The sequence below is a fragment of the Callorhinus ursinus genome, unplaced genomic scaffold (genome assembly GCF_003265705.2).
Source record: "Callorhinus ursinus isolate GAN/ISIS: 27379988/994484 unplaced genomic scaffold, GSC_fseal_2.0 scaffold9, whole genome shotgun sequence".
In the NCBI taxonomy this organism is placed as follows: Eukaryota; Metazoa; Chordata; class Mammalia; order Carnivora; family Otariidae; genus Callorhinus; species Callorhinus ursinus.
Genome location: NW_027397071.1, coordinates 5,646,174 through 5,783,945, shown reverse-complemented (window position 1 = coordinate 5,783,945; position 137,772 = coordinate 5,646,174). Strand labels below are relative to the sequence as shown.

The window sequence follows — 137,772 nt, the reverse complement described above, 5'->3', positions numbered from 1 at the left end:
CCCCCCCCCCCCCCCCCCCCCCCCCCCCCCCGTAGATACTCAAGTTGTTCTCATCCTTGAAAAGTCCCTTCCTTGGCTCCCTCTAGTCCCAGTTCTGTCTCCTTCCCTACCTTCCCAGCCGGATTTCTTGACTTTTCTGCTAGTGCCATGCCTACATTCTGTGTGTGTTTCTCAGTCTGCCGCAGTGTGGATCCAGCCCCTGTTGTTACCAGTGGCTTTCCGGTTGCTGTGCTTGTTTCAGTCTTGATGTGACTTACCTGCCGCCCCTCGCTTCCTCCTGCTCGATGACTGATTTCTTGATTTCTAGGACTCGCTTACTCCCCATCTCTTTTCCAGGCTCTTCCTTTCGTCCTCCTCAGCTTCCAGTGCCTCCCACCCCTGAAAAGAAGGGTCCCTTCTTGGCTGCCTTCTCTTTTCAGCCCCCCCACCCCCCACACAGATGTGGAGGTTCCTCCAGTGGCTCTTCATCGTGGGGCTGCCAAATGCACCTCTGTCCAGCCCAGGGCCCTCTCGCTCCCTGAGTACATGTGTGCGCGACCACCTGCTGCACCCTAAACTCAGCCCTCCCCACGTGGAATCCGTGGTCTTGCCCAAGCCTGCCTGTCTCCCCTGGATATCCTGTTCGGGAAAACAGCATGACGGCTACCTTGCTTCCCGACCAGAGGCTGCAACATCATCCCTGACTCTCTCAGCCCTCCTATAGCCCCATGGCCAGGCAGACGCCGGTCAGTGTGCTCCCGGGTTCTTCCTCTTCCTGTCTCGCAACCTTGGTCTCTTCTCTCCATCGCCTGGGCCGCTGCCTTAGTTGCAGGCCCCCAGTGCCCCTCCAGCCTCCTGAATCATCTCCCCACCTTCAGGCTTCCCTCCAGGAGCCCAGTGTGCACCCATGTCCGGGGTGGTTGTGGAAAATGCACACCGGGGTGTGATGGTCTCTCGGGTGAAACCACATCAGCTCCCAAACCTATAGGCAAGATCTGAACTCCCCTGCTCGTCTCGGAGGCCCTTGGGAGCAGGGCCTGCCTGCCTCTGGGGCCTCGGCTCTCTGGGGCCCGGCCTTGTTCTGCCTGCACTAGCCTGGTCTGAGCCAGTTGCTCCTTAAAACCTCCATGCCTGCCACCATACTTGCTGTTTCCCGCACCTGTAGTCTCCTCTTCACCTTCTTCACCAGATTAACACAGACCCGTCCTTCCAGAAGGGCTCAAGTCACCCCTCTCCAGTCTTTGTTGCCCCAGCGCCTCCCCCAGCCGAGGCTGGTGGGCGGTCCCCTGCTCTGGGCTCCCTTGTCTTCACCTCTCTCAGGCACTGTCACTCCATAGGACCTATTTTTTTAAAAGCTCTGTAGTCCTAGCCACTGGCACAGTTTCGCCGGCTGTGGATGCCTACCAAATGTTAAGAGTTGAGTGAATAAATGAAAGACTGTGTTGTGGGAGAGAGTGTTGTTCATACTGTAACTTCACAAAGCTGATGCTTCATAACAACGCACTTCTTCTCCCCCTGATTTTCCGGTGCACAGGGTGGGATTGGCCCACCCCTCAGCTCATGTCACGCATGGTCCCCTCTGGTCCTTGCAGAACCCTTGGCATCCAGTCCTTCATCCATTCCTTCCTTTTGTCCCCATTCCTTGGTGCTATTATTATTCTAATTTGCTTAATGTTGGATCTTTGAAAAACGTGTCTGGTTGTTTTGTGAGCATGTGTATTGTTAATTTCTGCGAACAGTGTTTTGGTACACAGCTCATCGTGTTTCCTGCATTTTCTATTCAGGGCCACGTTTTTAAGATCCAGCCATGTTGCTAAGTATACAGCTAGCCTATTGCTTTAAACAGCTTCATTGTTCTCCTAAAAACAAGCATTTAAACAGACTTTTTTTTTTGTTCCCATGATTTGTTTTGTTTTTGTTTTTTAATTTGATCCTCATTTCAGCAAGGTGAGGAAGCCAGGACAAGTATTGCTATCTCCATTACACTGAGAAGGAAGTTGAGGCTCAGAGAGATTAAGCAACCTGCCAGAGTCACACAGCATTTTTGTGGCAGGACCCGAATGGAGTTCCCTGTCTTCTAACACCAAGTTCAGCGTATGCTCGAGGATTGCACTCCTTTCTCAGCGTGGAAATGGCCATTTTGGAACCTGAAGATGTGGGAGATCTGAGCTTGTCCTGATGGTCAGCGACAAGAGGGTCCCGGGGGGCAAACCTCACTGGCTGTCTCAGCAATCCTGCTTCCTCAGAGTCAGATTAAAAGGAGTGTCTGGGCAGCTGGGAGTAGAGGTAGGGAGGAGGACCCTATGCAAAGACGACAGCTTTGGGGGTGTTGGAATTCATATGGGTCAGGTTGGGGTGTGATTGCTAATTGCGTATAATAGACACTTGCCTCTCCCTCTTTCCGTTACTTCCCCGAGCCATTGTTGTGTTGCCTGCAGGGAAATGGCCCCCATCTCCAAAACCCAGTCTCTGGGATTTACCCCATCTTCCCCCCTTGCCTCACGGTCTGTCTCAGGCGCAGGTGTCTGCTCTGCAAGTTCTGATAAGTGACATCTGTGCTTGTTTCTCTAATTAATGAAAATGATGAAGGACTGGAAGTGAACCTCCCAGAAGAAGCCAGGTGAGCCCTCTGTAGATCCTACCCACGAGGACGTTTCCAGGAACTCAGGCCACTGCCTCTCCCCATTACGGAAATAATACATAATTATAATTACAACTAATAAGCACTGTTTACAAAGTATCTATTACTTCATCTAATACATCTTTAACGCATATTATTACTGCTTTTTAGGGATGAGAAAATCGAGGTTCAGAGAGGGTAAATAACTTTCCCAAGGTCACACAGCAAAAAGGCAGCACAATTGGGACTCAGATCTAGATCCTCCGATCACAGATGCTATGCCTTATCCACTAAACGCTACCAAGGGCAGATGCCCAGTTTTTCTCTAGGAGAATTCCGGGTTGGTGCCTGAGACTGAGCATGACAATGACCTTCTAAAAGGAAATTGCTCACGTCTATCCAGTGAGTACCCTAAATGGAGGAACAGTATCATCCATTGTTTAGCAACTATTTCCTGGGCCCCCACTGGGTGTGCAACCATTTCTGTGTAAGTGAGAAACTTGCAGGTCTCCTTCTGTCTTCAGAGTAACAGAGCCATCTCCCAGTGAATCATTGATGACTAATTAAAATGCATGCTGTCCTGAGCTCCCTGGTTCATTCTTTCCCAAAACAGGCAGGGGTGGGGTTGAGGGTGGAGGCTGGAAAGGAAGCAGAGCAAGAACAAGAGACAGACAAAAGGAATGGAAGGAGAGACAGGCAGAAAAAGTGAGAAAGAAGAGAGGGAGGGAGGAAAGAAGGAAGGAAAGTTTGCCTAATTTTTTCAATGAAAACAGGTAAACTTTCTAAGTCTCTAACAAATTGACACTTGCTAGCATTTTTAAAAAAATTTTTAAAAAGATTTTATTTATTTCTTTATTTGAGAGAGAGAGAGCGTGAGCAGGGGGAGGGGCAGAGGGAGAAACAGACTTCCTGCTGAGCAGGGAGCCCGATGTGGGGCGTGAACCTGGGACCCTGGGATCATGACCTGAGCATAGTTAGACGCTTAAACGACTGAGCCACCCAGGTGCCCCCTTGCTAGCATTTTACAAAGAACTCTCAGGTGTGTGATCCTATTGGCCCTCCTACAAGACCTAATGTTTTAAGTAAAATTTATTATTCAACTTTACAGATGAGGAAGCTGAGATTTTTGGAGATTGGGGATCACTTAACCTTGAAGATAGCCTAGAACTGGAAAGACCTTGGATTTTGATGCCCGACGGACCTGGGTTCAAATCCAGGTTACCTATGAATGATCAACCTGGTCTTGGTCAAGTTACTTAACATCTCTGAGCTTTGGTTTCCTTTCTGAAAAAATGAGGGCGATGCTAGCATCAATCCCTCAGAGTTATTCTGAGGATTAAATATGATATTGTGTGGCATGTAGAAAGAGCTAGAGAGAGGCTAGCTATCTTGTTTCTGCTGTTTCTGTATTATTGTCATTACTCTTACTAAAGTATCTGGCCATACTATTACTTACAATAGCAACATTCAGCAAATGTTAGTTTCCCCCTACATGACCCCGTGCCCTCACTTCCCTACGGTATCATAGCTAGTGATTGCTGGAGGCAGGCTGGCCCTGGCTTTTGACTTTAGTACCAGTATTCTTCTGCAGTATCCTTGCTGTCCACCTCTCTATTTAGCACCTTAAAAATGCAACCAGACCGTACTATATCTCTCCATGACGTTAATATTCTTTCCTTTTCAAAAAGATATCCAGATATCTTAAGATCAATTCTTCGGACTATCCAATTATCCTCGGCTGCCTGGGGAAGGACCCGTGTGCCATCTGTATTACAGCCTAGTATCCCAGGATATGACGTTCCCTCTAATTATTTTTCAGTTTAAGTAGACAATCAATTCTGTAGAAACAATAAACCAAGAAGCCTGAAAATAATGGGAAATTTAATGTTGAAATTAATCTTAAAGCAAAGTTAATCAACACACAATCATCTTTGTGCTACATGGTGTTTAGGTATAAATGAAAGCTATTTGTGTAAGTGAAAATGTCAGCAATATTTTGTGCAATCAAACCAAGTACTTGCAGGGGCTTCTAGGAGTGAGCAGCAGTCCTGAATGTGGGTGGGTAATCAAGGGCCAGCTCCCAGTTTCTCTAACTTGCTTGAGGAAAAGATTGGCCACTGAGTCTCTAAGATGCTTACTCCAATGTCTGGCAGTTGTAAAGATACAATATATGTTCGCTCCTTCTCTTCCACGTCTATTTCTTCTTCTTTGCCTACCCTCTTCCCATTATTATTATCGCTGTTATTATTCCTTAGCCTTAACTCACATGTTCCCAGGACCGCTACCTTAGTTCCCAGTGTCTGAGAATAAGTAACTATGAGCAAGGGGCTTGGAGACCCCTGTTCAGACATTTGCAAAGAGGAGAAAACTACCCTGGAAAAAATGATTTTAGGATTCATTAGAAAGTGCTAATAACAAATGATACCTTCTCAGATAAGAAAAACAATAAAGAGTGAGATTATAGTAATTTTTAAAAACTCAGTGGCTGGAGTTATGGGACCAGAACAGCAACAACAGCAATGTGGAAAAGTGGCTCTCTGTCCATGCAGGGTGATAATAGGGTGTAGACAGTTTGGGGATTGCTTCCTGTGCCTCGCTAGCCCTTTGAGAATCTTCCCAGCCTCACCCCATCTACTCATTGGGATGTGTTGGTGTATGTTCCCGTGGCCAGATGGGAAGGGATGAGGACTGGTGCTTGACTCCTCTGAGCCAATCAGACGCCTTCTCCCCGGAGCCTGGCGCTGTCATTCAAGGACAGTGAGCTCCTGTGTGTGGCTTGAGTTGATAACGTATAAACTTGAGAGTCAAACGCGACCATCAGGTGGAGAGAGAGAAGAATGGAACAGAGGTACAGAGAGAGGCAGGGATGATGGGCTACGTGATCCTAAAGTAAAAGAAAACCAGAAAATGGCTGATCTGGTCTCTGTGGGGTTTCCAGCTTCTGGTTTGGACTCTCCTGAGAACCCTAGCTTCTCCCTGATCCTGGGTTCTGTGAGATACTCTTATATCCATGCGATCCATTTTCCTCTTTTATTTAAGCTAGCTCAAATGGATTTTTGTTATCTGCAACCAAAAGCACCTTAACCAAAACACATTGCTTTGTCAGATTGCTTCCCTGATACCTTTTACTGAAGGAAGAGGAATTTGGACAGTTTGGTTGAGAGATGATAAAATAGACACTGCTGCTTCCTTCTTAGAGGCTAACACCAAGCTTACTTAACTTTCTTTAAATCACTTTCCTCCTTCTCTTTCCTGTCCTGAGTAAGAAGGTCAGAATGGGGATGGGTGAATATGGCGGCGGTGGGGCAGGGACAAGGTACAAACAGCTATGCAGGAGACATTCTGTCCTGGGCAATGTTGTATACTCACATCTCCAACAGATGTTGTTACCACTATCCCCTTTCTCCAGATGAGAAGATTGAGGCTCAGAGAGGGTGCATAACTTTCCCAAGGTCACACAGCAGAAAAGTAGGACAATTGGGAATCAGTTCTAGATCCTCTGATCAGTAACTGCTCAGGACTCATCATCTAGAGGAGTTTCCTCTCATCTGACCCTGCTTCCTGCAGACTTTTCAAGGTTCTCCAAGAACCTGCTGCCACAGTTCTAGCCACTGAACCCCCACCCCTGCACCCCACCAGCAGCTTGGGAGTTAAGAACAGCTTTTGGAGGGGCTTAAAAGCCAACGGGCCAGCAAAAACAAAGTACTAAGGGGAATGGAGAACTCAATTGCCAAGAAATACAAGTCCACTTTTGTTTATTACGAGTAGATGCAACGATTCTTAGAAGAGCACCAAATATGGACTTAATTAAAAAAAAAAAGTCCTTAGTTTTCTTCTATGTCCCCAGTTGCACAAAAACTCATTTTCCCAAGCAGTTTGGTGTGGCAAGAGATGCAGAATGACCGGTAAGGGGATCCAAATGTGTTCTCTGTGTTGGAAGTAATTAAAAATCCAGAAAATATTTACATATGGGAGGTTAGTGAGGACAGAAAGGCCCCAGATTTGAAGCAGGTCAAGGCTGCATGTGTGTGGAGGATGAATCTGTCTCACTGAACAGAGATTTCCTCTACAGAAAAAAATCGAGGACAAATGTTCTGAGTCCCATCTATGCACACTGTGTGGTAGATTTCTGAATTCAGTGGAATTCCGGGACCGGCCAGGAAAGTCTACATTCAAGAAGATCAGAAATTCTAGAAGAAAAGTTTCTCTGGTCATCCACCCAGCAAACATTTGGAGAACATTTGCCTGGGTCAGAGCACTGAGCTGGGGGCAGCGAAAGACACGAGAAGGTCACCAAAAGCACACATCCCACTTTGAAGACTTAACGTGTCACTTATGTATCCAGGCAGCATTTATGAAGGCCCTGTTTTGTGCCAGACACTAGTCTAGGCGTTGGAACAAAGCCGTGACCTAGAGTAGATGAGTCCCACTGCCATGGAGTTTAAACTCTAATGGAAAGAGACAAAAACAAGCAAGGAAGTAACTCACTAGAAAATAAATATATATGCGAAATTTCAGAGAATACAGAACATCAGAGAGGGTAATGGGATGAAGTGGGGTTGGAGAAAGGGACTGTTTTAAAATATGGTGGCCCCCGAGGCCTGAATAATGAGGAGGAGACAGCCAACTAAAGCTGTGGGTGGGGGCTGGGGGGGGGGCAGGGAGTGTTTTAGGTGAAGAAAACAGTGCAAAGCTGAGGGATATTTGAGGGCCACAAAAAAGAGCAGCGCAGCTAGAGAATGACAGGTGGGGAGGCGACAGAAGTGCAGAGGTCAGCTCACCTGAGCCTCGCAGACCCCGGAAAGAGTCAGGTGTTATGCTGGGTGTAATGAGAAAACCTTGAAGGGTGTTAAGCACCTGCTTTGTTTTGAGATGTGGAAGGCCACTCTGGACACCCTGTGGAGAATGGGCTCCAGGAGAGCCGGAGAGGGACACTAACTATGCTACAGCAGGAGCTCAGAGGAGGGGAATTGGTGGCTAGGACGGGAGTGGTGACAATGGGGACAGTGAGACACAAAAGGATTTAACATGCAGCCTGAGGGGACAGGACCTGGCGGAGGTCCGGGTGGTGGGGATGGGTGCAGGAATTGAGGATGACTCTTGGGATTTGGGCCTGAGCAAATGCACAGAGCCACCACCTCAGGCTGGGGGAGAAGGGGGTAGGATATGGTGTAGTGGGAAACTGAAGAAGTTTGGAGGGAAAATGATGAGCACTCTTTTGGACGTACTACATTTGAGGAGTTTTATGATACAGCTGGGTTGGACAAACACATCGAACAGGCAAGACAGCTCCAGTGGTATAGAAAGAATGTGATCCAGAAGAGGTCTGGAATATGTAAAATCCCCTTAATACTTCAGACCCTCCCAACAAAGCATCCTGTACCTCAAAGCTCCAACTCCACTACTTACTAGATGATTGTGGGCACGTGCTTAACTCCTAAAAGCTTATGTTCTCCAGCTACAAAACACAGATGAAAATAGCATCAACTCCATAAAATTGTGGCGACAAAAGAAATTCTGTGGGAGGGGACTCAGTATGGCTATTGGTGCAGAGTAAGCATTCAATAAATATTAGCCATTAGTAACTTAGGGCTGCCGTAACCAAGTACCACCAACTGGCTGGCTTCAAACAGCACAAGTTTATTGCCTCATGGTTCTGGAGGCCAAGAAGTCCAAAATCAAGCTTTCCGCAGGGTTATGCTCCCTTTTGAAACCCAAAGGGGAGAATCCTTCCTTGGGTCCTCCGGCTTCTGATGTCTGAGGGCAACCCTTGTCATTCCTTGGTTTGGAGCTGCATCTGCCTTTGTTGTCACATGGCTGTCTTCTTCCTGTGTGTCTCTGTGTCTTCATATGGTGTTCCCTCTGTGAGTCTCTGTCTCCTCTTCTTCTAATAACACCAGTCACTGGGGGCACCTGGGTGGCTTTGGTGGCTAAGCGTTTGACTCTTGATTTTGGCTCGGGTCGTGATCTCAGGGTCATGAGATGGAGCCCCGCATGGGGGTCTGCACTGAGCGCGGAGTCTGCCTGAGATTCTCCGTTTCCCTCTCCCTCTGCCCCTCCCCCCGCTTGCTCTCTCACTCACTCTCTCAAATAAATAATAAATACATCTTAAAAAAAAGTAAGAAGACCAGTCATTGGACTTAAGGGCTCACCCACCTTAACTAATTCCATCTGCAAGGACCTTATTTCCAACTAAGGTCACATTCTGAGGCATAGGGGCTGGGGAGAGGGACAAGATTCAGTCCATAACAGTAGTTTGAATAATATCACTGAGAAGTTATTTCCACATCTTGGTCGAGGGCCCTGCCCAACAGAACCACTTACAACCAGTTCTTCCAGTTCGTGTAATGGTATTCGTCTCTAATGAACTTGACTGTCTGGGGTTGGCATTTTGACAGAAAGTGAGTTAAGACGACCCATTCATACTTAGAATCGCGGAACAACGTGGTTCCACTCCTTCAGTTTGTGGGTGAGCCAGCTGAGGCCTGGAATGTGCTGTGTTGTGACAGAGGGCACATATCTGCACAGCAGCCAGGCCCCATCTAGGAAGCTTGGCTTTTCTCTTCCAAGCTTATGTTCTCCCCCCAGGCTCCGCTGTACACATTCGGTCCTGCAGCCAAGTGGCAATTGAACTTGACCACCTTCATCCCCTCCTAATCCCCTCTCCCTCTCCAACCACCACACCTACCTAAAATCAGAACCTACATCCCTCTCCGGCGGGATTCAGGGCCCTCTGTTTTTCACTTTCTGTTTGACTCCAAGGAGGTTAGGCAGCAACTGAAGGTTGTAAAGAGTAAAACCCTAAACAGACGTGCTGGGTTATTATGACTTCATCTATAGTTTCTGCAGTCAGGGAGTGGTGTTATCTCAGGCAATTCATTCTTCAAAAAGCAATTCTAGTGTGACGAAACAAGCCAATGTTAGAGTTTTTACCTTTAGAGTAAAGCAAAGATTTAAATGTCATACGGGTGTGCTTTCGGCTGCAAGTAACATAACAGCTGAATAAAAGTGGCCAAAGCAATGGGGTTTGTCTCGTATAATGAGAACATCAGTTAGACAATAAAGGATTGCTTAACTCGGTCGGTTCAACCAGTTCAGGAGGCCTGAAGTGGCTTCTCGGGAATCCTGGGGGCTTCTTCTTGGGGTCACAAGATGGCTAGAGCAGCTCCAAGGTCACTTGTATTAATCATGCTTTTCTATTTTCTGTGTTTCTGATGCTTTGAATTCTCAGACCCTTGCTGGCCCTGGGGAAGATGCCCCTGCTCCCAGGACCCTGGGATCAAGATTTACGCGGAAGGCAGACGTTCAACCAACTGAATTTATTCTAACTAGCCAATCCCAAGCCTGCTTATCCTACCTCACCTGTTCTGCCCCATAGAAAGCTGCAATAGAGACTCTTGCCCACATTTTCCCCCAATCCGTCTCCCTCCGGACTGACCCTGGGGCTTCCCCGCGTGACATGGAATGCTCGGTTCTCTGAGAGCTGTGAGAAACAAACTGTCTTTCCAGTGACGATTGTCTCCTGACCTGTTGGCCTCACCATGCCTGAAAAATAATAAATCTACGTTTTAAAAACAGGAGTATCTTTCACCTGACAAGTCCAAAAGCGTAAATGAGCTAGGGAAGGAGCCCCTTCCTTGAGCACAGGAAGAGGGTGAATATTGGAACTAAAGCAGAGTTCCGGTGGCAAAGGCACAGGAGGGATCCTGGCTGTGGGGTAGGCAATCCACAGTGTCACAGCCCCAAAAGAACACAAGGAGGAGGAAGATCAAGATTGGGTCCTGATGAGGAAGACTTTCTGGAGGGCATGGACTTCCAGTGAGATCCAGAAGTCCCAGATGGACTTGGTGTATGTGGTGTATGGGAATGAGAAGTCAGTAGAGGCAAAGGAGAAACAGAAAACAAATGAGCAGCATTGGTGGTAGACACGTACACTTGATACACAGAAAGCGTTAGCTTTGGCCAGGGGTGTTGCTGGAAGATTCTGGCCTGCCTTTCTTTCCTTCTTCCTTCCTTTCTTTTCTTCCTTCCTTCCTTCCTTCCTTCCTTCCTTCCTTCCTTCCTTCCTTCCTTTCTTCCTTTCTTTCTTTCTTTCCTTCTTTCTTCTCTCATCTGTCCTCCCTCCCTCCCTCTTCCTTTCCTTTCTTTCAATTGAAGTACACTTGACATACAATAGATCCTAGTCCTTTCTGACTTTAAATCACTTGCCTTTGGAATGGAAAAGGATAGATATCTCATCAAATGAACCAACCTGGCTGCAAAGAGCACCGGAATCATTCCCACTCAGGAGTCCTGGTTTAAAGATGCTACAAGATGTCTGTGACAAGGAACAGTGGGTCATAAGATCTATTTCTCTTGGCTGCCTATGACTCAGGGGATGACTCAAGGTGAATCTCTACCCGTCTCTAAGTCTCTGGCCCCCATCTGGGAAGAACAGAAGACCACATTGGTATTTACCTCTGGCAAGGTTGGCTGTCTGTGCAGGGGCCCTGCTAAGACTACCAGCCTGCCCTGTCTGCCCACCTGCCCGCTGACTCTCTCTTCAGGCTTTTGGGATCTTTCTCCCCCTCCCACTTCCCCCACTTTCTTTCTCTTTTTCTCCTTTTCCAAACAGCACTGCTCCAAAGCAGCCCAGGCGTGTGTCCTGGGGAGAGCTCTGCAGCCTGGCCCTGAGATACAGGAGCAGGCTCATGAAGGCTCCCTTCATGTGCAGGATAAATAATATGAACCTGAGGCTGGCTCCTGAAGGCTGGGGCAGATTTCCATTTTGCAGCAGGTCAGCTTCCATTCTACTAGGGGGTTTTGAATGTTAACAGATATTTCTCTCCATGCACCCATCTCCGTTCTTCACAGAGCACCAGTCCAGGAGGGACCTTCCATTGGAACCCTACTGAGAGACTATTACTCTTCTCATTGTTTTCCTTACAAATGAGTTTCTGGGTTTAATGGCTCTGGTTGCTGAGCAGACCTCGAAAATTGGGGTGGAGGGTGGGGTGGGATGAGCTGGAGCACCCACAATGGGCGTCTGGTTATTGGCAGCCTCCGGGAGTGTGCAGCTTGGGATTTAGGTGAAATTAACTCTCATTGGTCTCTTGGAGACTTGGAGATAGGAGTGGGCTTTCTCTTCCCCTGGAAGGAATTATGTTTGTGTTGCTGTATGTTTAAGTAATTTTAGAGCTGGTAGCCCTGGAATACAATAAACTGAGAACAAGGATCTCAGTGGGATATGGGAGAGTATTGCTCAGCTGTGGGAGGATTTGGAGTTAGAGTCAGAACTGGGATTTGAACATTACCTCGAGACTGTCTTGTTAATGTCCCAGAGCATCGAAGGAAATAATCCAGGGATGTCCCTCGTGCTGGGAATGTGAGAACAGGTGCATACAGGGTGGGCAGACAGGGAGGAAGTTGAGAACCACGGTTCCGGAGGAGAGTGGGTGCCCAAGAAGGTCACAGGGTCTGTGACAAAATTGGTTGGAGCTGGTAAACTAAACGATTCATCTTTGGGTTTAGGATGTGTCAGTCATCTCTGCAGCGAGCTGAAGGGCCTGAAGAGACAAGAGGTGCCCTTCAGGCCGGAAGCTGCCGCTGAGTGGGAGCTCCCACAGGGGGCTGGCATTTTGACACAGGAAGATGGAAGTGGACGGTGGGGTAAACAGAAAGAAACCCAGCTATTATTAAAAGAGAAATTTGGGGATCAGAGAAATTATACTGAGGAGATGGTGCCATTAGTTTTCCAATGCAAGCAGACGCCTTTTCAGCTAATGGGAGCTGTTTTGGAATAAAAACCAGGCCAGGAGTGGGCGAATGGTCCTTTAGTATAATGAGGCCAGGGTAATTACTTCCCAAAGAGTAGGGTCAAAGTTGTGTTCGTGGGAAGAAGATGCACTCCTTATGTATCTCAGGGTGTGGGCTTTGGAAAAAAATTAATTATTGTAGCAAGGGGTGTTTGCCTTTAGGTCATTCAGGGGAAAACAGCCTGCAGCATTTGCTGAGGGATGGAAGCTGGAGTTGAAACACCTATCAGCTCATCATCCCTCCCCAACCCACTGGGCCCTGTAGTTTCCAGTGGACCAGCAGAACACCAGGGAGAGGAAACTCACTAAGAGTCGCCGAGGCACTGGTGGCCAAGAAGAGAATGGGCTGAGGCTGGCATTGTCCTATGGGAGCAGAAGGAGACCCCTAGGGAGGAGAGGCTCCAAGTTAGCATGTGTGGGAGGAAGAAGTAGGTCAAGCAAGAGAGTTAGAGAACAAGGAATATTCCACGAGGGGTGTTCCACCTTGCCTCCCCTTTTGTGCAAGTCATAGTAGATAGCATTTTTGAGGACCAAGTCTGTTCTAAGCTCTTGTACATCGATGGTCTCAGGTAACCCTCACCAACAATCCTAAGAGAAGGTACTGTCTCTGTTTTATAGAGAAATGAAAGGATTAAGGAGCCCATGTGGCTTGCCCAAGGTCATTCCACTAGTCAGTGGTGGCAACAGCGTCCACCTTGGACACTGTGAGTCTAGAACCCGGCTCTCAAACCCTGCACCGTGCTGCCACAAGGAGCCAGAAACAAAATGGTTGCACCCGCAGCACACGGGGTCTTTTCAGCTTTGGACACCTTTGACAACGGCTTCAACAGCCGTCAGAAACGTGACTATACAATGTGGTGAACACTGGCCAGGCCATACTAGTGAAAGGAGAGTCCTTTTAGAGGTCATCTGATACCCTGGTCTGTAGCTCTGCTTACCCAGGCAGAGAGGATGAGCGGATGGCAGGTCTTAGAGATTTGGAGGGACGTGTCACATGGGTTACAGGGCTGTATGTAGCTGGCGATGGTGGTGGCAGTCTCCCACATCTCATGGCAGCTACTGAGACTCAGCTCTGCTGGGGACCCAGGACAGCAGAAGAGCTGAGCCCACCTTGGCACCCATGTATCTACCAAGGCAGGCCTTCCAGAGAACAAAACGACGGACACCTGAAGGAGAGCTGTGGAGGGCTTCTGTTCCTTCATTCATCCCATCAGAAATGTTCACTGAGCAAGTACTATGAGCCAGGCACCATGTTACTTGGTAAAAACACATGACCTGGTTTATGTCGTCAAGGTTTTAATAGTATAGATACACAAATAAGCCAAATTCAATGGAGTATGAAGAGTGGGAGCAAACCCAATGTGCTAGCCTGGGGTGGGGTTCGGTCAAGGATAAGCTTCAAGCTGACACTTGAAAGTGAGTAAGAGTGAGGGAGGCCTGGGGCTGCGGGTGACTACAGGAAAAGTGAGCTTTCCAGGTAGAACCGATAGCATGCCTTCCACAGGTAAGGCAGAACGTGGACAACCTAGTTCTTTCTGGTTGAAGGCTGGGTGTCAGGGAAGGTGAGCCAAAGCAATATCGTGAATGGCTTTGTGGACTTAGTCAAGGAGTGTGGGTTTTCTCCTAGGGCACTGGGGAACCACTGGAGAGTCTCAAGAACAGGAGCGATGAGATCAGATATATACTTAGCAAGGTTGTTCTGGCTAAGGTACAGAGGGTAGTTTGAAAACTATCAGTTAGGGGGCTATTGAAGTTTTCCCAGCAAAAGATGATGGTACTGTGACCCTCAGGTCTGTGTGGGATACCTCAAAATCTGGGGAGAAATCTGTTGGTATGGTGTGGAGACGGGCTTTCCTTCCTCCGTGTCCAAGGATCAGGGCACAATCCGTAAGTGCCCGCATGGGCAACTGCAAAGTTTATAAACAGAACAGCTCAAGGCTAAAGATGCCTGCTGTGAGTGAGGAGATTTGCAAGAAGGTTCTGGAAGAGATCAAAAATTCCATCAGATGTAGAAGAGGTGTCAAAACAGATATTTTTGGCCTAAAGCCAAGTAGCATGGTCTGCCATCCAACCAGACAAGAAGTGCAGGTGAATTTCCAGGATGGGAACTGATTCCCCTGTAGGATCATCTAAGCGGGAGGTGGGGGTCTGAGAGCCATTGCGCTGAGGCCATGGCGGTTTCAGGGACTTGATAATTTCCCTCAATTTGCCATTTAAAAATTCTATTTGCTTTGTTTTTCTGTGGGAACTAGCAATAAAACCCTTAAAATGCAAAGGATTATTACTTATTTAGTGAAGGCTTGTAGGGGTGAAACTGGGATGACTGCATCCTACTGGGTGTTGGGGGGGGGTAGTCCGTGGTGGAAGGGAGTTTGATGGTAGATGGTGACCGCTGGAAAAAAGAAAAATCAGTTTTGGGGCCTGAGGAAGAGGGATTGAGGTTGTTTGACGATATGGCCACAGGGGCACCTGGGTGGCTCCGATGGTTAAACGGCTGCCTTGAGCTCAGGTCCTGATCTCAGGGTCCTGGAATCGAGCCCCACATCGGGCTCCCTGCTCTGCGGGGGGTCGGTTTCTCCCTCTCCCTCTCCCCTTGTTGTGCTCTCTCTCTCTCTCAAATGAATAAATAAAATCTTAAAAAAAAAGAAAACATGTCCACAAATTCTTTTACACTATGCGCTTCAAAAATGGGGTCTATTTTCCGTCCCCTTAAATGTGGGCCAAACTTAGTAACCTGCTCCTAATGCCTAGAATGTGGCCAAAGTGACGGTGTGTGACTTCCCAGGCTAGGTCATCAAAGGTGTCACTGCTCTCTCGGAATTAGTGGCTCAGGGGCAAGCCAGCTGTGTCTTGAGGGCCCTCCAGCAGTGCTGAGGGGAAGCCCACCGAGAAACAACTTTCCACAACCACGTGGGCGAGCTGCCTCTGAAGTGTGCCTCAGCCACACCTGCAGATGATTTCAGGTCCCAGCTTTTCAGTCATTCAGGTGAGACCCCAGAGACTTTATTTTATTTTATTTATTTATTTTTATTAACATATAATGTATTATTTGTTTCAGGGGTACAGGTCTGTGATTCATCAGTCTTACACAATTCACAGCGCTCACCATAGCACATACCCTCCCCAGTGTCCATCACCCAGCCACCCCATCCCTCCCACCCCCTCCCCTCCAGCAACCCTCGTTTTGTTTCCTGAGATTAAGAGTCTCTTATGGTCTGTCTCCCTCTCTGGTTTCATCTTGTTTCATTTTTCCCTCCCTTCCCCTATGATCCTCTGCCTTGTTTCTCAAATTCCACATATCAGTGAGATCCTATGATAATTGTCTTTCTCTGATTGACTTATTTCGCTTAACATAATACCCTCCAGTTCCATCCACGTCATGGCAAGATTTCATTTTTTGATGGCTGCATAATATTCCAGTGTGTGTGTGTGTGTGTGTGTGTGTGTGTATATATATATATATATATATATATATATATATATACACACACACATATACATACCACATCTTCTTTACCCATTAATCTGTCAATGGACATCTGGGCTCTTTCCATAGTTAGGCTTTTGTGGACATTGCTGCTATAAACATTGGGGTGCATGTGCCTCTGCAGATCACTACATTTGTATCTTTGAGACCCCAGAGACTTTAGAGGGAGCTGAGTCATGCCTGGTGTGTCTTGTCTAAATCACGACACACAAGAACTGTGCAATAATAGGCGATTGTCATTGTGGTAAGCCATTCAGTCATGGGCCGGTTTGTTAGGCAGTAATAGATATTAATACAGGGGTGAGGATGGGTTGGCCTGGGACTAAGAGATGTCTCTCAAAGTTTAACTGAAGAGAGGATCTTTTGTTCCTTTATAGTGGGCCTACCCACCTCAAAGCTTCATCCGGGTATTCACTCACACACCCACCCATCCATCCATCCATTGCTCCGTTCACCCATTCATCCCCCCCACACACCCTACCATCAGCCCACCCATACATTTGACACACATTTAGAGTATAAGCTCCAGGCCAGCAAGAACTCTGTCTACTTTATTTATTTTCATGTCCTCAGTGTTTAGAGCCATGCCTGGCACATCGTTGGCACTCAACATATATTTGTTAAATATAGCTAATCCATTGTTCCTCTCCTCAGGGAGTTCTCAATGTAATGGTGGCAGACAAGAATATCAATAATTGGAACTCAAAGAATAGAGACAGGCATGGGGTATATGGAGGACAGAGGAAAGGGCTGTGCCTTGGGATGATAGGGTTACAGTGAAGTCAGGAGAGGCTCTGAGGCCTCAGGTGGGTTTTAAAGTATGAACAGAGTAGCCCAGGAAGTTGAGGCAGGGCTGGCGTGAGAGACTGTGGACTCTCCAGAGAGCGGCAGGCTTCTGGGTGTCTGGAACTCCATGAGCCCTTTGCCTGAAAGAGTGAGGAGGAATCAGAGGACACATAGGCACGGGGCAACCCCCTGACCTGGCCCAGGGCACCAGGTACAACGGTTCAGGGTAGCGCTGGACCATTAAGGACATTCAGTGTCACCAGTCCAGCCACACCACTAGTTTATTCTCATCCACACTCACCTGTTCTCTACCTTACCTTTTACTTTCTCATCATTTTGTCTGTGTGGTTAACACACGGTCACCCTTCAAGATTTGGCTCAAGAATCATCTCTTTTATGATGAGCAAAAGATCAAACTACCCCCTGGTAAAACTGACTGATTCTTATAGCCACCTCCTTACCATTCATCCTGCCAGTTTCAATACCCACCACGGATGGACACATTCTCTTGGCTTTCTCCAGTTCGAATTCCTCAGAGAGAGAAAACAACTGGTCCGTCTTACTTCGTTAGGGGTTCCTAGACACCCTAAACTGCAGCTGTCGTTGGGATATATTGTGGACTGAATATTTTGGTGTGTCACCTCAAAATTCTTAGGTTGAAGCCTTAACTCCCAATGTGATGGTATTTGGAGGTGGGGCCGTTGAGAGGTTAATTAGGTTTCCATGAGGTCATGAGAGTGGGGACCCCATGATGAGATTAGTGTCTGGCCTGTAAGAAGAGGCCAGAGTTCACTCGCTTGCTCTCTCTCCACCATGTGAGGATATAGTGAAAAGGTGGCCATTTGCAAGCCAGAAGAGAGGCTCATCAGGAACCCTGAGCTGGGACTTCCCAGCCTCCAGAACTATGAGAAATAAATCTCTGTTGTTGAAGCCGCCTAGTCTGTGGTATTTTGTGACAGCAGTCTGAGTTGACTAGGACAAGCTGGGTGTCTGTCTCTGGTCCAGTCAGCCGTGGCACAGGGAAGTGGACAGGGCTATGAAGTACAAAAATAGCCTCATAGGGCAGCCTCTTCAGCAGAGTCTGATGGCAGAGAAAATTCCCTTCGGAGGGTCTCTGAGCTATGGAATGGCAGACAGATGTGAGGCAAAAGGTTTTAGATCTTGTAGCAGACAGCTTTTGGTGCCTCTTGTCACACCCCCTTGGTCTACCCCTGATTTCAATTGCTGCAGTGGTGGATGGTTCTGGGCAAGATCGGGATCACTGCTTGATGACAGGTCCGGCATACTCCGCCTTCTGCCTCCGAAGGTGTCCGAGGCCACAGGAGCTCTCAGCTGGGGGAGGGCGGAGTGGGTGTTACACATGTTACAACCTCATGCAGGGGAAGGGCTGGAGCTAGTGCACAAACGTTCTAGCCTCCTGTCTTGCAGGCGGACAATTCTGGGAGCGACTCAGCAAGGGGGTCTTGTAGAACTGAGTCCCGTTACCTTCAGCAATGGTGTCCCAACCACCACCCCACACGGGCTTGTTCTCTTTGTCTCTCTCTTCCTGCTCCCCCTCTCCTGCTTTCTGGACAATTCTACAAACCGCCTGCACCCAAGTCTTTATCTTAGACTTTGCTCTCAGGAAACCCACCAGCAATTTACTCTGAAGGCAATAGGGAGAGTCCTTGAAGCATGTTTTTCCTTTCGAATAATAATCTTCTAATGAACTTTAGGCACTCTTGCTGGGCAGAGAAGATACAAGTACAATAAATCAAAGTCCTTGAACTTGAGGAGCTTATCACCTCCTCCTCCTCGAACCTTCACAGTGTTTTTATTTCCATGATCTTGTTTGGCCCTCTCAGCACCTTGTCGAGAAACGTAGTGCAAACATCATTATTCCCACCTTATAGAAAAAGCAAAAGGAGACAAAAAGGTTAAAGCAGTTTGCAAGGTCATATAGCTAGCGCATGGCCTTTTAAGCAATTAAAATCTTCGGCTGGGTCTATACATTATCATAGGTACTCAGAGAAAATAATGTTAAAGTGACACATTTCCTGTAATTTAATTATTCGCTTGCCTTCATTATATTTTCTTTGCTTTTTCTGTTTCTCCTCAACTTTCCAAATATTGTACTGGCTGTTAATCAGTGCTATATAATTTCTTCTGTGAAACTAGGTCAATGTACAACGTGTTAACATAACTTTCCTTTTACAGTTTAAACAACATTTTAGTTAAACTGAATCTTAAAAGAAGAAGAAAAAAAAAAACCCTTTGATTACCATTGCATAATTTTAAGCAGAACAAAAAGATCGGATTTGCATTTTAGAATACCCCAGTCTGAGGGCAGCTTGGAGATACTGGAAGGGCATGATTCTATGTTCCCTCCCTAGGCGGTTCTATCCCTTTCTGTGGCTTTAAATAACATCTGTATGCTGATGACTCACACATTTACATCTCCAGCCCCAACTTCTCTTCAGAGCTCCAGATTGTCATCACAGAGCCCCCTAAGTGTCAGCTTTACTTGGATGTCTCTCTCCCAGGAGCTCAAACTTACCACGTCCAGAGTAAACTCTTGGTTTCCACTCTTCCCCCAAGCCGCCCCTCTGAGACCTCCAAGTAGAGATGTCAGTCTGGGGGCTTGGTCAGGGGTATCACCGTAGCCCCAGGCATTCGTGCCAGAAACCGGGAAGTCATTCCAGATCCCCTCTCTCTCACCCTCTGTATCCAGTCAATTAGCAACTCTGGCAAGTTATATATTTTCTAAATATGTTTTAGATCCTTTCACTTCTCCCCATCCTGGCCACCATCACCTCTTGCCTGGACCAGGGTTGTAGCCCCCTAACTGTTATCTCTCCTTCCTGTTGAGACAGGGGTGAGGAGAAGTTTTCCCTCTGATTGATTTCATGTTTCCCTGTGGAGCTACCTCCCTGTTAGGTGAACAGTGCTGGCCTCTCTCCACGATCTGAGTGGTGAGTTTAGGGAATGGCATGGCACACATGGCTTAGCTTTCTTTCAGAATGATCTGCCTGCTTCAGGAAGGCTGTGTTCGTTTTCTAATGCTGTCTAACAAATTACCACAAACGCAGCTGCTTAATGCAACAAACGCATATCATCCCAGTGTTTCTGTGGGTCAAGACTCTTGGCATGGTTGACCTGGGACCTCTGTGTAATTCTGACAAAGTTGCCATCAAGGTGTCAGTCAGGGCATTTTCATCTGGAGGCTCAACTGGGGAAGAATCTGCTTCCAAGTTTATTTGGGTTGTTAGCAGAGTTCATGTGCTTGAAGTTGTATGCCCAAGAGCCTGGCTTTTTGCTGGCTATCAGCCGGAGGCCACCCTCAGATCATGGGGATTGCCTGCAGTTTCTTGCCATGTGGGCTTCTCAACATAGCTGCTTACTCCATCAAGCCAGCAAGGAGAATCTCCTGATCCAGCCTGTTATGATAGAGTCTTCTATAAAGTTATGTAACCATGGAATGACATGCCATCACTTTTGCCATGTAATGTGACCTAATCAAGAGAGTGATAGCCTGGGCGCCTGGGTGGCTCAGTCGTTAAGCGTCTGCCTTCGGCTCAGGTCATGATCCCAGGGTCCTGGGATCGAGTCCCACATCGGGCTCCCTGCTCAGCGGGAAGCCTGCTTCTCCCTCTCCCACTCCCCCTGCTTGTGTTCCTGCTCTCACTGTCTCTCTCTGTCAAAGAAATAAATAAAATCTTTAAAAAAAAAAAAAAAGAGTGATAGCCCATCACCTTTGCCATATTCTACTGGTTAGAAGCAAGGCAAGTTCTACCTGCACTCAAGGGAAGGAATTACAGAAAAGCATAGACACCAGGAGGCAGAAAAGCACAGAGGGTCACCTCAGGGTTTGACTCTAATGGAGGCAGGTGCCGTGCTCTGCTTCTCTACCCATAGGTTTATAGGAATGGCCCCCCACGGGGGAGCCCCTGTCATATAGAGCTGCCTGGTCCTGGGAGTTGGACTATATGGATGGAGGTTTCTGGGATTTGTCCTGCATAACTGATCACCCAGACCTGCACGTACACAGGCAGGCTAAGGAATGTTGTTTGTGAGACTCCTACTGCATGAATGACTTTGGGAGCCCAGTTAGTTGATATTATCTGGCCTCTAGTTCAGAACTGGCCCTTCTGGTCTGGATGTCAAGAGCTTTAAATCTTGCCTTACATCCCCTCCTATTCCAGGCTGGGCTGGCCCTCCCCCGGATTGGAATCTGAGAGGCGAGGCAGGAACACGTAGCCCAGCCTCCTTGAAAATGTAAAAACATGATAACATAGAAATGCAGCTCCCTCAACACTGCACATAGACAAACAAATGTTTAACTTCAAACCCTGTATTTGCCCATAAATAAGGCCCTTATGGGGATGGTCAGTTGGAAGTCTCACCTGAGGGGAGAACACTCTGCCCAGGTCTCTGAATTGGGACTCCAGCACCCCCCACCCCGCGTCTCCACAGGGCTTACCCAGCTAATGAGGTTGGTTGTTTTAAGTACCCGGTTTGATGTAACTCTGTCTTATTCTTATTTACCGCTTACTATTACCCTCATTTATGTGTAGATTTCCCTGTTTTCCTTTCTGTTTTTACTAAGTTTTTATAATGTCAATAAAATGTTTTTCCCTTTCAAAACTGAAAACATAGTTGTTGTGAATCTTTTCTTTAGAGCAGGAGTAAGGGGTTGGTAACTCTGTATAATTCTGGGATAAAGTATTAGAAAGTTCATTGTTGCCACAACTGAGCCACATTCTTCAAACAAGCTTTTATCAGTAAATACAGATGCTATTTTGATTTCCTATTGTATAGATGACTGTAGAGTCTCTCACATAATTCAGAACCCAGTTGGAGAATAAATGAATGCTTTGTTTCTACTCGCTCAAACCCAACATCCCTACCTTTCTATTCTCCACAGAGAAGACAGCATGATCTCTTAAAAACATAAATTATGGCTAATAGGAAGAGAACAAGAAGATATTATGAACAACTTTATGTCAATAAATTCAACAACTTAGATAAAATGGACAAATCCCTTGGAAGACACAAACTAAGCTTTTTCAAGAAGAAATCGATAATCTTATAACTAAATAGATAGTTAAACTTTTTTCTACGAAGAAAACTCCAAGCCCAAATGGTTTCCTGGTGACTTATACTAACCACTTAAAAAAGAAATAATCTCAATTCTATAAACTTGTTCGTAACTGAAGAGGAGGGAATACTTCCCAACTCATTCTGTAAGGCCAGTATTACTCTGATGTCAAAGCCGTTATAAGAAAACTATAAACCATATCCCTCATGAAGAAATGGGCAAAAATTCTTAAAATTGTGGCAAATCAAATCCAACAATATATAAAAATGATAGTAAAATATGACCAACTGTGTTTTGTCTCAGGAATGCACGGTTGGTTTGCCATAAAAAAAAATTCAGTCAGTGTAATTCAATATATTAAAAAACTGAAAAGAAAAGCCATATGGTCATCTCAATAGATGCAGGAAAGCTCTCAAACCAGGAACAGAATAACATTTTCCTGGGGTCCCTGGGTGGCTCAGTCGGTTAAGATCGAGCCCCGAAATTGGGGTCCACATTGGGTGTGGAGCCTGCTTGGGATTCTCTCTTTCCCTCTCCCTTTGCCCCAGCCCCCCACCCTGTGCAATCTCCCTCTCTCTCTCTCAAAAAGAAAAAATGAAAAAAGAATGAAACTTTCCCAACTTGATAATGGGCATCTATGAAAAACGCAGAGCTAACATCATACCTAATGATAAAAAACCAGATGCTTTCCCACTAAGATCAGGATACAGTAGACTAGACAACACTATTAACTGACTTGATCTAATTACATTTGTAGACTATTACACCCTGATCCTCTCTCACCACTTCTAGTCAACATTGTACTAGAAGTTCTGGCCAGTATAATCAGAAAAGAAAAGAAATAAAAGGTGTACAGATTGGAAAGAAGGAAGTGCAAACATCTTTACTCTCAGATGGCATGATTGTCTACACAGAAAATCTGTTGGAATTACAAAAGAGCTACTAGAACTAAATGAGCTTAGCAAAGTTGTAGGATGCAAATATACAAAATCAAGTGTATATATACTAGCAATGAATATTTGGAAAGTAAAATTTAGAAAAACAACACCACTTACAATAGCAGAAAAGATACAAAATACTTAGGGACAAACCTGAGAAAAGATGTGAAGGACCTGTACCCTGAAACCTATAATACATTGTCGAGAAAAATTAAAGAAGAACTAAATACATGCCTTGTTCATGGATCATAAAACTCAATATGGTTATGATGTCAATTCTTCCCAAATTGGTTCATTGACTCAATATGATCCCAATCAAGATAAATTCCAGCAGGCTCCCTTCCTTCCTTCCTTCCATTCTTTCTTTCTCAGAAAATATGAATCTCCATTCATGTGGAGATTCAAAGGATCTAGAATAGCTAAAACAACTTTGAAAAAGAACAGCACTGGAGGTCTGATGCTCCCTAATTTTGGCTTATTATAAAGTTACTGTAATTTAAACAATATGGTGTTGATGTAAAGATAGGCAAATAGATTAATGGAACAGAATAGTCTAGAAATAGACCCACAAATATCTGGAAAACTAGTACTCAACAAAAGTGCAAAGGCAATTCAGTGAAAAATGGATAGTCTTTCTAAAAAATTGTATCAGAGGAGTACCTGGGTGACTCAGTCGGTTAAGTGTCTGCCTTTCGGCTCAGGTCATGAACTCAGGGTCCTGGGATCAAGTCCCACATCAGGCTCCCTGCTCAGTGGGGAGTCTGCTTCTCCTTCTTCCTCTGTCCACTGCTTGTGCTCGTTCTCTCTCTCTCTCTCAAATGAATAAATTTTTAAAAATTTAATCTAAAAAATTGTATCAGAACGATTGGATATTCATACTAAAGAAAATGAACTTTGATCCATACCTCACACCATATAAAAAATTACCTCAGAATGGATCATAGACCTAATGTTCTCTCTTCCTATAAGGACACTGATCCTTTTGGATCAAGACCCCACCTTTATGACCTCACTTAACCTTAGTTACCTCCTTATAGGCCCTATCTCGAAATACAGCCATGTTGAGGTTAGGACTTCAACATATAAATTTTAGAGGGACACAGTTCAGTCCATAGCACATAACTGGAGCATGTAAACTGCTAGATGAGCCTGGAACATCTTGTTTGGTGAAAAGTGAGGAAGTTCTCAAAGAATGATGGGGATGTATGAAAAAGACACAAAAACCAATTTCAAGGGGATCACAATGACCAAATCTGGGGAAAAAAATGAGCATGAAAAGAAACAATATACACCTGAAGTTAATATAACATTGTATGTTAACTATACTGGAATTAAAAAATAATAAAAAAATTAAAAACACTTATATCTTAATGAAAATAAAATGTTACCTGAAAGACAAAAAAGAAAAGAAATAATAATAGTAACATTAAAATCCTTTGAAAAAATAGAAAACAATGAGTCACTAATATAAATATATAAAAGAATGGGAAGTTTGATAAGGAAGGGGATATTACATTATTTCTAAATACCTCCTCCCAAAATACTTACTACTTTCCAAAGGGAGAAAGAGTAGCTTTATGGAGGAGAGGGCAGATAGACATCACTTTAATCAAATGATCAAAGCTAACATCACTGGTAGTGGAATGAATAGAAATCATGTACCACCTATAAGATGCAATGAGAAGAGCATAACACCACTTCTGTGATATTTGTGCCAAAATTTCATAACCTAAATACAATCATGAAGAAACAATAGTCAAACACAAGTTGAGAATATTCTACAAAATAACTGGCCTGTAATCTTCAAAAGCGTCAAGATCACGAAAATCAAGAAAAGACTGAGGAAACTTCCAGATTAAAAGAGACTAAATAGACATGACAAACAATGCAACATGTGACCCTAAATTGAATCTTTTTGCTCTAATGAACTCTACTGAAGCAATTGGTGAAACTTGAGTACGGTTATTATGGCAGCTCAGGCAAACTAAGACATTATGGAATCAGCCTTTTTTTCTAAGAAATCCTAGTTCCTTTTACATGAGAATGATATTTAGAAGCCAAAATCTGGGTGCTGCATGTGCCCATTACAATGGAGGTGTTGCTGGTCTCTCAGGGCACAGACCTAGAGAACACATGCACATGCTCACATGCACACATTTCAAGTCCCTAATCAGTGTTCATTCTAGTTTTTTCCCTTTCCATATTTGTAACTCCCATCTCCAGTAATGAGAAAACTAGCTCCACTATGCTTAATCTTAATTTACTTATTTGATCATTTTCCCTATATGTAATCAATCTCCCATCCCTGGTGGAAGGATCCCTTCCTCACCCCTTTTGAGCTCTGATACCCAGTGCTGAGCTTCCACAACTGCCCCATGTGGATGACTTCTTCAGCCTGCCTGGGCTCCAAAACTGCACACTGGGCCATCCCTTAGATCAAAGCCTTCCTCATTCCTTTCAAGCTCTGATCCTTACGCTGGGATGTCCCTATCCCCATGTGAATATCCTTCTCATTCCTCTCAGGCTCTGACACCCTGCCCCAGGTCACCTTTTTATTCAAACGCCCCCTTCATCCTGCTCAGGTTTGGACATGCTCCACTGGGCTATACCCTGTGTGCGTACCATCTTCACTCTCTTGGAGTCTGACATTCTCTCCTATGTGGACACCTCCTTCCTTACTCTGCTCGGGCTCCATTATCCTGTGCTACCCACCCTCTACTGCTGTTGCTGTCCTCAAGCTCTGATACTCTGCATTGGACCACCCCCACCTCCCTTTTGTAGACAACCTCATCTTAGTCAGGCTCTCACATCCCACTCCGCGACACCACAGATACCTCCCCTCCCCCAGGCAGACATCAGATTTGTTTGGCCTAATGGCCTTTTTACTGAGTTGTTCAGGAAGGCAAAGAAGAAACAGTGGAAAGAGGAAGAGGAATCTCTTACCAACTTTTGGACAACTTCTCCATCTTTGGGAAATTGAGTCCTGCCTCTCCAAGACGGAGCCAGAAATTCAGTTCCTTCTTTTAACCTCCCTTGTAGCTCAGGCACAGACATGTGAATCTGCCAACTAGCTGGACCCAGATGAGGTTTAATTCAGAAGTGAATAACAAGAAAAAACAGAATCTTCTCCTTCCCCTTCTCTTCCCCTCTGTTTCCTCTTCTTCTTCTTCTTCCTCCTCCTCCTCCTTCTATGAGAGGGGTGGTGGAGGTTTCAGCTTTTTGTGGACAGCAATGGTGGGGTTTCTTGCATTCAGTTTTCTGCATCATCAGTGAGGCTGGTACAGTGGTGTCTTCACAGGAAGACCCTGCAGGGGGTTTGGGGCATTGCCCCTAATTGCAGAGCCTCTGAGCCCACTTTCCAGCTCTTCTAGAGATTCTTTGAATTACCTAATATTCTTTAATAACTTCCTTTTCTGTTTAAACTAGTTAATGTGGATTCTGTTGTTTGTACTAGAACACTGATTTTTGTCTCTCTTGTATCCCTGATGATGCCACATATATATTCGTTGATACATTTATTCTGCAAAAACTTCACTTTCACAAGGCCTCTTCTTCTCCTCAAAGTAATGTAGTAAACAAATATTTACTAAGTCAAAGGAGTGTCTATTAACAAACAGACCTTTTAGTCAAACAAACAAGTTGTGCCTAACACTCTAGGACTTAAAGTAAGTAGGATCTATGACACCAGTGACACTGAAATGTTCTTAAAGAATATACCACACTTCAGTGTTTTCAAATCAGGAAGGAATACCTATCAGTATCAGTGAGGAGATTTGTTTTTTCCCCACAATGACTGAGCCTTTCCCAGGGAAATTCACATTTGGTAGGTTTGAGTTGGGGCCTAGGAATTTATGCTTTTTGTGAAAGCACTCCAGTTGATTTGGATTTACCACCATGAAAGGAACTGAACTAAAAAAGCATGTAGGCCATGGGGATTGTGGGAAGAACTCCAGGCTGAGAGCTGGCTCAGAGACTAGGCAATTAGGTCAGGAAGTCAGAAAAAAGGGCCTAGTGTCAGCAGCAGTCAACAACCCTCTAAAAACTTGGAATTAAAGTTGCCTCAGAGATAACTAATAAAAACAACTTCCAACACATAATTGTATGTCTGTGGAAATAAGTTATAGTGTGGGACTGAAGATTTGAGAACATCCAAAAGTCCACTCAAGGTGTTATGGGAGGATTCTCAGGGAGTAAGCCTGAAATGTGATTATAATTTAGTGAGTAGTAACCTAATGATTAGGTTCAGATTATTGTATCTAATTTAAGAAAAATCTGTCCCCACTGAAGGGGATTGCTCAGGTTCAGACCTCAGTATCACTGGCCACTTTGGGTGGCCTCTGCACATGGTAAAACTTCCTAGAGATCCTCATAATCCATATTTCTCTCTACTCATAATGGCAGCTCTTCTTCTCACTCTCCTTCCAGAACCTTCTGACCCATCTGGCTTCTTTTGTACTCCTCTCTTTTCCACCCCCTCCTCTTGCCTTCTGAGCCTCTTTTTTCTTTCCTGGTGCCATGCTTCTTGTAACAAATCTGATTGGCTCTTACCTTTTTCATCCCACCCATACCCTAAAAAAATAAAAGTGGGAGAAATTTTCTTAGACTGCAGAGGGAGGGGAAAGACTATGAATACATTAATATTTTGTCCCTATCTAAAATATAATGACTTTGGGACGCCTGGGTGGCGCGGTTGGCTGGCATCTGCCTTCAGCTCAGGTCATTCAGCTCAGGGTCCTGGGATCGAGTCCCGTGTCAGGCCCCCTGCTCAGCAGGGAGCCTACTTCTCCCTCTGCCTGCCACTCCCCCTGCTTGTCTCTCTCTCTCTCTCTCTGACAAATAAATAAAATCTTAAAAAAAAACCCGAAAATGCAATGACTTTGTTGGTTAAGATACAAGTAACTCAACCCAACTCAAGCTGGTTTAAGTAAAAATGAGAACTTAGTAGATTCATGGAATCCAAAAAGGAGTTGATCATTGAGGTGCCCGGGGAATAAGGGCAACTCAAGGGGCTTAACATCAGATATTTGTGGGTCCTTCTTCAAGAGTAGGGGCCTCAAAATTTTTCACTGTGACTCACTGAAGAGGAGTGAAAACCTTGAAACCTTTCAATTATTCCCAATATCCAGAGGATAAAAGTCAGTGCAGCATGAATTATCACTGTACTCATATGCATACATAGAGGCATGATGATGCCATTTGAATTATAATGTATAGTTTTAAAGTCTAATTACTGATAAATGATAGGTCCAAAAGATCACTATATATAACAACCACAATAAACTAAGCTGATAATTATAAGCTCAATAATCAAGATGCCAAGTTTATAGTAATTTATAATTAATATCACTTATAATTAATGATTGATGTAATTAAGTCATCAAAACTCGCAGTCAATTCTAAACAACACCGATAAAGCACTGATGATAAAGTGTCATTACCCCAAATTGCAGGAATCCCAGCTATCTGGGTGCCTGTGCTGTGAGAGCATCACTGCATTGCCAAGTTGGCCTGGCAGACAGCTTCCCCGGCACAATGTTGAATTAGAGCTCTCAGAACACTCTTCTAAACAGTCACTTTAGTTTATGAATCCTAAATTTTAGTAACCCATAGTGACCCATTTGGTAGATTATTAGAAAATAGTCCCTCGTTATACAAAAAAATTTATGGCATTATATAGTAAAGTCATTTGCACATAAGAATAGGAACAAGGGCTTGCACTTTGGGTCAGTTTGGGGCTCACCAGGGGCTCCCATAGTCCCTTTGGGAGCCACGGCTCTGGAAATCTGCCATGATTGCCAGCCACTAACAACTCCTCTTCTTCAGATCAAAATCTCCAAATCCCAAAAGAGATTCGAATTGGTCCAGCTTGAGCCAGTTGTCCACCTGGAAACCAATCACGCATGGGGTTGGAGAGCAGGGAGGAGGGAACAGGACCTCTTAATAGGAAGTGGTTTGGTTTGTTGGCACTGCCCCATGGGTGTGGAGGGCAATTTGCACAAAAGAGAACTCCACAGATGACAGCATCCCCTAAAATAACAACACCAATAAAAACTAAATCAAGGTCATAAGACTTATACCATGCCTTGGACATCCAGAGGGAATTGGATTCTTTATTTTGTCTCCAGCCTCTGGATAGCTGGAAGAAAAATCTAGATTCCACTGAAGGCAACAATGTAAACAATACCTCTAGGAAATATTCAATCTCTCTGTGTAAAAATGCTCAGTCTCCCAGCTTCGACGGTCTTTTTCCCACTCACCCCTCCTTCCACCGCCCCCTTGGAATCATGTGGTGGTATCCCTGGTTTCTGGAGTCTCAAGGGCTTTCTTTCTCTCTGGGCCCTAATTCTGGTTGCTGCTTGCACTGCTGAATCTGGCAACTAGAAGGATTTGTGATCTGGTTTCTCAGCCTGGTCAGGGCTCTACCTTACTCCTTGGCTAACTCAGCCTCCCATTACAGTTGCCGGCTGGGTGGAGATCCTTCTGAGTTTCTGTCATGTCCCCCCATGGGCTCCCCAACCCTGGTGGTCCCTCCTAATTTTCTCCAGACCCTCTTTCTGCCCGACATAGCTACTTGGTTCTCATTAGCTATGCTTTGCCACATGAGGTCTCTACGTCCTTAGTGCTTTTCAGTCTCTGGGTATTTCAGAAGGTCATTCCTAACAGTTGGTTGTGTGTGTGTGTTGTGTGGCTTGCATGGTATGTGTAGAGTGTGTGTGGAGTGTGTGATGTATGGTGTATGCTTGGGTGGTATGTGGTGTGTGGTGTGTGTGCATGGGGGGGTGTGTATGTATGTGGCATATGTGATGGGTGTGTATGTGTGTGGGGGGGTGATGGGGGGAGTTTTCTCCTTTTTTCTCACCTCCTCTTCCCATAATCCCTCAGGACCAAAAGAAAAGGCTTTTATCACTTTCTGACATATCCCCCATGTACCACAGAGAGAACTTACTGGCTTCATTGGCACTCTAAGAGCCTGTTCTTGATACGCTAAAGAGGAAGATAAAAGAATTTTGAAAATGATGTTTATTGAATACTTGTTATGTCCCAGACACTTTCTAACTACCTCTAAGTGTTACAGTGTTTGGTAGCTAGAGGGAATCCATTTTGTTGAATGCGCACGTTATGTATATTACCTCAAAACAGTCCTCTCAGGTAGGTACTATTATTACTTCCATTTTACAGATAAGGAGAAGAAGTCATAAAGAAATTGAGTAATTTGCTGAAGGTCACATAACAGGTAAGTGGCAGAACCTGAGCCCAAATATTATACCTCAGAGTTTGTCATTTTAGCCAATTGGCAATTATAACTCTCTAAGACAGTAGCCTGGATCTAAAGATAAATGTCTTGCTGAGAAATCTCATTTTAAAATGTCAATAGCAGAATATTAATTCTTTATTTCTTTTTGCCTTCTTTTGTAACAATTTAATCTTTCCCCTGGCAGATGGGTGCTTGGGGCTAACCACGGGAAGACCAGGTCCTCTGAAAGGCAAAAGAAGAAAGCACATTAATAATTTTTCAAAATATTTCTTTCCTGCTAATAATAACAACAACAATAAGGACATAGAAGCATAACAATAGTAATGTAATGGGACAAATATGGATGGCGCCCAGCTAAGCACTGTTTTGGGAAATGAGCTCTTGGCCGAGCAGACATACGCTAGGATCTTCTCGACGAGGGCCACTTCTTTTTTTTTCTTTTAAGATTTTATTTGTTTATTTGAGAGAGAGAGAGAGAGAGAGAGAGGGAGAGAGCACAAGCAAGGGGGAGCAGCAGAGGCAGAGGGAGGAGCAGACTCCCCACTGAGAAGGGAACCCCCAATGTGGGGCTCGATCCCAGGACCCTAGGATCATGACCAGAGCCAAAGGCAGCCGCTTAACTGACTGAGCCACCCAGGCGTCCCAACAAGGGTCACTTCTGAAGCCGTGAGGGGTCCTCAGGCTACTCAGCTGAGAGATCTTTCCCAAGACGATGAGATCCTCTAGAACTGCGTGGGGACTCACGGCTCTCGGAGGACTTTCTGGCCACGTGGTCTCTCACGTTCCTCACCTACAGGGGAAGACGCACTGGCTGGCACTCTCGAGTCTGGCCTGATTGACAGTTACATTTTGTGTGGTGACCAGATAGATGGGTGTCCTACCCTGGCGAGCCTGGGTGACACAAGCTGCCCCTGGAGGGGATCCCATATTGGGTTCTTAAAAAAAGCAAATCGAATCTCTGAACCAACAAGGCTAAGGACCAGACATGGAGAGTGGGGCCCTGCAGGGGACCCACCTGGGCAGCCAGGCCCTCTTAGCAGTCCCCCTCTCTGTCTCTGTCTGAGTCTCAGTTCCCCTAAACGACAAGCCAGAGAGAGTCTTCACTGGGAGGTTTTCCTGGAGAGTGGGGACCAGACAGCCTAGTGAGAGTCAGAGGGATGGAGAGAGCTAATTCAAAGACGCACTGCTAGGTGGCCCACTTCCTGGTGGCCTGATTGGGTGGGGCTGCCTACAAAGCCACCTGCCAGGCGTCTCCGAGCTGTCTACCTGAAGGAGAGAAAGAGAAAGCTCTTATCCGTCAGCTGCCATCCCCTCTGGTCAGAGGTCCGTCCCTCCACCAGCTGGCCAAGGTTAAGTCCCCAGCATACACTGGTTCCCCACCACGCAGGCGGGGAGGTCCCCCCTGGGGAGACAGCAGTGCTGTGCTGATGGCTATCGAGTTCAGCATGAAAACCGTCTTAGCTCACAGAGGACCGGAGACTGCATGAAGACAGGGTGAGGCCAACAGTGTCCAAGGAGGTGTGACAGCAGCATCTGCCTTCTTCAGACTGCCACCACCAGCGGTGTGAGCTCAGGAGGGTCAGGCCTCCAGGCTTCAGATTCCTCGTCCACAAAGGTGGGGGACCAAGGAGATGAGGCAGCAAACTCGGTCATTAAAGCTCCTTTCGACCCACACTCCACATAGAACAGAACTTCCAAATGGGATCTGAGGAGAAAGGATGGGCCGGCGAGCAGAGAGGCAGGGAAGAGCAGGCCCCCCGGGGAAGGTGTGTCTTGGGAGGGAAGTGGGAGCAGCTGAGGCAGAAGATGGGCAAAGGCTCCCAGGATGTGGGCGCAAGGAAAATTCAGTTTGTGTAGAACAGTAGGTGATTTGGGGATTGAGTGGGAATGATAGCTTTTAAAGGTAGAAGGGATAGCCTGGGGCTGGGGTACCCTCCTTATGGGGCAGCTGGCTGGGGTCCTCCAGGAAAGGGGGTGAACTGTGGAACTGCTGGGCAGTGTAGCGAGTAAGGACGATGCCAACAGCCTCTAAGAGGGCCAAGAGGATGCCCTCCATCATTGCTGAGCCCATCATCGCCAATGGGCCACTGCAGGCAGCCAGCACAGCCCCTGTCAATGCTCTGATGGTGATGGAGTTCCAGGGATCTTCTTTGCTCCGTAGACGCACCAGGCTGCAGCCGATGGTGAAGGTCGTGTCCCCCCCACATATCGCGAAGCTACCTCTAATCTGGGGGGCTTGGATCCTCACAGTGTCGACACTACCTCTCAACTGGTGCCGAATTCCGACAGGGGCATTGCAGAAGTCCTTAATAGCTTGGAAGACTCCATTGCTGATGACACCCACAGTGAAGGCTCTATTGCAACCATCCCCAATTTGCCAGGGGCAAGGCTCCCGAGCATACTCTTCCATGGTAAAGGTGTCCGGCCGTGCAGTCTGGCTTGGTTCAAGCTCTCTTTCCATGATGTAGAGGTACTGCAAGGATGTGGCTGTCCAGCCAGACGCCATAGTTCTCAGTCCACCTGTCTCTGACTGGGCCCAGAGGACGAGCTCTGGCCAAAAGAACCTACGTAGAAATGATGCAGCTCATTTCCCAGCTGAGGGGAACAGCCTTCCCTTCCCCAACCTCTGGAGGCTGCATGTTCAAGATGACAGCATTATAGCAGGCCAGGGGCCTGGATCCCTGAGCCCCTGTTTGGGGGACAGCTGCCCAGGAACATGGTCATCGGACTTGTCACAAGCAAGAAATAAACTTGCATTGTGTTCATCTAATCATATTTTAGGGTCATTGTCATGGCAATTAGCCTATCCTATCTAGTACAGCTATAGTAGGAACTTCCAATAAGCTCCAGAGCAGAAGCTCAGCTATTTGGTGATCCACAACTTGGGGAACTCAAGGATGAGCCCACTCATCAGTCTTGGATGATATTGATTTTATTTATTTATGGAGAGACGACCACATGCCAGACCCTCTTCTCCATTCTGGGGATGCAATGCTAGGATGATATAATCCACCAGCAGGGGAGACAGATAACAAGCTGACATGCTAAGTGCATGACTTGTAGGACCAAAGCATAACTGACTTTTTCTTGTCCTGCCCGTTCAAAGTAAATTCAGTGGTGGTGAGCTTTTCCTGCATCAGAATGTGGGCAGATCTCATGATTGTTCTGTCCACTCCTAGGTTATAGATAGTTCTTCCACTTTAAGTTGTAAAACAGTCTTAGTTTAAGAACTGGAATTCCTGGCACAAGACAATAATTAAGTTCTTCAATTTCACCCAAAGGTTGAATGAAAGCCTCTGAGTTTGGACCTGTTGATGGCTTCCTGACTCCAAAGAAAGGGGCAGAGCCAGCTCCCGCTTACTCGTATTGCGTCTTCTTCCCATTCTCAAGTTCTCATCTCTGGTGTTCTGCTCTTTTCAGGGTGGGGGTTGTGTGCGTGATAGGCAGCAGTGTGTGTGGTAAGGGGACAGGGCAGTTCTTTCTAGACTGGGAGATTTTGTGTTCTCTGGGCCTGGCAGATGATTAAAGCTGACTCCTTTGGGGATTCCAATCACTGTAGTTCTTCTGGCCCAGGTAGATGCATCTTAACTGTGAGGGATTATTTTCTACTCTCCCTTAGCCTCTAGGAACTTAGCCTTCACTCTCAGCTTCTTGTTGCTGGGGTCTCTGCACCTTCTAGAAGCCCCCATTGGGCAGAACCCAAGACAACCCCTCTTTGATTCTTCTCTCGTGGTTCATATCAGTCCATAGGAAATACTCAAGCATCTCTCATCCCAACAGGTTCTGGAAGTAAGGCCTGAACCCAGAACGGCACCCTCTATCCTGTTTTCCTGTTAACCACGTCAGGTTTCTCAAGTGAGAATTGTGCACTAGTCCAATATCTGACACCCCTCCTCCCCTCTCACCAACCTGAGAGGGTACATGTAAACTCTCTGAGTGGTCCTTTAAAACCCTCTCCTTCCAGACTTGGAGGAGGTGGCTCTCCCCATCTTACTACCCCTTCCCTGGGGTGGAAAGAGCTGGCTCTCTTAGGACAGCAGCAACTCCTTCCAAAGAAATCCTCTACAAATCCCTCTTTCTTCATTTTCTTTTTCTTTCTTTCTCTTTCTTTTTTTCTTTTCTTTTCTTCTTTCTTTCCTTTTTTCTTTTTTTAAAATATTTTATTTATTTATTTGAGAGAGGGAGTGAGAGAGAGAGAGATCATGAGCATGGGGGAGGGTTAGAGGTAGAAGCAGACTCCCCGTTGAGCAGGGAGCCCAGTGTGGTACTCAATCCTAGGACCCTGGGATCATGACCTGAGTCAAAGGTAGACGCTTAACCGACTGAACCACCCAGGCGTCCTCCTTCGGTTTTTTTTTTTTTTCTCCTTCGTTTTCTTACCTCTTTTTTATATACTTGATCTTGCTGAGGGGACCAACAATCTTGGAAATGTTCTTGACCATTTCCCTTGTAGATTTTGTAGATGGCTATCTAGCTTTGAAATTCACATCTATTGTCTCTTGGTGTTTTGGTGGAAAATCCTACTTTAATGTTACACAGGAAACTTCTAATTTAATATTACACAGGTAAACAAATTAAAGAGAAGGTAATTGCAGATAGTAATCAGCTGCATAAAGAAATGAAGTCAGGGTGATGGGGCAGAGAGTGGCCCAGGGGAAGCAGAGCTAATTTAGAATGTGTGATTCAGGAAGGCACCTAGCTCTGAGAAGGTGGCAATTTGAGCTGTGACCTGAAGGACAAGGAACCAGTTTTGGCCAAGATCTGGTTATGTGTGTGGTGAGGGGGGCGGTGAAAGCATTTCGGGCAGTGGGAATAGCAAATGCAGAATCCCGGGTGGGAACAATTTGGTGCGTTCAAGGAAGGCCCTAGGGCTGGACTGAATCAGCAAGTGACAGAACACTGGAGAAGCAGGCAGGGCCAGGATCCTATAGGGCCTTGGGTGTGGTAAGGGTTTTGGATTTTATTCTAACTCCTGGGGAAGCTGTTGCAGGGTTTTGAGCAGGGAATCACCTAATCTGATTTATATTTAAAGAGATCAATCGAGGATATGGAAAGAAAAGAGGGGAAACTATTATATAATAAAAGAGCCTTAAAGAACATAATGAAACACAATGTATTGACCTAAAACCACACCCAGAGAGTCAATGAGTTAAAACTCACCAGCAAGACCCCCAGTGACCCCCGCTGCTTCTTCACAGAAATGCTAAACCTTATCTTTTATTTATTCATTTTTTTAAAAGTAGGCTCCATGCCCAGCATGGAGCCCAGGGTGGGGCTTGAACTCACAACCCCTGAGCTGGGACCAAGAGTCGGACATTTAACTGACTGAGCCACCCAGGCGCCCCTAACCTCATCTTTTAGAGACAAACCACAGGAAGAGCCAGACTAGTTTGAGCTCCACCACACACACCTGCGCAGATGGACCATTGCTTGCCGCACAGTTACTTCTACCTCATTAAAATGTCAAAATCTCGCCCCAAGGAGAGGCACAAGCTTCATTAACATAACATAGGATGCATGTATAGAGATGTTTTCTGTCTGCTTTGACCTGTAGTGAGAATACTCCCTTTTCTGAATATTCATCCTAACCCCAAACGAAAGGAACACACTTACCCCTGCTCGGGGAGTCAAGGCTTTGAAAGTTATTCCCTGTAGTCTTATTTTGCTGCAAATAAAGTTTCCTTTTTGTGAATAAATCCACCCGGGCTAGTCTCACGAAGGAGCAAACTCATGTTAGTTTGGTTACAGACCTAGTCTGGATCCTTATTCAAACTAATTGTGAAAAGAGATCTTTGAGACATCCTAGGAAATTTGAATACATACCTGGTATCAATTGATTTTAAATAATTATTGTTAATTTTGGTAAATGCGATAATAGCACAACCCTTGGGTTAAAAGAAAATCTGTATTAGAGACGCATAATGCGCAGATGGGTATGGGTGATATGCCATGATATCTAAGATGTGTTTTGATGCATCCCACGTGCACAGAAATCACTGAGCCTTCATTATATGTGCTGCCTAAATGGGGGTGTCTCTCCCCCCTCCGATGGGAGCCCCCAAATGTGCGGCGATGATTGGGTGGAAGCGGGTGGTACGGGCGTGGGGTGGTAGTGAAAGAATTCACCTGAGGCAGAACAAAGGAGATAGAAGTGTATTGAATCCACCTCAAGGGAGCAGCGAGGAGGACAGCAGAGGAGAGCTGTCTGCAGTAAGGCAGTGGGTGGGGGCTGTTTTTTAAAGGGAGAAGATAAGGAGGCATGGTGACATATGGAATCTTCCCTTTTTTGGTAACTGTGTCTGGTTGTAAGTAGCCCATTGGTCAGTGAGAGCCTATGGATATTTTGAGGTGGGTTGCCTGATGGGCTGGTCTGTATCTAGCCGGGGTGGGGGGAGGGGGGGTTTGCTGTGGGCCCTTTGTACATTCCATTGCTCAAGCCTGTTTGCCTAAAAGTAGTCTCTATGTTATACTTTGTTCTCTACTTAGATGTTTTTTAAAAATGCATATTAAATGGGTGCCTGGGTGGCTCAGTCAGTTAGGCGTCTGCCTTCAGCTCAGGTCATGATCCCAGGGTCCTGGGAATGAGTCCCACATTGGGCTCCCTGCTCTGTGGGGAGTCAGCTTCTCCCTCTACCCCTCCCCTCTGCTCGTGATCTCTCTCTCTCACCCTCTCTCTCAAATAAATAAATAAAATCTTTAAAAATGTTTAAAAAATGCATATTGAACATGACAAAGAAAATAATTTGGCCGTGGTGCGGAGAATGGGGTGCAGGGGCAAAAACACCAGTAACGAAGCAGGACCCCAAGGGGGGGAGAAAGGGGATGGTGGATTAGAGCAGAGTGGGAGGGTCGGGTGGAGGTGGAAATAAAGACAGAGATTTGAGAGAGAGAGCCAACAGAGCCTGCAGATCACATGAGAGGCAAATGGTGGTAGCCTGGGTTGGAGTAATAAGAAAGTGACCTGGGGGACAATGAGAGAGCCCATTATTCCACACCACCGCTTGCATTCTCGAATCCATCCCCACTAGATTGGGGGTGGGGAAATGGGGGACTAAAGCTCTTCCAATTATTTCTGGCTCATGTCAAATTGATGTTCTTGGATTCAGGGCTGGGCTGAGCCCAAGTCAGCAACGTAACTGTGAGGAGCTCGCAAAGAGGCGGGGGAACAGGAGGACTGGCTCAAACGTTTAGAGTAGCTGGGAATTCTGGAATTCTAGAAGGTGGGCAACTGGAAGAAATCCCTTCCCATTCGGAGTTGTGGTCCTCAACCTTCAGGAAAAACTCTTGGTTTATCCGCTCCTGGGATGAATGGTTTTTTCCACACGAGGCCATCCCAGAGTGCATCTCAGCAGTGGAGCCCAGAAACTCAGATCTCAAATCAACTCTCAGTTAGATCAATTATGCAAACACCCGTTTAGCTGCTAGAACACTATGTCAGCATTTAGGGAGCTTTAATTCAGCCGCAACTGCTGGTCCCAGCAAAGGAAATGCCTGCCTGCGATCTGCCCAGAGGCAAAGCTGTTTGTTGGTTGTGATTTGTTTCTGGTAGCACTCCTTTCTTTTCCTTTCTGTACAACCTGTAAGACAAAGGGAGATGTGCATCTGTCACTATGGATCTATCAACGGCTTGGGTTTTCCAGATAGAATCTTGTTTAATGGAAGCAGCTCTTTCTTTGCCCATATTTTGTCCCTATGTGTGAAACATTTCTTGTTGTTGTTAAAGTGGTCTGATGTCCTGGCACTGAAATACACACACAAAGAATATAAAGTGCTCTTATTGATCACTAAGAGCAGAGGCCCTGAATGGCGCTTGGAATACAGTGGGGACAGTGTTGAGTGGGATGGACGGACCTCATAGGCAGCAGCTGCTTGGCCTTTTATGTATTCTACCATCCTACTGGATCCTTGATTGCCCCCCTCTGAGTGGCCTTCTTTGTCATGTTGTTTTCTAGAAAATCAAGTCACCCTGTACCTAAGTTTCCCCCGGCCGATCATTTTTCACTGCTTATTGAGCTGGTGGTGTTGTCCACTCTAATAGTTAGAACACAAAGTCTTCCTCTCCCTTGTGACCAAGTGGTAGTTGCAAGCTCCTGGAATAGGTCCCGCATTGTTTTCTTAACAACTGCAGTGTCTGCTGAGTTAGAGTCTCACATCTCACTACTCACAGCACATTTTTCTTTAAAACCTGCTCATTCCTGTGCTTTCTCTGCTACCAAAGATTGGCACCTGCTCCCCAGCTGTCACTTATAGATTTCCCAGTAAGAACCAACCCTAGCAACCTGCCGTCAGATGAGTCATTTAATGCATTTGAATCATATTTCCTTCTCAGATAAATAAGAGTAACATTCCTTCCTTCCTCCATTCTTGGCATTGTGCCAGGGCTGGGGCGGGGAGGTTGCTGGGATAATCTAATGAGACATGATTTGTGAATATCCTTTACAAGATGTAAGACCCTGCACAAAAGCTAGCAATCATAATAACAAAGAAGTGTCAACAGGAGTTGGGAGCTATACATACAGCAACAGATAAGCCTGTCTTTTTGATTCAACAAACCCGCATCGAGTATGTGCCAAGCACTGTGCTGTATACAGATAAGAAAATTGGTGCTTACAATCCAGAGTGATGAGATCTATGGTAACGCCAAGCCCCTTATGAGAGCACGCAGAAAATACCTCTAACTTAGACTAAGGAAGGTCAGAGAACTCCCCCCGCCAAAAAAGAGGTGTTGGGCCCGTGCAAAGCTGAGCCAAAAGAATGACAACAGTGGCTTCTGGGAACTGGAAACTGTTCAGTCTGGCTCTCAGAGGGAGGTCGAGCAGCAGGGCTAGAGGGATACATTGGGGCACAATGAAAGGTCCTAAGAGTGACATAATCAGATTTGTCTGAAAACCATCTGGGGAATATTTTGGGAGGAAGAAAGACTGAGGAAGATCAGCGAGAAGGCTACCGGGATAAGTTACTTAAAAGTTAATGACAGCATGATCTAAGATAACGGTGGAGGGCTAAAGAGAAGTGGATGGATTCAAGAGATGTTCAGGAGGTAAAATCAATGATGTTTGTTGTTTAATTCGACATAGGGATGCCAGTAGAAGGGACAGTGAAGGGGAACACCCCCATTTCTAGCTTAGATGGTGGTGCCATTCACTGAGATCAAGATTATGGAAGAAGAAGGATTGCCATATAAAGGGATAATCATTTTTAAAAGATTTTATTTATTTATTTGAGAGAGAGAGAATGAGAGATAGAGAGCACGAGAGGGAAGAGGGTCAGAGGGAGAAGCAGACTCCCCGCCGAGCAGGGAGCCCGATGCGGGACTCGATCCCGGGACTCCAGGATCATGACCTGAGCCGAAGGCAGTCGCTTAACCAACTGAGCCACCCAGGCGCCCAAAAGATAATCATTTTGATGCATGCAATGACTCATTTTCAGGGCTGGATTCCGTGTAGAGATATACGTAGTATTTGGATGTTCTGCTACTCGTTTCATGATGCTTGCTCCAGGAAGGGACAGAATTACAGACTACATGGTCCTCACATGACTGCCAATGCCAACTAGACATGGAATGGAGGTCAGACACAAAGGCAGTGAATACATTGGCTGACCGGTAAAGTTTTGTGGGTGGTCTGGCTCAAATAAATGAGCTACGCCAATCAGATTTTGTCTCTGGAGAGCTTCAACCAAGCCACTGAGTACTGCCAGTCATTAATGGACATTGGTGTTGGAAGGTTTTTGAGTCAGGGGCTATGGTAGCAGCCACGGGGGCCACATGGAAGGCATTGAGAGGGTAGTGAAGGTTTCAATGTTAAATAAACTCACATTTAATTCTTTTTTTACTTTAGTTCTTTCAAGTGTGTAACCAGAGAAGTCACAATTAGAACAGAAATTGGTACCGGGAACGGGGTTCAAAGTGATAGAGCCTTAACACACGAGACTAGCTATGGTATTATTGGGATGAGATACAATACAAAATTGTTTTCATTATAGGATAGGAAGTTTGCAGTCTGTGGTTTTTGGTGGAAAAACAAATTAAGTTGTCACCTGCTGTCCCTTGAGACTCAGACCATATGCATACCAAAGGTGAAGCTTTGAGAGGCTTGATGCCTGAATGTAAGGATAATGAAGCAGATTATTTATTGCTTATAAACTTAGACAATGGTCAGCAGCAAAAAGACGGTTTTCTGTCCAGAATGCCTGTCTATGAGCAAATAAGACAAACGGTGATTATGTAACTCTGGTGCAGAAAGCCCATTTTGCCTGTAGCTGGAGCTCTCTGATTACTTCGAGCCAAGTCCAGAAACCAATGGGCCTTGCCAAACTGTGGTCTGGTCCTAATTTTCTGTCTCATTGAATTTCTAGTGCCAAAGTTAAAGCTCTGATTGACAAAGATGGATGTTCAGACCGTTGGAAAGAAATTATTTGGGAGGAGGAGTTGCTGGAGATCATGACACCCCACAGGCCCTTCTCAGCATTTCTTATTCTACCTTCCCCCACAAAATAAGGAGAGCCTTCCCACTCCGAGGCAAGTCTCCCTGTGAGGGTTGGAATATGGATAAGGACAGACAGACTAGGAAAGACACACCACCTTCACCTACATCCTTTCTGTGCCTTTCTGTGGTATCAGCTATTGAAAGAAGGACAGTCAGATGGAAGAAGCTAATCCTGGGTTCTTAAACAACAAAGGATTTGGGGGCCTGGTCCTCAGGATTCATTTGGGCTGTTAAGAATAGGAAGCCTTCCGAGGACATGGGTTTTACTCTGCCAGCCAGGGGTCCCCTGTGGCCACAGGGTTTGACATACACTTGAACCAGGAGCCACTGTGTGGTTCTTGCCCTGGAGATCTCTTCCTTTTTTCTAGTTTTCTCTTTCCTTCCTCTACTTTTCCAAGTAAATAATTTCCACCCCACCCTGCTGTCATCCTGGTTTTCTTCCATTGTCGGATATTGGGGGAATGGCAGGGGTTAAATTTACCGTTTCATTCGTAGATTGTAAGAAAGTGGGCAGGCACGTTGGGACAAGATCCCACAGAACTAGAAGAGGGATGGGCAGCACCTGAATATTGTGGATCCTGAGGCCAGCAAGCGACCTCAGCAGCAGTCTCGTGATGCTCACTGACTCCGAACGAGGAGCAGAATGTGACCTCACATTCCGGCGGGGAGACGCATGATTTATCGTTGTAAATGACTGTAAAGTTGATTTATAGTTGTAAGTGTGATCAAGTTAGATCAGAATATCTTTGCAAATGTCTGAACAGGGAGAAAGGCAGGGCAAGCAGAAGAATACAATTGATAGGCTTTTATTATTTGTCCTGTCCAGCGATGCCAGAAGGGACAGCTCTATATACCGCACGATCCCCCCCCCCCCGACCTGCCATCGACACCTAACCCAGGGCAGCCATCCTGTGACTTCTGTTGTCTGGATCAAACGGATAGACTCATCCAAGAAGACCCTTTCTCCCAACGCTTCAACAAGGAGCCATGGAGTCTATTGCCATTGGGAGTGGGCTCTGGACTTGGGTCTTATACACTTGGGGGATGATAAATAGGCTAGGTGGTGGGGTGCAAGGAGAACAGAGCAGACCCTGGAGAGAGAGAGAGAGACAGAGTCGCCGTTTCTGTTCTGAATGGGTTTTCCCCAATCTCAAGTGTAGATTCCTCTCGGATCTGGCGAGGAGTTCTGTCGTTGGAGTTCATTGGATTTCTGCTTTCTTAAAATAAATCCCAAACTGTAGCAGACATCTAGAGTTCAGGAGAGAGATCTGGACAGGCTATGGTTTCGGGTCCGTCTACCTTTCCATGGAATGAAGACCCTGGGAGTGGATGGTATGGAGGAGACTGTACGGAGGGAAACAGAAAATGTTGCTCTTCTGGTCATTGCAAATACTTTACATTTCAAGCTTGAAAAGACACGTAGCGCTTGTGTATATTATTTTGCTTACCCTTCTAAACAACCCTGTGACGTCGCTATTATTTCGATCCAGTTTTACAAATACGGAAAGGTGGTAAAAAGGGCTAAGTCCCGTTGCTCAGCCTATAGCAACTGCAGTGAGGGACCCTGTCTTCTGGCTGGTCCATGTTTAAGCTCCTATTCTCCCCTTGAGGCGGGCACCATCGGCATTGCCTGATATTTGCAGAGAAGTTGGCGAGAGAATAAATGAAGTGAGGGACATTTATCCTCGGAGCCCCCTCGTTTCCCTTTGTGGGTCTCATCCTCCCTGGCTCCCATGACCAGTCTGCATATCACAGCACCTCTCGGGGAGACAGCTGATGCCCCATCACTGGAGCAAGAAGGGGTCTGTGTTCCAGTTATCCCTCCCAAGGTCAACTCCCAGGTTGTCAGGGCTGTGTTTAATGCTCCCAAATTCTACTGGTTGGGGGTGGCTGGTGGGGAGAGATGGTAAGTAGTATTTTGTGGAAAAAGGGTCACAGGGTCAGCTCGTTTGGGAAATCCTGAGTTAAATCAACATAAAGACTGCTTTACGCTGTTCTTCTCAGAGCATTAAATGTGTTAATGTGCATCTCCCCGAGGGACCTATCATGGGAAGAATTTCCCAAACTTACTTGACCACAGACGGACTTCCAAATGTGGTGGTGTCCAAAGTCATAATAGGGAAGAGGAGAAAGACAGTATGGAGGCAGGAGGCCGGAGGCTTACAAGAACATCTCACATCTACCTCCAGGGTTAGCGATCACCTGCTCCCTATGTGCTGGGGGCTGGCCATGACCGGACATCTCCACTGATATATTTGTGCGTGCGTGCACATGTGTGTGTCCATGCATCCATGCACGTAGGCGTAATTCCTGGCTCTCAGCTCAGAGGCAGGAACCAGATTGATTTTTATCCTTTAGCTCTTAAGGTCTCTCATCCTCTAATATTTGTTCAGGTCTCTTTGGGGACTCCTTGTTCAATAAGCATAGCCCGCCTCTCTCTCGGGCTCTGGTTGGTTGGGGTACGGCAGAGCCAGATGGGGAGCTTATTCTCATTTTTCCGAGGCCAGGAGGAACAGGCAAGTTAAGAGGTTACTTGCCCCTACCGCAGACCTTGACCCTGGGGGGCCTCTTTCTTGGGCCTGCCTTTCCTACCGGGGACAGGTTGGGAGAAGCCTCTGCAGAGAATTTCTAATTGATACCCTCTGTTTATTTTTGCACCCCTAATTACCCTTTCAACTTGCCATGGTTTATTTTTAGAGGTTTCCCATCCACCTCATTAACAGCTAGTAAGAGTTCCTGTCTCATATTTCTACCATTTATACCCTTAATTAAACACAGTGGCCTTTGTTATCTCTGAGTAGTGGCCTTGTTAGAATTTAAATAGGATGACTTGCAGCTATTCTTAACAGCTTTTTAAGCATTCCATCCCTTTCCTCCAACCTTTTTGTGTGCCACTGGACTAGCTAGAGCCCTTCTCCCTGGGGCTCTCTTTCTGTTCCCTTTGGTTATTCTTTTCATAATCAAGGGCGGGGCTGAGCTGAGCGTGTACAAGGTTTGGGATTCTGGCGCTCTGTTTTGTGGGTTGGCTTTGTTTTGTTGATTTCCTTCCTTCCTTCCTTCCTTCCTTCCTTCCTTCCTTCCTTCCTTCCTTCCTTCCTTCCTTCCTCTCTCTTTCTTTCTTTTTCTTCCTTCTTCTTTCTTTCTTTCTTACTTTCTTTTTCTTCCTTCCTTCCTTCCTTCTTCCTTCTTCTTCTTCTTCTTCCTCTTCTTCCTCTTCTTCCTCTTCTTCCTTCTTCCTTCTTCCTTCTTCCTTCTTCCTTCTTCCTCTCCTTCTCCTTCTTTCTTCTTCTTCTTCTTCTTTTTTTGGCACCCTTGGCCTCCTTCCTTTCCCCCCTCCCGGAGTTGTGAGGGAAGAGGTTGGTTGGGATTTTTTCAAGATTTGCCATCCAATGTGTGAACAGAACAGCGACACTTAATTAAATGTGCACCAGGACTCAGATCCCTGATCTTACACATACTGATCCTCCCACCTCATCAGGAAAGTGCTGCCTAATTACCTTTTCCTGCTGGCCCAGTTTATTTTCAAACCTTTGTGGTGGGACTGGCCAAATATTGAAGGCATCCATCATCAGAGGCACCTGATCCTAGGTACCACCTTGCAGAGAGAGGGAGGCTGGCATAGCTCAGGAGCGCTCCGTCTGGGGATGCAGTGGCATGGGCCCAGGTGGTTAGGACAGGAAGGAAGATGTTTCCCCAGCAGTGTTTGGGGGGGGCCTGCGGAGGAACCTGCACTTTGGGCAAGGAAGCGCAGTGGTCTGTCCTTCGTGGTCTGGGCTCAATCTGTTTGTGGAGCTCACAGACTCTCTGGCAAGAGATAAACATGTTGTTGTACTGATGGCTCAGGGACAGCCCGTGGGGTGCAGATTGAGGGGGTGCCCAAGCCCTGCAGAGGCAGGACAGAGCAGTTAGGGTCAGAATCACCTTGGCCTGAATCTCGGTTCCTCCCCTTGGCCTTGGGCAAGTGACATGACTTCTTTTCTCTTACTTGTTTCCTCGTGTATTATGAAACAATACTGAATGGTACCTCCCTCATAGCACTGATGTCAGAACCAGTCAGGTAATGCAGGAAAAGAACCTAGCGTGGAGACTGACATATCACAGACATTGAAGAGATGATAGCTGCTCCTATTAGTGTTATGGGAAAAAAGTGGCCACTGTAGTCCTCAGTGACCACTCTGGACCATAGGGGTAGTGGAAATACTTTAAAAACCTTCCAAGTATGTATTCTCTTTAGTCCATTTCTCCCAGAAACGACCCTATGTTCCATGGATGGTGTAGGATAATTCTGGGTCATTGTGATGATGTTGACTTTAGCTTATAGGAGAAGTCATCTACTCATTCCCAACTTATCCAACAAACATTTATCAAGCCCCTTCTATATGCCACGCACTACACAAAGTACAGTAGGGACATCAGCTCTCAAGCGGCCTCCACTCTTTTGGGGAAGACCCTAACTATAATATACATCAGAATGAAATGTCTTCTAGAAAGAAGAAGCAAACATTGGACTTATAGAGACAGAGAAGAAGGAGCTGACCTGGGACATGCAGAACTTGGGGAAGATGGAGGAAGGACATTTGAGGAGGAACGTGAAGGACAAGAAAGGTTTCAAGGGACAAAGGAGAGGTGAAAGAAAGCTCCGGGATGAGGGATCAGCGTGAGCAAAGTCATGGAGAAGTGGAAATGCAAGGTGTTTGGGAAATGCTGCCTGTGTGGAGAAAGGAGGTGAATGTGTAGGGTCACCTGGCACTGGCCTTGAATCCCACAGTAAGGAATCTGAAGGAACGGGGCTGAGGGGCCAAAGAGAAGTGACATTGGAACTTTGTTCCAGAGAGATTACTAAAGGACTATGTAAACATAGCCTGGGTCTCAGCTTTTCATGACCAGGAGGCCCCTTTCATTAATGTACTCCCACAGATCTCATAGTTTGATTTCAGTTGTGTAACAAATCATATCCATGAGGCTGTATTGAAGTAAATGTACAGTTTCTAGTAGTTCTTTTAAATATTGCGGATCCCTGGATAATCTGTAAGGGTCACTTTGGGAACCAAGGCGGGTAGTGTAGAGAAGTCAAGGAGCAGAGATGTGCAGCCTCCTTAGTAGACGCCTGCTGTTGTCGGGGCCAGAGGTGAAAGGGCAGAGGTGCGGTTTCTGAAAGGCGGGACAGGTATGAGACGGACTGTGGGTGGAATGGACAGGGCTTGGTGAGTCACTGGGGCCGAGGAGAGGGAGGAATAGAAGATGAGTCAGAGGCCCTGGGCCTGAGGAGTTGAGAATGTCAATGGTGCCATCACCAAGACTGGGAGCCAGAGGGAGAAGCGTCAGTTGAGAGTGGGATGCACTGAGTTTGAGGTTCCCATAGTCATCCACCTGGAGTCCTCCAGCAGGAAGTTGAGAGCTTTCGAGGCATCTCAGGACATTTTCTCATGACAGACAAACTGAGACTCAGTTGACTTCCCATCCTCAGACTCAATGCATAGGACTAGTGGGTAGGACTGGCACACTCTCAGGCTCCCACCTTCTTCTCTCTTACCTCCAGGCTCCAGTCAGTCCCCCATCACAAAGGCTTCCCTAAAATGCTCTAGTATCTGTCCCTTGGGGCCTGGGTAATGCTTATTGACTATAAGAAGGAAAAGACTGGGTTAGGGAGAGGGGTGGGTGGTGGAGGGGCTCTGGAAGAGGTTCGAGGCCAGGGCAGCCCTCTGCCATTGCCTCCTGGCCCTGCCTGTGCCCAGTCTGCGGTCAGCTAGCTTAGAGCAGATGCTTTCAGTCATGGTCAACCTGATTGCCTCTGCCTTTGCTCTGTGGTGACACAGGGCAAGGGTGCAGGAATGGAAGCAGATGGCTTGCCCTGCTGTGGTAGGGACTGAATTGTAATATCACGGGTGGGGGAGGGGGACTGTTAGAGCTTCCACACTGGGTGCCTCTGCTGCTAAACCCTGCTCCTGTCCACATTGACAGCGTGCTGCTCATGGGACGGCCAGACAGATACCCAGGGTGGGAATCACCCCACCCCAAGACTGTCCAGGAACACAGCCCTCTGTGACTACCTTCCATGTGGAATTCAGAACACAATCGCCCTGTGAGCTGGGTCTGGATCAAGGTCTTCATGATTAGGAAGAACTGTCCCACTCCAGGTAAAGCCAAACCTCTAATTCTAGGACCAACTGTTCCTCAGAGCATGGGCCGGGGTTACTGGCACTGGAATCATCTGCCAGCTTGTTGATACATGTATTCCTAGGCTCCAACCCAGGTCTAGGGCATCAGGATCTCTGTGGTAGCCATTTACATTTTTAACCAGCTTTCCAGGTGGTTCAAATGCACAGTAAGGGTTGAGAGCCCCTGCTGGAAACCATTACTGTGACTATTCCCTTGGGCCTCTCGAAACAATTTTGTCAACCACACACTTGCTATTCTGAATCTGGGTACTTGACTCTGGTCTTGGCTGGTGGGTGCTCCGCCCCGGTGGTAGATGCTTCCTCTCTGACAGTCTCGCGAGATGGGGCACCTGGATGTGTAGGGTGGCGGGAGGGAGAGAAAATCTTTGATCCTTGCCACGGGTGGAGGACAAGAGCACGTGCATGAAAAAAAAATGAGACAAGGCAATGCACACGGGCGCGCACAGTAAGGGAGTGTGTGCCAACAACCGCTCAGGAACGTGGTGGGGGCCCTCTCCCCTGCACCAGTCTGGGGAGGCTTTTCCAAGAAGAGGGGCTGAAAATTAGGTCTTAAATTAGGCTGGATGTTTATGTTTATATTTCCCAGGGGAGGCGAGGGCATCCTGATGGCAGAATCTGCGTTAAGTAAAGCATGATGAGAGGTGGGGTTGCCCACGGAAATGGTGACGGGAACTCATGAGGTATCCTGAATGCCAGATGAAGCCATTACAGTTTCACGTAAGGCAAAGTCCTTGATAATATTTAAAATTTTATGCAAATAATAATCATTCCTTTCCCCCCTATGGGCAAAAGGAGAGTCAGTACAAGTTTTAGAGTAATGGTGGAACGTACACCAAAGATGTCAGGGGAGGAGTGCCTGGGGGGGCTCAGTCGCTTAAGCGTCCAACTCTTGATCTGGGCTCGGGTCATGATCTCAGGGTCTTGGGATCGAGCCCTGTGTGGGGCTCTGGGCTCAGCGGGGAGTCTGCCTGTCTGTCTCTCTCTCTCTCTCTCTCTCTCTCTCGCTCCCTCTGCCCCTCACCCTTGCTCTCTCTCTCTAAAATAAATAAATAAATCTTTAAAAAAATAATAAAGGTAGTCAGGGTAATGAAACGACCAGGGACGTATAGACCATCTTTTTAGGGGCTGAGAAGTAGTTGTCCAGGGGCCAAATCTGATTAGAATGCCTAGGGTTTTGTTTTGTTTTTTAATTTTAATTTGAATGTCTTTGGATAGAGCTTGCCCCCTCCAGGGCCCACAACCGGCCACCCTACCTTTGACTTACAGCCTCACACAATTACGCTACACTACCCTCCCCGTTACCAATCCCCGGATCGGCATAGGGGAGGGTGAGAAGTGGAAATCCCAAGCAGCGGAGGCCACGGGGGTAACCCATGATGAAGGTCTAGAGAGAGGGGGCAGCGAGACAACACAGAGAAAGGAAGAAACGCGGTGTCGTGGCTCAGGCAGGGAGAGAAGGGAGTTCCAGGATTAAACACGTGGGGGAAGGCTACTCAAGTTCATAGACGGCCAGAGGGCCTGCTGGGCTGCAGCAGGACATCCAAGGGCCTTGTGGAGGGCAGGTGGCAGGTGGTCCTTGGGAGAATAATGGCAGCTGGGGATGGATCAGCAGCAGCATGGAGGCTGGAGGTAATATGGGGGCTGGGGGGTGGAAATGGTGTAGAAAGTTGGGGGGAGGCCAAGGACTGGGCCTGGTGGCCCTCTCACTTCTGGGGATATATGCCTAAGAGTTGGGGTGCCTGCAAAACTGGCTCCAAGATGGACGCCAGGGTCAGGAGAGAAGCTCCAGGAGGGAGGGCGAGTACACAGGCAGCACTCTCTGCAAGACGGACTGGGAACGCTTGCCATACTGAGCCACCTGGGCTTTGTGAACTGGTGGGAAGGCAGTGGGGGAGGGTGTCCCTGTGGTCTGGCTCTGCTCTAAGTGCGAGCACACTTAGGTGGTGGGTCTCCTGTTTGTTTGGCTTCGCCTGGGGGGCTGGCATGGCCTGCCTGTACACCCCGGCTTTGAACCACACAGTAGAAGGGTGGTTTCCTCTGACATGTCACCGTGCGCTCCGTGTGCTCCCTGAGCAACCGGGCTTGACCAAGGCTGAGCTGTTGCCATTCATCCTGAGCTGGCTCACCCCGTCCTGCTCCCAGGCAGCCTAGAATACCATGGCCCTCCTCTGCCCCTCAAGCCAGAAGCTGAACTCCGCTAGATCAGCTGGGCTTGCAGAACTTTGAATTTAAACTTCCACCAGCTCATTTTCCATTTGGGTTTTAAAGGCTCCGTCACCGTGCTCCTCGGTGCCCATAAGGCTGATGAGATTGGCCGCTCAGCTGTGGATGAAAGCGGGGAAGTTCACGTTGGGGGTTCAGGATGGAGTTTGAGATGAAAACTGCTCAATGCTGCTTGGCTTCACGTTTTTCCCCAAAGTGAAAATCCAGCTGGTTTGTTCCCCGGTTTGTCTCTGAAGCAGTGTCTGGTATTTATAGAGGACTGCACCAAGGGCCAATCAGCTCAGAATGGAAATTCCTGAGCCTGGAGTTCTCTGGAGCCACTGGCTCTTGGCTTTCTCTCTCCCTGGAGTTCAGCTAAGGTTTTCTCTTGAAAACTTGTAAGCTCTGAGAAGTTTGAAGAAGCATAAATGGAGGATCTCCATGAAAACACGGACCGTCTTTCCCTTGGCGTGGACGCCTCATGTGTTTGTTAGAGTTAGGGGCAAGAAGGTGGGCGAAAGGCATGGAGACAGGACCCTTGGGGGCCCCAAGGAGCTGCTGCAGGGTCCGGCTCTCTGCAGGTGACGGGCACTGTCCCCTGTTCCTTCTGCCACTGGGACCTCCCACTTCTGAAATTCTGCACCCATGCTAACCCACTGGGCAGAAACCAGAATTGGTTGTTAGCACAAACATTCCAGCTGCAAGGCAAAGGGATTGCGAGATAGCTGACATTTCAAAAGACAGCTGGAATGAGTGAGATATCAATGGACACATTCGTTAAATGTCACTTTGGTTTCTCTGCAGTGTTCAGTGCTTAAGTTATTCTAAATTAATTACCCAGCCACTTGATTTATTCTGTACATTTCCCCCTCCCTGCTCCCTCCCACCCTCCTCAGACTTCAGAGCAGTGCAGTCTTACTCCCTTTGTTCTCCAGTGACTCAGCTGCCAAAGGTGAACAGGTCTCCAAGGAGGGAGGACGTGGTTCACGCAGCACTGGCTTCTGGTTGCTTCTGGTCTCGGGCTGCCAAAGCAACTCCACCTCTGTCTTACAGACTGGTTGGGGGGAGGCAGAAGGGGCGGGAAGAAGAGGCTCAGAGAGGTTACATTACCTGCCCAGGGTAGACTGGGGAAGCTGAAGAGCCAGGGCCTAACCCATATCTTCTGGCTCTTGAGTTGACCAAACGTAATGGTGTCGAAGAGATGAATCCGTCCTCACGTGGCAAATTAGGCAAGATACAGCGTTACATGTCAGGTGGCCCCTGCGATGAAACAGAATGGAAAATACACTTCCACCTCAAGCTTCCCAGCCAGGGAGAGAGCAAGCCGGGAGCATCCGGGCAGTCTGATGATTCAAGACCAGGAGGCACGGGGAGAACCTTTCTGCGTAAGAAGTCAGGCATCTTTGGACCATCGGCAAAAGAAAGCTAGTGGTAATTTAAGGAGGACAGTTTGTGAAGCTTCTCTGGTTCTCTGATTTCACCATCCACTTTCACTGCCATGTGCCATCATCAGTAATGTCTCCTGAGAGCAGCCCTTTCAACGGTGATTCGCAAGTCCTCTGTCATCTCAGGGCTTCGTGTGTCCACAAACACTGAGAATTTCTAGCCACAGGTTTTCATTCCTCGTTGTCCCAGCCCGAAGGGTCCCCACAAGCCTGGCTCAGACACAGACTGAAGCCACACAAGGTGAAGCCATAGAGAAAAGAAGAAATGCTCCATGTCTCAGGATGCCTGAGGCACCTGCCCACATGGCTGCTCAGTGTCTCTCTGGATAATCCCTCATGTGTCACCAAAAACCCCAATCTGTGCAGAAAAAAAGAATCACCTCAGGGAAAAGAGTCACACATCTCCCCACTCTGCCCCCAGTCCTAATTTACTGCCTGTGAGTGTCTTCAGCTGAGACCCCTGCAGGAGGAGACTCAACCCTCTGGTACTGAACAGGAAGAGATGCAAGAAGGCAGGAGAGCTGAGCTAGCCTGTGTGCATTCCTGAGTTTCCAGAGCTCCTCTGCACCCTCTGCGTTCTTCTGCCTGCCCCCTCTTGTGGCAGCTCATCATCGATTTCCCTTTTCATCAAGTCTGATGGCACAGGCTTTGTTTGGAGCTGCATATTGTAGAGTGATGAGCCCTCCTGCCATTTCTGAGCTTTCCAGTAGAGCTACTAAGTTACAGCAAGACTTCGCTCTTCCTGGCATTGTCCAACACAGGACATGTTTATGGGATGACTGACTAGGGTTGGGGGTGATGAGTGGACTCCACAATTCTTTAGCTACTCCTGGAAAAGTAACTGATGTGGGGGGGGGGGGGTGGCAAATGAATTTGCATGAGTCCTGGTTCACAAACAGGCCATTGCAGGGTTCTCTCCAAGAAGAAATGAGGCTCAGGGTTGCATAATGAAGGGTGTACACATAAGTGGATGGCTTAGGCAACCCTTCTCTAGGTTTACCACATTATAGAGTAATTTCCTCTTCATGTGTCTGTCTCCTCCTCTGTATTGTGAGCTCCTTGAAAAGATTTGTTTTGTTAGAAGGCAGCTCAGCATCATGTTGACCAATGATTAAGCATCATGCTTAAGCATGTGGACAATGGGATTTAGTTATCTGGTTTTAGTTTGTATGACCATGGGCAGGTTTTTTGACCTCTTAGGGTTAAAGAGAAAATTAAATGAGGTAATGGATGTAAGGCACTTAGAACAGTGCCCAGTAACGAAGAAGTATGTAGTGTTGGCTAGTTGTTATTATTAATTTGTGTGCCATCAGCCTAGCACGTTACCTGATATATACTAAGTGCTCAACATGTTTGTTGAGTGAATACCTATGTGCATTCAACAAAAGATGAACCTGCATTCATGGGAGTTAGTCCAGCTGAAGTTCTTGAGTGTTCTGAGGCCAAGTAGGGCAGGAGAGAGAAGTTGGGCTGTGGGGTTGTGTTTGGTTGGCAGGTTGGGAATTGGTCCAAGACATTTGCAGTTGTGGGAGAGGAACTCCAGAGGAAATTGGCAAGAATTGGGTGAAAATCTAGTTAGCCGGTTAAACCTCCATCACTGTGCTTGGTCCTGCATGAAGTATCACAACATATGTTTATCAGCAAAAGTCCCAGAGGTGAGGATGGACAGAATGTCAGCAAATGGCACCTTATAGGTGATTCCTATAGGATACTTTGTAGTGTCCTCAAAAATTGAAGCCCTGTGAATACTACCTGAAACTATCTATTGATTCAATGCAATCCCCATCAAAATCCCATTTTTTTGTAGAACTAGATTCATCCTAAAATGCATATGGAATCTAAGGGACCCTGAGTAGCCAAAACAATTTTGAAAAAGAACAAAGTTGGAGGATTCACACTTCCTGATTTCAAAACTTACTGAGAAGCTACAAGTAATCAAATTAATGCGGTACTAGTATAAAGGCACACATATAGACCAATGAAACAGCATAGAGGGCCTAGAAATAAACTCTCACATATATCGTCAAATGATTCTCAGCAAGGGTGCCAAGATCATTCAGTGGGGGAAAAGACAGTCTTTGAAACAAATGGTGTAGAAAAAACTGGAGATCCACGTGCAAAAGAATGAAGTTGGACCCTTACCTCACAACCTATACAAAAATTAAAATGGATCAAAGACCTAGGTGTGGAGGGTGGGGGGATGGGTTAGCCTGGTGATGGGTATTAAAGAGGGCACATTCTGCGTGGAGCACTGGGTGTTATGCACAAACAATGAATCATGGAACACTACATCAAAAACAAATGATGTAATGTATGGTGATTAACATAACAATAAAAAATTTAAAAAAAGACTTAGGTGTAAGAGCTAAACCTATAAAACTCTTCAGAAGAAAATATAGAGGTAAAGTATCATGGCATTGGATTTGGCAAGATTTTTCCGATTCGACACCAAAAGCACAAGTAACAAAAGAAAAAGACAAATTGGACTATCTCAAAATTTAAAACTTTGTGCATCAGAGGACATGATCAACAGCCACCCACAGAATGGGAGACAATACTGTATTTGTAAATCATAAATCTGATAAGGGATTAATAGAGGAATCCAAAAACTCAACAACAACAAAACAAATTTAAAAATGAGCATAGAATCACTATATTGTGTATCTGAAACTAATATAACACTGTGTGTTCACTACACTGGAAGTAAAATTTAAAACTTAATAAAGTTTTTTAAAAAATGAACAAAGGCCTCGAATAGATATTTTTCCAAAAAAGATATACAGATGGCGAATAGCACATGAAAAGATACTTAACATCACTAATCATTAGGAAAATGCAAATCAAAGTCACAATTAGATACCACTTCACACCCATTATGACACCTACCATCAAAAATACATAAAATAACAAGTGTTGGTGAGGGTAAGGAGAAATTAGGACTTTTGGGCACTGCCTACGGGAATGTAACATGGTGCAGCCACTATGAAAAATGGTATGGCAGTTCCCCAAAATATTAAATATAGAATGACCATCTGACTCAGCAAATCCACTTCTGGGTATATACCCCAAAGAACTGAAAGCAGAGACAGGAAGAGATCTTTGTACACCCACATTCACAGCAGCATTATTCACAATGGCCAAAAGGTGGAAGTGACCCAAAGGTCCACTGACAGATCAATGGAAAACAAAAGGTAGTATATTCATACAATGGAATATTATTCAGCCTTAAAAAGGAAGGGAATTCTGATACATATTATATAACATGGGTCAACCTTGAGGATATTCTGCTAAGTGAAATAATCCAGACACAAAAGGACAGATATGATATGATTCCACTTACATGAGGTACCTGGAGTAATGAAATTCATGGACACAGAAAACAGAATGGTGGTTGCCAGGGGCTGGGAGGTGGGGGGAAGGAGGGGATGGCAATCCACTGTTTAATGGGTACAGAGTTTCAGTTCTGCAAGGTGAGAAAAGTTCTGTGGATGGCTGGAGGTGAGGGTTGCCCAACAGTGTGAATATACTGAAAGCCGCTGAACTATACACTTGAAAAAGGGTTAAAATGGTAAATTGAAATAAGTATATTTTCCCCACACGCACACACACAAAAGGCCAGAGCAGAGGCGAGGGGAGGAAAGAGGTGGGTCCCTGCAAACGTGGATGAAAACAGACTTGTGAGTCAAGTGATTTCCAAGCACTTTGGATGAACTTGTGAGGAATCTTTTTATGAGGCCCTTGATTGATCTGTTTTTGTTCATCTGCATCCTCATCGGTCAGCTCTGCTCGGGCACACCTCCATTATTATTCACATCGCTTCCTTTTTCCTTGACCCCTAAATCTTGATGGTTCCCGAAGAAACCCTCTTTGAGACTCTCCTTGTCTGCTTGTACCCACGTGGCCGTGTCAGCCTCCTGTCTTCACATCTCATTCTGGTGCGTAAGCTTTCTATAAATTAACATCTCACGCCCTACCTCTCTGCCAAGCTGCTTCTCGAACTACGGCTGTCTGCTGCACATTCCTGCCGCATCCCAAATTCAGTTGGCCCAAATCGGACTCATTGTTGAGCCCGAACAGACTTGATCTGTTGAGTCTCCTGTTTCTATGGAAGGCTCCGTCGTTTTTCTGGTGCCTCAAGGGTGAGAACATTCAACACTCTTGAATCTCCCTGCCTTCCAGATCTGTTCAGTCACCAGCCCCGCTGTGTGGTCCATCTGTGGCCACCGTGTCCTGTACAGGTGCCCTCCTTTCCTTGTGTGGGACCTCTGCCTAGCTCAACCCTCTGCCCCCTCCTGGGTGAATGGCCGCAACTGCCTGCCAGCCTCTTGGCCTCCCGTCTCTGCTGGTGGGCTTGCCGCAGCCGTGCTGGGAGTGCCACTGTGAACCAGCCAGAGGAAAGCCATGGTGGGGGAGGGGGGAGGCCAGGCCTGTTCCCCGCCCTAGGGCATCAGACATCTGGATGGGGCTCACTGCAAAGAGGAGCGGGACACGGGACAAATCACAAAGTCCCGAGGGGCCTGTGGCTGCAAAACAGCCTGAGGAGAGGAGGCCAGGTGAGGGGATGAGGTGTGGCAGCTAGACAGAGTCTCAAGGTCAGGCAGATCTTGAAGGTCTGGGGGATGAGCTCGCCTGGGAGCAGAAGCCAAGCCAGCGGTGGAGGGAGGAGGGGCAGCAGGTCCATCTCACGGAGGCAGGGGGCAAGAACGAGGCAGGGACCAGGTCTGCAGCCTGGTGGTGTGGTGTATGGACCCCTCGGCCCGGAATGTGCCCCCTCCTCACAACTTCCCCACCCCGACTCTTACCCATCCTTAAAAGCTCTGGAGCAGATGCCCCCTCCCTCTTGAAGCTGTCATTCTGCCCCGCGGTGATATGCTTTCTTGGGCTTCTGGAGCTTTCTATTTCACCTCCTGTCCTGCGCTCACCACTTTCTACCTCGGACTATAGTTCCTTATGTTGCCAATTTACTAGACTAAAGCTTTTTGTGGGCAACGTTCAAGTCCGAGGCTGGCCCAGTCATGGGGCTCTATCTAGTCCTTGAGTTCACGCACCAATGAATGGACTGTAGCTTCTCTTTGTTTCTCTGAATCAGCCGGTCAGTAGCTGTCACCCTCCACAGGGCTGCTCACTTTGCTGTGGTCACCCCAAGTGCTAACCAGTGATTTCCAGTCCTTCTTCCCCTGGGCGCTTGAACCCCTATGTCCTGGGAGGCCACATGAGTAGTGGTAGGCAATGAACTGGGAAGGAAAGGGACATGTGTCTCCTCCGGACCACAGTGTTGAGGCCAATAGGAGAGGTTTCAGAGCGCTCGTTTCCCTCGGGTGTGGCAACGAGCCACGTTTGGGATGTTGCCTGTTCTTGTCATCCTGAGCCCCCCCGCCCCGCCCCGAATCAATACGATGAGCAGAGCTCCCCCTTGCTGACCTGTCACGGGCACGAGCACAAATGAGAAGTAAGCCTTTGTTGTTCCCAGCCACTGAAGTCTGAAGGTTGTTATGGCTGCCTAACCCAGCCCGGCCAGCCAGACACATTTACCCTGTCACTTGATCCGCTCTAGATACCAGTCACATCACCGAGCCCTGCCTGCTGATGGGTGACCCGACGACAGGCAGAAGCCAGGGGAGGCTGTGTGTTTGGGAAGCAGAGTGCTTCCCTCAGCAGTTCAGTTCCCTCGGTGGCATCTCACCGTGGAATGCCAGTAATTTAGCTGCAGATGCGCAAGAGCAGACGGTACCTTCCACTCTCCTCTCTATGGGCTGCTTCCTAAATTAATTAAAAGCTGGGGGTGAGCACAGAGAATATTCTATTAAGTCAGAATGTCCTTTTTAAATGTTCGAGTCTGCGGTAGGATTTTCTCCTCACTCGGCCAAGTGGTGTTTTATGAGAGTTAGCAGGATTCCTCCCCTGGTGGGCGGAAACGTTGCACTTTCCAGCTATGAGCGTGCAACCCGCTTCCCTAGAGAAGCTTGGGCATCTGGAGGGGCTGCTCGTTGCGCTGAGCAGCTGAGGAAACAGCACAGCCCTGCGCACCAAATGCTCTTTGAGTCGTAAGCCTGACAAAACACAGGTAGATTTCAGCTTTATGCGGTATGCAGGTATTCCTTGGGCAGTACTAAAAACAAACAAGCCCTTCTGCTGTACCTCCGATGGAAGGGAAGTGGCTATCTATGTGAAACAAAGCTTAAAGATGAAAGCTGTGTGGTGTCCTGTGTGTATGCGGACGGCTAAACCTTGGGAACATACGATGACAAGAGAAATGGGCAAGAGACAGAGATTTAATTGAATAAAAACTCCAGGCTGTGACGGGGCGGGAGACATGAAGCGGTAATTAACAACATAATTTTTTTAAATGATGTTGCAATTAATTAATATCCTGAGTATGTGAAGGAAGGGGGCGGCCTCTTTCAGCCCAGAAAAACTGCTAAATAAAGAAGAGAACTTTGCATTTTTTAAAACACATCGATATGCAAAAGGCCCTGGTTATCATGACTTCAGCAAAGCTCAAAACACCAACCCAAGAAAGGTTTCTCATGGCAGAGAAGCTAACAAATGAATCGACTTTGTATTTCATTTTATTCTGAAATTTGTAATCCATTTTATTCTCATCTGTGAGGAAGAGGTATTGGGCTAGATAATGAAGTTGGCAGACATTCAGGTTCATTCATGCTTTGGGTTGAGGACTAGTCCCCCCAGAAGACATTGGGAGTGGGGTTCCTGGAGCTGAGAGCCTCCCTGGGGTAGACTTCCCAGCCTGTAGAAATTTACCAAGACTGCTGTAATGGGAGCGGTAGCAGTTGGGTAGGTGGTGTGGGGCTAACCGTAATCTGCTCAGGAAATGACTTCCCAAAACCACTGAGAGGTTCACTCATGTGAGTTAGCTGCTTGGACATAAAAGGAATGTCTGAGAGCAGTAACTATTCCATGATTCACACCGATCATACTCCCTCCTCCAAAAGAGTTGAGTGGTCATCCTCATGTGTCTAGGGGTATGAAGATGGCAGCTGGACATGAGTTTTGAGATCACTTCTGGAAAGATCCTCTCACACTCATTTCTGGGCTGCTCATGACCCAGGAAACTCAACTGTCCCCTTCCTAGTTGCAGGACCCACGACATGTGCTCAGTGATCGAGTTGGCTGTGTTGATGGGGTCAGTCTAGAGTCAAGAGACAGAATGAAGTTTATGGCCTGCTCTGAGTCTTGCCATGCCTTTGGGTTTTTTTGCTCACTCTCAAAAGAATTTCCAGCTGCAGTACTGCCTGACTAGGATGGCCTATCAATCACAAGACATTTGGAGAGAAAACTTATCTTTATACCAATGACACATTAGCTCCTAGCCTAAGGCTCAGTACAGAGTGGAGTTTGGTTTATCTGCCTTTACTTTTCTTTTCTTTTTTCCTGCCTTTACTTTTCTAAGCTGAAAACATCTCTGGCCACAATATCCTGGTCACCCTCATGCCAATCTGAACTTTGGGTAGAAGACACTGCCTAAAGTTATATCAGCAGAGAAACCTGATAACTTGGCTTAAGGTGAGGGTTACTTTATTGAGTTTCTGCTCCTAAAGCATGTGATATATATAAAGAATAAGACACAAGGTGTGTGAATAGCTTTTCCCTTCTTGCCCTTCCACTGGTGGAAGAAGGTGTTCTTCCAGCAGACTTGCCTCTTGCAAGTCACACACACAACTCTGGAAGTTGGCATTGTGTCGTCACAGATAAAGTAGAAACTCACCTCCACGAATTTACCAGGGCTATACAGACTGAGATTGAGCAAATCAACTGAGTTATAGGTGGTTGGTGGGAAGACCAATATGAACTCAACAGAAACATACTATTACAATACAGAAGAGTTGAAACATGTTTTTTTTCCTAAACTGAATTTGGCCTAAGGTAGAGCTCTAAAGGGAAAAAAAACCAAAAAACCTTCACTACCACTGAAACAAACACCGAAGTACTTAGTAATCTATAGAACTAAAGTTTAAGATGAATATTGTCCCAGAGTCAGGGGGGCTGAAATAGGCTTAAGCTGACTTTGTTTCAATCAAGAAGATTCTCTTCACAGAAAGATGGATGCCAGCTATGACTTGGATTAAAACTCCCCATTCCCCAAAGAACATTTTATCTAGGTGTTTCTTTGACCTATTTAGGCATTTTCAACAGTTGCTTGATACTTCATGGAATTAATAAAGCTACGCATAACACAGAAGTCGTTCTGGAACACGTGTGCCTTCTCTTCTTTACAACGAAGGTTATTTTTGAGAACAAAGATCCCGTATTCAAACAAGTGTGGTCCTTAACTGTGGTGTGCCAGAAAACATACAGCATGTTTAGTTTCAGCAGAATCATTCCTAAAGAAAGAGACTAAGTTCCCATGAGGAATCAAGACATTTTCAGATGATGAGGAAAGTCAACAAGGAAAGGGGGGCGGGGAGGAGCCCTGCACGACCCGCGGAAGGTGCGAGGACACCTCGGAGCGCTCATGATTTCACCGTAGGACCAGGAGCCTACACTTCGGTTTGTGTCACAGAGGCGAAGAGCTTCTGAGGGTCACAGCTAGCCTTGTAAAGGCTCTTGGCCCGATCTGCATCTTCCCGCAGGCCATTGCAGACGCAGCCGGGGCTCCATCCCATGTCCTTCTTCTATAGGCTTGTGGAGCTTGGTGGAGACACAACACTGCAGGAACTCAAACCACCTCCCCCGGGAAAGACAACTATTTTACACTGTATTTTATATGAACCAGCTTCTGGGCTCTCCACGCTTCTTTCTCTCCTACTTTTCCCCCCTTCTCTTCTTGGCAGCCGATCCATAAAAAGTGAAAACCACAGAAAACATCACCTTGGGAGACAAGAAAGACTAAGACAGGTCTGGCCACACGACAAGGGTCTTGGCCTTGACCTACACAGGAGCGGTTCAGACTCGTGCTACGGCCGCTGCTGCCCCTGTGCAACACTGTGTTTGGACGGTGGGACGAGTGCAAAAAAAACGTCGCTGAGTCCCGTCGGTGTCGCCCGGCCACGCAGCTCATGGTGTGGGAGGTGGTTTCGGAGATGGGCACGAGCTCTCGCTGTCAAAGCTGGCAGCCCGGCCCTGCCACTGCGGAGAGGGGAGAAGGGGGGTTATCGATGGCCAAGGGGACTTGCATTTCAACTTTCAGAACTTCTCTGGCCCATGCACTGAATTCACTTTTCCCGGCTTTTCATAAGCTTACTTGAATTTTGCTGTCAGCCATGCAAAAACAGAAAGAAAAGAGCTGTAGAGCCTCTAGTTTGGAATACCTGATTTAAAAAAAAAAAAAGACCTACTGCAGAGATAATGAAAGCTTTTTCCACTATGTGCAGTGTGTGTGTGTGTGTGTGTGTGTGTGTGTGTGTGTGTGTGTTAATGAGGTGCTATGACTGGACCATTTCTGAGTGCTTCAGCCATTTTTCACACTGAAAATCGGATTATGTTAGCAGGGAAAGAGGCAGTCTACAGCCAAGAACCCACGATCATGAATTATTAGCAATTTGTCTGGGAGTTGTTAGTACAGCTACAAACCTGATATTGCTTTAGCATCCGGCTCTCTTTCTCAGGCTTAATGCTTCCTGGGGGCACTCATGCCCACCTTGTGAGGAGGTGGGGGTGTGAGGCCTGCAGCCCCTTCCCCTTTCCGGAGCATCCCCTGCCTTCTCCCACCTCACAGGTTGTCCCGTCAGCCCCACCCTGACCCTTCTGTCGAGGTGGGTGTTGGAATGAGGCATAATGGAGCAAAGGAGAGGGCTGAGGATGGACGGGGACCCGCACCTGAGCCATTCGACCCTTCCTTAGATTGAAAAGCCAGTCATGCTGGAGCACTGCGTTCTGGGCAAAGATCTGACCCTGGGAATATTCTTGACCCATCTTGGAGCCGTGTAACTTCAAAGTGAGAGAGTGTCCACCGCTCCCTCCATCCTTCTTGGATGCTGAGGAGACCCAAACCTCTCCCAGGTACCCACGGGATGGGCTCCGGAGGGAGTCAGGGAGGTGGTCGAGGTGGCCTTTCTGAACAGAAGTACAGTCTCCTCTGCTCCCCCTGAGCTCTGGGGGTCTCCATTATGGAATGATGGGCCAAGTAGAAGCTGCTTTATGCATTTGTACACGAATGGGGGCGGGAGGGGGAAGGATGCCGTGCTCCCCACAACACAGCCATTTCTAGACAGAGCTGAACCACCTAAGGAGTAGACCGTTTGTCAGCCAGTGTTTCCTACTGGAAACCCACAGTGCTGAGGAGAGACCCAGACCTGTGGAACATCTCCACACTCCCACTTCTACAGAAAGCCTCTGTCAACTTCCCCGGGCTCAGTCCCTTAGTGTCCCTGTGCAGGCCAACCGGCGGATCTTTACAACTAACCCAACGCTGGACCATCGGGTATGGATGACCACCAGTACGTGCCCTAGGTCCGAGCAATCTTAGCATGCTGGACCTGTGGGCAGGCCCAGGGCATCATCCAGCCAACTCTCTAGTTCTTGCCCGTAACAAAACCAAGACACAGAGAAGTCAAGACACAGCTAGTTAGGGGCAGAGCCAGGATGTGAAACCAGGTCTCCTAACTCCCAACTCACTGCTCCTTTCACTCCATCCTGCTGCCACCTTAGCATCCGGCCACAGCAAGGGGAGAAGGAGACATACGGTGTAGGAGGAAGCCTAACCTCTTCGGGTCCACACCCGGGTACTTACTCCTAACTCCAGGTGGCAGTCTCTCTGCGTGCAGCGTCCACGTGAATGAAATCACAACCGAGGGTTTCCCTGGTGAAATATTTTAAATAAATAAGTGCCTGGTTGTTGAGCCCACTGTGACTTCTGACTCAAGTGCTTCTTAACCGGAAGGTGACACAAGATGATCACCAATGTTCTCAGTCAACGCACCTTTGTTTTAGGGGTTCCACTTTTTCTGCACCAGCCTATAGTGTTGGTGAACGGTACATGTAATTACTGGCTTCTCCCCTGGGTAAGCATGCCACTTAAACAATCCGACTGATAGGCCAGTGCGGAGGAGAAAAAGCAAGATGGCCACACAGAGTACCTTTCTTTTCTTTATATAATAGCCCAAGTCACACAGAGCGTAATTGCTAATCCGGGACACATGAGGAAGGCACGCTGGCTTCCCTGGCAGCCCCTGACTGTTTCTGTGAAGATAAACAGAGGACGGAAATGGGTTTCGTGGACAATGGGATGGTGACTGATTCCAGCAGGCTTATCACAGTGGCTCTGAAATCCCAAAGACCGGCCCTCCCTGGCACCTGGGAAGGTGATCGTTCCAGGACGTCTGTGTTCCAGTAAGACCTTCTGTTATTCTGTGATGGGTCACGCTCAGAGATCTGAAATCTCTGGAAGCTGATCTCCACTTGGCCCTTCCTGATAGAACGCCTTTGGGGAAGGCTGCTGGTCAGCCTCGGCTCTGCGTGCGGTGACAGCAATGACACGCAGCACCGGGCAGGGGTGCTCAGAGGGAAGGGGACCACTGCCGCTGCTGCCGGGAAGGATGCTCGCTGGGGCTTGATCAGATCCTACTCGCGAAAACATCCCAGCAGGGAAAAATACCTTTTCAGTTCATTTGTTCCCCTCAACCTTATTTTAAAACCCCAAACAAGCGAGCAAGTAGGGTGCCCTCTGTTCTCATTAAGAAAAAAGAAATGATCACAGCACTCGAAACTCCTCGAAGAAAGGTACAATCTAAATAGAGAGTGCTTTATGGATGTGATGCCGTTTATCTTCCCGGGAGCGGGAGATTTCTTTATGTAGGATACAAGTGGGGGAAACAAATTCTAGGAGCAAGGTTCTTGCTCGATGTCCAGAACAGAAGCGAGGAGGCAAGATGGGAGCTCTAAGGGTAACTGAGGTGATAGATGTTAGAGTGCAATGCATCACTTGAGCCCAAAGAGGGTTTACTTTGTATCTGCCTGGTAGGTTTTTAGATGCAGTTTTACGAAGATACTTAAACTGTGGGTGCTAAAGGTGTAGGTGAAATCCTAGGTTGCCAAGATGAATGTCATTTTCAGCTTCTTCATACAGAGAAATGATCAGCTGGGCAGAAAATGGTAGGATAATGAGAGGGGGAGGGGCAGGCTCGGGAGCTTCGTGCGTGAGGTCAAGAAAAAAGTAAACCCAAAGGATATGAATCAATTTATTCTCTTTTCGTTTTCCATATACTGTTACTTTCCCCTTACTGTCTCATCAAATATTCATTTTCAAGGGCTTGATTCTACTTTATCTTTCTTTCTTTTGTAGTCTGGACTAGTGAGTCAGAGTTTTCAAAGGAATAGGACTTGGAATCAATTATTTGGCTTAATTAGGTTGTATTCATCACGGAGTGATTCTGGAACTGAGGACCGGCACCTCTGTGCTCCCTGCATCCACCCCCAACTCCAGCCGCCCCTGGCTGGTAGCTTCAGTTTGCGTGGACAGAGTGGCCCAGTTACATGGGGAGGGTTATCTCCCTGAGCTGGCAACACATGAGGGCTCCCTGGCTCCACCCGTCATGATTTAGGGTCAGAGTTTCCTAGAAAAGCAGAGATGACAGAGCCGACCCCATCATTTACCAACCAGGAAACTGGAGACCAGAGGGGGCAGTGAGTTGCCTGAAGCCTTGTAGCCCATCGGGGCCACTTAGCTTACATGTCCCTGCCCCTAAACCATCTGAACGTTTTAGTATGCTTGCTTATTCTACTCTTAAATATCTCCAAGGGATTTAAGAGGAGAGAGGGGGCGTGGCACCCTCCCTTGGTTGAATCAAGCCTGCATTCAGTGAGGTGCCAGGTGTGGTCCCTAGGTCATCCTCAGTTCCGTCCAAGAGCTGCCTTCTGTGGAGGCAGAGGCTGGTTGTGGGTACCTCACCCACACCCTGCAGAGAGAGCCTTCTGCATAAGAGCGGGCAGAGGCTCCCTGGGGGAAGGGAGCCGGAGAGCTGAGGGGCCGGTCTCCGTCATTCAAGCTTTCACAGCTGTGGTAACATCAAGGCAGCCACAAGCTAGAAACAGGAGGCTTCCGATGAACAGGAACCGCGTCTATGCCTTACTTCTCATGCTTGGCCTCGAAGGCATGCCCACCTCAGTAGGTAAATCAATTAGCCTGGCTCCTGGAACCCTCTCTCCCCCACAGCCCTCAGTCTCTCCTAAGATACCTCACAGCGCTGGAAGCAGGGAGAAACAGGCCCGGCCACACCAAAAAGAGAAGGGAGAGCTGACAGGTCCTCTGGCTTTGTTGCCCACACCTTTCCTGTGTCCCAAAGCCCAAAAAAGGGATTACAGTTGACCCTTGAACAACACTGGGATTAGGGGCACTGACCCTCTGCACAAAGATCCGATATGACTCTGACTCTCCCAAAACTTAACTACTAATCACCTACTGTTGACCAGAAGCCTTACCGATGACATAAACAGTCAATGAACACGTATTTTGTATGTTATAGGAATTCTATACTGCATTCTTATAATAAAGCGAGAGAAAAGAAAATGTTATTAAGAAATTCATAGGGAGAGAAAATACATTTACAGTGCTGTGCTGTATTTATCTAAAAAAAAATCCACACACAAGTGGACCCACACAATTCGACCTGTGTTGTTCAAAGGTCAACGGTACTGTTTTTAAGGTGACTGCTTTTAAGCTGAGGGGCCATGTGGTGTAAGGATGAAAGCTTTATTTATTTATTTTTCATTTGTAGATTTTCCAGTTTTAGACTCTAGACTTCCTAGGCTTAAAGCCTAGGATGAACAAACAACCACCTGGCTTTCTGGGATCTGGATTGAGGTATGAGAGCCTCAAAATGAGGTTTCAAGCTTGCCTGGCTACCCACACATCCCAACCCCTTGGAGAAAAAGCAGGCCTGGGAGCAACCAGGATGATAATTTGAAGGATCTCATGTTGGTGGAGTTTGGTGGAGGGGAGCCGACTGTCAGAATCACTGGAAGGGACATTTTCTTTGCCATTGAGAGAAATGACTGGCCCAAGATTAAACAGCAAGTCCGAAGGGGCCCAGATTGGAGCCCAAGCCTCAGGACTCCTCGGCAGTGCTCCATGTGTTACATCTCTTTTGGGATCCTCTTGGAGAGCGTGACGCCTCGAAGCCATACTCTCTCCAGCAATGGGAGAAGCAGCATTCATGGCTGCAGGGTCTTGTCTCTGGCCACCTGCATGGAGCCCATGAAGACTGCCTTGGGACTGCCTGGCTAGAGCCTCAGGGAACATAGTGACTCGACAGGGGTAGAATTTCTTGCCAAGTTCTGATCTCACCCTCTTGGGGCTTTCTCCCTGAGGACCGACTTGGCCTGGGCGGGGCGGGGGGGGTGCTCTCTGAAAGCATTCTGGGCCTGGCACCATGGAGACACTGGGCAGGCTTCCTCCGAGTTTTAATTTTCCATTTAGAACTCAGTGTCGCTTTCAATATGCTCGACATCCGAGGCTTTCCGTCAGGCAGCTTCCCCCTGTCTTCCTCCATCTCTCTCCTGCTGCTTACACACTGGGCGAGAAGCATGGAGCCTCCACGCACCCCGGGAGGGACCCACGCAGGCGAGGTCACACAGCCGCCGACTGCCATTCTCCAGCCCGAGTGGCCATGCAGCAAACATGCCAAGGGCCGAGCACGACCTCACCCACCTCTTTGAAGGATTTCTTTACCTCCACCAAGGAGTGCCAGTGTGCGATGGGCTTCCGCGGGTACGCCAGCATCTCGTTCCAGTGGTCCCGGCCCAGGCCTTCAGCGTTGATCCCCACGCGGCAGACTCCTATGATCTCATTGTGGCCCACTCTGGGGGAGAAACAAAGGACCCAGAGATGCTGACCAGACATGCTGTCAGAAGGGGAAGGGTCCTGGAGTCTGGGATTCTGCCTGGCAGGTCTAACTCAGAATGCTGAGCTCTGAAAAGAGATGCTTGGCAGGGCCTCAGAGTGCCAGTGGCAATGAAACTTTGCCCAGCCTCCTTGGGTGGACATTGACTCAGACAGATGAGAAAAAGATTATAAACCACTTTGGAATCTCAGGGAATGGTGGGCAGATGGCCTGACTTTGGGCAAAGGGAGAGTTTCAGTCTTTACCCTTCTTTGACTCAGCTAGCACATCACACCCTCGCTCGAGACATCGGCATTTGGAAATAAATCACCCTGCTCTAAGCACCATTTCTCCATACTCCCAATGGCTAGAATGTGATTTATTCACTCAGCAAGAACATCAGTCATCACCCAAATATGTTCCGCGAGCACCTACTATGCCCAAGAACTTGTGCTAAAAATCCTGGATAGGGGCTTTACTGCATGTTTGTTTGTTTTTTTCTCCTTCAGCTGGAGTGACAACTGGATAGGAGTCATGGTGGCTGGGGGCAGGGGGCGGGGGGATTGGAAAACGTTTTTGAGCTAGCCTTGATGGAAGAGAGGATTTGGGTAAGTGGAGGAGAAGAAATCCATGCAAGGAAGGGGAAATTAAGTTGGATGATTATGCTGGGTCCAGATTCTGGAAGGCCTTGAGAAACCAGGGGAAGGACCTGGATTAACAGGAACCACTGATGGTTCTTGAGAGAGGGCAGGTCCCAGAAGAAAGTGGTCTTTTAGGAAGGCATGCCTCTCATGCATTGGCTGGCTTGGGTCATCCCTCAGTGGGAATGGTAGCAGCATCAGAAATGGAGAGGACAGGTGATCAGACTTGGTGCCAGATGGAGGAACGGGAATCAGTAGGGGCAATTTCAGGGAAACTGATGGGTGGATGAGGCCCTGACAGAAATGGGCCCACTGGGAAGCAAAGCTTTAGCTTTTTTGCTCAAGGGTATCCATGCTCTTCCTCAAACTTCTGCACCCTTCTTGGGTAGAGCCAGATTTGAGGCCAATGGGCTCCTGAGCCCTGAACCACAAGGCCCAAGGCCAGGAAACCCTGTACTGCATTGGCATGGGGGCGAGAGGCAGGGAACCGTGGCCCTCTGGGATCCGCACTTACCGATCATAATCCATAACCGAGATGAGCAGGCTGACTTGATCCATGTTCTCTGGGGGAATATCAAAGATGATGGCTTCATTGTAGACAGGATTAAGAGTGTTCTTCTTTATGGTTGTCTTCTTCTTCTTCAGTCTCCGCCCGTCACAAAGCAGGGACACTTTGACATATGGATCTGCGCCAGTGGGGGTGATGGGAAGGGAAGGGAGCATGTTAACCAGATGTCCTGGAACATCATTTGCAGCAGAGGGACGGAAGCCACAGACCTACTGTTGCTCATCAGATGGTATCAGTGGGTTGTTAAGATAATTAAACCACCTTGTATTTATGTAGCACACCTGTCTCTGAGGACACTTCGTGCTTAATAAAACACAGAGTCTATAGCGACCTCAGGATTATTGGGAGAGTGCCTAATGGACTTTCACTAATGGGGAAGCTGGCCTCAAATCAGACAGGACACCTGCCCGTGGGTATGCGGTTCACAGCCCTACATCCCCACTCGGCGATGGCCGGCTGGCTCCAAAGAGTGGTGAAGCTGAACAAGTCACCCTTCCTTTCACCTGCTTGGAGTCCTTTCCTCTGGGGGTTTGTCGGCATTATCAGCCAAAGGATAAGGGGGGTAAAAACAGAAGTTGATGACACCCAAGGAGTAGCAGCGTGTGAGTAAATGAACAGCGACAATCACAACACTGTTCGTGCCCTCCCCACCTGACAAGAGGATTATGGGTCTCATTGTTCCAGCAAGCTCATTTCCAGCTGGCGTCAGGAAGGGCCCTGCTCTCTGCTTCCCTGGAAGCCGTTTCCTGCCCACTTCTGGGCAGAGGAGGTGGACAGAGCTGTGCTGGGGGCCGTGAGTAAGACGGCTTCCTGAGATTCGGGACAGCCTGGTGACATTTCATTGCTCAGTGGGATCTTGGATCCTCTCCATCCCCAGAGGAGGTATCTTTTTACTGAACCTCCACATGTCTCCCATCCCTGTCTCTTCTTTAGTTTTCTGAATAGGTATTTCGTGGTCATCCTTCTACCCTGCAATTTTCCACTCATCCGAGTGAAGTGACACCTATTGTATCTCATAGCCCAGGTGTCTTAGGCACCATTGTAATTGTTATTTATGCTGCTCAGCTCCAGAAATGGGCGGGCGCCTCAGAGGTAATAACAGCTTTTGAGACACTGATGTACTGAGACAACTTCTTGCCCAGAAGCCAGGGTTCCCAGGAAGCCATCAGGAGGTGTGGGCTGAGCAGCCGTTGCCCAGCGCCCCGAGGCCTAGGCATGCGGTTCTATGTCCTGGGCACCTGAGCACCCGCCAGGCCCTCACACTCCCTGGTCATCGATCAGGTGGCAGCTGAGACACCTAGCTATGGGGAAGCTAGAGAGAACTACGACATGTGATCGGAAATGCCTAGCCTCGAAGGCATTGCTGTAGACACCCAAAGGAGCTGCCGACTAACTAATGTGCCAGAGCAGCTATGCTTTAACCATGGGGGCACTTGGGTTTACAAGGGAGATGGGGAGACTATGATTAAAGAGCAGGTGTTTAATCAACCTGCTGTCTCCAGCGACCCACTTGGAAGGGTCCTCTCTCTCATGGGTGTTTTCAGTAAAAAGGAAGGCAGAGTCCTTCCTAGAACTCTAGTCTAGAGTTCTAGAACCTCTGTGAGACAGCTTTCTGGTGTTGGTGGACTCCATTCTCTATGGATATACCCAGGGCAGGGTTCCGGCCCAAGCAGTCAGGTGGGGCAAGCTTGCTCCAAGACCCATCACTAACATGGCAACGTATACACTCCATAAGGTGGACACTGCCTTGGAAAGTGTCTTCAGGCTTGAGGCTGCTTGAGTGCTGCCCCAACACCTGCCATGCCCATTTCCATGCGCTCCCACAGCCCAGCAGAGTCCCATGCCACCAGGCTTGGAAAAATATGGCAGAGCCACCTGCCCAGGAGGCCACTAGGCAGATGCCTTATTACCGACTGGGAGATTCTCAGCTTCCTTCTCCAACTCGCTTCACTCCTACGAGGCATATCCATTTATAAAACTCAGTGGGTGTAGCTCCCTTGAAGAAACCATCAATCTCGTGATTGTCCAAGAGGCTAAGCAGAGAGATGACTGTTCTTTAGGATTCTCCAGGGGCAAAAAGTGTGTGGCTTCCAGTGGAATGCTGGCTCTATAAGACCTTGGAGGTTGTTTGCTCTCTAACAGCCTATGATGTTCAGTGCAACTGAAGGAGGGAGTGCAAAGCCTGACATTTCAGCCCCACAGTCATAGGAACCATCATAGTTCAACATTCAGTATTTGCCAAGCATTGTGCTGAGATTTATGTACCTCGTGTCTTTTAAGCTTCCCACCAATGCTATAAAAAATATCTATCATCATCATCCCCTTTCTTGGATAGGGAGATGGAGGCTAGAGAGATTCAGATTTGAACCTAGGTCTGTCTGACTCCCAAGTTTACACTTTAAACCACTAGACTCAAATCAGTACAGACCAGCTGTGGAGGAGATGGGTGCTTTTACTCACCACCCTTTTGTGGTGTTCTGATCCTTATTATTATTTTGTGTTATTTTCATTGTCATCGTTCCAGTGGATGGGCTTAGGGGGAATTGATTCATGACTAGTTAAATCAAGGAGACTAGGAAGACCCTCAGGTTTGGCGGTCAATGTCATAGAAATCAAGAACAGGCAATAAGCTCCATTCATTCCCTGCTTTATCCCAATATCCAAGCAGTCTGGGCCAAAGGCAACATCAAACTCATCCTCAAAAACAGGAGATCTAGTTTGAGAGGCCCCTGGCATGCATGCCCCCACTGTTCCACCCTCTGACAAGGCTCCTCATGCTATCCCTTCATTCATTCATTCAAAACATATTCATTCAATGCCTGTTGGGTTGCATGCACTGTTCCAGACACTTGCTTACATCTGTGAACCAGACAGAAATCCCTAACAAAAAGAGGGCCCCTGAATTTTCAGAATCAAGCTGAGATTTAATAGCAGATTCCAAATCCAGGTAGAAAGGAGGGTCAATTGCAAGAGGGAGATGAGAATTTAGCATAAGAAAAATCTCTCCCCCCCAACCCTCTGATGTGGAACTGCCCTTATGGTTACCTCAGTGGCTTTGCCATAAGCTCTCTCTCTAGCACATCAATTTAATTACACCAGAGAAGAGAGTGTGGGGACTTAGGCAGCAAAATCCTATTTCCCTCAGCAGCCTTGAGAGTCCTCAGTGAATTTCTCTCCTCAGCATGCACTTATTTTGATATTAAAATGGAATCTACATTGGCTGTATTTTTGGAGGAAGCTGACTTGCTGGGGCCTGAGAGCTTTGCGCATGTCAGAAGAGGCTCTTTAAGCTCTCCCCCCATGTCCCCCCCGAAGAGCTTCAGTGGGAGGAGAGGCATTAGGGTGGGCGCTATCTTGGGGAGCTTTTGGCCTGGAAGACGCGAGTGCTGCACAGAGACAGTGGGGGCTGGGAGCAGAGGCTCCCAGGAGTCAAAGTGGCAACAAATACACGTTGCTTCAGCGTTTTCCAACCACCTTCCCTGAAACCTCATTTTTCAAGGTCTAATACCTCATCTCCTTCCAACTACACCAAGTTGCACCTGGGCCTGGAGGTTTGCAGCTGGACCCATCCCCTTTCGTGGCAACTGTGATGATACTAAGGAGTTTTCCAGGCAAATAAATAATGAATAAAAGGAAAAACTGGCACCTCTAGAATGGTTTTACACTGGAAATCTGATTCCTCAGAAGAGCCACTTGGGTGATGGGTCCAGGGAAACAAGCCTTTTCCTACATTTGCAACTCTGAGGGCAGCTCAGGCTGTTTTGCGCATCTGCTCTTCGGGACACTTCACCCCATTTCTCTTCTCGGGCTAATGTGAGCCGACAGGGGGAAGGAGGCTCCTGGGACTCAAGCTACGCCTCTGTTGTATCAAAACTCAAATACCTTCTCTGACAACGACTTACAGAATCATGGAAAAATATCTGTCTCAGCAGTGGCCCCCAAGCAAGCATGGGCTCAGTTGCTAGAACAGGACTGCTTCTGTACCTAACAGCAATCCTGGTGCTGAGGCTGGGGCCGGGAGCCCTGCAGGAAAAACTCAAAATACAAATACACTTGGCTTTGCAGTGGCTTTGCCCCTTTGACTAGGTCTGCGGGGCTGCCGGGGGGGCTGTGCTGACCTACAAACATTTACACACTCAAACTTGACAAAACCCTTGAAAGTCCTGGGGCCTCGTATAACTAGAAAGGTTTTCCTTATTTTTTTTTTTTCTCCTAGGTGTTTACTTCTTATTCTCTCTCTCCTTTGAGGGAAAATGATAGGAGTAGTTAATGTCTACTGAGCGTATATTATGTGTCTGGCACAACTCTTAAGCACTTAAACGAGTGAACTTCTTTATCCCTTAAAGCAACCTGTGTAAGTGATTTTTTTCGGATTAGGAAATCAAAGCATTGCACAGCAAGGAAGGGGCAGAACTGGGATTGGAATCCAGAGCTGGTGCTCCTCTTCTTAGAATTCTAAGAATACTGACAGTTCTTCCCCCTTCTCTCTAAGCATCTTTCCAGGCCCTAACATCTGGGTGGCTGGCAGGCCGCTTGGGGAGGAGAGGTACCTGAGTAGCCTGTGATGTCCATCGCCTTGAGGTTCCGACACTTGATCACTGTGAGCGTGAGCCGGCCGGCTGTGGGCAGGTAGCACAGGGAGAACATGATCTCTCCCAGATCCACACTTTCCTGCAAAGAAGCAGACAAGAGGGCAGATGAGGGGCACACGGCTCCCAGGGCCGCTGCTGCGGGCCACTCTGGGGCCCAGGAGAAGGCTCTTTGAGGCAAAGTGCCACGTCTTTTGGACCCGAGGGTCTGGCCTCCATGCTGGGAGTACCTGGGAATAGATGATTAACGATATTGCGTCTTCAGTAGAATCTGCCCCGTGCACTGTTCCTTCTCAACTCTGCTCAGACGCGGGCCCCGGTCCTTGCCACCCTGCTGCGTCCTGCCCTGCCCGCCGTGTGTCCCTCGGCTGTAGCCTCGAGCCCGGCAGCCCCGGAGTGGCCCAGCCCCGTTCCCCTCCGGTTCGCCCTTCTTGGCCACTGGTCCCCTTGACCCCACACCCCAGCCCCCTGCCTGGCCGTGGTCATGACAGCGTCCTGCACAAGACACGCTCCGGCCATCCAGGGCTCTCTCCCGGCAGGTCTGCTTCCAGCCCTCAGCTCATCGTTCCTCGCCAGTCCCTCTGCCCAGCAGCATCCCCCCCTCTCCAGAGACCTGCGCAGCTCTCTAACTTCCAGACCGCGGCACAAAAGCACAAGGGACTGCGACCTGGCTCGGGCCGTGCGGCCCACCGAGGAGATGTGCGCTCCCCATCCCAGGTCTGCGCCGTGTCTCCACGTCTCGGGTCCATCTTGTCCTTTTTCCCTCAGGTGTGACCATCCTTCACATACGACCTGCCAGGGAGTATATGCTCTGCTACCTCACCTACCCCCGGGGGCTCCCAATCCTAGGAAGTTTCTCAGTAACGGGGAAGACGAAAACTTCGAACAGGGTACGAATGTCTGCCTGTCAAGTTAAATAGCACCCTGCCGGACTGCTTCCTCTGCCTGCTCCCCACTTGATAAAGGAGGATGCTGTTGCTGCCACACCTCCCCCCAGGCTCTGAGGCCGGCCTGGCGCCCCCACCCCCGACCCTGGGTGGAGGAGGAGGGCAGGGTTTGGAGTGGCTCTGATTTCACATGGGGCCATCCACTGGCTCATTCATTCGTTCAGTCAATCAACAAACGTTCACTGAGCACCTGCTGTCTGCAGGTGTTGTTCTGGGGTGTAGAAATAGGGGAAAAAAAAAAATAAACCCCCCCCCCCCCCGCTGACTGCCCTTACAGAGCTTACATTTTACTTGGGCACAGGACAAGAAAAACAGATAAAAAGACCGCACAAAGTATCAACGAGAAAAATGTAAAGCACCGGAAGGAGGATGTGTAATGCACATAGGGGGAGGCTTAGCTGTTTGAATTTTAGACAGGCTGGCCAGGGAAGGCCTCCCTGAGGAGGTGAAGTGTGAGAAAGAGAGCAGTCAAGGGTGACACCAAGGTTTTTGTCCCCTCTCCTCACAAAGAACCCCCCTTGACCGGGGACTCCTAGAGACACCTGATACCTGGCCCCAGCTGGAGACAATCCAAGCCTCTCCCAACCCCTTCCAGAGCATGTGGTCCCAGGGCTCTCCTCTAGGGAGAACTGGTACCCACCCTCGCCCTAGCGCGAGATTCAGTCTTGGTCTTTAAATCCCAGAGTAGCAGAAGGGGAACCCCCCAGGTCCCCAGGAGGGGGTCTGGCTGGGGCAGAGCTGTACGCTCCGTAGAGGCGGGACGCCCTCCAGCACACAGAACCCCGAGGCGCCGCACAGCCGGGAGGTGAGACCCACACCCACGAGCCCCTCTGCACGCATCAACTCTGTGAGGCGGGGGCTATTGTCCTTATTCCCTCCACTTCACAGTCTCAAGAGCTCAGTGTTCAAACTCAGGTCTCGAAGCTCTGCCCAGGCTTACACAGCTGGTGGGAGTTGCAGCTGGACTCTCAACTCAGGAGAGCGCTCCTCGAACTCTCTATCTTGGAGCACCTTCCAGCTGACCCAGGGAGTACCCCAACGTGACCCTGGCTCCTCTAGACCTTGGCTCCATGCTCTGTGGCGAGGACACAGTCCCCCCCTCAACACACACATGGTCTCGTGGGGTGTACCAGTTAGAAGAAGGTGCCAGCGTCCCCATCTCCCTCAGGTGTGTCTCCTGTCTCCCTGGTCCCCTATTCCAAAGAGGGAGACACAGGAAACGGCCCTGTGGCATGGTGTTGAGGGAGTGTGACCTTCCCATCATGTAGCAGGTCCCCAGTGCACCTGGCTGAAAGTTCTATCTCTGACCAAGGCACTGAGGTACAAGGGGCCCCCGGCTCCCTCTATTTCCCTCATAATCCTCCTAGGTTCATTCCTGCCCAAAGTTAGAGAAACCTCCCGGATTCAGTAACAGCGAGAAGAACTAACACTCTTATGTGTCTGCCATATGCCAAGTCTGTTGCCAAATGATCTCAGTGAGTCTTACACAGCCCTACAAGCTAGGTGCTCTTATGATCCCCACTGCAAACAGGAGGAAAGGACTGTTTGGTGAAGGGAAGTAGCCGGCCCAAGTTAAGTAGCTTGTGTGACTAATGAGTGTTCTGGTGCCCATTTATATAGATCAAGCCTGCTGCTTGAACACCCCAGTGGCTCCCCTTGTTTGGCTTCTGGAATCAAGGCCCATCTTCTTAGCTTGCATTGAGGCCCCTCAACAATGGGGTTCCGTCTTACTACCTCACCTGATTATTTTCTCTATTTCTCTATGCCAGTCCTCTGCTCCACGGGGCTGGTGTAGCTTTAGTCCCTTTTGCCAGAATGTTCCTCCTCTTATCTTGGCATAGACAATCTTATGCATCTTGTGGGGATCCTCACCCACAGTCCAGCCCACAGAGACCATCTCTCCCCCACACCCCTGCAGCACCTTCTGCCCCTAAGCCACAGGTGTTACCAAGTCCGCCCTCTGCTGCCGCCATGCCCTCCCACCAGCACCTGGTGACTGGAGGCCCCTCTGGGGCTAGGCCTTGCTTTACACCTACCCGTGCTTCGGAGGTGCCCCGAGCATGAGAGGAGCCACATGAATGCAAGTAGAAACACACGGTCATATCCTAGCCAGGAGAGCCCTGGAAGGAGTGGTTCTCCACGTCAACGCTGCCATCAGGGTCGGGCCTGGGAAGGAATCCTGTGGCCCCTCTGAAGGGACTGGTTTCCCTGTCACTGTCATCCTGCGATGCAGAGTGGCCCTTTTAAGGGCTGTTTTATTTGGGGGAGTCCGAGTCAATCTGTTTATGGACTCAGCAGACTGGCTTGGGGTGTGGGAGATCTCTCGGGATAAATGGAATCAAGCGCAGCGCTCTGCACCGCTCTCAAGGATGGCTCCCTCCAGGGGCGCACCAACCCAGCAGGGCCCCCCCTCTTTTCTGCAGGGCTGCCCCTTCTTGGACAGGACTGTGGCAGTCGGGCAGCATGCGGGTGTTGAGTCTACAGTGTGGGGTGGGGCTCCCCACCCCCACCCTGGTCCCTGCTCCCGACCGAGAACTCCTTTCTCCATCCCTAGTAAAGGGAATGAGCCAAGATCCCCCCATGACTTGCAGGCGGAGAGAAAACAGGAGTCAAGTGGCCTGCAGTTGGGCCCAGGACCTTCTGCCATGGGTGACTGGGCCTCACGGGGCCTGACCACAAGTTGGTTGCCCTTGGCTCAATGGATCAAGGGGGGGTGTTGTTCCCCTGTACATGCAGGAAGCAGAGGCCTGGCCTGTTTGATAAAGGAAAATAAACAGGTTACTTTTGAGTAAATAAAGGGATGAGGGGCTAAGCAAACGAGAGTCAGCTTTTCCTGGCAGCCACCTCCCTCTCTGGAAAGCTGGGCCCCAGCTCAGCCCGCTTGGGCGGTCTTGCCAGATCCTTGCTCTGCCCCACCCCCTTTCTTAGGAGGTTTCAGCCCCAGATCCTATATTCCTTGCCAGCCTTTTATCCTCATTAGTGATGCCTGAGACTTTGGCTTTAATAAAGCCAGGGTGACCAGGGGCTGCAGAACAGCCCACGCATTATTGCTGTCATCTTCACTGGCTGTCAGGGGAGGCCGCCTTAGGGCCCCTGATTGGTAATGAGCTCCCCGGTGATGGAGAGGTCACTGCTGTCCAGAAATGGGCAGAAACGAACTTGGCCCTCTCGACTGCTAACCTGCAGGCTGAGGGGGGCAGATGGGGGCCCAGGAGCAGTTGGCTTTCAGTCCTGGCTAGAGTTTGGAGGGGGCAGACCTGCTGCCAGGGGAGGGACAGCCAGGATGTTGGCTCCTGGAAAAGTCTGTCCTTAGGTGCAACCCATCCACCTGATGCCAGCCCTCTCCCCTGGCTGCAGTGCCCAGGCATCTGGGCAATAAGATTCTGAAAGTCCCATCCACAGCACGCCATTGCTCTTGCCGGTTCCCCAGTAGGCTGTCTGTAACAGCATTTCCTTCTCTTCGATGGACGCACAGAGCCCTAAGCATAGAAGAGAATTCCTATCTGTGGGCTGCCCAGGAAAAAGCAGTGAACCACAAGTCAGGAGACTTGGGCTTCAGTCCCTCAGCCTCCAACCAGCCACGAGAACTTGGGCACTTCATTTCTCATCTGTGTAAAATGAGATGATCGTCCTAAACGTTCTAGCCCCCAGGTCCCTCCCCGCCAGCCATACAAACGGAGGATTCACACTGGAAAATCTACCATCAACATCACCAGTTTAGATGGCCCAAGGATGCCTGACTGTTGTCTATTGCCCCCTCAAGGAATCTAGCAACTTCGCCTTGAAATCCAAATGCTCTCATCCCTTCGGTCCCTGCTGCCCCCAAGAAGGCTAGCCACCTTCTCTTCCTCCCAAATAGGTAATGAATGGCGTCCATGCTCTGCGTCTGTCTTGGGAATCCAGGCTGAGCGAAGCAAGAACCATGCTTCCCCATCTCTTAGAGAACACTTCTTGTCTCTTAATCATTAAGTGGCTTGTCTGAATCTCTCATCATCAGCAGAGAAGCATCCACTATACTTTTAGGAAGGCCACAGGAGACCTAAAAGGAGCTCTGAAGCACAGGGCAGGAAGTGCTGTTAAGCTACCCCAGGGCAGGGGGGCCTGGAAGAGAGACAGGTGGAAGCCAAGTTGGCTCCAATGGGTAGAAAAACATCCAGTGAGCAATCCCTCTGTGAAGGCCTGAGGCTTGGCATCAGGGATAGAGCTGAGTCAGAGATGGAGGCTGGCACTTGGGGCTGGGCCATTTCCTCTGCTCTCTGTCCCCAAAGTACCACAGACCTCCTCTTCCATAGCCCAGGCCACCACCGTAACCTTCCTGGTGCTCGTGGCGATTATGTGACAAATGCTGTGTTCTCCTTAGATTGTGGGCTCTTTGAGCGCGGAGATGGGGTCTGGGTTCACTCGTGATCACACCTGTCACATCTCGCCCAGGGCCTGGTCCATAGTCAATGCTCAGTAAACACTAGTTGATTAGAGACAGGTTGAGACCATGGACTGGGGGTCAGGCAGCTCTGGGTCCCAAGCTCCAGCTCAGAGGTTTATGAGCAGTGCGACTGACTTATTAGCCTTTTGTACTGTCGGTTTCCTAATCTGTAAAATGGGGCTTATTAGCCCCACAGTAGCTCCCTTGTAGGGTTGTTGTTAGGATTAAATGAAGTCATCTGTGTAAAGTGCTTGGCATAGTACCCAGCACAGAGTAGGCTCTCAGTAAGTACTAGATGCTATTATAATTATTACTTCTATCTTTACAAATATTACACCTCACAGTCCTGGATCAGGGACAGGGGAGAGAAAGGCATAGAAGTAAGTAATAAGTTGATCTGATCAGTGATGTAAGAGAGGCTTGGGCGAGATGTGGGAAGGGGGCAGAGGAGGGAATAATAAAGTGCCTGGGGTTACAGAGTAAGCTTCCCAGAGCAGGGTGATATTCCATAGGGTCTGGCAAGGTGAGCAAAAGGAGTTTGCTAACAAAGGAAAACAAGCGAGGCCATTCTAGGCAGAGGGAGGGGACGCGAGAAGTTCTGTGTGTCAGAAGGTGAAATGCAGGATGGGGACTGAAACAGCCCAGGGGAGCCCGGGAGCAGGGCAGGGCTCCGCCTGTCGGCCCCATGGCCCCCACTTAGGAGTCCACCCTGGCCCCTGGCCCCTGGCCCACTCAGTCCACAATGGCACCTCCCACCCAGACGCCCACGCCGGAGGCCAATTTCATGGGTGTCATTCATTAGTTTTCCACCTACTAAAGGTTCACGAATATGGGGAGACAGTAGTGATAAGAGAGGCAGGATCCCAGCCCTCCAGGAGCCTGTATTCTAGGGGAGGGAGACAAAAATAAACTAAGCAAGAGAGTACCTGAGAGCGGTGAATGAACCAGGGACATGACGGTGGGGGGGTGCGGGGGGTGGGGGAGACAGGTTAGACAGAGTGGTTGGGAAGGCGGTCAGACCTGAACAAGGGAGGGGGCAGCCAGTCACCAGGAAGAAGAGGCGAGCAGTGGCTCCGGAAACATGCTGGTTTGGGGCAGTGAGCTGGAGAGCAGTGGGGACCAGGACGGGGCAGGGGCAGGGGCGTGGGGAGCCAAGAGAAGCAGAGCCAGATCTCAGAGGCCTTCAAAGAGGTTTGCATTTATTCCCTGTGAAAAGCAGAGACGTCAGCAGGCTTGTGGAGAGGGAATGGCAGGGGAAGAGGGGAAGCCAGAGTAGCCCAGCTTCGGCGCCCCCTCACAGACTCCACACCTAGCCCTCCGTGCTGTTCTGCCTTCCGAGTGTCCCCCCAACGCTGCGGCCTCTCCCCACCTCCCTTCTGCACAACCTCAGCTCTGACCCGCATCACGCTCGCCCGGACCTCTGAGCTTTCTGACCTCCCTTCCCTGCCTAACCCCTCTGACCTATCCTCCTGGCCGTAAACAGGGGGCTGTTCTCCCGCTCCAGATCCTCCAATGGTTCCCCATTTCAGACCCGTTTTGTAGATGGAAAACCTCTTCTTCATCCAGAAGTGCAAATACGTACAACAGATAAAAAGTGGCTCAGAGACGGGACACACAGGGCTCCTACCTTCAACCCCTCAGCCCACCTCCTTGAGCTTCCAGGAGTCAGCCTGAGCATCACACAGAATCAAGTAGCATTGGGGCGCCTGGGTGGCTCAGTCATTAAGCGTCTGCCTTCAGCTCAGGTCATGATCCCAGGGTCCTGGGATCGAGCCCCGCATCAGGCTCCCCGCTCAGCGGGAAGCCTGCCTCTCCCTCTCCCCCTCCCCCTACTTGTGTTCCCTCTCTTGCTGGGTCTCTCTCTGTCAAATGAATAAATAAAATCTTAAAAAAAAAAAAAAAAGAATCAAGTAACATTCAAGTGTCTTCATGATTTGGCCCTTGCCTTTTTCTGCCCGTCATTCTGCTTCAAGTGCCCTAGCACAGGCCATTCTGTCCTAAGTGCCTAAGCGCCATATAATCTTCACGTAAGTCTACGAGAGGGGCACTCTTATGGTCCCCATTCCCCACATGGGGACACTGAAGTACAGAGAGGCTGCGACTGGCCCAAGGACACACAGCTAAGAAATGGCAGAGCTGAGGTATGAACCCCGGCAACTAGGCTCTAGAGCTCACAAGTATTAGCTTCCACGCCATTCTGCCTCCCTATGGCTTCCACTTCCCCAAATGCTCCTCCGCGCCTCCGCCCTGCTCTTGCCACTGCCTGAAATCATCTGTCTCTACCTCTGATGGCTCTGGACGACACTCGTCTTTCCAGGCCAGCTGCCTGTTCCCTCCTCTTGGGTTGCCTACTCTCACTCCCCTGGTCTGACTGGGGCTCCCCATTGCCCCTGGGTTGAAAGACCAAGTGTTACAAATGCCTCGAAGCAAAGGCGGGGCGTTTCCGAGCTCAATCATGACCCGCTGGATGATGGGGCTGTAGGGGAGGAGAGCAGAGACTTGACACCCCGCCCGCCCAGTGCCCCCAGGGCTGGCTCCGCTCTCTGCTGGGAGTGCCTCCTGAGGGGTGGGTGTGCTCCTTCCCTGGCTGCTTCCAGGACTCCTGCTGTGAACGCTGTGGGGGAGGGGGGGCGCGGGGAGGGACTAAGGGTGGGTTGGCTCCCTCCCTGCCCCTCCTCAGGCCCGGACTTCCAGGGCTGTGGGGAGACTGCTGGGGGTGGCCGAGGTGGAAGGGCGGTATGATGCTTGGGTTACCTGTGGGGTGCTGGGGCAGGTTCCATTTGTTCCGAGTTCCATCCCTGCCTGCTTGTTCTCTCAAGTGCTTTCTGTCCCAAGGGCTTTGCAGCGATATGAATAAGTCATCTGGCAGGAGAGAGGTGCCTTATGTGTACTCAATGGACTCCAGCTGTAGTCTTGAGAGCCGGGGATGGCTCCCCGGAAAGAGGGAGACCCTCCAGCTTGCAGGAGGCAGGGCTTGCAGGAGAAAGTGGGTGAGATCCTCGGGCTGGGCTGTGTCCCTGGGACGTGGAGAGGTTAAAGCACACCGGTGGGAGGCAAATGTTTCTGTATCTGAGCATCTTCAGGGAAACAGACAGTTTTATTTAAGAAACTTTTTCTCAGCCTCTCCTCCATGAACCTGCACTCAAAAAGAGGTTTAGTGTTTCACACGCACCATTACTTTTGGGCAAATATCCGTGAGTCAGACTCACACTGGGAGGTGCAGATCTCTTCCTAATGACTTTTTAAAAGGTGGGCGGAGAGGGAGAGGGGCTGTGAGGGGGTGGAAGGAACTTGAGGAGAGTAGAGTTTGGGAAAGTTCTAGAAGAGATGGAGGCAATGCCTGGGTCAAGCTGGAAAGTCGGCCCCATGGGAGCTTGTTCTTGGGAGGCCAGGGACTCTGCTCTGGTCCTCCACTGGCATCTCATTAATGACAGAGAGGAATAAATGGCACATTAATGAAGTTAACGATGGGAATCCGTCTTCATTTCTAGCCTCCAGTTGTCCTGCTGTGTGGCTGTCAAACAGCTGTTTCCTCCAGGAGAGGGTGGGCATCTCGGCAGTGAGTGATCTGATCTCTGCCCGAGCAGGGTGGTGGCAGCTGGGGCTCTCGGCAGGAGGGAAGATGCCCTGGTTCCAGTGAGATGGTCTCCTGGAGCAGCTGAGGGGCATTTCTGCCAACAGGTGCCCTGGAGGATGCCAAACGGGCAGGGCTTTGGTCTCGGCCACGGGCACATGCTCGAACGGCCGGTGACAAGAGCTTTAGCTTCCTTGTTTCTTTGCTGACCTGAGGGTTTAGGTTTTCACCCCCCTCCTACTCCGACACGCGAGAATCTCTCGGTCCTACCGTGGTGTGGCTGTTGTGTGAAGAGGCTCTTTGCAGCTTCTCCTGCACTTGACCATCCTGCTCTGGAGCACCCGCTTCCCTCGGTTCTCCTCCCACCTCTCTGGCTTCTCCCTCCCAGTTCCTGCTCCATCCTTCTCCCACCTCTGCCCCTAAACAGTGGAATGTTAAACACTCATTCTCTCCCTCTGCTCATCCATAATGTTAATGCCCATTTCCATTCTCAGGACTCCCAAATTTATAGCCCTTCTCAGACCTCTCTCCTAGACTCCAGACTCATATATCCAACACGACATCTCAATGTGGATGTCTCACAGAAATCTCAAATCTCTCGGATGTTCAAAGGTGAACTTTGATCTGCCATGTACATCCTCCCCTTGTTTTGCCCAACCGGGGAAATGGCCCCAGCAACCCCCCAGTTGCTCAGAGCCAGAAACCAGATATTACCGTCAATGCCTGTCTTCCTTTCTCCTTTGCAAGTAGTTCATCACCAAGCCCTGTCAATTCTACCTCCAAATTCAGTCTCAAGCCTGCCCACTTCTCTCCATCTCCAGTACCACACAGAGGGCAAAACCATCTCTCACCTGCCCACTTACAACCGCCTCCTAATGGCCCTCTCTGCTTCCCGTGTTCGCCTGTCCCACTTTCCACACAGCAGCCAGAGTGCTCTTGCAAAATTATAAGATGGAGCACATCACTCCTCTGTTTAAAACCTTCCAGGGCTTCCCCTTGCACTAGGAATAAAATCCAAAACACTTACCAAGACCCACAGGGCCCTATCTGATTAGGGTCCAAGTCTTCACCCTCGCCCTCCCACAGCAACTAAAGAGTTCCAGGGTCTCCCTGCTCCCAGGACTCTGCATATTCTGCTCTCTCCGTTTGACCATTCTTTCCCCAACTCATCACATGGCAGGTGTCCCCCCACCCTTCAGGCCACTTCCTCCCAAGCCACACCCCTGCTCTGGGCTGTGTGTTCCCGAAGGACGGGCTGTGGGTCTGTTTCACCAGGAATAGGAGTAGGGATGAAGCAAACCAGGTGCCCAGCATACGAGAGGGATGTAGGCCCTCCCTCTCAGGTTCAGGCATGCCTCCAAGAGTGAGCGCCTCCTTCAATTCTGTCCCCTAGGCACCTTGTTTCCCTGACCCTAGTCCTGGCTCTATATTTTACTCACCACTTGTATTCCCAGGACTGAGCACAGTGCCTGGTACATAACAGATGCTCAGCAAATATCGTGGAATGAATGAACGACTTAGCTTTGTGGGATGCACTTGGTTAAGAAGGTGGTGGAGGAGGGTGGGTGACAGGAGTGGACCTTGGTTAACCTCAGTCTTTGGTCTGTCCAGGAGTGACTCCCCTAGGTTAACGAGATGGCTTCAGGGTGGAACCTCATAAGGTATTCCTCAAGGCATGGTCTGAAAATCTCCTGTATCAGACCTCCCTCGGGGGAGGGGGAAGCTTGATTCTTGAGCTATGCCTAAGACAGACGGAGTCAGAACCTCTGAAGGTGGGGTGTGAATGATTGAGAAGCTTCCCAGGTGATTCTTGCGCATCCTCAGTTTGCAGCACAAGGGAAATGAGGGGGTTCTGAGGCCGCCCTAGATCAGATCCTACTAGAATCACTGTGACATGGAACATAACCAAAGCCATTCAATATCAATGCCGCCAAGCAAAAGTTAGGAGGATGGAAGGGCCCCTTCCCTTTTGTTGGGAGCAAACAAGGGTTCTGATGGATCAAAGCCACGCAAGATCCTCCTGGAGCAGCGTGCTCACTCTTGCTCTTCACCTTTTCTCCATCATCACACGTACACTGGATAGCTAAGTTTTAGCAAGAAGGCACCTGCCCCAAATTTAGAGGATTTAAGAAACCTGGGTAGGGTTTTAAAGATGCCTGAAGCTATTCTGTAAATATTCCTGTTGCAGTAGTTTTCCAAGTGCGGTGGTTCCCTGACCAGCAGCATCAGCACCACCTGGAACTTGCCAGAAATGCAAATTATTGGGCCCCACCCTCACCCAGGTGAGAACCACTGCTTTTTCCAGTTAGAAGAACCAATTGAGCATGTACACTCTGGCCAGGATTTTGAAGTTTCTTTTACTTCTTTTAACCTACTTATTTTAGTGACCAAAGCCAAAGTCAAGAGAGAAGGAGACTAACAGATATAGAGCATCTGGATATTTAACATCTATGTTTTTCATTTCATTCATACCACACTCCTCGGAAGAGCCCATGATCATTGCCAACTTGAGGTTCAGAGAGGTTAAGTAACTTGCCTAAGCTCTCAGAGTGATTGACCAAGTCTGGGTTTAGACTCCTGTCTGTTGACATTGAAGACCTTGCTCTTCTCCACCATGTCACTCAGCCTCCTCTGGAGGAAGCTGGACTGGTGGTAGGCAGAAGTTCTTGTCTCCATGCGAGGACCCGAGGTTCTCTCTACACGCATCTTCCCCCCTGAGCTAGGGTGTGGACACCAGGACTGGGAGGGGGACACCCTTAGATGAAGAAGTTTGCCTTCTGCAGAGCGGGAGCTATTCTCCTCACTTTCATCTTCTTGCTCCCCTACGTTGTGAGGTGGGTGAGGGGATGGTCTTGTGGTCCCCGTGGGCTTCCCAAGAGAGATGTAGGTGCCATATCTGGGCATTCATTCCCTTGATATGGAATCTTTACAGATCTGAGCAAGACCACTCCAATCAATCACATGTTTCTAGACAGCGAGAGACCACAAGTGATTGGCCAACTCATTCAGTCCTAGCTTCCGAGCAGGACTCCACTAAACTGAACAATGAAGCCCCCATTTTTAAACATCTCACACTTTTCTCAGTATTCCACCATCTTAGAACTCAGGAAATTCTTCTTGATGTCCAACCCACTGCCTCTGAAGGCAGGTATGCCCTTCCCTCCCAGTTTCCACCTACTATTTCATCATAGTAGGCAGACATTAGGCCTTCAAGGTCTGAAAGACTATTATCAATTTTCACCGTCTTCTCTTCTCTAAAGCCCAGAAACTCAGTGTCCTTGGCCTTCTACAGTTTCCGGGCATTTTGGTGGCCCTAACATAGACCCAGAATATTCAACAAAGAACTCTCGACTGGGGGTCTGATAGGAAACTGGGGTCTTGGCTCGTCATCCAACCAGAGGGGAGGAACCACTAGTCTGCTTCAAGGGAATTAGTACAAACAACCCCAGGGGGGAATGTGTGGGGTTTGGGGCAGAAGCTGGGGTTCAAGTCCCGCTCTTCTGTTTCCCAGCTGCATGACTGTGAAAGTCATTGAACTTCTCTGACCTTGTCTGATCGTGAACATCAGCCATCCTCAGGGGGGTTTCCCCCTGGGAAGCCGCTCTAAGCCCCTGATCTGGAGGCAGATGACGAGACCCCAAGGCAGACTTTGCCAGTGGCTAGTAGAACAACTAAGATGCACACGCAGCAAGCATGCAGGCTGTAAACCTCTTACTCTCCAGCCCCACTGGGGCAGGCGGTGGCCCTGCGGGCCAGGTGTGCCCCCCTGGACATCTGGGTCAGCAAGAGGAGAAGGAGGGGCTGCCATCGTGGGCATGTCCCTGGGTAGAGGGTGGCCACGAGGACACCTTCTAACCTGGCTCTCAGAGGCCAGCTCCTGGCCTTGGGGCCCATAGAAAGCTGTGCCAGTTTGCAGGTGCTCTCTTCCCTCTCTCCCAGCCTGGGCTTCCTGACCCATCAGCACCTGCAAGAAGCAGGGTAAGGCAAGACATCTTGCGGGTCTTCTCAGGCTGCGGGCTCCAGCTCACGTGTCCCCCGCAGTAGGAGAAACTTGAAGCCAGGAGGCTTGGGTTCTAATCCCAACCCTGCTGCTAACCTGCAGAATGATGGAGGGCAAGTCACTATGCCTCCCAGAGCCACAGTTTCCTCGACTGTAAAATGAAAGCCTTGACCCAGGCGGCCTCACCTTCTCATCATAAAACGGGGTTAACGGTGAGGCTGAATGATGTGTGCACTTTACCCCCTGCAGGGCCGACCCTTTGAGCATTTCCGCAAACTTCCAAACCCCTTCCTGCTCTGTCCTGCCATGGAGCTGATTCTGACCGTCGACTAGGGTTGGCTTTCATCCTCCTCAAGCTGCATTCTGACAACATGTCACGGGAGGAGAAGCAAGTAGCGGGGGAGGAGGCCGAGGGTAGAGGGAACCCCGTTCCACGGGCCCCGGAAGATGCCCACAGAGCTCTGCACTGGCTGCTTGTTCGAAACCAGGCCCCAGGCCTAGGCCTCTCTTCCCCCCTCTGCTCACCCAAGAGCACAATGATGAAACACCAAATTAGCTCCATTATTATAACCCCGCCAAAAATTATAGGTCGCATGTTCTGCCAGCGCCAGATAATGTCTCCCGCTGGTGAGCAGGTGTCACTAACGGTTGTTCTCTCCCTTCCAGGCACCAGATGCAGAGTGGCCAAAGCAGGACGAGGCGCGGGCAAGGAGGCAGCTTTGAGGGTGGGGATCCAGGGAGCCCGGGCTCCCACCTGCCCACAGCTAGTGGGTGCCTGAGCTCCCCCTAGAAGTTCCTGCAGGTCCTTCCTTCCCTCTCTGAGAGGGGTTGCCTCTTGGCACCGAATGAGCCTGGAAGAGCCCAGCCTGGCACGGGAGGCAGGGCCGTAGCCCCTGGCTGGGCTGGCCTCAGCCTCCAGGCTGAGCATCCCCCAGGTTACTACGGCTGCTGGGAGGGAAGCTGCTCCGTGGATTCCCCCCACCTCTCCGGCTCCTTCCAGGCCCCCAGTAGCCGCCCAGAGCTTCCTGCCCTCCCAAACAGCTGCCACGGCCTCCTTCTTACCCCTTCTTCCCTCCCCCACAGCCCCCTGCCTCTCCTCCTACCCCAGACAGAGCATCTCCTGTCCTGTCCGCTGAGGCCACTCTTCTCAGGTGGGATGGACCCAAACGGGAGGGGAACAGCGTGTTCCCAGGCAGACCCAGGCCCCTACCCGCCAGGCCAGGCAGCGGGAAATGGTAGAGCCTGTGTTCACTGCCATGCAGACAGCTCATGGCTCCGCGGAGCACCCAGGAACTCTTCCTTAGCCCAGCACCGTCCCAAAGATGAGGTGGGACCTGGGTCTCTTTAAAGGATTCCTGACCACACACCTTCTGCGCTTGGTAGTTTCCGAGTAAACCCCTCTCTGTGATAAGCAGGGTAAGAGCTCAAGGGACCTTGGATATTACAAAGATCCCTGCTCATTTTACAGACCAGGGAAACAAGGCTTTGAAGGGCTGGGTGGCCCAGGTGAAGCTAGATGGAGTTTCCCAAGGCCTAGACCACACTGGAACCCCTTCCTCTCACTTTCCCAATTCACCTCACATGTATAAATTGAGTACCTACTAGATGAAGGTCAAGGGCTAAGGGTTAAGGACTGCAGGGGACATACAAACAAATGAGACCTACGGGTGGCTGAGGAAAGTCGGGAGCCCGGGATTCCAGGGAACGCCCACCTCTACCACAGTTAAGGAGGATTACTCAGAGAAACCTTCAAGAAACTACTCGTAGCTGGCATTCATTGAGCGCTTGCCATGCGCCTGGCACCTGCCTAAGAGCCCTGCGTTAAAGGAGTAGGAATTATTCTTACCCACACTGTGCAGATAGGGAAGCAAGCCCAGAGACAGTCACAGAGATGTCAACCAGAGATTTTTAACTAAAGAGGAGGGGCATGTGGCTCGAACCCACACACACCCTGTTAATCACCAGGCCAAGTCAGCTGGATTTTGTGAAACGTTGTCATAGGGATCAAATTCACTACACTCATTACCCAATGTTTGGGTCTCCCCTAATGCTTCTGGAGTCCTGAGTAGCGCATGACAGTGCTTTACGTACATTACCCCAGCTACCCACTTTCATAAATCTTTCGAAAAGAATCTCATTTGTCACAACAAACTTAGGAACTAGGTCTTATGATTACTGCCACTTTGCAGATGAAGAAACTGAGGCCTACGGGGGCTACAAGATTTTGGAATTCAAAGACCATGCCCTGGACAACCCCTGTGATGTTCATTATTCTCTCCTGTGCTACACAGACCAGGAATAGCTTTGTTTTCCCCCAAGCAGCCGGTCTGTATTTACTTCATGGACGCAGAATTCTGGGACGAGGTTTCCCTCTTTGCGTTAGCTGCTAGAATGCTTAAGTCAAATGTGTGCCTGACGGCAGGGCACGTGTGCTGGGTGGTAGCCTCTCTGAACTTCATGTGGTCACACGTCTTTCCTGGATCCTTTCGCTACATTTGTATGATGTTTTAAACTTAGTTTTAATCGTGTTATAGGTCTTGCGAGTTAGCTAAATCCTTTTTGGAGCAACACAAAGTAACAGACAAAAATAAATGAAAGTTTCTATTACTTGCCTTGCAAACTTCAGACAGTTCACTTTGTCTTTCTTAGATTATTTTCTCTCTGCACAGAATTAGGATCATGCCCCTACAAAGACTTGCTGAGGATTAAATGAGACAATCTCCTGATTCCAAGTCCTGTGCAAAAAGGTCGGTAAATTCAGTAGTGCTATATAAGGGTAAGCTAGATCTGTCAGTGACCTTGTTATTAATAACAAGATGGGTCCCTGTCCCTGGGCACCTGCACCATTTATGGTCTGGATCCAGGGATTGGTGAAGAGGGTCTAGCTGGCTGGGACCCAGTCCCACATAGTGGGAAGGCTCCCACAGCTGTGATGGGTGTTGCCGAGTGGCTTGATGCTGCTCTGGTCGGGGAACAGGGCTATACCAGGTCTCACACCTCCCATACCTGGAGGCAGGCCTTAGCTGGAGCTGTCGCTGTTGCTCTGCCCACTGAGGAGCAGACTGGGGCCCCCCAGGCGAAGGTCAGCAGTTCACCGTGAGGTTATAAGCCACCCCAGAATCCTCCAGAAACGTGTCAGCCTCATCACCAGGGAAGAGGAGACCAGTACAACCCCTCCTACTGCTCACACCTCTGGGAACTAAGGGGTTCACTGATAATAGATATGGAGGGGCCATGGTTTATGGTGAGAAGGTAGGCCTGGGGCCCACCAGACCTGTGAGCCTGTCTTGACTACCCCACCTCTGAGCCTTGGACCTGCACACCTAACCAGCTCCTTCCTCCTGCTCCCCACACATCCTTCCCCTCTTCCCAGCATTCTTCCAGAATCACTTAATCCCAGAAACTTGCAGGCCTCACCTAGCCAATGCATCAGCACTCCCTGAATCTCCAGCACATTCCTGCCTCTCACTGCACCCATGTGATCTTTCTAAGAAATAGGACTCTGGATTCCATCAAAACTGTAATGGTGGTTACCTTAGGACAATGGGCTTATGGTGAGTAGTATTTCTTTTTTGTGTGGCTTTCTGTATTTTCCAAAATGTCTAAAACAAAATTGCAATAATTGGCCTTGAGGCAAGGAAGGGTGAAATATCTTACAGCCATACAGCCTTTAGAGAAAATGATCTGTTTTGGCTCTCTGTTCTAGCGCTTTAAAGCCATGTGACTCCAGAAATTTCCTCAGTTTGCCTCATCTATAAAATCGAAATAGGGATTTCTTACTGTTTCATGAGGTTAAATGAGGTAATAAACTCGGACACTGCTTTAGAAACATGTTAGGTATTATTGCCGTTAGCATCAGGAGCAATAATCTCTGGCAAGAACCCGGGAAGGCCCTTTCTCCTTGACAGTGAATACATCCTCACCACAACCTCGTGAAATACAGGTTATTTCTCAATTTTACTAGTGAGGAAACAGAGAGGTGATGTGATCCATCCGAGGCTACACAGCAGAGGCAGGGTTCACGCCCTGGTCTCCTGATTCCAAGTCCTGTGGACCTGCGAGTCTCTGAGGGCCGGCACCATGTCCGCCAAGTACCTTGTGGGTCCTGACTAAAGGCCTGAGCGGACCGTATGCACTTGAACAGATGTCCTCCCCGATCCTCAGCTTCCTCACGAGGGAAACCAAGAGATAATCTTTATCCTCCTTTATCAGCAGATGGGAGACACGACCTAGAGCGGAAGCAGTCATGGGCTCATTATAACCACCCATATGGGTATATAATAAGCTACATAACCTTTAGGACACAAGGTCTCCCCCCAGATTATTCTTTTCCAAATGTGAGTTCTCAGGGCCACCAAAAGTGGTCCCGCTCGGGACTGCCAGAGCCCTCGGAGGAGGGGAAGGGATGAAAAGCTAATCAAACAAGCTTGCGTCAGGGACCCAGAGAGAGAGAGAGAGAGAGAGAGAGAGAGAGAGAGTGTGTGTGTGTGTGTACAGGGCTGCTTGCTCGGGCCTGGCCCAGGGAGGCCCAGGCTGATTCCAGCGGGCCACACCCGAGGTGGCAAGACACTGCTGAGCATCTCCCTTCTTATCTCATGCAAGAAGAAACAATTGTTCAGCCAGAGTTCCTCTGGTAAACAGTGCCCAAATAGGGCTGGGGGATTATTTTTCCTTAGGGAACCCTCACTCCCTAAAGAGAGCTGGGTGTCTGCCCAGTCTTGGATAGGATTTACTAATATATTTTTAAAAAACAACAAAAAAAGCTCTGTCAGCAGGAATTGTAATTACAAAGGCACTCTCTGCCTGCCTCCCCACCGCCCCAACCCCACCTCCCACCCGGCCTCTTTTTTTCCCCAGACTATCAAAAAGGCCCAGAAGCAAGAAGAAAGTTCAGTCTCCCTGTTTCTCCCTTTCTTAAAAGCCACCTTGGAGCCCTAACCCCCACCTTCAGATTGCCTGGTGAGGGCCTGCCCTTCCAGGACAGCTCGCCAGCTCCCGGATTCTCCCCAGTCACCCTTCTTCCTTGCTGCCCTCGAGGCTCTCAAACTTAGCTGTTCTAGGGCCTTCCCTCCTGCTCTTCCACCTTCTGCTACTTGCAGCTGAAGAGGAAGAGAGGGCTCCTCAGAGTGTCACTCCAGCAGGGGCCTTGGGGTGGGTGGGGAACTCAGATGGAGATGGTTTCTGGGATGTGGGGGAAGCATTTTCCAGCAGGTGCCTCAAGTCACAAAGCCAGCCTGTCCCCAACTTCTTAAGAAGGACAGTGCCTCTCATGTTTGCATCATGACACACCACCAGAGCTGGTTTCCTCTCTGGAAGTTGGACTGTTCTTAGCACGTGGTCCAATGTGTCACTAAAGATGTGAGTCCGTCAAAGGCTCTCGGAAGGAGTGGATTCCCTCAGGAGGCCCCTAGGGAAGGAGCCCCCCCACCCCCATGCCCCAGTGCTCTTCTTGGGAGTGGGAGGAGCAACTCTCCCCATCCTGCCCCACAAAAACGTGGCTCCCTTGGGGCGCCTCAGTGGCTCAGGCGTTAAGCGTCTGCCTTTGGCTCAGGTCATGATCCCAGGGTCCTGGGATCGAGCCCCGCATCGGGCTCCCTGCTCCGGGGGGGGGGGGGGGGGCCCCGCTGCCCCCTCCCCCCCCCCCCCTGCCTGTGTTCCCTCTCTCACTGTCTCTTGGTCAAACAAATAAATAAAATCTTAAAAAAAAATGATTTAACATTAAAAAAAAAAAAACAAAAACGTGGCTCCCTTATTCAGAGGGAGGGGCTCCGGAGAGGATTTGCCAGGCAAGTAAGGGCTGAAACGGTAGCTCCCTTCTTTCGCCCCTGAGTTTCCCCTTGGTAGCTCCCTTCTTTCGCCCCTGAGTTTCCCCTTCTCTCCTTCTGGTTTTTCTCTCTGGTCCTAGCCGCCCCCTTCAGGTTCTGCCTGTGCCCTCTCCTTAAAGCTCCAACCCAAGTGCAGACCCAAATCTGCTCTACTCCTGGTTCTCACAGCAACCCCGAAATGGCCTGGTCATAAACAAAGGAACTTCTCTAAATACTAAGAGCTAACAAAAGGAAATAACCAGGCAACACAAAGGCACATGGGTACAACGTTGGGCTCTAGCCCCGAAGGGCTGGGACAGCTTCACAGGCCCCTCCCTGGGTTTGTCCTTAGCAGCTCTCTGCCTGTTCCTGGGGAGTGGCAACCTCTCTTTTCTCAACATTCATCTATGGTCTCCTAACAACCCATATCCTTCCTGGCTGAGGCCCCATGCAATGCATCTGCCAGTCTGGGGCCCCTCCCTTTCAGGCCTCATCCTTGTGGGAAGAGCTGTTTCCTCCTCAACCCACCGGCAGAACTGGGAGGGCTGAGATGGAGAGGGGTTTCCCCTCTCCAATCTCGGTGGTAAATCCACCTAGCCCCCCAAGGAGGGGCTTCTTCCCGCCTCTACAGGCCTGGCCCTACATGCCCTTTTATGGGCTCACAGAAAGCCAATGGCCAGAGCAGTAAGGAGAGAAAACTAATGTTATTTAAAACCACAATTGCCTTCTCTGGAGGGTGGAGCCTGGTAGAGGCAATAAACCAATCTCAGGGTCCCACTGCTCCTAGAGAAGATAGACCATCATTACTCAACTGAATACCCTGTCGGGGTTTGAGTGTTCGAAGATGGACCTGGAATGGGGCCCAGGCCTAGGAGCTGGAGAGAACTAATTGCCCAGGGCAATTTAAAGAGGGCCTGTGTTTGTTTGTGCTTTGAGGCTTAGAAGCTGGGGAAGGCGGAGAGGAGCGCAGAGGAGGACGGGAGCCGGTACCCTATGGGAGGCTTGGTGGGAGAACCCCTCGGGGCAGGCACCCCACCAGCACTCAACTGGGCAGTGAGAGGAGAAATACCCAATCCCCATGACAACAAACCTCCGACAGAAGCACAGTAACTCACTTTGTGTCCCCTGGGGTGGGGTGGAGCTGGGCTTGTGTCCCATGACTGGGTTAGTGAAGGAAAAGCCACCAGAGGCAGAGAGAAGGACATTTTGGAAGAGGCAGAAAATTAAGAGGCAGAGGGAGAACATCTGCTTTCCCAATCCCCAGTAGAGGCCGGGGATGAGCCTCTCTCTCTTGGGGAGAGCCCTCCCTAGCCAGCTCTTGAGCGGCAGCAGAGAGGAGGGCTCGGAGCACATACGGTGGAGCAAAGTCCCTGGGTCTGACTCCTGGCTCTGCATCTCCTTGGCTTTGCACCCTTGAGCAGGTTGTCTGAGTCTCCTCAACTGGAAACTGGGGATGACAACAGTACCCACCCTGCAGGGGAGTGGTGAGGATTAGAAGTAAGCTCTGTCACTTCGAGGCGGCAAAGAAGCCCTCGTTGACGCCGGCTTCCATCTGCAATGGGGTTCTGCACGGACAGTAATCTGAACCCTGGTCTCCAGCCCCTTCCCCTTGCACCCCGCCCCCACCCACCCTGCGCAGGCTCCAACACATGCTTTCTGATCACAATATAATTAACTCCGGGAGAAACCAGTGTCATAGTCAAGGACACGGAGCCTCCCTAAATGCGAGGCTATGCCAAGTCCAGCCCAGCAGCGGGGTAGAACTGCGAAGTGACAGACGCGGGAGTCTACTGAAGCCATCACTGGGGTTTCTTGGGCCATCAGGTCTGAGGGCAATGGTGGCCAGAGAAAGGTGAACCTTCAACCTCCTCCTGTCCCAGGGGCACTCCCCCTGCTCTAATTCTTCATCCCAATGCCAAGTGGACTCTGCAGAAAATGCTCCATCCCAAGTTTTGCTACAGCCCTAGAGACCCTCAAGTTCTCAGAGCCTTTGTCCAGAGAGGAAGGCATTGCTGTTCATGGAGATGAATAGATGTCAACTCAGACCTGAGAGGAAAATGTGGTTAGGGACAACTGACGAGGATGAATGCGGGGGGGGCACGGGCTTGGCGCGAGAGTGGGGTAGGGGAGGCTGTCTGCTGGAGAGGCCACATATTTCTACATATTGCTGACACTAAAACACCCTAAAAATATGCTAGCAACTGGACAAGGTTGACCTAGACCCCACAGCTAGCCTTGTCTCTTTCTTCCTCCAAACTATAAATATTTACATGCAGTGGGGAGGCTTTGAAGTCAGGGTTACTTGGCTTAGGGTCTGAAGCACTTTAATAAATGGCCTCTCCTCCCTCCTTGGTTTTCGTGTTGATGCTGTTTGTTGGTTTGCCCTATTTCCAGTCTCAATGGAGACTGGAAGTCTCTTCCATGCGAGAGGCTATCTGTTGGCAGAGAGAACGTGTTCTTTGCTCTGCGCCCTGACACTTCTTGCTTTGGGCTCCCGGTCTTCCCTTGGCTCTCTTCCTTGCAGGAGAGAGACACACACAGACGCAAGTGAAGACAGCAAGTAGGCAGTGGCTTTGGAAGGGAAGGGGAGGGGTGGGGGGTGAGTAACAAAAACCAGGGCAAGGGAATTCCCCCCAAAAAACCTAGAAACGACCAAGGCGGTGGGCAGAGCACAAGACTAGGTCTCATGAGACCTGGGTTTGGGCTCCAGACTTGTATGGACTCACCAAACCACCCCAGTCGAGTGTGACCTCTCCGGTCCTGACTTGCTCGTCTGTAGCAGGAGGACACTGGGCCAGATCATCTCTGAGACCCTTTCCGGCTCTGACCTTCCACACTTCCATGAGAACGTGGTGGTCCTCAGGCCATTAGAAACCCCTCAGGGACTGCCCCAGTTCTCCCAAGGCGGTTGCTATTCTGGTCATAGTTACACCCAGCGACCCCAGTCTCTGAACTTACGCTGATCTAGGAGACCCAGTTACAATCCCTTCCTCCTGAATGAATCCTGGAGTCCGAACGTCCTTGACAGTGTCCAGAGGGAATGTTTGGCGGTTGTTTCCCTGGTGACCAAATAATCTCTCTCGCGGAGAAAATGTCACTGTGGGTTATCAGGTGATGGAAGCGACAAGACAAGTGCACATGCTCTGCGCAGCAAGGTGGGGGAAGCGCAGAAAGTGCCCCCGTGTTAGAGGAACAGATTTTTGTTGATGCATGAGCTCATTGCCTAATGATTTCCCATTCATTCTCGTGTAAGGCAAAGATTAGATATTTATACGATTGAGAGGCACAGCATACCAATGAAGGGCATGTGGGCTGGGGCAGGGCAGGGGCGGCTGGCCCAGCCTCCTCGGGGCTGGAGCAAGCAGCAAGCAAGGGAGGGAGGCAGGACGGGCTCTGGTCCAGTTGTCAGAGGGGAGCAGGGCTCTGCTGAAAGCTGGCCAGAGTGGGCAGGGGGGCTGTCTGGATGCTAGGAATTTATCAAGGGTGAGCCTGGACCTGTCTCTCCTGTGGTGAGCCTCTGACAGCCTCTTAGGGCTGTTTCCTCTGAAGCCACGGGGAAGGACCTCTCGTGAAGGGGAGAGCACCGAAGGCCAGCGGAGGGGTAACTGAGCAACTCTGCTCACAGCCAGGTCAGGGCCCTGTCTGGACCAGTTAGTTTGTTTTCCGGTACCACATGGGAAACCTTTAACCCTATGGAGCCAAGAACGGCTCCTGGTCCCAGTAGGCCCAAGGGAGAGGGTGTGGAAGGGCGCGGTGCATGCCCACCACCTCTGCCGAAAAAACCCGAAGACCTGGAGCCATCACAGGGGGGCGCAGGGGCCCTGCTGCCGCTCTGGGAGTGTATGCCCGTCTCCCCAGCCTGCTGCCTTTGGGATGGAGCTCGGGCCCCCACCCCCTGCCTCCTCGCCTTGCCAGGTCCTTGGTGGATTTTCAGCAATGTTTTTCTAGAAAAGCCTTGGCCCCGTTGGCTTCAGAACCTGGGGCCTGGCAGGGTGACCCACATTCTCAGGACCTGCGCTTTGAGCCTGGAGAGACCCCTGGGTGCCCGCCATTCCAGTTTGCTCCCAGTCATTATACGACATGAGCTCTGAGGGTGGGACTGCGGTTCTTGTTCTGAGCAGGAGAAGCAGCTCCTGGCTTTGACATTCCCATCTGACCTAGACTTCCTTGCAGGGAGGCAACCAGACCCTGCCTCTCCTCCCTTCTGCTTGGAGGAGAGCAAGGGAAAGATCCCACCCAACTGTCCTCTGCACCACAGGGGCTGGAGGAATAAATGCTGTAGGAGCGTGGTCTGGATGTTCCCGCCCCCGACCTGAGGCGGGGGATGCAAGAGGAGAGCTCAGGACTTGGCATTCCAGAGAAGAAGGAGGATCATGAGGCCAGGCCTGAGGGAGCGTGGGGGTAAATGAACATTAGCAGGCTGGGAGTCAGTCCCACTGAGCAGCGTGCAAACAAGGAAACCCTGCCGCCCCTCTGGACCCAGGTGGCTTCTGACTCCAGCGCAGGCTCAAACAGCCTGGAGGGTTCACTTGGGGCCAGGCCACGGAGACAGCGGGCAGGGCTGGTGGGCTTCATACATTATTCAGAGCATCTCTGGCAGAAAGACTTGGGGAGCCGTCTTCGTGGTTTGGGCAGGAAGCCTAGGCCCGGCCTTGCTCCCTCACACCTCCCATGGCTTCGGTGTGACCCTGATCTGCCCTACGGGCCTCTTTTGGGAAGCTCTCCCTCTCTGCTTCTATCCTGGCTTGGTCCTGCCTGCAAGAGTCCAGACACCTGGGAATTTAAGGCAGAATTCTAGAGATACAGAGCCCCTGCGGCAAACTCCTGATGGAATATGTTATCTTGGCCTGGGTTGCTCTGAGTGGGCTGGAGCCATTCACCTGCCCCCACCCCCCCCCCCCCACCCATCCCAGCCCTGCCTTCCCAGAGGTATGACCCGTACCTGGAGCCAGCCTGCTAGCTCGCTGCAAAACCAGCCTTCTTAGTCCTTTAAATCACATTGCAAGGGCCAACCACTCAAGAAAGTTCCCCAAAACAATACAAGCCATGTTCCAGTCTTCCACACGTGATCTCTTCCCCAGGTGGGCTCTTGTCACGTGATGCTGAGCAAAATGGGGAGACCTGGACCTGTCTCTTCCGGGGTCCACCTGATACAGTTGGTCTTTGCCTCTCATCCTGGAAATACTCACTTTGTTTCTCAAGGCCCTGCACTGGGTTTTCTCCTAACTCACTGGCTCTTAGTTGTCAGTCCTCTTGGTTGATTTTTCCTCCCAGTCCCCACCAATGAACAAGACAGTCCCAGTGCCGAGGCTCAGGCTTAACGCGGATCCCCATACATGGGATCTCAACTACTCTCATGGCTTTTAACACCATTTATATGCTGACTTCTACATTTATTTCTATAGCCAAGGCCTCTCTCTTGGACCCTGCACTCTATATCCAAGTGCCTCTCCAACAACTCCGTTTGGATGTCCCAAAGGCATCTCCGATATAATGTGAGCAAGTCTGAGCGCCTGATCTTCCTCCGCAAATGGATTCTTCCTCCAGGATTCCCCAATTCAGTGAATGGTGATTCCCTCCCCAGCTGCTCAAGCTGAAAACCCTGATTCTTCTCTTTCTCCATACCCTCGACCCTACCCTCAATCTGTCAGCAAATTCTGCTAGTTCTGCTTTCAAAATACATGCAGAATCAAGCTAGGTCTTACACCACCATCTTTGTCCAAGCCACCATGGTCTCTTACGGCAATAGTCTCTCAACTGATTTCTCTGTCTCTGCCCTAACCACACAGTCTACTCCCAACCTGCTAGCTACAGTGATATTTAGAAACTTTTGATTGTGGAACCCCATTAAGCTTTCCTGCCCCTTTACCCCTCTTACCTCGGGTTTTGCTCTGTACCCTCCCCAGCCACACTGGCCCCCTGACTGTTCTCTGACCAACCCACACCAGGTTCCTCACGGTCGCCTTTCTCTCCACCCGGATCTCTCTTCTTCCAGATATCTGCATGGCTGTCTCCTTGTCATCCTTCGGGTCTACTCAAAAGGCCCTTCTCAGGGAGACCTCTCCTGACCAGCCTGTTTTACCGCCCCCCACACCCATCCTCTCTTCAAAACGCCCTCCCCACCACACTTTGCTGCTTTGCTTTCGCCACAGTATCTCTCTGACCATACTATTTGCCTCACCAACTCATTTCTGTCCCTCAACCCAAGCGTAAGTGCCTTGGGAGCAAGGACTTTGGTTAGCACTGCACCACAGAGCCCAGGACTGTAGTCGGTGCCTTGCAGATGGTGGAACAAATCGCCACTGAATGCGCCGTTCTTGAACTATGCCTCCTCCCACTTCCTCAGTTCTCTTTTCTCTTGGGTCTCCTCCGGCTTGCTGCCCTTTGCTGGCCCCTCGCCCCCTCTTCCGTGACTGTGGGTGTTCCCCAAAGCTCGGTTCTTGCTCCCAACTTCTCCTTCCACCATCTGCATCCTCAGTCCACTTACCCACCCTCCTGGCTTGCAGAATCACCTCAAATCATTGTGTTCTTCTGAATGCATTGACTCACTCTGAAACCGTCACTCAACAATGAGCTACCGGAAAGCCAGGACTCTGTTTGTCCCTTCGGTTGTTCTTGGACCCAGATAAGTTCTCTGAGGGATTGCTGAAGACATGTTGAGTGAATAAAGATTCGTCATGCTTCCCTCTTGGGGCCTCCCGCCTCCCAGCCAGGGTAGAACTGAAAGCCTGAGATCCAAGGTGCTCGTTGCATCAAGCTGCTGGTCAGTGAGCCTTGGGGAGGTGTCATCCCACGGTGATTTAATGATTTAATGAGTCACAGAGGATCAATTTAGCTGATTCTTTGGCGCTACTTGAAGAGGCCTTTTGTGCTTACCCTTGGATCTCATTTGACTTGAGTACGTGGGTGTGAGGAGAGGACACAACCGAACTCTTTTCTGGCAAGGACAGGAAATTTCATTCTAGGAGGCCAGCCTCCCTCAACAGGCTGGGCTGGTGAGGACCTGCATATCCCTCGGGACCGCAGAGCTGCCTTCCTGCTTCCCCTGTCAGACTGGGAGCCTCTGAGGACAGGACTGGAGTTTAAGCCCTCGTACTCTCCATGCTAGCCTGGTGCCTGGTCCAGAGTTCATTACACCACAAGTCATCTTGCACAAAGAAAAAAATCCAATCTGACATGAGAGAAGTTCCTTCTAGATCCTCCCCCAATCCAGAGAAAATAAAGAAACACAGTCCCCTACTCCTAACAGCGCGGCCTTTTAGCACTCTCTATCTTCATTGCCATCAAAGCCTAGCCTATAACTTTCTTTTTCTGACTCTGACTTCTTTTCTCCATCTCTCCCCAACACTTCTGCACGTGGCTTGCTGTAGAGCATAGTTTTGTTGCAAGCACCCTGAACCGGCCCATCCCCCAAGCACGTGCCCTGTGCGCAAGGGGGTGGAGGCCACCGCACCTACTCTACGGTGCCCATTAGCCTGGGCGCGGTGAGGTGGAGGGCTCTGTCTCTGCCATCCTTTCCACGGCCAGCTCAAGTTTCTACATCCAGCAAGCTTCTACATCAGTGATGTAACCGACACTCGAACGTTTGTTGAATGAAAGAGCGATGAATGTCAGACTACAGCCCACAGGAAGAATCCTGGGGAGATGGGAAAGGAATCCCAGGGTCAGCACAAAAGCTGCCGCCTGGAACAAGAGGAAGGAGAGAAGCCAACCAGGCCACAGGAGAAAACAAAAACACTCTTCTGGATCCCTTGAACGAGCTGCACAATTTCGGATCTGTCTACTGCCCCAGGGAGCAATGCAATCCCGCTGCGCTCCCACCATGCAAGGACCACAGGCTTGGTTGAAGACGTGGGTTTGAGTCTTGGCTCTCCACCACCTTCTCTCTGGGCGACACTGGGTGAATCACTTAACCTGATCCTTCATTTCTTTGTTTAGATAAAGGGGATGATAATAAGGCTTGTGGCGAGGATAAAATATGATCAAGTTGGTTGTGCTCTAGGCTCCTGGTAGGAGCGCAAGTAATAAGCCACATAGCCCCAGTAAACAGGGATGATCTGAAAGGAGGCAGGTTAAGGAGGGAGCTAAGCCCCTCTCCCCAGCCAAAGGACTGTGCCTCGTGGGAAAAGGAGGAAGACAGCTAGGTGAGGAGCAGAGGATTCCCTGTGGCAGGAAACCCCTAGAGGACATTTCCCAGGGGCTGGAAGAGAGGACTGATTCTTACTGACATTTAAGGGAGGAGAATATGTCTGGAAATTCTGCCTCGTGGCCTATTAACCTATGGACCACACTCCCAGGGACTGGGTAGCTCTGCTCTGAAAGCAAGGGAGCCAAGCACTTCTCTCTAAGAGATGCCAAGAATCTTAGAATCTCAGAATTTTGAAGCTGGTTTAACACGCAGTAAACTGCAGCTCAGAGAGGACAAGTCACTTTCCCAAGGTCACACAGAGAACATACAGCCTGGCTAGGATGAGAACTAAACTAATAAGAATACCCAACAACGTGCCAAAACAGGTGGTCGGGACCCAAGCGGGGGTCAGGTCTGAGAGCGGTACACACAGTGACCCACAGGCTGAGCCAGAAGGAAAGTCACTGTGACATTGGGGCTCAGGGGGCAGTTCTGTGCCAGTGCCCACCTAGGCATCTCATGGATGTTACTTAGCTTTTTACATTTACTGTCACTACGAGCTATAGTACCCATTATTATCCCTGTTTTGCTGATATGGAAACTGAGGCACAGTATAGATAATGTCCCCAAGGTCTCAGAGCTAGAAAGAGCAGAAGCTAGAATACAACACAGGTCTGTTGGGCACCAACGCCTGAGCTCTTTCTGTCCAGCCCTGCTCATTCCCAGGCTGGAGACCAGTCCACCACATTGGGCCTCTCTTCCTCCCTGCAGACTCTGAGTCCATGGTCCCTGGAAGTACACAAAACACACCAGCACCCCAAAACAACACACGCATGCACACACACACACACACACACCCATACTTGGCTCACTCTGACCTGGTGGGGACCTGCTAAGGCAGGAAGATGGCCGAGTCCATTAACGCAACCAAGCACAACACATATTTATGGCCCCAATTACAGCCTTCACCTCCCCCCGCCACCAAGGAGCAGGAATAGCGACAGGAATAGTTGTGTGCAGTGGGGTCTGAGGCCTCTGTAGCAATAACTACAAGATTACAGAGACGTTAGCAAACCCTGGTGACGGCGGCACTATTATAATGATAAATCTACAGCTTTATATAGAAATAATGAGACTGGGGGCAGAAGCGGGGGAGGGAAGAGCAGGGGGATTTCAGCCAATCAAAGTTCTGGGTGGAGGGAAAATGGCAAGCCGCTGGGAATGCCCAGGAGACCACCAGGGGCCATTAGTCAAGCCAGGCAGGAGCGGGGCAACAAGAGTGTGAGAAGCAGCCCTGCCTGGGGCCAGAGTGGATTTAATGAACTCCCACGATTTCCTTCCCACTCTGAGCTCCTTGACTCCATGGAACAGAAGAGGCCTCCAATGGCTCTAGCACGTCCAAGTTGCCTGCTTCGCACTCTCCAGCCTGGTGGTGGGTGTACTACCTCCATTGCTCCCTAGGCTTCCCTCCAGAGCAACCTGGAGGCGGTGAGGCCAGTGTCCCTTGTGGCTTAAGATTTGCAATTAACCAAGAGCTAGACTCCCGGGATGTACACCTCTCCTTCACTAGCCTTGAAGCTCCTAATTCAGGGGTTATGAGAGAAACAACAGGGATCCTCCAGGCTTTGCTACTTCAAACCAACCTGAGCCATGGGGCTGGAGCTAAAGCAAGGGATATACCCGGTTCCACCTGCCAGGGCTGAATGTGATGCTCCAATACAAGCACAAGGACCAACAAGGGGACAGCATTCATGGACTCATGTGACCCCAAAGCAGCCTGCTGAGCCCCTGATTCTCACAGCGCCCGCCTCTCCTACTTAGCCTGTGGGTCACTGACCCTCCAGTTCAATCCGGACTCTCCGATCCAACTGGTTAATCAGTTTGCCACCATATCTCTGAAGGAATGCACAGGCTGCATCTCTCCCCACCAAGCCTGACTCTACCGGTTTTCAAAATACTATTTGACCTCCTCCAGGAAGCCTTCCCAGATTATAACCACACACTATTCCCACTGCTTCTTTAATAATTCTTTCTTTGTGTATCCATATATAGTTTTAATTGAGTTAACTAAGCCGTTGGTCATTCTACAAAAATGTGCTGGATTCTTATGTTTGTTTATAATGACACACTCAGCCTGGAGGAAAAACACAAGAGAAAGTCAAATGTGGGACAAAAGGCATTCCTGAGCCATTGGGAGGACTTTGCAAGACTAAAGATGATTCAGGGTATTAACTCAGAGACACAGGAATAAATCCAGAGGAGCGATTTCTGTAAGAGCGGAAGGGCTCAGGGAACTTTGAAAGGGGGATTGGTTTGGGCCAGGCAGAGCAGTGCGGAAAGGCATGCGTGACAGGCGGAACGCTGTGAGCAAAGGCAGGAGGCAGGAATGTCGGGCATGCTTCGGGGACCAGCCTGCAGGACGGTGGAGCTGCCAGAGTTCCAAGCGGAGTGGGGCCCAAATGCAGCTCTAGGAACGGAATCCAGCACAAGGACAGATGGGAGCCCCTGTGCTCATCCCTACCGCCCCCACCACGCTGGCCGCAGGATTTCACATGCACTCAGTGCTCGTCATTCTCAGGGACTATGACTTGGGCCTCTCTGGCCCCCAAATAAGTATAATTTCGGAGTCAGTGCCAAAAAAAAAAAAAAACAGGTAAAAGCACCCCCTTCTTATTTCCCTTTCCCCTCCTTTGCCTGATTTCCTCGCCCACCAGGAGGATGAGCCTACTCCTGAGAGCCAACCCACCAGAAGAGCTGCGGACTGGAAGGCCCCAGGGGCCTCCCGTTCGCAGAACATCAGCTCAGACAGACTGCAAGCAAGACAGGGTGTGTGAGCACAGTCACCTGCTCCTCGGCTTCAGAAACTCCCGGGCCCGGCCTCCCTGTGCTCCCAGCCAGGATGCTAGCCCCTCTTCTGTCACGCTATATATACCACCCCTCCCCACCTATCTTAATTCTTCCCCATCCGGGGAAAATTCCAGGGCTGCCCTAACTCTCAATAGCAACCTCACACAGTGCACACTATTCACTATTTAGCATCACTAGCACCTGCATGGACGTCTCTTGTCTCCGGAATTAGATTCTAATTTTCTGTGGATCAAGGAAGCTGTCTTTTATCGCAGTCCCGCTCACACCCCAGCCCCTGGCACAGTGTTCTGCTCAGAAGGAGAGGGTGGAGGACTGGAACAGTACCAGCTGAGGATGATGAGGATGGTGACGATGTGTCCAACGCCTTTTGGATGATCTGCCGTTTTCTGAAGCTGGGCTGAGGAGGGGGATGGGACGAGGAGAGGGACAGCCACAGCGTTCTAGCACCTAGGAAGCTCGCCTCCCTGTGAGGAGCCCGCTTAGGCACGGACTGTCCAATCCAGGCTTGGGTCTTCCCTCGTGCCCTCAGCTAAGGTCGCAGGAGAGGGTGGGGAGTCCTCAGAGTCTGAGTCAAGCTCTGTTTCTGCAGCCCCTGGTCTCACCCCTCCCGCTCTCGGAGCCCCTGGGCCTTGACCTCCACGTGGGGAGGACCGAGCTGCTTTTCTCTACCTGTGCAGTCACCATAATGAAGCTGCTGCCCGAGGAGAGCACAAGGGAAGAGCTGCGCCAGATGTAAACTTCACAGTGATTTATAGAGCAGAGCTCTTGGGCCTGGGCCGGCGCTCAGCGGCTGCGCCATCCCTCCCTGTCTGCCCGCCCCGTCTGCCCGGCCTCGCTGCTGGTCCTATTCGTGGGGATTTCATGGAAGCAAAGGTCGGGGAGGCACCGGGACATCAGACTGCACTGGTCAAGGTCAGGACCAGCTCGGAGAATGGGGTGTCCCTGAGACCCGCCCTGGGGCCGAAACGGAGCCCACCAAGCTTTGAACAAATCAAGTTTCTTACACTTTTCCCATCAGAGCCGGGGGGATGATTTTCCTGGCCTCTCTCCTCACAAATTCAACACAGAGATATTGAGAATGGACTGTTGAAAGGGAGGGCCTTTCATGACCCCACTGAGTGGGGTCATCCCTACCCCAGAGAAACAGTGCCAGAAATATCCGGGGAGACTCAACCAGTTAGCACTCAAGACGCCAGACCCAAGGCCGTTGGTGTCGGGTGGGAACACCCATGCTGGGCTCTCAGCTGCCTGGATGGGCTTAGGGAGAGGTACGCCCACACCTGTGGGATCTACACTGGACCAAAGGGCTCTGGAAATGCCCTCTTAATTCTCTATGCCAAACTTGTCTTCCCCCTGAAAAGCCAGCTCGAGCCTCAGCTCCTTGAAACCTTCCCTGGTTAATTGCAGTTGATCGTGAACAGCCAAGCACCTCCTGTCCCATGTGTGGATTAGTCAGGTATCCTTCCAGGCTGCCCTGGGCAGGGAATGCCTCAGAGAAGGGGGCTGTGTGATAGTCACTCGTGTTGGTCATTAAGTGTTTCCAGTTCTCCTTCTGGGCATACGGTAGGATTTCTTTGCCCTGCCCTCCTGAGTTGCCATGTGTCTTGCTTTGGCTAATGAAACGCAAGTAGAAGTAACAAATATCCCTTCACTGTGGAGGCTTTAAGAAGTAGTGCATGACTTGCCACATCCCCTTTCTCCTGATGTTGTAACTATGGGAGCACATGTCCAAACGAAGCCTCTGTCGGCTCGGACCCCTGGGTCACAAGGTAAAGTAGAACCCCAGCCAAGCTGCAAAGCATGGATGGCAGGAACGAGAATAGATCTTGGTTGCTCTAAGCTACCAAATCCTAGGATTATTTGTTGCCACACCTTAACCTCATTCGTCCTGATTAACATGCCCCGTTCCTGATTGCTCTTTCCAGCCTTCTAGTACACATCAGTGCACTTGGTAGATACTGCTGTCTGATTCAGTCTAGAGACCTGGCCCAATCCTCACCCATCATCAAAGAGATAGATAACATTATTTTATAGGTGGTAGACCTAAGGCCTAACAGGTGGAGGGAACCCCACCTGTTACATACCCCAGAATATGTAATCAGAAGCAATGGACAAAAATTCTCTTCCATGCCAACCCACACCCCAACCTGGGGCAGCGTGCAAGGACTTCCCCAGGGTGGGCTGAGCCGCTGCTCAGTTCCCAGAGTCCCCCTTCACATCCTGAAGGGCAAAGGCCCACTTGTCTCCAAGGTGGAGGAGGATAGGGCCACACCCCACTCAACCCGACCCTAGGAATCCTCAGGAAGCCCAGGAGGCCAGGCTGTACTCACACTGGTGGCATACTGGATGTCCTTCCAGATGGAAGTTTCCCGGGACAGGTCGGAGGCCTCGAAGAGGTTGTCCAGGATGACCTCTCCGATCATGTCATGGCGGGAGAAGCGGTCGAAGTCGAAGACACTGAGATGTAGCTTGCGCTCGGCCAGCTCTTCGTAGGGCACCGGGAAGTGGAAGTTCTCATCGAAGGTGGGGTTCAGGGTCTTGCGGTGCACCCGGGTCTGCAGCTTGCACTTGCGATCAGGCAGGAGGTAGATCTTGACGTAGGGGTCAGAGCTGCCACAGAAGTCCTTGGCAGGGAGGTCGAAGGCCTTCAGGATGCGCACGATCAAGGTCTCGTTCTCGTAGTCGTAGCGCAGGCTGAAGTTGATTTTCCCGCAGCTCTTGGCAGCCTCGGACTTGGCATCGTCCCCATCCACCGACTTCTGCTTGTAGAGTTCAGGCTTGATTCGGCCAATGCTGGTGGGCTGTTCTGCCGCCGGCGGCAGCTCGTTGCCGTAGTCCACGCTGGAGACGTGCATCTGCCGTGGCAGGTGGCGCTTGAAGGACGTGTGCCTGGCGGGGGCAGGGGCAGCGTGGTCAGGGCCCCGGCGGCGGGGCGTGCAGGCCGACACCTCCCCGCCGCCCTGGCTCATCCTACACTTCGCGGGGCCCTTTTCCTCCTGTTCGCCGACCCTCTCTCCATCTGCACACACTTGGTACACGGGTGATTGTGAGCATTACAAGTCTACGGAAAGGAGTTGGAATGGGGCCCGGTATATACTAAGGTCAATTCATGGTAGCCTTTCCTGCCATTTCTTCCCCCTGCTTTCTGGGTTTCTTTCCTTGTAGAGGTGACTCTGGTTCCCCCATGAAACCACGAGATCCCTTAGGAGAAGGACCATCCTTTCTCCCCCTGGCTGTGGCTATGCCTTCATCATCATCACCAACTCTACCACCGACACTATAGTTAAACACTTACTGGGCTTGGGAGCCAGACGGTGTAGGTTAATGTTGGCTCTGCCACTGTCTGGCTATGTGACCTTGGTCAAGTTATTTAACTTCTCTGCATTACAAAATGAAGATAATAAAAGTAGCAATTGCATAGGATTGCTGTGAGGAGGAACCGGATTCATCCACATAAAAAGCACTTAGAACAGGGCCAGGTGTATAGTAAGGGATATATCGTCCACTCTGGATTGTCAAAGAATCCAGCTCTGATGGACTCCTTCCTTGGCTCCTCCCAGCAACCTGATGAGCCACTAGCCCTATTTTACAGTCGGGAAAAGCGAGGCCTAGGAAAGGTGAGCAACTTGCCCGAGGTCATATGATAAACTCTGAAAATGTGACCCCCAGCACGTTCATTCCTGGACTCCCAGCTGAAGACCTGGTCTCCTTCCCTTCAGCTGGTTCCCCGGGAGCGTGGGGAGACATTGCAGGGACCCAGGAGCCCACAAGAGCCCTAGGTTTGAATAAATACGAGTGAATGCACCACTTCTGTGTCTGAATTTAGAGAAGGTTGTTTGTTACTATGCAGTGGGAGTTCCTTTTGGTTTTCTCCATTAAAGAATGCCATGTATACAACTGCTGTCCTTCAGGGGACTCTGCCAAAGGTTATAAAGGAATCCTCCTTCCTCAAAATGTTAGGAACCTCTTGTCTTATAGCCCATGAACGGCCGACTCTATCGACAAGGCTTTACTGGCATATCCCTAGACACACCATGAACTTTTATGCCTCTGGGACTTTACATATTCTCTGCCCTCTGCCTGCAATCTCTCCTTCTCTCCAAACACCCAACACCTCCCACCCACGCGCATCCCAGTGCACACCATGGGGCACAGCGCCCCACCTCCAAGGTTCCCCTCTCCTGCAGCCTTTCCTGGTGCCCACCTCCTGGTTGGTTACCCACCGTGGAGCACATCATCTGTTATATTCTCCAATCAGAGGACATGAGTTATTATTTCTGTCGTCTGCTCCTCACGGGCTGGAATCTCTTAATGCCTTGAGTAAGAGAATGTGGAGGCGTGGCGGGGAGGGAAGGGAGAGGTCCATCCTCACCTGGTAGATGATGCTGGCTCTGTGGTCTGTCGCTGCAGCCGCGTGTGACGCATGATATGCTCCTTGACTGACATCTGCACCTCGGCTGGGATATCTGGGGACGTGTGGCTGATCTTCACAGCCGCCTCTAGGAAGCCCAGCGTGTTGGTGTCCTTCAGCTTGTCTGCCATGTTGCTTCTGGAGCCGGGGCTCTGGAGGGCGTCCGGGGGAAGGTTAGCAGAAGCGGGACTGGAGGCCTCCTTGCTCCTCCAGGGCATCCAGCACAGCTTCCAAAAGAGAAAGAGAAAAACTGCCACCAGGGCCACGCCACACACAATCACTATGGCTGCGAGGAGGCTGACGGAGGTGCCTGCCCTCGGCGTGAGCCAGGCAGGGAGGGACAGAGACAGACAGAGGTGGGCAGAAGCAGGAGAGGGTGTCGGCAGAGGGAGCACACAGAAGGGACAAAGACGGGAGAAGAGAAAAGAACGCTCATGAGAAAAGCTACCCGCCAGAGGAGAGGTGGTTTTGGGGGGTGGCGCTCCGCAGTCCACTTTGTGAAATGTCTGCAGCCAGGCGCTAGCCTCCGCCGGTCCCCCCACCCCCGCTCCCCGCCCCCACTGCCAGCCTGGGAAGCACCTGGGCAGCCTCCCTGACTGCCTGTCGGCATGTGCACCGGGAAGGGAAAGTAATTTAAATAGCAGCCTAAGCAAATGTGCAAATTCGTGAAGCGTTCACATTTGGATGCTGTTTGAATTTCTATTAGAGCTGTTACTATGGCCAGACTTAAAGCAGAGTCATTTTTTGTATATAGCTCTCTTCCTCAACAGGCTGTGTGGCCTTGGGGACCAGAGGCTTGGCCAACTCCATCTCTTCCCGTACCCGACCCCCCATGGAGACCAGAGCGGGAGCTCAACGGTCACGAGCTGACTTGAAGTGAATGAGAGGCAGGGGTTAGGTCTCAGACTTCTTCTGGACTCTCAACTCTGCACGCAGTAGGCTCAGTAGATACTGGGATGAAGTCGGAATTCGACCCACCCAATTTATTTCCAAGCTACATACAAGTGATTCCTGTAGCTGGCTTTTCCCATTCCTGTGGCCAGTTGAGAGATTTTCTGTAAAGTTGGTATTTTTGAACGCTGTGGTTGGTTCAAGGCCGGGGCTCACTGCCTTGTCCCCAGCCCAACCCTGCCCCCCAGCAGGATACCTGTGATCCCAGGAGAGCTGTGGGAGATGCCTCCCTCTGGAAGAAATGATTAGACAGATCTCCCACCCCAACCCCTTTTGGAATGACCCTTAGAGCCCAAAGCCTCCTCTCCTTCTGAGAGGTCAGAAGCCTCCGAACCAATGGCACACGTGGTGGGGTGTGCACTAAGGTCAAGCCCGCAGAGGAGTCTTACATGGCTAGGGTGACAAGGGAAAAGTTGAGAAATTCCATCACCATCATCATCATCACACCAAATTCCCGGAAAGTCTGGAAGAGGCCAGGTGACTTGGTAACTGGACCTGGGCTCTTGTGCTCCCTTTGGAGGGGTGTGTCCTCACCAGCCTCCCTATTACTTTCGTGGCCCCTGCAGGCCTGTGGGTTTGCGGGCTCTGGATTATCTTGGCCCAGTGTCCCAGGAATCTTCAGATTTAAGGTGAGAAATGACCCTACAAGTACCGAGGCCAGGCTGTGCTTTTGCAGACAAGAGCAGTGGTCCAGAGAAGGGACTTGCCTGGGGTCACAGGTCAGACAAGGAGCCTGGACCAGGGTCCAGATGTCCGCCACCCAGGCTGGGGCTCCTTCCACTGTCCTGTAGCCTGTTTGTTCCTGATTAAACTGAAGGCTATTGTAACCCTGCATTTTTATATTTGTCTGACTCAGGGCCTAGCACAGAAACTGGCACATGAGAATGAATGAGCAAATGAGGTGAATGAATGAATGAATGAATGGCACATAAAAGAGCTATAATTATCTCTCAACCAGCATTTACTGAGCACCTGCAGGTACCAGGGGCTAAGCTAGGCTCGCAGTATCGAGATGCCAAGTCCCTCCTGGGAGGAATCCAGAGTACTCTCATAGCACACAGTCACCAGGGAAAGCTGCCTCCCATCCAGAGGAACCTGGGAAGGAGGTGAGAACGTCAGATACCTTCTCTGGGGAGCTGGCACTGCCTTCTGACTCCCTGGCTGTAGGGTCCTGGCCTGGATCAACCATCATAGCCACCCACGGCAACCCTCGGCCCCTGCACAGAGACAATGGAACCTCTCCCCGGCCAAAGGAGCTGGGTGGCATTAGTCCTTCACCCAGGGACTGCCAGGGATCTGGAAAGCCAATTCTAAGTTCACTTCTAAACTAAAGGTCTCTAGTGTGGTATGTGTGCATTCTGGGGGCACAAGAGAAAAAATATCAGATCGCTTTCCTATTTATTTATTATCTTAAAAACAATAAGTGAGAGTTGCAATATACTGGTTGATAGTAATAGAAATGATAGCATTTTATTTCTGGACTTAGTTAAGTTTTGAACGTTACGAGGTCCAAGGTACAAAGTGATTTTTATGCATTCGCTCGTTTAATATTCTCCAGTGAGATAGGTGTGATTATTATTTTCATTTTGCAGATGAGGAAGGTGAGGTACAGAGGATGCAATTGCCCGGGGTCACACGGCTGGTAAAGCCATGGGACGGAGATACAACCCACATGTGTGTGTAACACGGGGACCGATATATAGTGGAGGCATTAAATCAAATAATTTGTGCTGTTACGAGTTCATTATCTAAATGGTTTGGAGACTGTTTCTGTAGGCCCTTATACTCCTGGGGTTCACGAGGAAAGCTACCACACATAGCCCTTATTCTAAGTACCCAACCGTCTCTAGACCCTTCACATCTGCTCTCGGTTACAGCTGTTCTGGATGCATTCTCTACAATATGAGTCACCTTAAAACAAAAAGGTATTTCTAAGGCTTGGCTTTCCTTTGATCATACATCTTACTTGCTGTGGTAATAATTAGAATTTTAATGAGAAAGGGGGAGAAATGGGGGGAATCCAGAGAGCATAGAGTGCATTTAAATGTTCAGCCTGACAAAAAACTGAATTCATAAATGAAAAGAGAGGTGGGGGGAGGGGGCGGGCAGAGGGAATCAGGTTTCCTAGCTGTGGCTGCTATTTTGAATGCTTGTGCACGTGCTCCCCCCCCCCCCCCCGGCTGTCGTTCCCTCGGAGCTGAGATTAGGGCAGGCAGAGGTATGGATTATTGGGAATCAGCACCCAGCGCTCAATACTGGTTATGTAAGACCAAGTGGCCCTTCCTCTGCCTGGAGAATCCCTTTCCAGGACACCTCGCCCACAGGTAATACACGGAGATTTGGGTCCTGTGGCTGAGTGCGTTCACCCCCACCGAGGAATGCAAGGCAGGGAGCAAGGCTGGTAAAGAGCAGAATTAGGCCAGGGCAAAGGTGACTGTACAGAATGTAGCCCCTATAAAATCACTATATGCAGCCTTGAACGCAGCCAGCCCGCATAGCCCGGTTAAAGGTGCACCGGGGCTGGGAAGGATAGGTTCTTGTGGGCTCTGCCAAGGGCCAGATCAGCTACGATGTGTGCCTTCCTACCCCAGGCCTGCTGGGACCAACCCACCAGGACACGTTGCCCTCTACCAAATCACAGGTGCATGAGTCGCCCTCAAAGCCTTTTTCCCACCAGTCTTGTTTGAACCTTGACACTGTGAGGTAGATAGAATTTTGATGGGCAACTCAGCCACCTTTTGTGTCCTGATCCAGTACTCTTCATATTTCATACTGCTATCACGCACTAGCTTCGTGGCAAGAGAGAGGCAACCCTCTGGTAAGGGAGAAAACCCTTCCCAAATCCTTGTATTCTTCCTCCCTCTCTTCTTCCTTATTTCCTCTTCAGCCTGGAAAGAAAGAATCAGTGCCCTCGGGTCAGCCTGGGCTCCTTCAATGTTCATCTCCACTGACTTTAAACTGTGTGACTTCAGCAAGCTACTTAATCTCTCAAGCCTCCGTTTCCTCATCTGTGATATGGGTATAATAATAGTATCTACCTTCTAGGGTTATTGTGAGGTTTCAGTGAGATCAAAAGTGCCAGGACAGTGCCTGGAATGTAGTAAAAAATAAGATAAGTATTAGGTGTTTCTATTAGAATCACTTAGTTCTGCCCAGTCTAGTTTTGAATATCCCCTCGTTTGGAAAAGTTTGGTTGGCAGAATATCTGCAAGGCATGAACACTAATAAGAGAGAGCTTTAACTTTGTCAGTACAAATGAGGAATGACCTTACTAGCAGAAAGAACATAAGTATTTTATATATTGCTACATGTCAGGACATAATATGTACTATATTAAAGATCTCTCATCTCTGAGTTTTTCTGTCAATACTCATTTGCTTGTTACTCGTCCAGTTTCATTGTTACCATCACTAGCCATCTGGTGAACAGGAGTGAGCTCCAAAGGAGTGAAAAGAAAATCATGAAAGAAAAATCAACAATTGAGAGAACATGCTATGGTTTTGCAAAATTCTCTTGGAAATTTGGAAAAAGGAAGTCCAGTCCATTACTCAACATTAGGTGTAAAACATCTTTATTCAGGTGTCAGAAGAATCCAATATTCCATGGGCACCCAGTTTGGGAAATCATATTGGCCAATTACCCAGCAGCCTCTGGGAGAGCAAAGAGCTGTGCAGCTATGCTTTGGATACACACCCAGTGACCTGGCATTGCTCAGGGGCATGTGGCTTCTCACCCTGGCGGTTCACTTCACTTAGTGTTCAGATACTAGACGGGTAGCTCAGGTGAGCACCAGCACCAGAATGACCACAGAGCGCATCCAACCACATTTCTAATTGTGTGACCTTGAGCAAGTTACTTAACATTCTCCAAACTTTGGTTTCCTCTTTGATTTGATGGGGATTCTAAGGATTCTTACTTTACGGAGTCATTATGAATATTAAATGAAGTAAGACTTGGGGCATAGTTCCTGGTACGTGGTAAGTGCTCCCCAAATGTAAGCTATTTTTCTTCATGTGTTGCTTTTCTTGATGGCAAATAATACAGAATGGACCCAAAACTGGGCCCTCTGAGACAGGGAAGGGGGACGCCAGACCATGGGGCGAGGCAGCCAAGAGACCTCAGGCCCACAAGGGCAGGAACTGCTCATCCCCTTCAGTGAAACTGTCTGGCAGGGGTAATGGCTCCTGGCCTCCCTCTCTCCCTGGAAAATGCTGGGTTATTAATTAGCAACCCAGGGCTTTCTTATCTCTCCACACTGACACTCCTTTCTCCAAAGACAGCCCTGGCACCCCCTCCCCTTGTCCCCACCAGAGTGTTAGGATTCATCAGCAGCTCTAATCACCTGCTATTGTTCGCATTTTTCTAATAGGTTTCCATGTCAGGAAAATCCATCTGTAACAGTAACAGGCATTTTTGATAATAGATTGTACCTGAAAAGATAAACTGGGGAGAGGAAGCGAAAAGAAAGGACCATTTTCTCTGCTCCCCCACAGCTGGAGAACGCTGGCTTCAGGGCCTGGGGCTGCTGGTAGACCCTCGGAAATGGTTTACGTGCCCGCCTGTACAGAGCAGGGGCCGCCTGGGCTGAGAGTCCTCATTCAGACACAGAACAGACACAGACAAGCACAACCCCGAGATCAGACAAGCAAGAAATGCAGAGGCACAGCACCAAGTCTGGGAAGGGAAAAAACTCTGGGCAGAACCACTCATATTAATACCGGTAATATAATTTGTTATTTCTTTCTACCTGGTCAGCACCATGCCCCTTACATTATTTCCTTTAATCTTTACCGCCTCCCAAAGAAATGAGTATGCAACTCTCAAAGATAAATTAACTCAGCTTAGAGATGTTAACTAAGTTACTTCTTCAAGGATACATCGCATTACACAGAGGAGCTGGGATTTAAACCTGGGACTTCTGATGCTAAAGTCAGAGCTTCTGAGCCGGGCCCCTGAGGGGACTGGGGGCTGAGTGGGAAGCTGGACAAGAAGCTGGGGACGCATTTCTTTGTTATAATCAGGAGAGTGTGGGACACATCCTCTACTATTTGGCCTGATCCTCCTCTGTACCTGGATAGAAACCTGGAGACTAGAATTATGACCAACCTCCTCATCCCCCATCTCTTTCTTCTTCTCTAGGAAGTATAGACACTGCAGGTTACCCACCAGGTGCCAGGCCAATAACCTCAGTGGCCCCTGGAAATGCCCTGTCCAGAGATATATGTCCCTGAGAAATACCCGAGAGTACGGGTATGTGTGTGTGCATGTGTGTGTTGGGGGAACGGGGCTATTCTGTTCCAAGCCTTACAGACATGGTCCATTAATAATAAACTCTGTCATGGCTTGTAAATTTATTAGGAGAAGCCGGTGTAATTAAAATTCAGAGTTGGGGGAGGGAGAGCAGAGAGCCTTTGCTTCCATTCCTTCTTTCAGAGATCCAGGCTGAACTACCAATGGGGATAATTAGCAGAGTCCAAACAGAGAAGGAATTAATGCCCCTGAAAAGCTTCGATGAGGAGAGACAATGCCGGGCTAATTACGGCCGCACCAGCTTTATGACTGGGCACCGGCTTCCACCATCATTAGGGGATTCAGAGATAAATCGGAGACTAATGTGGAGTGCTGTAGCTAACAGAGCATTGGCATTAATTTAGCAATTATTAGTATTATTATTTTGGCAGATGGTAACTGTAAGTTTATGCCTGATTAGTCAGGGCTTGGGGCCCCTCTGAGATGTGGACCTCAAGGCTGGGGTGATGGTGGAGAGGGGCAGACAGAGAGCCAGAAAGATTCTTTCCCTCTACACCCCCCCCTTCCTGTTTACCCCTGCAAGGACTGAGAGGAGAGGTCTGTCCGGGCCCACATGGAGCAAGAAAAACAGACTGGCAATAGAGAGAAGGGGGAGATGAGACAATGTTGTATACCTAGAGTATCCACAGCCGGACGTCTTGCTCACCTCCACTTTCAACGCCCCCTCAGATGAAAATTCCTAAGTGTGGCTGGCTCAGTCCTCTGGTGCTCAGAGACCTCTTTTCCTAAGCAGGACCAGCAAGGATGCCACCTAGCTTGGGCAGGACTTTCTCTTACCCTGTTTCCCGCCCCCCCTCCAACTCCAGACAGCCTTACACAGACCCTAAAGAAACCTGTCTGGGTCCAGATGTCTCAGTCTTAGTCCTAATTTTCTGCAGCCACATGTTATACCTCCAACTCTGTGGACAGAGGAACAGAACAGTTAGAACACATCTTCTCTGTACAGAGCATGGAGGGGATGATCTACCATTCCACTTTTAAAGTTCCCACAGACAGAGGTAGAAGAAAACCTCTAGAACTGTAAATCCAAGCTCTGTACAGCTCCTAGATACTTTACCCTAGTTCTAGAATCTTAAAGTTGAAGACACACCATAAAGTCAGAACATCGTCTAAAGGATGTACGTTCGAAAGGATCGTAATTGCACCTTTCCTCAAAGAAGGCAAAATTTGCAGAATTTCTTCCTTCCGGCAAGAAGTGAGGGAGTAACTGATTATTTAGTTATAGAAACAGGACATCTGCGTTTTTGGTGAAATGCTATGCATTTAACTTGCCATCACAGGCAGGAAAAATCTTACCTGCTGCCAAAGGCCAACTTCAAAACCAGGTGACTGAATCACAGAACATCTCCAGAGTCAGTAGAGAAGTAAACCAACAGGACATACATCTCCTGGCCACATGTAAGACCAAGAATAACCATTCCTGGCCGCCAGCTTGGCAGGGGCAGGGCAGCTCAGGGTCCTCCATCAGTTCCTGAATTTTTTTGGAACACCTTTGAATCTCTGCTTGCTACCTCAAATCCAAAACCCTCCTACCCACACCCAACACTCTGCATTTGGCCTATGGAGCAAATTCATTCATCTCCACAAGGCAAATGGCATGAAAAAGGAAGAGAACTGCCTGTCAGTGTCCACTTGCAGGGGTAGGCAGGTGGGGGGCGGGTTGTACATTAAAGAGGAAAACAGACCCTTTGCCTTCAGAATGTTTAGAGAAAAACGGAACTTGCTTCTATCTGGGACAGTTTGTGTAGAGGTGTCTCAAGTCAGGAAAGCTAAGGAGATCTGATCAAGGTTTCCTGTGCAATTCCTAGCACAGACCACGGCATATAGGAGGGTCCCAGTAAATGATAGTAGAGTCCGAATCTCAACTGTTGAGTCTCAGGGTGTTACTAGAAATCCCGTGAGCTAGAGACTCTGGGTAGGAGGAAGGCAGGGGGAAACATACAGAGGTAAAGAGAACTGGGCATGTTCTAGTCACTTGCATTTTTCGTGAAAATACAGATGAAAAGATCCAGGATTTCTCTGCCAGGAGAATCTGGCAGTGGCTCTGGGATGTAGCGAGTAGGCTAGGACGTAGGCTACCTGGGGGCCTGGTCCTGAACTGCACAGCATCTCCCCAGACTTGTGCTCACTTAAACCCCAAGCTCGCAAAGCCACTCTCAACCATTTTCTTTCTTTGGCTGTGATTAAGGGTCTCCTTCTGCCACCTCCTCTCTTTCAGCCCCCTAGCTTGGCCCCCAGGGGCTTCCTGAGGCTTGTGACTCAGCAGCCAAAGTTCAAGTCCCCCAGGACTGACAAGTCAAGCTCAAGCAGCCTGCAAGGAAGGCACTCTGATTCATCTGAGCCTGCTTACTCTCACTCCTCAACCTTCTCTCACCCTCAGCCTGGCCACCAGGTACCTGTCATTCCAGACTACGGGGTGTCCCTCTGGAGTCGAATACCAGGGCCTCCCTGTATCAGAATGTTCTGTGCACGTGTACACCCTCCCCAGCATGCAGCATTTCTGCTCTGGACAGATGGGGGAGGAGGGCAACCTCCATCCCAGGTGGAACTCGACAGGTGTGTTCTCACCTTGAATTAACCCCTTTAGGGTTTGAGAAGCCAGGACCAGCATTAAGGCCCCCACTGGAAATGAATTGTTGGAGGTAAGGATGGAAGGGAGCTGGGTAGGCAGGCAGGAAGAGACTCCCTAACTTGGGGAAAATTGTGTGTCTGGGGGATATGAGGAGAGGAATGGTGCAGCAGATGTTGGCCCCTGAGAACCAAAATCTAACACTTGCTGGGCCTACTTTATTCCAAGATTCTTCAAGAGGGAGAATCAACCTCTCCAACATCCCTCAATGTACCGCCCTCTGAAAGTTCTTCTTTAGGTCTCACCTCAGTCCCTTCTGCTGCAGTAATCAACCCACTGATCAAACATTGCCAGGGCCAGAGAGAGTGCAGGCGAAAGAGCAGCGCCCCCTACAATCCACGCAGGGCTGAGGTGCGCTCCACTCCCGCAAGGCTGGACACAATCCCCTCACACACACAATCCTCCCCTTGGCCCACTATCTTCCTTCTATTCCTCTGCCCCGCAGCGGCCCGGTTCCTAACCTAGGACCTTACCAACAGTTGTGACCTTTAACCTCAAGTGAAAAAACAGGGCCCTGGAACCTGCGGTCTCTGGGGAGCTTACCCCAGCTGTACCTGCTCCAGGAACCGCCGCTCCAGTCCCCGGCTTCCGATCCCTGGAGACGCGCGTGGAGAAGAAATTCCCACCTCTCGTGGCCCCTTCCTCCCTTTCCCGCGCCGTTGGTGCGGAACCACAGGGGCGACCCTCGCCTTCCCCGAGGCCCAGCGCCACCGGGGTCAGAGTCGGGGGACGAGGAGGGGCGGTGTCTCCGGAGCCAAAGGAACCCCGGCGCCTTGGTCCCTGCAGGATCTCCCCACCCCCACTCCGCATCCTCTCGAGGCTTCGCACTGCCCCCCCGCCCCTCCCGCTCCCGGAGGCAAGGCGACCCGGTGCTCCCTCTCTCCCAGGACCCTCCAGACGTCGGCATCCTGACAAAGAAGCCCGGCTGCAGCGCGCGAGCGTGGCCGCACGGCGCTGGTGCGGCAAGTAAATACCCGGGCCGGCGGGCCGCCTACCCTCCCGCGGCTCCCGCCGCCAGGGCGCGACACGCCATTGCCGCTGTCGCGACTCCCGAGAGACGCCGCAGCTGCGCGCCGGGCCCGGGCCCTGCGGGGCTCGGGCTCCCGACTCACCGGCTCCGGCGAGCTCGCCTCGGCTCGGGCTCCCGCCTGGGCTCGGCGGCCGCCGGGACTACGTCCGGCGCAGGGTCCGCGCCGTTCGGGCAGGAGGCGCCCGCTTGGCAAAGTCGGCGAGAGGCACCGGCTCAGTCGCGCACCGGCCCCGAGTCCGAGTGAGTCAGAGAGGGAGCGAGGGAGCGAGTTATAGGGGCGGGCGTGGGGGGGGGGAGATGCCGAGACACCCTCCCCCACCCCGCCCCCCGCCCCCCGGCGGAGACGCAGAGAGCCACTCGCAGCCGGAGAGACGTTCGGACACAAAGACCTCGTGCCGCCCGCAGACCCAAGTTTCTCCCCGAGACCAGGGGGCTCGGACCGCCTTCCCCGAGAGAACAGACAAACGGACGCGCAGACCGACAGACGAACCTTGGGACCTCGACACCCCCAAGAAACGAGTTACTTCCTCCCCCGGGGTGTCCCCGGTCTCCTACTCGCTCCACAGACCCCTTCGCTGGCAGATTGCCCGCAGGGTGAGCGGAGAGACGCTAGGGAAACTGAGGCCCCCGTGGGGCGCCTCACCCGGGAGCGCGGCTTTGCGCGAGATCCCCGAGGAGTCACACGGGAGGGGGCTCGGGGCTTCTCTGCCTCCCAGGTTCCTTTCACGTCTCTCCGCTTGCCCTGCTGGCGATGGAACAGGGCACTGGCTGGGGCTGGTTCCGAACCCAGGATCCTGAGCTGGAGTTCTCTGTCTAGGTTCTGGGGCTCCCGGGGGCCGGGGCTCTGGGAGGGAGGACGGCCAGGGCGAGAATCCAGGAAGAGAGAGGGCCTCGGATTTCCCGTTACCTGAGTCGGCTGCGCTCGGACTCCTCTCTGGGGGCTGTAGCTCGAAGCTCCGACAAGTCTCCACGTCCAGCCCGAGAGGGGGCGGCCGGGCCCGGCACAGCGAGGCCAGGAGCGCGAGCGCCGCCTGGCACCGAGGCCCCCCGGTCCCCCACACCCCACTCATGCCCGGGACACCCCGGCGCTTCAAGCAGCTGCCGGAACCCGTACCGCCGCCGGACTGGGGCGGGGCGAGGCGGCCCCAAGAAGACCCTCCCCGCAGCGGCCCCCTGCGGCTCCGTTCAGCTTTTAATCGCTTCCCCGCAGGGTCTCCGCCCCTCACGTGGCATCCCGCGGCAGCTGGCAAGTCTGGCGCCTCACGGCCGCCCCCTCTACACCCAGGGACAGGCCTGAGTCCCGGCGGGTTCGAGGCAGGGGAGCCCGGTTGTCCAGCACCCCGGAGGGTGCAAGGCCCAGGAAAGGGCCTGGGATCTGACTCCACATTCACTGCCTGGTGTGACCTTGGGCCTCTCTGAGCCTCAATTCCCCACTATGTAAAAGGGGTATAATGATTACGAGTGCTTCACAGCCTGTCTGGGAATATAAAGATAGTGTTCGTGAAAACACTGGGTAAATTGCCACATTCCACACAAGTGGCAACGAAATAGATGAACCCATTACAGAAAGAAAGATGACCCGGCTGGGAGTGGGAGAATCTTGGCCAAGGTTCCTAACGGGGGAAGTTAGTCAGACTAGCCCCAAGTCCCAGCTTCGGAGGCAGAAGACCCTAAGACTGCGGGGCTATTTGAACTGCAGGAAGACTTTCTGAGCCCCGCAGTCCTGCGGTCCACCGTACCCGCATGTTGCTATGGCAACGGGAGGCAGCGGCCGTCTCTCTCCATGGCAACGGGAGGGGAAAGTTTCTGGCAAATAGGAATGGGGGGCATTTCAAGAGGGCGCTCCGTTCCCGCCAGACCCATCTCCCCACAGCGGTGCAACGCCACCTGGCTATGCTTAATGCCTCTTGCTATATTAAGCATAGCCAGGGCCAGAAAGCCTGAAAACTAAACGAGAGGACTGAGGCTAGACTTAAGGCAGACTTCCCCTCCAGGAACTGTGGCGTGAGGTCCAGGAACAGGTTGGCTGCGGGGCTCCGAGGCACCTCAGTCAGCCCTGGAGATCTACGGGCCGCCACCCGGCGCGGCCCTGCAGGGGGTCCTGTCACGGAAGTCGCGCCTCCTCGGCTTGTCGGCTGGTGGGCCCCTTCCCGTGTGCGGCTCACTCGAAGCTCCAGGCTGAGGTCCCTGTGCCTCCCCCGAGCTGGGAAGGAAACTTTAGCTGGAGCCTCCGGAAGCCGCGGGGCTGGTGTGTACCCGGGTGGCGGGTGGGGGAGGAGGGTCTTTCCTCTTAATTACCACGTTAATTGGAAGTGGCTCGGGCGGTGACTCACGTTCCAGAGGGAGGAGATTCGGAGCCCCAGCTCCTGGCGGTCTCCACAGGCGCCATCTGCGCCAGCCGCGCTTGCTGGCCCTTGGACTGGAGAGCCCCCGGCAGCTAGTGCCTCGAGTACAGACGGCCCAGCCGAGGCCTCAGAGGACCCCGGCTTAACCAGAAGGTTTTTGCCCTTGGGGAGCACTCCCTGGCTCTGTCCACGGTGCTGAAGGCCCATTGGCGCAATCGCAGCGTGGGCACGGGGTTAGGGAAGGTGGGGCGATGGGCAGGTGTGGCGGGTTCACAGTTTCCACCCTGACCTCCGGAGCCTGCGATAGGAGAAGGCTAGGAACTCAGGCCAGAGGGACTGAGCAAGCGTGATCCCGGGGGCACTATGCAATCCAGGCCGCCTTCCTGAGGGAGGTGCTCAAATGCTGTTCCAAGAACAGGTGAGGCTGTGGAGTCCCCATTCGCCTCCCAGTGCTTCTGGAACCCACCTGAGGAGCCCAGAAGCCCTGTCACCTCCTGCTCCCCCACCCAGTGCAGAGTTCAGCACTGGAGAGGCCCCTTGTTACAATGCTCATTAGCAGTTTCCGAGGCAGCAGGTTTGTGTTTATGTAAAATACAAATGGAGAAGAACTGCTCTCTGCCCATGTTTATGGCAACTCTGTTGCTCCGCGGTGATTTCTCCCTCCCCCTCCCGAGTTCCTGGGGAAATTCGCAGAACAAAGCGCCTTGTTTTGCCTTTGCAGAGAATGAAAAAGCACAGGACCTTCCAAGGGCCCAGACCTGTGATGCAGGGAAATCAATATGTTGCTTTACAACGAGTGGGGGAATTTGCATCTAAACTGAAGGCAAAGGAGCCTGTTTGGAGCAGAGCAGGTGGCAGGAGCCGAGAATTAACAGATAATTTCTCATTGTTCCCGGATTCAGCCTCCACACTAGGCAAACAGTTCTGCGGCGTCTCTGGCGCCCCGGCAGCGGCTCTGGACCTGGCATTGCTCAACAGAACAGGGCGGAGTTTCTGCTCTGACAGGGCTGCGGCGGGAAGGGGCCAGGGCTCCTGGGTCAGTCGATAACTATTGAATTTCGAGTGTGTGAATGAGTGTGTATGAAAGAGAGAGAAACAGAGACATAGATAGGGACAAGAGAAAGAGAGGCAGAGGATGAGACATACGGAGACAAATATAGGAGATACAGAAGAGATACAGGGAAAGAGGGGCAGAGGGACCCATACACATATAAAGGCACACTCATTCAGAGAGATAAAAGAGAAACATTTTTTTTCTTATATTGAGAAAAAACCCCACATTCGTTGTCTTCTTTGCCCTCTCTCCCTGCCCCCCAGGTTAATGGTGATACCTGCAGATACTTGTGGTCACATAATCAGCCACAAACCAAACAACCAAGCAAACAAAACACATGTAAAGATGGGAACTCTTCCTCTCGAAAACCCCTTTCGCTGACAAGCCCACTCCTATATGAAGAGACTAAATTCAGACTCCCAGGGTCCCACCCAGACCCGAAGAGGGAAGGAGGTAGAAAGAAGTAGAATTGTTGCCCCTCAATGCTATCTTCCAGAGAAAGACCATCTGAGATTCAATTGAGAGGTGGACTGAAGAGAAGGAGGAGCAGAGACAGCACTGCATAGTGGCAAACAAGGGCACTGGGCTGGGCCCCAGGAGGCTGGGTTCCAGGACTGGTGCATCGAACCAGCCATGGGGCAGTCATGTCCCTTGTCAGGGTGTCAGTGTCCTTATTTGTAAGATGATGAAGCCAGATGAGGAGCTCGTCAAGGCTCCTTCCAGCAACAACATTCTAGGATTTTACATGAAAGGGAAGGAGGGGGCTGAGTGGGGAAAGGAAAGAGGGGCAGAAGAGCAGTTTTTCTGGCTCTAGAGAAGAGGGTGTCCAGGGTCACTTTGGGCTTCCCCTCCCCCAAGGCTCTCATTTCATCTACACTTGTGCCTGGAGCCTCCTGAGTCTGGGCCCCTAGTCCCCAGGCCAGACTGCTCAGAAGCAGGGAGGGGACCTGGAGGTGGGGTGGGAAGCAGAATGAGAGGAGATTGGAAGCAGAAACCAGGGCATCCCACTCCTATGCCCTCCTCTCCTCTGGAATAGCCAAAGTGCACGTCCCCTACCCCCACCCCAAGTCTCTTAGGCAGTGGCCAGACTGCCCTTGGACAGGTTCCCCCACTCTGCTCTGAGTAGCAATGGCCTGTTGAGTTATGCTACAAATAAAATAAATTAAAACAAAATAATTTCTAAAAAAAAAAAAAAAGATTAAACCTTGGTAAGAAATTGTTAATGCTGTAGGCGAGAAGAATGAGCTCCTTTGACATGAGCTGATGTGTCATATTGTCTTTCCATCTCAATGCAATTTCTAAATAGGGAGTCCTTTCCCCATTCCCTCCTCCCCTCCAAGCCCCCAGCAGAGATGTAAAGGGAGTGGTCTGACGTTCATAGGCGGGTTATCTGACATACAGGGAGAGACAGAGAGAAAAAGATACAGGCGTACTCATGGCTTTGTCAAGTGGATTGGAGCCAAGAGGGGTTCTGACCCAACTTCGAGGGCCCCTGATCTCCTCTCCCCTCCTCCCCCACCTCCTGCTTAGTGAGGCATGTGGACACTTTGTTCAAGGGTTTTAAACTTACTCTGGGAAAACAGATACCAGTTGAACCTCTTCCACTGCTGGTGGAGAATTAAGTTGACGTCCTATATCGGGGAGGGGGAATGCTTTACACCGTCATTTAAAACAAACACTGCTATGGAATCCCTATGGGGTTTCTGCCAGAACAACTTTATCAGTATTTCCAGCAGATGTCACCCCCTGTCCCCCGACCCTCCCACCAACCTAGCAACTTTAGCCAAAGCTGGGTGACTTCTGCAAACCATGCCATTCCAAGCCATCATAAGAGTTTTCAGGGATTTTTCCTTGTTTGAAAAGATGCAGAAGACATTGCAAAGCCCTGCATCAATGCCCAGGTATTTTTGAGAGTCCGGTCTTGTTTTTATTCTAAGAAAGGTCTTTGACAGTTCAAACCTCCTGAGCCAGGGGTACATTTGCCTCTGTCTTATTCCTTCCTCATTTCAGAGGTCTCACCTCTGTTCTGTGCTCTCTGCTCAGGCATAGAGTTCCAGATCAGACTTGGGAAGACTGGACCAGGTTTGTTGCATCCAGCAGGCTGGGGACCGGGGAAACAGAGACAAGTTCAAGGTCAGAAGGCAACATCATCCCTGGAAGTTTTAGAGCTGTACCTAAGCACCTGTGGTGTGTGAGGGCGCTCTCTATACTACTTGAGGAATGAGAATGATTGGAGAAGAGCTAGGAAGGACACCAAGGTTACTCCTCTTCACACTGACCTCATACAGAAGAAAGAGCACAAGTTTTGGAGTCAGACAGACCTGTGTTCAAATCCTGGCTCTATCACTTACCAGATATATCACTTTAGGTGTCATACTTCAGCAGTCTGAACCTCAAGTTCCTCGTCTGTAGAATGGGACATATAAGGCCTGCTTTATAGTTACAAGGGCTTTATGCATAAGGTGAAGTGTCTAATATACTGTGACTGACTCATTACAGGTGTTAAAACAAATGACAGGTCTTGTCCTTTCTCTCTGTCTCTCGGATCTTAGAGGGACATCCAGGAGGCCCACTGTCCAGAGCTTAACCCATATTCTTCCATTAGGCAAGTCCCTGAACATTGCCAAGAAGGAATTTCCCTCATTCTCTCTCTCTCTCTCTCTCTCTCTTTTTTTTAGGGTGGTGGGAGGGGGAGAGCGAGAGAGATAAAGCAGACCCCACGCCCAGTGCAAAGCCCAGCACAGGGCTCGATCTCACACCCCTGAGATCGTGCCCTGAGCCCAGATCAAGAGTCAGGAGCTTAACCAGCTGAGTCACTCGGGTGTCCCAGGAATTTATCTCATTTAATCTTATAACAACCCTGAGAGGCAGAATGGATGGATGCTAAAAGTCCATTTGGCAAATGGGGAAATGAAGGGAGTGGTCCCTGGCCACACAAGCTAGGAGGTGGTGGAGAGAGAGCCTCTAGGCCTTCTGATTCCTGGTTAGTACTCTTTCCTTGTCCTGGGAAGGATGACGAGGGTATGGATAATTTTTCTTCTTTTACAAAAATGTTTATAATACTTTTACATTAACTTTATAATAAAAAATATTTGGAAATAGGGGCGCCTGGGTGGCTCAGATGGTTAAGCGTCTGCCTTCAGCTCAGGTCATGATCCCAGGGTCCTGGGATTGAGTCCCGCATCGGGTTCCCTGCTCCTCGGGAGTCTGCTTCTCCATCTGCCTCTCTCTCTCTCTCTCTCTCTCTGTCTCTCGTGAATAAATAAATAAAATCTTAAAAAAATAAATAAATTAGAGGAACATTTAAAAAATATATTTGGAAATAAATTACAGAGCAGTGAAAGATTTACTCCTGTGTCTCTTGGCAAAGTTCTTGGCCCTATGACCTTAGCCACCCCAGTTGCATCTTGGGCCCAGTTGCTGCTCTAGGGGACAGATAGCATCACTGATAAAACACAGGGCTGAGGCCAGGCAACTTCATGGCTCAGGACATGCTTGGCTGCTTCACTCTTGACAGAGATAGGACTCCTCAGAGGGCAGCTCAGGGAGTCTCTGCGGCATCTGGATTGTGTTCCGTGGTCAGAGCCCAGCTTCCAGGAAAGGGCCACGCCAAGATTCCTATAAGACCAGGACCCCAAAGACTAGAATTCTCCCCAAGGAGCCTGGAGAGAGTTTGCCATCTCACGGCTCTGAGTGCTGCACTCATGAAAAGAAACCAGATAAAATGCCAAAACTAATTAAAATGACAAATCCAAAAGGGCTCTGAAAAAACTAGGAAGTCTTAATCCTTGATTTCACTGGAATGCAAGCAAGAAGAATCAATAGGACGTGTTTTGGGTCAGTGGCCTGCAGCCCTCTGTGGAATTGAGGGGCTGAAGCCCCTAGAAAGTGTAAGCTTGTTCCTCCAATTTTAGCCTCTATCTACTCTACAGAACAAAAATCCTTCTCCATCCCAGCCCCCAAGACTTATCTACATCTCTGTTGTTCGTTAGTGGTACACTAAGTGGTTTTACCGAGTCAGCCCCCAGCCTTTGTTAATACTCCCGTACGTTTGTAAAGTGTGATACAGTTGACACAATACTCTCCCATTTGTTATCTCGCTCCAGACAACAACCCGGAGCTGTGGGTAGATACTTCTTATCCAAACTTTGGTGGAGAGGTCGCAGAGAGGCTAAGAAGAACTGACTTGGGGTTACAGCTGGCAAGTGGCAGAGCCAGAATCTGAGCCCGTCCTTTCACATCATTCATTCACTCATTGAGCATTTACAGAGGTCCCGTGCCGGCCGAGCGCCGCACCAGCCCCAGGAGAAGCAAGCAGCCCCTTGTGATGGCCCTTCGGTGCTGGGCTTCAGTCACACGCGGAGCGCAGAGCCCTAAGTACACAGACCCTGTCCTGGGGAAGTGCGCGTAAGGGGCTGCCCAGAGAGGCCGCGCGTGAAACGGGTTTCATTGACCTCTTTGCCGCAGTCGCCCACACCCACATCTGACTGTGAAATTCTTCTCTCCTGTGACGTGATTCTCTCTGGATTTCCCTCCCTTCCTGATGCTCTCACTCTCCCTGCTGCCTCCTCCCGGCCTTACCATTTTCTCCCAGGCTCAGCTCTCGTCCCTTCTTTCTTCCGTCTCTGCATATTCTCTCTGAGTGATCTTATCCACTCCAGGGGCTTCAAACACTAAATAATACTAATGGTATTAGCAGTACCGCTACACATTTACTGAGCACACACTCTGTTCCAGGATCTCCCCTGCGCACTTCATGGGGACAGTAGCATTTAATTCTCACAGTGAGCCTGTTATTATCTGCAGGCTACAGGGACCAGTGACAGAGCCAGACCGTGAACCCAGGCTCTCAGTACTCCCGATGCTGTCTGTGATTCTATGCGTGCATTTCCAAGTTCCCGTTCGAACACCTTTACCCGAGACCTCCCGAGTCCCCTATGTCCAAGACAGAATTCATATTTTCCCTCACGAATCTGCTCTACCTCCTTAAAGGAGGACAAAACTAAACCAAAGTAAACTAAAAATCCTCCTAATTTTATCTCTAAAATGTTTGTGGGCACCTGGGTGCCTTAGTCGGTTAAGCGTCTGCCTTCAGCTGGGGTCATGATCCCGGCGTCCTGGGATCGAGCCCCACATCGGGCTCCCTGCTCAGCGGGGAGTCTGCTTCTCCCTCTCCCTCTGCCTGCCGCTCCCCCTGCTTGTGTTCTCTCTCTGTCAAATAAATCTATAAAATCTTAAAAAAAAATAAAATAAGATGTTTGAACCCCTGTCCTCCCCATCCCTGTCACTGCCCTAGCTCAGGCACTCAGCATTCCTCTTCTGGATCCTGACAGTTGCCTAACGGGATAATGCGATTATGTCACCCTCTCATTTTAAAATCCTTCATAGACTTCCCGGGGCCTTCAGGATGAGGTTGACTGTCTTGTGCATGGCATTCAAGGCCCTTCCAGACCTGGCCTCCGTCCACCTATCTAGCTTCCTCTCCACACACTCCTGGCATCCCTTAGACTGCCCATGCTGTGCTCTCAGAGGGATAATTCTTGTCTCTCCTCCTCACATCCCACCCAAACTTCCATGCTTTTGCTCTCTGTTCTTGCAATTCCTCGTCTCCTCCACCTGTGGGCTCTCTAGATTCCGGAACTTTTCAATTGCTTGTCTCGGAGCCCTGAGCACCTTTCCTCTTTTTCTCATCACCAACACACTTGGTTCATACAGGATGCAATCAAGCACAGAGGTTAAAAGTGTGAGCTTTGGAGTCAGGTTGCCTGGGCTCAAATCTTCGATCCGCCGTGGAGTAGTTGTGTGACAGTGGGCAAGTTACTAGACCTCTCTGTACCTCAGTCTTCTTGTCCACAGAGATGATAATAGAAATACCATTCTCACCAGCTTCCTGAGAGGTTTAAATGAGTTGATTACACCAAGCACTCAGAACAGCTCCTTCCCTGACTTCAAAGCGGTCTCAGATACCCCGTTCCTTACTAACTCACTGTGCTCAGTGCCTAGCTCTGGAGTTCTGCAACACCACACTGTTGACTGGAACGAGACCGTGAGCTCTTCTAGCTGGGATCCATACCTTATTCATCTTTATATCCTCAGTGCTTCCCATCTAATGCACATTCAGGGAGTATCCACTGTTTTGGAGAGAGGTGAATGTGTGAATGTGACATAGTGCAAAGTCAGCATGTGAGTGCTGGATGAATCGGAGCAGAGTTAAACGGGTCAAATCAGGGAAGGCTTCCTGGGGGAGACGAGTTTTGTGATTTTAGTTAGGTGAGACTGGAAGGAATTGGGGAACACAAGAACAACCCGTGACAAGGCTTTGGGGCAAAAATCTGCAATATATATAAAAGGAGAGTGGGCAGATTTTCTTGGGCTGGAGCACAAGAAAATGAGGGCCAAGGAGAGAGAGAAGAGCCCTCGCCCGCGTGCATCCCCAGTATTCACCACTCCGTCGCTCAGTCTCAGCTGGATTCCTCTAGTGAGCCTGGTTGTTCCAGCCAGCCGGAAGGGAGGCCGAGGAAGATGCTGTCTGTGCCCTCGAGGAGATCACGGTGACGCTGCAGGAAGCCGGGAGGAACCAGCTCCAAGGCCTCTGTGAGCACACCAGAGTTTGGGTCGTGAAAAGTTTCTTTATGAGAAGAGATTGCTCGTTTTTCTCAAGCGTCAAGTCATCACTGTGGAGAAAGTGTGTGTCTGCTGGGGCAGCTGACTGTTTTCCAGGATAAATTTCTGATAATAACACCAAGTCATTACTGTGCAATTAGCACCGCTAATGGGGAATGCAGAGTTCCCTTCCCACTCCCTCCCTCCCTTTTTGCCTCCCTCTGCGCTGTCTCCCCCCTGCATGCACATTCTTCTCTGACCTCTCCCTCCCAACCTCCAAGCTGGCTGTGAGAGAAGAGGGCCTGGGGTGGCTCTGTCAGAGACTGGACTCGGACTCCCAGGCCTCCCAAGGTAGCAAGGTGCACATGGGGCTGGGGGCGGGGGCAGAGAACAAAAGCGCAAGGCTGAAGCAGAAGGAGAGCTGGGCTTCAGAGGAGAACATCACTAAGGTTAAAAAGGGAGGCACCCAGTAGCCCCTGGGGCAACTTGCCCTCGGGGGCAGGTATCAGTGGTCTGCCACCCCAGGGGCCCTCTCTCATGCCCTGGAAATAGGGGGATTTGATATGCCCCAGCCCTGGGGAGCTCGCCCAGTGCCAAGCCAGGTAATGGGGCCATGGGCGGGTGATGCTGTGTTTGTTTAGACCGCTGGCAGGAATTGCAGCTAAGCTCGATGGAAACATATTTTGTTTCATTCTGAGTAATTATTTCTCCTACACACACACACACACACACACACACACACACACACTGTGTGCACATGCACACATTCAAGCAGTTAGACCTTCATGCATAGACCACGTTCAGACACACCCCCCAGGGGGATTTTTCAGGCATACTCCTAAAAGCACCTGACAGATTCTCTGACCTGCTCTCCCTCTGGGAGGCCATTGAGATGTTAGGAACTCTCAGCAATCTTTGTAGGCTGGAGAGAGCAAGTTTTGAAACTACTGGGAAAATCCTGGAGGGGAGAGGCCCAAAGCCCACCGGGGGGGGAGCCCAACCTCACAGCCCAGGGAAAAAGGGTGGGCAGAAGAAAGGAGAAGAGGGAAGGAGGAAAATGGTGAAGCCTATGGCTTAAGGAAGAGGAATCAGGGGCAGGAGGTTCTGAAGTGAAGGGGCCTGGATGCAGAGGAAACTTCCAGATAGAGCAGACATGGCGGGCGGGGAGCCAGGCCACAGCTCCACAGCTTGGGGGACGCCTCACAGAGTGATGAGTGCCTCCAACCCTAGCAGGAGGTGGATTGGATGGGCTGGCTCGTATCATAGCCAATTCTTTGTGATTCTTGTGTATGAAAATTGCCGAAAACCAATCACTTTCCTCCCAGCTGTGCTCACCTGGGGTGGGAGCTGGTGGGGAGCGTGACGGGTGGGGAGGGGACTTTCATTATTCATTGGATTAACTTGGTAGAGCCAAGCCACACAACAACAAAGGGAAATCCTATTTTCTCTGAAAGCCATTCTGATTGTCAGCTGAGCTAGTGAGATGTTGTTCTGGTGGCTCCCGTGGTTTGTGTTGCCTTCCGGGTTGTATGTGGAACTCAGGTAATGCTTTCCTCGGTCCCCTCTGGCTACCCTCCACCCTGCTAAGACCGTTCGCTGGCCAAGAAGGCACCTGCCATAAGCCTGCCTCAAACTCTGCCCTCTCATCCCCCTACAAGGCTCAGGAGGCAGACATGGGCCTTTTCCTCAGATCCTCTAGGAGCTCTCTATTTCTGTTACCTTCACTGCCCTCAGCCTTATTGAATTTACTTATCTGATGGTCTGTCTCCCGGACCAGATAGGGACTAGGCCGTTGGCAGTGTGAGGGCAAGTTCTGTATTTGTTTTGTTCACTCTGGTCTTCCCTGCCCCTGCTGTCATGTCTGTTACACGGTAGGTGCTCAATCAATTTTAATTGAATGAATTAACCGAGATGAGAGTTTCAAAATTTGGTGGTGGCTGGAGGGGGAGGCTGTTTTTCACTTGGTCAATTCCCCCTTGCCAGGGAGGGAAGGAATAACCACAAAGCGTCTAAAGGCAAAGGGAAAGTTGGAGGACCACAGAAAGGGAGAGGGGCCTGTCTGCAGACTGAAATTCCTAAAAACGGCCACACGGTCAGAACATCTGCTCTGGAGGTCTTCCAGGGAAAGCACTGAGATCTTCCCAGAGGGCTCGGTCGCCTGAACCGGGGCCACAGGATGACCCTCCACAGAAGCCTCAGTGTTCCTTCTCTGATCTCTGACACTAGGCGCCTCTAGAGGAGAAACTCAGGGCAGGCACTGCCTGATTGGCTCCATACCCCTGGGAATCCTCTTCCTTGAACCAGGGGCCTCATTTCTTGGCCTCAGTTTCCCCAGGAGCCGCTGCTGCCACCTCCATGTTCTGCTTCCAGGGGAGTTGGTCCATCCCTTAATTCTCCCACCCAAGTGAAGACAAAACCCTTTTCTTTGGTTCTTCCCAGTGTGCAATGACAGGCCAGCAATTTTAAAAAGAACCTCAGGGGGCGCCTGGGTGGCTCAGTGGGTTAAACGTCTGCCTTTGGCTCAGGTCATGACCCCAGGGTCCTGGAATCGAGTCCCAAGCAGGGAGCCTGCTTCTCCTTCTTGCCCCCTGATAGTGCTCTCTCTCGCCATCTCTCTCTCTCTCAAATAAAGAAATAAAATCTTTAAAATAATAAGTAAATAAAAAGAAGCTCAGGAACTACTGAGGAAGAAATTACAGATCTCATGAATGAGTTTAGGGTAGTCAGATTCCGAAGCCCAGCCTCTGATTGGAGAGTCACCACACTCCAGCCTCCAGCCAGAAGGGGCAGGTGCTGGGGCAGGTGCCGGGGAAGGCGGAGCCAGCAGGGCAGGGCTGGAGCTGGATTCTAGAGGTCACCAACTAATGGCAGGAATGAGGGGGTCCTGACCTTCAGCCTAAGCTCTGCAGGGGCAGCCGAGTGGCCACTTGAGCAATACTAGAGGACCAAAGCCCAAAACCACCAGGCCCAGAGGCCAGAGCTGAGGGCCCAGCTGCAGACCCAGAATTTCAGAGGCCACCAGGGATGGGGTCAACCCAAAGCAGGCCAGGCCCCAGGGCAAGTGCCACATACACTTGTGAACGTGTCAAACTTGCCCTTATGGGTTGTTGGTGTGCTGTGTGGTTGAGTGGCTTGAGTGAGATTGAAGAACTTAAGGTAGAACAGAAAACTTCCCCTTTTTTCCCTGTTTCTGCCAATCTTCAGATGAGCTGGGCGAGCCACACCAACCTCTGTGATAAAAACATGAAGTAACGCCATAGTAAACTGTCACCCAGAGAGTCGGACAACCCTCCATTTCAGCCCAAGACAACTGGCAATGGGCAAGACCCAGGGGGAAGTTAAGGGTTTAGGCCTGGGAGTTATGTCAGAGATAGATCTTAATTCTAGGAGACTGACTAATTCAATGTATATAACAACCACCACCACCACCACCCCCCAGCTTCCATTTTTTTTTTGCATCTACAAAAGGGGATAATTAGACCAACTGTTAGAGGAGTCAGGAGGTTTAAATGTGGTAATACCTGAACAAGACCTAGCTTACAGTAATAAATAAATGGTGGCTCTATGATTATTATTTAGACTTTGTAAGTGATTACTGTGTGGCCTCAGATACAAAGTGTTGGTCTTGCTGAAGGCCTCTATTACAGGCTCCAAGTGAACACCTTCCCTACACGACAGCAGTCACGTCCCCACAACAGAAATTGTCCTCCGCTCCAGCAGAAGGAATCTGCCCCCAGGTAAGGCAGGCAGGTGTTTTTGCTGGCCTAGAACACTTCAGATGGCCCCTTTTCCCTCTCCGCTGAGGTGGGGGCACTAGCGGAGGAGGGGGCCGCTGGTTAAATCGAGCCATTTACACATAAATTATGAATCGGTGACCTTTCCTAGATTAATTACTCCCACTGCTGGGTGGTCTGGCTCTGGCACTAGGCCCCGGGGGGCAAATTCTGCTCACAGTCAGCAAAGCCCAGGAGCTGAAGTTTCTGCTTTTATCCACCCTGGTTTGTGTGGCTATTTCTGTGGCAGGAAAATTCTCTCAGTGTGATGAAGGTCATGCCCTAGACCAGGGGCTGAACCCCATTGGGCTCTCCTAATCCCTTTGACCTTTGCCAAATCAGCTTATCCCTCTCTCCCACTTGATATTCTTGCCATCATTAAAAAAGTTTTTAAACCTAAGGATTGTTAACAAAGCTGTCATAATAGATCTGTGGGTTCTTAAACTGATAAATAGAAAGAAATATGTTCGGACAAAAAGTGCACAGGGCATGACACGAGGGACCCCAAGGGAATTCTATTAGTCTGCAGCCTTGAGAGAGGAGAAACCAAGAGGTTAGCTTTTTTTTTTTTTAATTGACATCTTCAAACATATACAAAAGTAGAGACAGTAAAATGAAATGCCATGTACCCATCACGTGGCTTCAAAAATTATTAACATTCTCCCAACCTTGCTTCATCTCTCCCTTTTACTTTCCTAAAGTATTTTGAGGCAAATTCCATTTTATTTGTCAATTCTTCCAACACACTTCTGATAGAACTTTAAATATGTATACAAATATTTATCACCCCAATAAAACTAACAAAATAGTAATCCTCTATTACCAAGTCCATGTTCAAATGACTCAGTTGCCTGAAAATCATCTCATTGCCTTTGGCTTATCTCAGGATCCAGAGTGGTTGGTTTTTAATAGTAGCTTCTGGCTTTCTCTATCCAGAGTTAGTGACCCAATGGAATGGCCTAACAAGCAGCCAGACACGGGCAATATTAGTGTAAGGTGAAGATGAGGATGTGGGTAAAAACCGACATTTTCCAAAGACAAGGCCTAAACCCCAGAAAGTCATTTTAAGCTTGGGCTTTTGGGGAATGTGCCATGGAGCCTTGGGAACAGAGATATGCCCTTGGCATTGTATTATCGCCATTCTCTGGGATCGGCCTCTCATGACGACTCCAACACTGGCCCTTTGTGCTGCCCCTGTCTGAGGAATTATGGCTGTCTCTTCCATTCATGGATTTCAGGAAAGGTGACTGGGTATCTGTTCGGAGCTGAGAGCTGAGGGAACACACAAGGAGCAGACACAGGCTGGATGCTACGGGAGCTTGCCGGAAGACATTGTCTTAAGCCCCTTGTTAAGTGTGGGTGCAAATTGCTGCAGACGTCGGGGGAGCCACTGAGTCTGCTAGGAGGCAGGCGAGGCTTCCAGAAGAGGCCACGTTTTCAACTGATTCTGGAGATGTTGGGGTTTCTGAGAAGGCCAATGGGTCACAACTCCAGATTTTAAGCCAGGAACAGACACGGAGATCAGAGAGAGATCAAATATCTGCTTTATTACAGGTAAAGCCAAATTGGGGAAAACAGCTTAGATCCAAGGCCCCAAGGGCCTTGCTGCTCATCATTCTGAGTGATTTGAAATTAAATGCAATGAGGAAGCACGGAGGATGCAGACAACTGAATGCAACATTGAAGAGATAACAGACAGCTTGTAAAATGTTATTGTGAACAGGTCAGAGCTCCATGAGAGTAGACCCTGGGGAATGAGGTTGAGAAGTGTGCCTCAGCACAGGCCAGCAGAAGCTGTGGAACAGTGCCGGGGGCCTTACGCAAGAGAGAGGAAGGATTCCTGTTGGTCTGTGGCCTCCACGTCCTTGCTCAAGGTGTTCCCTGGCCTGGGAGCCCTGCTCAGATCCTTTCAGCCATAGTGTGTCCTTCGCGTGCTCTTCTTCAACAATGTCTTCCATCACTTCTGTTCTCCACATCAACCTCTGCAGACCCACCCACCCCACACCACACACAGAGAGCCCCAGTACTCCACACAGACCCTTCCACCTTATGCAAACACCTGTTGCCAATGCTAAGTCATCTCCTGTGGACTTCTGGATAGGGTCCCTGCCTCAGGTTTCTTCTGTAGCTTTACAATACTTAGCTCACGTGCTTACTCTGGCTTGGCAGGAGCCTGTTTCAATCATTAATTCATTCAATGAATGATCAAACCACCAACTAAGCACAGGAGATAACAACAGTGAGCAAAACAAACTCTCCACCTTATGAAGCTTGTAACCTAAAGGAGGAGATGGATGATGAGCAAATAAACAAGTCTATAATATCATGTTAGGTGAGAAGAGGTGCCAAAAAGGAAAATTAAGTGAGGGAAAGAAGACAGAGAGTAATACATGATTCCTTTATTGGTATAAGGTACGCAGAAAAACTTCTCTGAGAAGATGATATTTGACCAGAATAAAGTGAGGCTGTAAGACATTTGATCATCCAGGGGGAGTAAATTCCAGACAGAGAGAAGAGCAAATGCAAAGACCATGAGGTGAGAATGTGCTTAAAATATTCAAGGGAGCCTCAGGAAGGCCAATGTGGCAGGAACCAAGTGAGAAGGGAAGAGGGTAGCAGGCAAAGCCAGAAACACTGTGGAGGCTGTGCTATCCGATATGGTAGGCACTAGCCACATGTGGCAACTTGGATTTAAACTAATTAAAATGGAATAAAATGTAAAATTCAGTCCCTCGGGGGGCGCCTGGGTGGCTCAGTCCTTAAGCGTCTGCCTTTGGCTCAGGTCATGATCCCAGGGTCTTGGGATCGGGCCCCACGTCAGGCTCCTGGCTCAGGAGGAAGCCGCTTTTCCCTCTCCCACTCACCCTGCTTGTTTTCCTTCTCTCGCTGTGTCTCTCTCTGTCAAACAAATAAATAAAATCTTTTATAAAATAAAATAAAATTCAGTCCCTCAGTTGCACTGGCCACATGTCAAGTGCTCAATAGCCATATTGGACCATATTGACAACATACATGCAGAACATCTCCATCATGGCAGAAAGCGTTGTGGGACAGAGGGAACATGAAGTCTTGTAGACATCAGTGAGGATTTGGGATTTTATTCTAAGAGTGTTGAAAAGCCCTGGGAGGTTTAAGGTAAGTGTTCCTATCTGGTTTACATTTTAGAGGATCACCCTGGCTCTGTGGAAAATGCAGTGTAGGGGGACAAAGGTGGAAGTAGAGACCGGTTAGCAGACTGCTGTGATAATCCAAGAGAGTTAATGGTGGCGTGGACCAGGATGGTAGTGGTGGAGGTGGGGGAGACTTAGCTGGATTTGGGGCATATTTTAAAGATAGAATCAAAAGAATTTGCTGATTGATTAGATGTAGCGTGTGTGCGAGAGAGGAGTCAGAGATGACTCTCAGGTTTTTGATCTGAAAAACTGGATAACTTGTGGAATCATTTACCGAGCTAAAGATTCCTGGGAAAAAGATGTTTAGGTGGGGGTGAGGGTGGTATGGAAACCATGCATTCAGTTTTCATGTGTCAAGTGCGAGATACCCACTGGACATCCATGCAGAGATAAAAGTGACATCCATGTGAGTATTCAAGTCTGGAGTATAGCAGAGAGCTTAGGGCTGGAGATAAAAATCTGAGAGACATGAAAGCTGTGAGGCTGGATGAGGTCATCTAAGGAGAGAGTGAAGTAGAGAGAAGAGGTCCAAGTACTGAGCGCGGTGACCTGCACCATTAAGATGCTGGGCAGAGGAGCCTCCATAAGGACAACTGGGAAGGAGCAGCCAGTGAAGTGGGAGAACAAGAGAGGGTGGGACCCTGGGAGCCAAGTGGAAAAATAGTTTTAAGAAAGATCAGCCATGCCAAATGCAGTTAAGAGGTCCAGTAAGTGAGAACTGAGAGTGAGCCGCTGGATTTGGCAGCATGGAGGTCACTGGTGTTATGGATGGAATGTTTGTGTCTCCCCCAAATTCATATGTTGATATGCTAAACCCCAGTGTGATGGTATTTGGTGGTGGGGCCCTTGAGAGGTAATTAGGTTAAGATGAGGTCCTGGGGGTGAGGGCTCTACAATGGGATTAGCGCCCTTATGAGAAGAGAAGACGAGAGTGCTCTGTCTGCCATGCAAAGACACAGAGGGTGGCTGGTCACAAGCCAGGAACATAGATCTTACCAGGAAGTGAATTGGCCAGCACCTTAATCTTGGGCTTCCCAGTCTCTAGAACTATGAGAAATTAATGTCTGTAGTTTAAGCTACCCAGTCCATGGCATTCTGTTATGGCAGCCTGAGCTGACTAAGGCAACTGGGGACCTTGACAATGGCTCTATGGGAAGAGGGGGTAGGGCTGGGAGAAAAACATAATGGGAGAGTGTGCAAGAGAGAACAGCAGGTGAGTGTGTGAAGATGATGGGTATGGTCACGTTTTCAAGGAGTTTTGCTAGAAAGGGGCACAGAGAAGTGAGGCAGTTGCTGGAGAAGATTGTGGTGTCAAGGGATCTCTTTATTTTAATGTGAGAGATGTTACAACAGTCTATGCTGATAAGGATGATCCAGTGGGGAGCAGAGAGTGATGATACAGGATGATGTCCTTGAGTAGGGGAGGGGGAGGAGATCCAGTGCTGCAGTGGAGGGTTTGGCCTTTGAAGGCGGCATGGACACATCATTCCTTGTAACGGGAGGGAGGTGGACTCTGTGGGTTTGTGTGTAGGCAGGCAGGTGGATGCACCAGTGGGAGTTTCTGTTTTCTCAGTGACATGACATGTGAGGTCAGCAGCTGAGAGCGGGGGGGGGGGGGGATCATGGGTAGAAAGGGGTTGGAGGAGAACGTACAAAATAGTCCTCTTGGAGAGTAGGAGAGTGAATTAACTAGGTGAATGTGGGAGCCCTGCCCGGCAGCCCTGAGGGCTCACTGGAGGTTTGTGGTCATGAATTTAAAATGAGACAAATCAATCCAGGTGTGTATTTTTTCCAGCCATGATTGCAGGTGAGGAGCAAGCAAAGAGTTGGATTTAATCAGGGTTGGAATTTTGCCAGGCAAATACCAAGAACAAGACAGGGGCAAGATGGCTTATTATAATGAAGCAAGGCAGCGATTCTTCAGGTGGATGTGGGAATCTGAACTGGGTAAGGGGGGTGGGTAGGCACAAGCAGGAGAAGGAGAGTGAGGGGTGAGCAGGTCAACGGTTTGGAGGCCCTGATGATGGATGGAAGGCCATTGTAGGTAAGGATGAATGGATGGGCATGGGTGGCTAAGGAGGAGGGGGCCAGGATTAGGGGCAATGAGCAAGTCAAGGAACTGAAAGACCAGAGATGTTTATATGGCTGTGGAAGTCACCAAGAATCCTGACAGGTAGAAAGCAAAACCATAAAGCAGATGAAGGATTTGGTGAATGGAGGAGTCTTTAGGAGAACATCAGATAATTGCACAAAAGGAAGGAGGCTGGGTGGTACAGTCTGGCAGCTTCTGCTTCAAAGCAGCTGAGGAACTCTATGGAGAAGGAGATTGTGTCTCAGTTGAGGAAGACAGATAATATGCAAGTAAATAAATAAGCATACGAGATCACAAGACGTGTCATGACAGCAATGGAAAGGGTGATTATCATTGACCATGTCTGGCTCTGGGGGTGGGGGTGGGGCTGTTTTAGTTCTAGCAGTCACAGTGAGCTGGCGGCGGGATTGGACATCTCAGGCGGAGAAGGAAAAGAAGCACAAAGACAAGTTCAAAAGCACAGTATGCTTAAAGCAAGATCAGGAAAGATCAGAATTCCTCCAGACTTAGGGGACCGGGCTCTGAGTATGAAAGGGGAACTTAGCTGAGCAAACCCCGAAGAAACAAGGTTCGAAACAGGAATTGTTTGTCCACAATGCCCAAGGATGTATTAGAACTGAAAATAACATTCTAGATGAAACTCTGTGTGGCTCAGAAAAGTTACGGTATTCCCAACGCTGCTTTTTATAAAGTTGCATGATTTTTTTTTGCCCTTAACCAAATTCTTCTCCTTTTGTCTAAAATTGAAGAACATTTTTTATTCTGTTTGCATTGTTGGCTGAACATTGCGTCGTTGGTTTTCTCTCTCACTTGTTCTCATTTTTTATTTTATTGTTATTCAGTGCAAAACAAAAAGCTGTGATCAGGAAAAGACAATAGAGGGATGGCTGGAGGAAGCTTGTCGAAATAACCTCTTGGTTAGTAGCTTTGCTTCTGCTCATCTGGAAGACTTTCATGTGCATAAAAAGGCCAGAAATTTATCACAAATGGCAGAAAATTGCATTCCATTAATTTCAGAGCCTTTGGCTCCGACAGCTCAATCTTCAAGAGTGGTTGCTTCTAGGATGTTCAAGAAAACAGAGTACATCAGAATAAAAGCTATTTTGCTTATCAGTTTCACATTTTAGAAGAATATATTTCAGTACATTATTCGGAGAGATTTTGCTCAGAATCTCATCCCATTTATTTAGAGTCAACTTGTCTGCACAAGACAAAAGCTTAGACACTGTGGGTGAGGTTGGTGAAAGAGAGTCTCTTGGAGGAACCAAATTACAATAAGTGAAATGCCTTTCAAAATGCATGGAATTACTTGAGAAGGAGAAGGAGACATTGAATAGAAACTTAGAATTACTGCCCCGCTGTATCCCTGATATTTGTTCATTCAGCCTTTGCTTGAATTTCTCTAGTGACAAGGAACTCACTACCTTCGAAGATAAGACCATTCCATTTTTAAGCAGTTTTAACTGGGAGAAAGTTCTTCCTCTGTAAGAGCAGAAATGGACTTCCTGTAGCATTCACCTACTGATCCCAGTTCTGCCTTCCAGAACCTCCCACACACATCAATTCCTCTTGTGTTATGAGACAGCCTCCCTATCTCCTTGGCTTCAACATCTCTGATTGCTTCTCTTTGGGATTGCTACTTTCCAAGGTCCCTTCCATTGTTCATTGCTCTCTAAAATCCAAAATGGTGTAACTCCAAGATTCAAATTCAGACATGTGTTTATCTCATTGTGTATTGGAAACATGGGGGCAGGGCGACACATGAGCTGCGGTGGCTAAGAGCCTGGAAGTGACTGTCTGCCCCTCCGAATCTCCAGCAGATGGCAGGTGCCGCCCTGCAAAACCAGAATTCATTCCCAGCCCTCCTCCTGCACTAGGGCCAAGGCCAAGCATTACACAAGGATATGAATTTCTTAGGCTATTTTTTGAGGTCATGAGTCATTTTGGAAAGCTGATAAAAAGCTGTTGTGGGCACCCTTTCCAGAAAAATAGACATGCACATCAAATATTGCATTCAATTTCATCAAACGTACCCACCCCACCCTCAATCCCATGCATGAACGGAATCCCCTCCCACGGGAAACATAGAGTAGACTCCAGGCTAAGAAGCCCTACCATAAACAAAGGCTGCATAGCAATAAGTCCTCCGTGGGATTTCGATCGTATTTTCAGTTGAGGGCTTGAAATGAGTCACCCCATCCACACATCCTTTCAATCAAATATGCCAAGTACATGTTATGTGTCCCACACCAGGGGTATGGCAATGAACAAGATGCAGTCTCCATGTCCCAGGGGCACAGTCCAGTGGGCAGAGAGCAAATAAGCAATTACACGTATACAATTATTCTGGTATGACGACTAGGGTGTGCACAAAGGTCAGGCACCTGACCTGGCCTGAGGGTCTCCAGGAAGACATCTCAGAAGAAATTGCAAAGCCCTTTAAGACTTTCATACTTAGATAATTCTTAAAAATCCCAGCGTAGGGGCGCCTGGGTGGCTCAGTCAGTTAAGCGTCTGCCTTCAGCTCAGGTCATGATCTCAGGGTCCTGGGATCGAGTCCTGCATTGGGCTCCCTGCTCAGCAGGGCGTCTGCTTCTCCCTCTCCCTCTGTGCTCCCTCTCTCTTAAATGAATACATGAAATCTTTAAAAAGATACATCAACACAAGCATTTTTTAAAAATCCCAGCTTAAATACGAATTCAATAGGCCAAACTGGCCACTCTCTCAGGACGGCACAACTCCTCAGAACGGACTCCCTCATTTATCAGCTCCCGGGGCTGCCACCCTTCAGCCTCACAGTAAATACTCTGAGAACGACTACTCCTTGTGTATCATGCTGTCTCCTCCCTGGGGCACACGAGGGTGACTTCCCACAGCGACTGCCCCTTCCAAACATCACGGGCTCCTGGGCAAGTAAAATTGGGACAGGACTCCAGTTGCTGATGAAGAGATGATGCTCCTCTAATGGAAACAGGACACTACAGATGGATCATTACGTCCTACTTCAACATTGCCTTTGGCTTCCCACCTATTTACTCAGGATTAAATGTGAATGAAGTTTGCTTCATGCAAGACTCAGCTCTGACACATGCCTATGGAGTCACCCCAAAGTATCTCTCCTCTGGGGCTTATTATACCACTTGGAGCTCTTTCTAAAAATTGGGACGTATATATAACCTTTGTAGGTGGAAAACATCCCCTGTAACTCTGGATTCTCTTCAGTCAGACGATCTGCGCTGGGATTTTTTTCTGAATGAGCCTTGTTTCCAGATCCTCCTTGGCATGATCTTCCCACTGATTAAATCCATTCTTCAAGGTGATAATATCCAACTGCATTTACTCTTTATGCCTACCACAGCCAGGAAGAGAGATCTCCTTAACTCAGTTCTTGGCATAAGACTAAGAGGGGATGTTGTCATTTCCCAATACACAAGAAGGCTGACTCAGAGGAGTGAGACAGCTTTTCAAGGTGATTTCTTCATGACTTGGCTTTATCATCTGTTCGTTAACTTTGCAATTTCTCCAAATATTAGACATCACTTTCAAATGCCTTTCAAAGCCCAGGCAGGATTTTTCTGGGCTAGACAGGCTTATTGTGGGCAGCTTCTTCTAACACAGAGTGTCAAGAGCTTTCTGTATCTTGCAATGATCATGACCCCAGACGGGCAAGGAGACACACAACTGGTGAAGAAAGAATACTGAGGAGTCGTGGCAGTCATTGGTCCTGTTTGCCAGGTGGCACTTCTGGGTCTCCTTGTGTTTGGGCCCATATGGTTGGCTTGGGCCAATGAATTGTAAAGAAAAGAAACATGTACCACTTTCAGACCAGAGCA

The 137,772-nt window shown here is 49.6% G+C and overlaps 1 protein-coding gene and 1 pseudogene across 9 annotated transcripts; both read right to left on the bottom strand.

The window, feature by feature from the left end:
- Positions 1–16,423: 16,423 nt before the first annotated feature.
- Positions 16,424–116,103, bottom strand: SYT6 (synaptotagmin 6). Of its 9 annotated transcripts, none has more exons than XM_073896103.1 (8): positions 115,807–116,103; positions 104,941–105,289; positions 102,899–103,457; positions 70,786–70,906; positions 66,182–66,353; positions 64,855–65,005; positions 18,300–18,390; positions 16,424–17,998 (listed from the first exon to the last, which is right to left on the bottom strand). In XM_073896103.1, the coding sequence occupies exons 1-7, from the start codon at positions 115,967–115,969 to the stop codon at positions 18,307–18,309; spliced, it is 1,599 nt and encodes a 532-aa protein (XP_073752204.1). In that variant the 5' UTR covers positions 115,970–116,103; the 3' UTR covers positions 16,424–17,998; positions 18,300–18,306. The 9 variants fall into 9 exon arrangements, 8 of the variants coding, with proteins under 8 accessions (XP_073752204.1, XP_073752207.1, XP_073752203.1 ...); XR_012379310.1 differs by lacking the exons at positions 16,424–17,998; positions 18,300–18,390 and adding exons at positions 56,507–59,336; positions 60,940–61,008 and having other exon boundaries at positions 115,807–116,102; XM_073896106.1 differs by having other exon boundaries at positions 16,424–18,551.
- On the bottom strand, positions 31,807–32,346 carry LOC112824594 (mitochondrial import inner membrane translocase subunit Tim17-B pseudogene; annotated as a pseudogene).
- Positions 116,104–137,772: the final 21,669 nt, after the last annotated feature.

Coding starts and splice junctions, on each gene's coding strand:
- SYT6 (XM_073896102.1), bottom strand. CDS start 115,969: ATGAGTGGGGTGTGGGGGACCGGGGGGCCTCGGTGCCAGGCGGCGCTC. Junction 105,290..115,806: donor TCCGAGCGCAGCCGACTCAG/GTAACGGGAAAT, acceptor CGCCGAGGGCAG/GCACCTCCGTCAGCCTCCTC. Junction 65,006..66,181: donor TCGGTTATGGATTATGATCG/GTAAGTGCGGAT, acceptor TTTCTCCCCCAG/AGTGGGCCACAATGAGATCA.